Below are 135,947 nucleotides of genomic sequence, written 5' to 3'. Positions count from 1 at the left end.
GATTTGCATATTAATCAAATTCTAGTTGATAATTCAGTTGGTGCGATGGATTTGGAGATGGGAGGGGGCCGAGCCAGGGCAGGGCTTGCAGGAGAGAGGGAAAAAAAAATATATATCGCTAACCTCTGCTTCCTCCCCAGGTTTTCCATCTCGAGTCCCCTCTCTCCCCACCTCTGTGCTCCCCTCACTGCTTAGCTGCCAGTTAGTGCATTAAAATCAAAGATGCAGAACGCGCTACCCTGGCTATTTGGTGAAAACAGAAATTGCCTGTCCGGTTTTTATGATGTTCTGAGCCTGAGAAGGCTGCACTTTAATGTGTCCTGTCAACATGTCTGGGATTTAAAGGGAAAACGGCACAATTTAGCGCCGGGTAATTAATGACAAAGCGCCCCGGCCGCTACGATGGCACCGACGCCTTCAGCCCCTCCGGGTGATGCCCAGTCCGGGAGGAGCATCCACGGCTGCCGTCGCCCAGCCTCGACGGGTGAGAAATGCTGTATTTCTTGCTCGGTGTAAGGGAGGGGGCCATAGAGCTGCTCTTCCTAAATGTCCAGCAAATTAACAGGAAAATAAAATTAATTGGAGAGGCTCCGGCTCGCTATGCGCTGAGGCAAGATAATGATGTGGGAACTGAGGAGGTGTCCGGAGGGTTACACGCGCCCTGAGCCTGCCCGACCCAGGCTCTCTGGTTTCCCCACGGCGCATCCCTCCCGGTACCGGCCCAGCCCGAAGACAGCCGGCATTCGAGAGGCGGCTGCAGACGGACACGGAGAAATAAATATTTCCTGGTGTGCGCGCAGCTCTACACGCGCGGAGACCCCGCTTCCTCACACCTCCGCTTCCTCCCCACCCCTGCATCCATCCGTCCGTCCTTCCAGCAGGAGCATCCCTGCAACTCCCGCATTCCCTGTCCGAGTCTCTGCTGCTTCTCAAGCCTTAAACCTCGACACGCCCTCGCTGCGGATTGTGAGGGTCTGGTTATAGCAACTTTTCCACCCCCCCACAAATATATGGATTCAAAGGGTAACAGTGTAATTAAAACCAGATAATTAATGAGACAATATTCTTACAGCCTACATCTTTAATGAACAAAACCCTTCAGGGCCAACGTGCTTTTCCAGGCTCATTAAAGAGAATAAAGTTGTGGGGCTTATGTACTTCCCAGTGTGTTAATAATAAACCAGCAGTGTATGCTTTCTAAAAGCATAAGAGCCAATACTTTCCACACCTTGAAAGAGCCTCACAGAGCCTTCTGCGGCGCTTTAAATATTTTAAATGCAAAGTAAGGTACAAAGGATGCTCCTGCTTCTGAATCTCTCATTCCGTTGTATTTGAGGGGCTGCACAGCAAAGCACTCTGCTGATTCTGCGCCTTTTAAACAGACCCAAAACGCAGAGAAGGAAGGAAAAAACCAGCAAGTGTTCCCTGCAACTGCATCCTGCAAACTTTCTGTAACTCTTCGTTTTCTCTTTCATTCCCTCCCTCTCTCCCTCCTCGCTGCTGTTTGGCTTCGGGAACACGCAGCCACTCAGGCACGTACGAAATCCCTTTGTTTATTTCCAAATATATTTAAGAAAATAACAGCCCTGGGTTTAATGCTGAGAATATACAGCCTGTATCTGCTGCATGCTTCTATACATTTAAGCTTCTTGTTTCCTCCCAGATCCTTCCTGTGGAAGCTCCCGAGGTAATATTTCCATTTTAGTACTTTGCAAGATTCTAACTCAAATTGTTATTGCTTCACATTTTTAAAGTTTACTTAGCAAAAGGCCCGGCTAACGTGAGCTGCTTGCAAGCTCGGAGAGAGACGAAAGGGCCTTGCCTTCAGCTACATTCTGCAAATGTGGAGGGATAGGGGCTTTTAGGGATGAGTTATACCGCAATCAGCTTAGTAAATCTGCATGCAGAAAGGATGCTAATTAGTCTTAATAGTCTACCAATATGCCCCAAGACTGGAGACACAACAACGTAAATCTGCTACCGATAAATATTTTTAATTGTTAAATTTACTGGAAAGAAAAGTGTATTTTTCCGTAGCGAGCGCGGAGGATGCGGCGGGGCCGGGCTGCGACACGACACGCTCCGCTCCTCGGCGGGGCCGGGGCGGGGACAGAATCACCCCGGTGGGGCCCCGGGCCACCCCGACCCCCGACGTCCCCCCTACCATCCCCCCAGCCTTGGCCCCGAGAAGGAGGGGGAGCGCCTACTTAGATTGTGCTTGGTGAAATTAGTGATGTATCACGTTAATTACCACTGTGATCTTAAAATGGTTGCAGGCCCAAGGAAAATTAATGGAAATCCAAATTCTAATTATGTGGCTGGTGTTAAAGAGTTGAACTAAATACCCGGGAAGGGAAATTGGATGATAATGTGGAAATATGCTACATTTTCTGGCTGCTTGTGGTTATTGCATCACGAAGCCTAATAAATGCATTATCGGAGATACTGCTGGAGGATGATCTTTGGAGACACAAATGGGGAAGGAGGTATGGTGATTCCTGGGATAACTGCGAAAAACAATTAAGAATTTCCGAGAACCGCTGATTTTGCTCCATCCTTGCCCGACGTGTGCGGGCCCAGCCCTGTGTGCTGGGGTTTGCAAGGAGGAGAGAACCGGGAGCCCCAGGGAGGGGGCACTCGGGGACATCCTCAGAGCGGGGCTGCAGCAGCATTGCCCGGGCCAGCTGCCCCCGGCACGCCCCTCCTGCAGGTGGGGAAACTGAGGCATGGGCACGAATCCCTCCGGGCTGCACCTCCCCGATCCCTCTGCACCCGCCCCGGAGTCACCCAGCAAACACAGATGGAGGAGTAATTAATTAACACAATTAAGCTTTCGGAACCCGGGGCTGAAACCCGGGGGGTTGCAGAGAAAAGCCGGGGGGACATGACACCGAGTGCGGCAATGTGTGTCACGTCCGACCCACGCGTGTCCGCGGGGAAGGAGGGCAAAACCACCTTCCCACAGGCTTAACTCTTCCCTCGCTGGCCGTCTCGGGGTCCCGGGTTTCAGTGTTAAGATCTCAGCCTCATCCATCACGGAGTTAAAAAAAAAAAAATCGAGAGGGAAACCAATACAGACAAACACATCAAGACTCAGGAGTGGCGACCCTTGGAAAAGGCAGGGTCCAACCAGATATGAATCATTTTTCTTTGCATAGTTTAAAGGAATTACTAGTGATATGCACGGCTGTCACTGCAAACTACATTTATGGATTTGCAAGTCATTTCCATAAATCAGCTGCATTGGATCCATCAGAAGAGCAGAGCCCGGCGTCGGTGCGAAGATGATGGAGCTCTCTTTGAACGTATAATGAAGTGTTCCAAGGGCTGCAGTTATTTTTCTGCTTGTTAAGGATTTTTTTTTTGAAGGGGGAGGGGGGCGTTTTCGAATTTGATTTTAAATTAAAACGTCGCCAAGAGATGTTTTATTGGTGATCACCCTTATGATAAATTTATGCTTCAATAATTACTTTTCACGGGATATCGATTTCCTCTGGCAAAAGCCTTTCTCCCTCCTTCCCAACCCCTGTCTCCCATCTCCCGAACAAGACAGTGCTGCCCCACTGCCTCCATCCCCCCGGGATGGATCCGCAGGCAGAAACTCGGGCAGGGGCAACCGAGTGGTCACGTCAAGGAAGGGAGCAGTGATTCCACACGTGAGCCCCTGAAACCCACCAGGCCCTCCCCAGGTTCAGTGGACCCATGGTTGGTGGGGACTTTCCCCCTCAGAGGGATGCAGAAATCTCTGAGGCCGCAGCAAAGCCCCCCATGCTCAGAGCTGTCCTGACTCCTGGGGAGATTGGCTTCTGCTCCACTGCACCCCCTGAATCCAGAGCAAACCAGAGAGTGGCCATAGCAGCCTGCAAAGCAGGGAGGTTCCTGTGCCCGCCTCCTCTGGCACAGGAGAGGGTGGCTGTCCCCTCCCGCTGTGCCCCCAGGGCTCCCACTTGCCCGGCTGGGCTGCCAGGGGTCCCTGCCTGCTCTCCAGTGCCTGGCCTGGAAAGGGAGTGCACAGAGTGGCACATGGCAAAGGGGAGGGCTCGCTTCAGCGAGGCCATAACCCCCAGGATTAGAATGCTCTGAATGGTGCCCAAATCTGCAAACACATCCCCTGCCAAGGACTCAGCCGCCCCCTGCACACCACCCCCAGCAGGCACGTCCTCACCAACACCAGTCCCGCTTCTCTATTCCCGCAGTCCCACTAACGCTCAGGGCAGTCAAGCGTGGACGTTCAGGGAGTTCAGGGCATTCAGTGCAGAGGGTCCATGATGGTTTTATAGCCTAAAGCAATGCCAAGGCCACACTGAACTACCACAAGTTTATTGCACAAATGTTCCTTATCTTCAAAAACATTAATATTATAGCCAAACTGGAGTTTTCCAAGATGCTGAAATTATTCCGATACATCACTTCTGATCGGTCCTTTCCTGACAAAGCCAATATTCCACTCAGCTCTCCTCAGTCCACTCATTATGGAAATAACCTTTCCCTTGGAAGGGACTCACACCTTGCTCAGAGATCAGAGTAGTGAGAACAGGAGACCACAGAACATGTCACCATAGAAAACTGGAGCTTGTTCCAGCTCCCCCAGAGCACCCCTTCACAGTTTTCTGCTCTTTACACTAGTCGCTGGCTGTTATTCTCCTTTCACTTAAAAAAAAAAAAAGTTCCTCTCTTTGGGAACAGGAGCATTATATTTGGTGGAAAAGTTGAAAAAGTGATGTGACTGTGAGCTCAAGTCTTGCTGGCTGTGGAGAGGCCCGTTATCTGTAATGCTAGCCCACACACAGGAGTTTATGGGTGTTGGGGTCCCAGTTCCCACAGAAAAAAATTTCAGGTACTGCCACATGAGTGAATGGATTATGTCATCTACTACTACTACTACTACTACTACTACTACTACTATTACTATTACTATTACTATTACTATTACTATTACTATTACTATTACTATTACTATTTTAAAGCAGTGGATTAGACGAATGAGCAGCACTGTCCTCATTCCCAAAAATCAACATCAAAGCCAAGTGCTCCAGCACCCGGTCAGGGCAGGGTTGACCATGGCCCATGCACTGAGTGTGAGGGGAGCCTGTGACCATAACCAGAAGAGCTGTGGTGGGGACCCAGAGCACCCTGCACAGCCCTGCCGTGCATGGTCTGCCTTAGCAGCAGGGCCGGGGATGCAGCAGGGTACAGCCTTGGCCAGGTGTGGGGGTCCATTCCAGCTGGTTGCTGTACCCCTGCTTTCAGTTGCCACTGGGAAGAGGAAGGAACACCCCTTTTTATTTTCTCTGGTGTGCCTCCAGTAATTATTACCTTTTTGTGCAGCTGGGGCCACTCACTGCTTCCCAAAATCCCGTGTGCTGCCAAAGATGGAGCCGCCACAGTATTGACATAGGCATGAACTGGAGAGTTCCAAATCCATCAGAGACTGGAGAAAAACTGGATCCAGCAGCAGTTGGAAAGGAGGGATGGGCTGCCCTGTCCCATTGCCTCTGCCCTCAATGATGTCGAGCCTGTACGCCTGTGCTGCCGGCAAGGCCCAAAGTGTCTCTGGCCTTCACCAGGTGCCTGCCCGGCAGAGCGGAGGAGCCGCAGGACTCCCAATACAATTGCGGTGTGTTAGCCCGGCTGTTAATCGTCCTGCCTTCCTGGGCTCCAAGTTCGAGGCCACCGCCTCTCCACATCCTCACGGCACACCCATGGGCATCCCAACGCCGCCTGGCCCGGATGGCGGAGGAGGGAGCCGGGACGGGGCTGTGAGGGGTTGTGAGGGGCCGTGAGGGGCTGTGAGGGGCTGTGGGCGGCCTTGAGGGGCTGTGAGGGGCTGTGAGGGGCTGTGAGAGGCCGTGAGGGGCTGTGAGGGGCTGTGAGGGGCCGTGAGGGGCTGTGAGGGGCCGTGAGGGGCCGTGAGGGGCTGTGAGGGGCCGTGAGGGGCCGTGAGGGGCCGTGAGGGGCCGTGAGGGGCTGTGAGGGGCTGTGAGGGGCCGTGAGGGGCTGTGAGGGGCCGTGAGGGGCTGTGAGGGGCTGTGAGGGGCTGTGGGCGGCCTTGAGGGGCTGTGAGGGGCTGTGAGGGGCTGTGAGGGGCTGTGAGGGGCTGTGAGGGAGAGCCTACCGCCGCACTCAAAGCTTAGGCTAGGGGGACCTCTGCAGGCGGCAGCGCCAGCCGGGCCCGAGCGCGGCTGCACCCCCGAGCGGCACCGAGCAGGGCCTGCTGCTCCTGCCGGGCCGTTTTGATAAGGGGAAAAGCCCTTCTAAAAGTTAAAAGTGAAAAGAGGAAGGGTTTCGTGAGTAAAACCCTCCGTGGCGTTCCTTTTTCTGCGAGGGGAGCAGCCACTTCATATCCCACAGAAAAATCAAGTCATACTTTCCAGGGCTTGTGACGTTACTAATGTCACCGTGTGAAGAAGTATATTTTCCCTCCCTATCAAGACCTGAGGAAGCAGGATGCTACCACAGTAATGGAGTCTGAAGGGTGAAACCCATCCCCTGGTTCACAGTCGTTTTGGAGAGGATTGCTGCATAAAACACAGTGGCACAGATCTTGGGGAGAGGATGGAATCAGGCACAGGGTTAGACGTGATCTGGTGCATCTCAGAAACAGTGGGGTGACACAAAAGCAATCAGCTCTTCCTAGTCGATCCTGTGCATGCCCCTGAGTCCTTGTCCTCCCAAATTTATATGTCTTGTTGAATTTCAGCCAAAATGTGACTAGGGATATGACAAATAAATTCAGTCTTTGTTTGTTTCAAATCCTGCTGCTGTCAGGAACTGATCTTTGGAGCACTCCCTGCTGTGCACATACAGCTCCTTTATAGTCAGGGTCACCTCCAGCAGAAACTCTCCTGCCTCCTGGTTCACCCCAGAACCGAGAGGGCTGCAGAGTCCCTAGGTCACTGCCTGTCCATTGACAGGACTTCACACCTGGAATGAGCCCTCCCTTCTATGTGTTCTGTCCCAAACTTGCCAGCTGTTTGAGACAGTGTCCCCCCCTTCCCTGCTTATGGGATCCTCTGTGCCCTGCTCTGAGGCTGGCAGAGCTGACAGCATGAAGTACTACATATGCGCTGGTGGACACTTCCCAGGTTATTTTCTGCTCTCACTTTCAGGCAGCAATCACCCTCCTGGTGTCAGCCCTGCCTCTAGAGCACATGAATGAGTATTACAACCATTTTATTTCCCATGAGCATTTTCAGAATAATAATAATAATTTGAAGGAAAATAAAATGCTTAACAGCATGTTGTTTGTTTTTGTTGTTCTTTTCTGTTTGTGTATTTACGCCTGGAGAGGAGGGAATATCACAAGTCACGTTCCTTTATGCTCATGCTGACAGCTCCCCCCGGTGTCCTGTGCTTGCACATCTTTTGACAGACACCCTTAGCCATGCCAGGGATGCTTGTTGGAGTGTCAGAGAAGATGAGGCCAGGCTCTTCTTGGGGCATTGTGAAAGACAAAAGGCCAATAGACACAAGGAGTGACAGAAAAGTTGCATCAAAGAAAACTGTGATTACTTGTAAGAGAAAGAAACTTTCCACATGAAGGATAGTCAAATACCAGACCAGAGATCCAACCTTGAAGTCACTAACTATGTCAACATTCAATGGTTTACTGAACTGAGAAACCTGCCCTAGGAGCAGTGAGCCTTGCTCCTCAAAGAGAGAGCTCAATCAGAGACTTCCTGAGGTCACTTCCAACGTGAATTATGTTATGATTCAATGATGAAGCAAAAAATGCTGGCTGCTACTCCTGCATCCCCCTCATCCATCAGTGCTTTCCTGCACACCAAAATGAGCTGCAACAGTCAAGCAACTTCCAAATCCATCAGCACAAATACCAACATAAAGCCGATGTCACATAGCCTGTAATTAGCTGCTATTTCTCATTTCTTGGAAAGCTATTCTTTTATGATCTGCTAATGTTTTTCCCGTTTATTTTTCGCCTAATTCAACCATAGCCCTTAACTGTTTGATTCTAATAGCTTTAATTTCTGTCCTTTGTCTCTTTTCTTGCCCTGTAGGAGAAATCAGCCACAATACCCACGGGCAAGGTTGCAAAGCAACTTCTGCTCTCATTCTTTGTGCTCTATCCAGCCAAGGGTGCAGAAACCATGGCCAAGGGGAGAGGCAATCTGCCATATTTGATCTATGAACACTTCAAGGGAAAGCAAAAGAATAATTAGAGCTACAAGATGTAAAGACACAGATAAGATCACCCCAAAGAGAGAAGAAATAATAATCAACTGATATTTTGGTTCTGCTACCAGGACCTCCTATTTCATTTAATTAATGCCTAGGTGAGACATTTAGCATTGGGCTCTGAAGCACTTCACTTTGGAGTGGTGACAAGTCTCCCCCTCAAAACCCTCTTGCAATGGGTTTGGTGGTAAGAAAGTTGAAGGTGTGGTAAGGACTCCAGGGGAAACTTCCCAGCCCTCCTACCTTCTTTCTACTGTGTTGCAGCCTTGATTTTGGTGCCTTCTCTAGGCTTTCCTTTAGAGCAGGGAGGATGAGAATTGTCTTCCAGAGACGTGGTTGGAAAGAAAGGGTTTGGACAGGAAATTTTTGTGGGGGGAAACAGGGCAGGTATTCCACTACCTGCAAACATGGCTGGAGTCTGCATGCACAGCATAGACTGAGCCTTGTTCCTCTCAGCTGGCATCTCCAAAGTGAGGCACAAGAGCTGAGCAATACTTCCTGAAAGGTGCTCAGTGTCCTGTCAGAGGCTGCCTGTGAGGGCCTCTCGGTGTCCTTTGCTGGCCCCCAGGACTTGGTCAGAAGGAGCCCTGCTCAGGCACAGCAGCAATGTGAGTTCTGTGCCTCTCACAGCCCCTTGGGTGCTCACTGTGCCAGGACAGGACCAGGGGCTTTCCACACAGTTTCCTAATGGGCACGGGTCTGGCATATGCTGGGCACAGGAACCCATTCACAAGCTCTGGCAAATGCCTACCTAGATCTTCATTTCTTTCCAGGACTTGGCTCTCAACCAAGACAGGAATCTCCTTTCAAAGGAATAGTGCTTAAAAAAAAATCCATTTCTTAGCCACTGATACAGAAGGCAAATAGCTCATACCAGCCCTGGAGTTCATCTCATATTCTTCTTCATATCTCATATTCTTCTCTGCAAAGCACAAAAAAACCAAAACCCTGATGATCTGATTTTGATGAAGTACTCCACCACGATTCTAATTGTTTTCCCATTAGTCCTTGCTTTTGAAAGTAAAGCTATATTTTTTTGGAATTGCTCTGAAAATCTGTCAGGGTCAAGAGGTGTGGCTTGCTAGCAGCAGGAAGGTGCAGAGAAATAGATGACAGGTATGTGCTAACTTTTCAGATTATTGAAAAATATCCCAGCGAGGTTATCTTGTCCCTGCAGCAGACTCAGGCTCTGAATATTGCTTGTCCTTGCCTGGTAGCAAGAGAGAGCAGCAGCAGCATCTGTTGGCAGCAGAGGGGATGCAACCGTGAGGAATGGATACTCACTGTCCCAGGGACCTCCTCATTCTGTTGTCTTAGCATAAGCCTAAAATTATCCAGTTCTAATTGATGGGAAGAACAGAGAGTTTTGAAAAGCTGTGTCTTAATAAGAAAGTTTATTCTCCTTTTTCTTAGAGTTAATAAGCTGCTGCCCTAACCAAGGCAGGTGGAGAAAGGTTTCTGTGAGTAAGAGAGACAAAAAGGTCTGTCAAAACAGGATTAGTTGGAGCGCAGCCTGCCTCCAAGCAAGACAGAGGGTGAGGCGACCTTGCAAAGCCTGTCTGGGCTATTTTCTCAAGCTCTGGGAAGAAGGCTGTAAAGGCAGTAGTGACACAGGAGAGCAGCATTCAGAATGGAAATTAATTTTGCTGTAATGCCTGCTGTTACTGCTGCTTACGCAGCAATGAACAACGGCTGTCTACCCTTGAAATCCTAAAATCCCCCAGCTGTCCCTAACTCTAGGGAGCATGAGCAAGTCAAATGGAGGCTTTTCCATACCAGCAGGGCCCTTGCTCTGTGGCCTACTGGGAAGTGTAGTTCAGTGCCTGCATGGCCATTTCAGAGCAGCTTTGCTCTCTCTGGTTAGCAGAGCCTGAACTTTGAGAGCAAGGAATTTTATGGGGCAAGGCTGGGATGGCTCCTCGGGTTAACTTTCTCCTTGCTTCAGTTGACCATCCTTCTCTGGAGTGTAGGATCATGAGATATTCCCTCTTTGCTAGGATGTCTGAGGGGAAGAGCTGCAGGATGTCCTTTCTGGGATGCTGTTCTGCAATCCCAACAGAGATAGACAAATCTTGGTGGTGAGAGCCTTGCCAAATCCCACTCCCAGTAGAAATAAGGTGGGCACAAGCAAACAGGAGACATGGCTGGAAATATGGCATGTGGACAAAGGTTGTCCTGAATAGTGTCCGGGTTTGCCAAGGGACAGGACCACCCTGGGTTTGTGCTTGCCTGCCTCACTGAGTCAGGGCCAGTCATGATGTTAGCTCAGCCTTCCCCAGGGAAAGGCTCATGCTGACACACCAAAGTGAGAACAGTGCTCTAAGCACTGCAAACTGGGCTAGCGAGGGGCAGGGCAAGCAGGGGGAGTTTGGTGTTCAAATGTTGCAGAAAAGCTCAAAAACTGCAAGAGAAGAGGAGAGAAGGAAGGATCTGGGCAACTGCCCACAGACACTGGATGTGACCAGGTATGCAACCCTGGCTAAGAAGCCAGCAAACTCAGCAAACTTTCAGCATCTAGAAGAAGAAGGAAAAAAAAAAGTGTTTGCACACTCTTGAATCTAGGTATATCTTGAAGAACATGAGACTGGATGGTTTGGGGTTGTTTCATCCAAAATGGAGATTTTTAACTTTTTTATTTCTGCCAAAGCTTTCTTTCTTTCTTTCTTTCTTTTCTTTCATGAAATGTGAGTTCCATCCAGACTGCACCTCCCCATTTTCCTCCTCAAAATAATAACAGCCTCATTTGCTAAAGGCACTATAAGGATATTAAGTGAAAATGAATTAAGTTTAATTCAATTGTTATTTTAGGAGCTTTGCCTCGTCAGGGTTTTGCAAATCTTCATTCTTCCACTTGCTGGAGACCAGCTTTAACACGCCCCTGCTGAGATGTTGCTGCAAGCCACGAACCCATCACGCTGGGAGTTTTACTTAATGCTTAGGGTTGGATTTTATTTTGCTTAAATGTCAGAGTCTGTCTGCCATGCTGCTAGGGGAGAGGGAAGAACCAGAGACTGGTTAGCTCAAGTCCATCATATGCAGCTTAGAAATAAAATTAATTGTCTGGCTGGTGATTTCTCAGGCAAAACCCCAGCATTTTTGTCCAGAAAGCACCACAACACTGCTGCCCTGTTCATTGCATCAGGTCTCGTCTGGATCTTCTCCACCTGTTGCAGTATCCTTTGGATCACCAGCACATGAGGGTGGAAGCTGCCAGGATGGGAAGAGCTGGGGAAGGATTAGTGTGCATCTGCAGAGCATTCATTTCACCTGCTCTTCTCTCTTTGGATTGGCTTTAAATTCAATACAAAAGCCCTTAACTACTTTGGGGCTTGCCCTGGTTAGGAGTCACTCCCTCATCCCCAGTGAGGCATCAGCTCCACCCGAGACAGGGAGAAGCTTTGAAAAGGTGGATAAGGGGAGAGAAGGCAGTGGCTGAGGGACCTGAACTATCCTAGGACTGATGACCCTGGCTTTGCTATGGGAGCAGGCAGGCTGCTGTGTGAGGCATTGGGAGAAAATTCACAGCCCTGCACAGGACTGGGGAAGAGGGAGAATGTGACCCTGAGGGGTGAGAAGAAGAGGGCCTCAGACTCCCCCAAAGCCCAGCAAAAGGACATTTCAGAGGAGCTGTCAGCTCCCATAGCTTGCCCAGTAGAGCTGTAAGATCCAGTGCACGTCTCCTCCCTCTCACCTCTGATTTCTATAGCAGAGGGGCAGGAGGGAGGACAAGACCCCCAAGACAAACACCCACACAGAGTGCTGGGACAGCTCAGTGTCAGCAGCAGCAGAAGGAGGGAGCACTCAGAGCAGGGTTCTCCCAGCCCCTAACCTTGCTGAGAGCCAGCACCCAGGATTTATGGAAGAAAAGCTTGGAAGTGACCTCTGATCCACTCCAGCACCAAGCGCGGACTCAGATGGCATTACAGCTTGATGTACAGCCAGCGGCTCTGCCGGGCAGTCTCCTGTGAGCGATGGCTTGCGATATTTCTGGAGTTTATACCTAGCTCTCCAGCTCGATGGGCTTTCTGGGTATGATTTGTGCTGTGTGTAGCTCTATAAATATTGAGCTCAGAGAATTATATATGGCGACAGCCCTACAGCACTCCCAGTGATATATCCCTGCGTTTGTGGTTGTAGGCGAATAATTTTAGTTTGAGTGGTGTGGCAATGAGAACAAGGAGGAAGTAAAATAAAAGGGTAATTCGAGTCCAAGTGAATGGCAGGGAGCATGCGTGAGGCTTCAAAGCCTCTCCCACCAATCTCTCAGGGAATTGACAGCCAGGATTATTTCCCAAATTAGTTACCTTATCCCTGAGTGCTGCTGTCTGCAAAATTAAGATAACTCACCACTTTGCTGAAAGGATGTGTTATAGCAGGGCGAGGAAGGAGCAGGGGACAAGGCTGGCACTCCAAGGACAGGGTCAGACCCTCCCTACTGGGGCATTCCTCAGGTTGGAGCATGGGGAGAACCTTGGCTGCTACCACCGGTCTCTCATCACTCAATTCCCTGGAAAGCTGCAGCAGAACTGTCCTGGGAAGTCCTCATGACAAGCAGCTTCCAGGCCACCATGTAATGTGGGGACAAAGGCTTTTTTCTGCTGTAAATCTGGGTATTGATTGCTTTACTGATTTGTGATTGCTGCAGTCCCGGTGTTCCTTCCCCATCTGTATATCCCACAGCATTCCCTCCCTCTGGCTAGGAGATGGGCAAAGGGGGCTCAGATCTGTGTAGCCACTTATCCCATTCAGGCAGATACCATCAGGGCCTCAGAACAAACTCCTTAATGGGATGTGGAAATGGCCAAATGCCCAACTCCAGACAAAAAACTGAGGCCAGGTTTCATGCCATATCCCATTTTCTGTGATGCTTCAAGATGTTCAGGTACTTGTGTCCATGCCAGGATGGCCATGCAGGTGGGTTCTCTAAACCAGGCCAAACCAGGTTCAGAAAACCCACCTTGAACCAGCAAAATAAATAATTTGCACCTTGGTGTCAGAGCTTCCATGGGAAGGGCCCATCCCTCAGCCCTGCACTTCCCCACTGCAGATGACAGGGAGTGCCTGGGTGACTGAGCTCTGTGTCCCTAGATGCGAAGACTGAGGAATTAACCTTTAATTGTGAAATAGGTAAGTGGACAACTACCTGGGGAATGGAATTACAAGGGAGGGAAAAGGACCCAGTCTGCTAACACACTTTCCTACAGCAACCAGTCTGCAGCCATGTGTCTCGGGGTGCCCATGCCAGAACAAATGTCTTAATGAGCCCATTATACTTACATTTCTGTCACTCTACTGTTGCAGACCTGGACTACCCACGGTTCCCAAAAATTCAGTTTGCTAGTCCAGTGTAAATGAATAACCCCAGCAACAGACTAATGCAAAGGAGCTGAGTCTCAGCCTCCCCTGGGAAACCCACACATTCAGCTCCCTCATAACCCCCTAAGGGCAAAGACATGGTCCTGACAGAGCATTGGGTGAGCAAGCAACAGGACAGGAGCTGGAGAGTCCATTTACAAGGAGCTGGAGTGGTTTGCTCTGATTTTGAGAGAAATGAAAGGTCAACAGAAGGCAATAACCCTTCTTGGTGGCTTTGTTTCAGGGCATACTGCAGACGTTTGCAATCACAGCTATTGCAGATACAAAGGATGCGAGAATTGATCTGATTTCTTCATCCAGAAAAGATTTAAGATACATGGTAACAAAACCTACTTCCACTGAAAGCTTTTGCTTTAACCTTGAAATGGCATAAAAGGTTCAATGAGTTCAGGATTTGACACAAAGCAATTTGGGGTTAAAGTTGTGACTTGTAACATGCCAAAAGCCTTGTAGGGCTGATATTTATGGGTAGGTTGTCCATTACAGGGCCCCTTTAGCCAAATATTGATATCCCTCTAGGAGACTTGCTATGAGTCAAGAAGGAGGACTCTGAAGCACAAACTGAGGGTCAAACAGGTTGTGCCTGAGAGATCCAGTAGGTCAAATGATAGTTAGAAAGATCTGTTGTGGTCCCAAAATGTATTAATCTCTCTCCCACATGAGTCGCTGGAACATTTAATATTCCTTCTGCTGTTTCTGGATGACTTCCCCACCTGGGCAGACCCAGCAAAGCCTGGCTCCAAGCCATGTGGTTCTGGAAGATGATATCTGCCTACCAAAGCCAGTGCCCTAGCACAGATAAAGAACCCAGGCTTTCTTGATTGTAGCTCTGAACATTTCCTTGCAATGTTGCTGCTGCTTTGGTGGAGTGACTCAATCCTCCTGCAGGAGTAATGTTCCCTGGGCTTCTTTTGCAGGCACATGAGGGGTCTCCCATGAGCTGCAGCAGCCAGCAGAGCACCAGAGAGCCACTCCAATATCCTGAGGAGGAGGTTGTCCTGCTGCTGCTGCTGGAGCCAGCTCAGCTCCATGATCCCATGGCCTGGTGTGGGATGTGGCTGGGTTAAGGCATCCTGCAGACAGCAGCATCTCACCCATCCTCCTGGCTCCCCACTTAGTAGTGCCCATCTCTTCCTTTGTATCACCCAGAGGGGCTGATCTCCCCTGATAAAAACCATCTCTTTAGCCTGTTTTGTGCCATTAACAGCCTGATTCTTTAACTGCTGAGCCCTCTCTCTCACATCTCTCGTTGTCTGTACTGGTGGTATTTTTCTCCAAGAAATAAGGCTGGCTGCTGCTGAGCTGCCACTGTCCCCCTTCATCCTCCAGCTGCGCAGATAATTCATGTGAGACTTCATTTTACCCTTACCTGAAGCAGCCAAATACACCTGTGAGGAGAAATTAGCTGCTTCAGTGGCACAGCTCAGTTGCTTAGGAGATTCCCAGTCCCTCCAGGACAAGAAATAAATGAGGCAGCTCACTCAGCAAGTGTCTTCCCCAAGGAGCGTGGCTCAGTGCTCTGCTCCCCAGCAACCCCACCAGAACTGACAACTGTGCCAAGCAGGGCTCATCAGGGCTTTGTCCCACAGTGTTAATGCTTTCTCCTCACTGCAGGAATCATGGCACTACAGCAGGTTGGCTGTGCATTCACCTTCCCTCTTTCCTACCAAACTCAAGCTGTTTCAGACTCTTCACAGCTTTTCTATTTTGTACATTAGCGAGCAGGCTCAGCCTCACCCCAAATACCTGGCCCAGCCATGGCTGGCATGGGGGATGGAAATGGAGTCTGGCTCCCTGCATATTCACCTAGCCCCCAAAACAGCCCTTGTCTCCCCAGCACTGGCAGGTCTCTGTTGGATAAAGAGAGAAGGGTCACCTGTGAGGACCCGTCCAGGATATCTGCCACTCAAGTGTTGGCCAGTGTGAAATCCACCTTCAGATCCCCATCCCAGTCTAGCAGAGACTGCTGTCAGCTCTCCTCTGCCCCAGGAAAATCCCATTTGGGCCAGAGCCATGAGGAGAACACAGGCAGGGAGGACAGAGGTCAACCTGACCTTGAGGAGGGCCAAGAGAGTGGCCAAGTCCGGACCAGAGAGGACAAAACATATTGGGCAAAGAAGAGGAAGTTCACAGACCATCCAGAGAATGTTTATCCCAAATTTCAACATATCTTTTTAGATCATTTTGGCCTCTGCCCTCTGGGCACCATTTCACTAGTAAATGCTCTGTGGAATAAGTGCCAAGTGATGGTGAAATACAAATAATCCCTTCTCATAGAGAATTGCTTTTCTGGTGAATACTGGGCTATAAATGCAGCTTTAAAAAGAAATAACTTGTTAAACTGACATACACAGACACACACAGACCCCATTAGAGTCATTTGATGCAAGCCAGGAAAAAAGTGCCTCTAAATCACATAATTATTTTAAGACACAAAGATATTTACTTTTACTGGTTCAAAACACCTTTGGGGAGGGAGGAGAGAAGGTTCATGTCTGCACCATTAGGTACTTTGGTTTCCTGCAGCTCACCTCAGACTCTTGTTTTAATAGCATTAAACATATGAAAATGTGATAATAAAATACAGGTAGTTTCCTTGAGCTTTATTGACTTTGTCACAAAGACAAAAATCATTGCTTCCTTATTTATCTGCTTGAGTGTTTCATGGGTTTATATTTTTAATTTTGATGTATGCAAGCAGCCTCTTGGCTGTCCTAGAGAGCTGTTACAGTCACCTGTTTAGATCAAAGCTCATCCCTCCACTTAAAAATCCCAGCTGCTTGTCCTCTGCATTTACTGCACTCCATGAGCCAGGAATGTGTAGCCAGGACAGGGATGGAGCCAGACCCCTTTCTCCATGCCTTGCTGGAGCTTAGAGAGTCGAGGGCCTCAGCTTTATGTTCTTGGTGTGGCTACAACCCCCTGCAGTGGCCCTGCACACATCACACACCCCATCCTGGCACTGCCCAGTGCACCCAAACATCCAGCACACAAAACATCAGCACATGGGATATCCTATGGAAAGTCTTGCTTCCTGATCCCAGCGGTGAATACTAAATACAGGGGAGACAATCCCTTGAATTTCTCAGGGCTATTTTTTTTCAAGAAAAAAGTATGTAGCTGTGGTGCTCAGGGACATGGTTTAGTGGTGGACCTGGCAATGTTAGGGTCGTGGTCGGACTCTGTGAACTGTGAGGTCTTTTCCTAAATTATTCAACGTCCCCTTCAGGGGCACGCTGTGTTCTCCAAGGACGCGCTCGGGGCTGGGCTCGGCTGCCTTTCACCCTGATCACCCAGTGCTCCCCGTCTGACATTCTCTGGTGTGCCTGGGGCTCGGCTGCCCGAGGTGACCCCTCCCGGTCCTTGTGTGTGTGCCGGGGCCGCGGGGCCGAGCCGAGCGCTCGCCAGGCTCTCCATGACCCCTAGATGGAGCTCGGTGCCCGCCGATCGCTCCCGGGCGGCCCCGGGGCGGGCAGGGATGTCCCCGGCAGCTTCCCCAGCATGGTACAGCAACGAGGAGAGGGGCAGGGTGTCCGTCCCAGTCCTGCTCCCCTAAATTCCCCACGGGTGCTGACTCCTGGCCTGAGAGGTCACCGGGACAGTGTTTCACGTCCTGCTGTTCTGGCCAGCTCTGTGGGTCACTGTCCACCAGGGTCACCTCTGAGCGGACAGTGTCACGCATTTTGGGAGAAACATCCATAGATTTGACCCCTGTGTGCGTCAGAGCAGTTGTAGTAAGGGTTATCTTGCCCTAGACCCCGTCCTATGGGGGAACCAGACAGCCAAGCACCCCTCTCTGTCTGCTGCACAGAGGTTTGAGGTTCTCTGGCTCCCATCTAGGAGAGATAGAGTGGGAGGTTTCTGAGACTGAAGGGAGGGACAGGACACAAGGAAGGAAAAAAGGACGATGGAGTGAGTTCCACAATGCAGCATCTCTGGAAGTGCCAAGCAATACTCATCCTGTCCCCCCCACCTCATCTCTTGTGTGAGGGAGTCTCCCCTCCTCTTATCCCACCAGAGCCAGTTAGGGCCAAGCCATCAGCGGCAGTTGAGGTTCCATCCAGGAAGGGGAATGAGGCTGGAGTTACCTCCTGTAATCCTGGCAGAGAGAGAAGCCTGCTCCTGAGATGCAGGAGATGTTCAGCAACAGAACACAGCTCCTCACTCCACACTTCTTTTGGCAGTGTCTGTGGCCACAAGGAAATCCTTTAGGAAATACTTTCCTCTGGATAACATTACAGGTACGTCTCTGCCTGTCTCCACACTTTCCCTACCAGGGCTGTGGTGTTTCCCCAGGGACTGGCACACACATGTGCACCCCAGGGTTCCAGCAGGGGATCTGCATTCCCTCACCTGACTGTCACAAGTCTGGCTCCTGTCTGTGGTGTGTGAGATGGCTCTGCTCAGACCCTCAGATCTTCAAAGGACCAAGTCTGGAGGGAGAGTGCATGGGAACAGTGGTGGATGCACCAACAGATGTCTGGTGCCTTGCTCCACAGAGAGCATACTCTGCTCTACATCCCACCTCCTGCCTCTGGATGTGGTGGTATGAGCCACAGCAAAGGCAGGTTTCAGACCTGTCATAACAACTGATAAGGTTACAACATTTGTTTTGACTCCATCCCAAAGTGAAAGCCAGATCTTTTTAAGCATTTCTGTGTGAAAGGGTATGAGTGGGAAATGCCCCTGCCACAGCTCCCTCCCTCCCTTGCCCCTGCAAGTGGCTGTGTCAGTGGGCAGGGTGCCTGAGACATGTCCCTCTGTGGTTGCAGGTGTCCTTCCAAAGGCAGTGGAGCACAGCCAACAGTGCTGTAAATGCATATAAAACTTCCTGGACCTTAATCCCAGAAGGAAGGAAGGAAGTGCTCTGGGAACAGCCCAGCAGTTACCACCATGCTCCACGACTGTGTCACTGTGGGATGCCACAGGACTGCCATTTCAGCAGCAGTCCCATGGTATGACATCTCCAGACCCTACAAGACCCTCCAGTGCACACCACTGGTGCAAGGCCAGGCAAGCTGGGTATAGCTCCTACTTGAGAACAGCACCCCTCTGTCCAAACCAGGCCAGGAGCCCAAGGTGCCCCTCACTGCCCAACCTCAAACCCCACTTGATGCCTTTTCTCTGCTGTTGTCAGAAGAGCACTCTTCTGATACACCACGGCTCCCCAGGACCTGCTGGTTTTTACTCTCTCCTCCCCCAGCCTGACCTCAGAGAACAGCCCCACTTCTTCCCCAGCCTCTCCTGTGAAAACTGCCAGATCAGCCAGGAGAGCAAGAGCACACAGGGCCCTGGCCACAGCTCAGGGCGCTTGTGATCACTTCCTCACCATGACCCATCCCCACCTCTTTCTTCCCCTTTGACACCTTACATGGGGAATTCTGGGGTCAAGCCCTGCCTTTCAGCACATTTATGTCCAACACACCTGATAGCCCAGGTTTAATCTAACCCCCACTGAGCACTCACGTCACAAACTAGATACATTTTAGATAAACACCTAGAGAGGTCTGCTGAGCCCTGTAATGTGCTTAAAACTTCACAACAGCAGGTAAAAATTGTTAAACATAATGACTTTCCAAAAACTCCCTCTGGCTGAGACAGGGAAGACCCTGGGAAACAAAGCTTTTCTCCATATTTTCATTTTCATTTTCTTCATATTTTCCATGTTAGTACCACTTCTTAACTGAAGTTTTAAAAAGTATATATTGATTGATATTTTTTAATCACTGCTTTGTTATTTTTAGACAGTCGCAGTCTAGGAAAGACAGACAGTTAACCGCAGTGCTCAGACCAGCGGGTTCACATTCTTTACAGGCAACGAGAGAACGAGTTTTCTCAGGCTTTGCTCCCTCCTGCTTGAAAACCAGAGCATGGGCTCCTCGGTTCTGCTAATTTTATTTTTTCTTGAAAGCAGAAAGGCGAAGAACAGCTGAGCTGAGGGTAAGTACTGAATTTCCAGCCCCAGGGAAGTGCAGGGCAGGGGAATCTCTGAGCCTCTCTGCAGCAGAGGATCGCACACCTTCAGCACACAGAGGTTTGTCTGGGGCTGATGTGTGACCTGCACTTACAGAGCCGAAAGCTGCTGAGGCCAGCACCACGCTTGCCACAGCTAGCTGCAACAATAACAACAACAGAAAACCAAACCCAAACAAAAACAGAAGAAAGCCAAAAATTATTTGCTTCACTTGAAAAAATCTAGATTATTCTGGTGCTATCACAAAAAAACCAAGCTAACACGATTATTTGAATACAGTTTTAGGTGTGACTTGAATAAATGTATAGAATTAATTGAAAACAACCAGTAACAAAGAGTTTCCAATTAGTGGAAAGGAATAGGGGAAAAACTTCTGTCCTAATCTTAGATAAGTGCTGACCCATCAAACAAATTTCCTACAGTTATGGAGACAATAGGAATAATTTAAGGAATATCAAAATTCCGGTTAGCTGCACAAACAAAATATCTGAAAAAACCAATCTGGTGTGACTCCAACAGAAGTTTCTTCTGATAATCTATAGCTTTGTGTGCTTTTTTCTTCCCTTAATATTTGTTTTTAAAAACCTACCTTTTTCCCCCCAAATTTAGAAAATTTTCACCCAGGATAATTTGATAATTCCAAATGTTATTTCACAAATGTTTTTAAACAAGTGGCCATCAAAGCTGACCGCTACACAAAGAAATCAGTGTCACTCAGCCAGTCTGCTTCTGGCAAGGGGAAAAAAAAGGTTAATTCAAAAAGTTCCAGCTGTCCCAGAACCCCAGAGAGGAATGGCTTTTTACTGTAACCCAAACAGCTTTCAGCAAAGCTATTTTCGGTTTTGTCAGTAAGTTGGTTTGGGTTTTTTCCCCATCTAGCCCCGAGTGTGTGTGAGCCTGCCTTGGCGAGGAGGGGCTGCCTCCGCGGGAATGGGCTCCTGCTGCCGCCGTGCTGAGACAGCAGCCCGGGTTTAAGCTTTTTTTTAGTGTGTTGGTTAATCAGGAGCACATTCAAAACCACCAGTCAACAGTCTCGGTGAGATAATGAAAATGATCCTGCATTTGGGTGTTTGTGGGGTCAGTGCCTCTTTTCATTATCAATTTTACAAACCATATTAGAGGACATGAACACTCGCCTCAGTCTTTCTCCAGCAAATGCCACATACAGGTGACTCTCACTGATGCTGCTGCTGCTGCAGCAGAAATAACTTTAAATACGTAACAAATGCCACGTAGATGGGGTAATGCAGCCCAAGAAAAGCTGCATGTGGTACTCATGCAGAAACTGGGGTGTGCACATACTGCAGGGATCCAAAGGGCTGGCCCGTGCTGAGCGTAAGTGCAGCTCTGCTCAAGGTGGAACACTCCAGCAAAGACCCATCAGCCTTTTCCTGGGCCATCCTTCAGCAGAGATAAACCCACTGATCGTTGTTTGGATGACTCATGTGCTCAGCTAATTGGCTAAATGGGGGCCAGACCTCTATTCCCTCCTGCTCTCATCGTTTGCTGAGCTGGGACCAAACCCAGACAGCCACAGCCTATCCCACAGGGCTTCGTCTCCTCCTGCTCCACACAGATGTTTAATGCTCCAGTTGCACACGCAAAGACAGTGCTTTCCCCCCTCCAGATTTCACCTTCAAAAGCTCAGCACATCCAACCCAAGGAATGATAGCTCTCGATCCCTGGCAGTGCTGTGGGTGTGAGACGAGCACAACCACAGTGCAGTCCCCTGTGGTGCCCTATGCCTTCAGCTTCAGGCATTACACAGGCTTTCCCCCTCCAGACCAACCTCACTCTACCTTGGTCTGCATTTTCTAGATACAGACAAAGAGCGGAAAAACATTTCTCCCTGACTCCCATTTCATGTTTGGGATTTGCTTTATTTTGAGAGCAAAGGAAGGGGGAAATGACTTTCAAGGCATCTTAATGCAATTTTATTCCTGCTCCCAAATAAGTATAATACAAAAAATTAAATCAGCCTTCAATGTGATATGGATGGCCCCAGGATACAGCTGAGGTGATGTCAGTCTACAAAACATAACATTATGTGTCATTGTTTCATGTCATTACTTATTGATTTAATTCCATCATATTTCAGACAACTTTTATTGTCTAGGTACAAATCATCATATTAATAACTGGAAGCACATATGCAGATATCAAAAACACCTTCTGCAACTAAACCAATTTTTAAAATGAATCCAAGAGAAATATTTTAAGAGAAAACCCCTCCAGAAGCAATTTTTCCAGGGACAAAAAAGACCAAGCAACTGTTTTTCTGGCTCCAATATAACATATGGCCACATTTCATACTGAGATTCCTTTTTTACTGTTTTAATTTTGGTCCTATTTTTTTTTTACAGGAAAGATTGATGGGAAAAGGGGGAGTCACCATTTTGAAAACAAGGTATTGCTAAATTTTCTATCTAAACATATTCCCTCGAATGTGTGTTATCATGTGTTCAACTTCACTGGGGAACATTTTGGATTATGAATTGAATAAATTATGATCTTAGAATTAAATCTTAAAAGACTGATGTGTCATAATAATAAAATAGAAAAAAGTATAAATATAAACAGTATTATTATTATTTTATGGTTGGTGCTTTTTCCTATGCAGAAACCCTGAAAACAAAAATATACACTGCAATAAACAGTAAACCATTAAAGATTTGTACACAGCAATGCCTCCTGAAGGATTTTAACTTTGTAGACCAAGCTGGGTGTGTGTTAAATAACAAGCTTAATCAGAATTTAAGAAATCTGACTGTAGTATGAAACAGAATTAAAATTAAAGATTTCCCTGAAATTTATACTGGAAAAAATATAAATTGTTTTATTTTAGTATCATCTCTGAAAGATATTTCCAAAATATGCATGTTCCCGAGTTTCATATTTTCCTGTGTTTTATCAATTTTTTCTTTTTCTGGTGTCTTTTCTTTCCATTGCTGCAGATGTTTCTCTTGTTCTAGTACACATTGGACTGCAGAATGGGAAAATCCTGCAGCACCGTAAATTTTCAGCCCAGTCCTACAAAGCAGATTTTGGATGAAGTAGGCTATTCATATGCCCCCCTAACAAACTCCCCAACAATGCTTCACCCAGAGAAGCCTCCCAGAGCACTGTCACCCACCAGGTATCAAAGGCTTGGGGTATTTTGTTGCCCCTGCTCGTGGCTGCCTGCCCTCCTCAGTCGTATTCTCCAACACCCTTTACTCAGTAATTCCCAGTGCTGGAAGGAAACACCAGACTGAAGGCAGCCACTGGGCTGGGAGTCTCCCCCAGGAAAGCTGATGTGAGTATTCCCAATAGTTTGATTTTCCTCTGAGAAGGGTTTGCCAAGCTGGAGACAAATCCTGCAGCAAGGCTGAGTACAAACGGAAAACAGTGTCCCCAGAATAAACTCCTGTGAGATTGTCTCTAAAATGTACTCTTGCATGTTTCCTCATATTCAAATTCCCTTCTCCATATTCAGTTTCAGACAAAAATATCTGTAGATCTGCCTCAGCTCAGGTGAGACCTCATTCCAAGAACTTATTCAATAAATTATTCCACGAGTTAAAGGCTGAGTCCCTGCCACCCACTGCCCAGTCCCTGCCACCCCCAGCAAGCCCTCCAGAAAGGCTTCAATTAAAGCAAGTGCCAAATGCACTGCTGGGTTGAGGCCTGAAAATGTTTATAGGACCAGGGATTAAAACACCGCATATTACACCTGGAGCTTCCAAAGCCAAGTGGACCTGAGCAAAGTCAAATGGAAATGCTAACCCTATTTTCATTAAAAAAAAATAGCACAGGCTTCAGCAGTAGTTGTGATATGCTGTCTCCTCTTGGGGAACTAATAGACAGGGAACAGCAAGGCTTTAAATGATTTATTCAGTACCCTGGAGATTTTTTATTTTCTTTTTCATTTCCACATAAATTACACAAGCACTTTATAAAATGAATACACATAAAACACCTTGTAAGTGCATAACTTAAAAAAGAAAACAACAACAAAAAGCAAACAAACGAATGCCTTGAAAAATCTCACTGAAAATAGGTTTTCTGGTTGGTTGTTTGTATTAGCTGCTTAAATTGGCAGCGCTGTTTAAGATTGTAAGTAACTGAAAAATATATACTGTTTATATATATTTATATCTATATATTCCTGGCATTTGCTAGAAGTGCTTTGTTTAATTGTCTCTCATTCTCTTGGTACAATTAAAAGAACACTAAGTTAAACAGCTGAGATTGAAATTGGATTTTTGCTGTCAGGAACTGCCTTCTAACAGGAAATTGATAAAATAAAACATTGGACAATATTTTGCAAATTATATGGAAATATTCCATGGAAAGAAACTGCATTACCCCCACAAATTGCCACCCAAGTCTTCTCGTTATTAAAATACTCGCTGATGGGCACAGAGTCCGTGGCAGCCAGGGACTGTTTGGGCTCTTCATACAATTGAGATATCATATTTACCGTCCTCAGGAGTCTGTCAGATCCTTCTCTTGTTCCCCACCTCGCAAGAAAAAATTAATGAAAAAGGGGAGGAGAGACAGCGAGGTGAGATCTGAAGGGTTCCCATCTGGCACAAGCAGAAATTGCTGCTGTTTCCTCCATTTGTTGCATCCCCGAACGTCTCCGGTGCGGGCGACCCAAGGAGGCTCACAGCAGAGACGTGCTTCCCAGGGAGCCTCCTCCTTTTCTTTCAAACCATCGGTTCAAAACATATATGTACATATATATATACATTTATGAATATATATATATGTGTATATATGGATATATAAGGGTGTACACAGAATTAGCACTGCTGCCAGAAGAATCCTAAGGAAGTTTTCCTCTGTCCCAGCTGGATGAACACCGGCGGCTGTGTCTGTCAGGAATGGGCTTTTGTCTGGCAACACGTCAGCAAGTTCAGGGTCGACACTGGAGACTTTCAAAAGAACAAAGGGGTTGGGGGGAGGTGAGACAGCATTGCTGCTCCACCAACTCCATGGCTGAGGAGAGTTTTTGGGGTGGCTTTCCTTCTTTTTGTTCCTTGTGGAGGGTTTCCCCAGCTGGATACATAGGATGCATGTGGCCAGAGGATCAGGGTTTCCAGCCCTCCTCAGGGAGGAACAGAGCTGCTACATGTCCGACCAAGGATGCCTTGTGCCAGCAGGTGTACGTGCCACCAGTGGGTGCCACACTTATTCACAAGCAGAGGCGACAGTGGTGACACTGGTGATCTTGGTGGAGTCATCAGACCAAGGCTGCAGATTCTGGAGGGCGAAGAGAGAGGAGTTGTGGACACAGATGGGGTCGGCTTGGATGGGCTGGTTGATGGTTTTTTGGAAGGCTTCCTGCTGCAACTGCATGAGGATGCGGTTTGCTTGCTGCCGCTCAGCCTCCCGCTCCTCCGCTGTCTGCCTCCTAGGAGAGAGGGAGCCATTAGGGGGGCCTGGGGAAGAAAAGGAAGGGTTTCTCCAGAGAGATTAAGTTGTGCTGGGTGCTCGTGATGTGGGAGGGCACGGGTAGGAAAGGAGGGTGCCTTGCCATGGCTTGGTCCCACATTCCCTACACAAATGGCCAGTAAATCCCATAAAATGGTCTGGTCTGTCTGTCTTACTGGCCTTGGCAAAAATTACCCTCATCAAAGAGAGCTGGGAGCAGTACACAGCTCTGGATTACTCTTTGCCCACAGGAAAAAAAACAAACATAGGCAAAACACCTGAAGCGTCACAAAACAGCATTGCAAAAGTTGCAATCCCCTGAAAACATGCTCTGGTCTGACAGCAAGAGCCAAGCCTGCAAAGCCCCAGGAAGAAGCATGGAACAGGATGGGGTGTGACAGTGACTGGCAGTGCCACACAGCTGGGAGATGGAAGTGTCACCCTGCACATCCCCTTCCAGCATCCAGGTTTGCCATCTTCTCTGCCACACTGCAGTGACCAGCTGAGAGGTTGGATGAAGGCAAAAACATTCCCACGGCAGGCAGCAAAATTTCAGCTAAACACTAGAAACAAAGTTTTTAGCAGTAAGAAAAATAAATGTGCAGAATATACTATCTGGAAAGGGTGAATAACATCGGTCTTCAGAAGAGTTTGGACATGTCTGCACGGTATGACATCAGCAGAGGTGATCCCCAAGGAGAGGGTGTTAGGGGGTCAGAAGGGATTCTTTCCAGTGTTGGTTGGGCCCTGGCTCTGGGAGCCTGGGAGCAGAGAATGGAAAAGGTAGAAACAGCCTGAATCCTCTCGTATCGACAATGGAAACTCCTCTCCTGCTTGCTTGGATGACAGGTCAGTCCAAAGTCTGCAGCTTGCACTTACCTCTACTTCACCTGGCACTTCTATTGATGTTGCTGGGAAAACCTGGGAGCAACTCACAGTGCTGGTCTCAGGATGATTCCCAAAGCATCCTCTCCCCCCCTCACACCCCCAGGCTCAGCTGACATCCTCTCAGCAGCTTCAGTAGACCAGTGACACAGGAAATGGCAGCTTTTTAATTTAGCAACTCAGAGGGATGTGAGATGTCTCATCCTCTTTGGTCATGGGAATTGGAAGTGGCATCTCTGATCTCCACAGTGACATCTCAGAGCACAGGGCAGAGGGTCCCTGGCTCCCAATGGGGAAGCAGGCTGGGGCTTGGATGCCAGCAATGGGCCTCTGGGCACCCAAGCCTCCAGACATGTGGCCAGTGTTCCCTCCTGGGAGCAGGTAGCTCAGGGCACAGTCCCTGTTCCAATCACTGTGTCAACATCTCACATCAGACATCCTGGGAAGAGCAGGCTCAGAACTGCACCAGCCGAGGGAGCAGCTTGGTCTCTGCCTTAATGAATATTTAATGACTCCCTGCACAATGAGGAGACACTCCAGGAGGAGGGAGAGACCCCCAAGTTCAGGGTTATCAGGAGCACCACGGCTGTGAGGACCTTGCTCCCCAGTATCTCCCTGCTGCAACCAGCTGGTCTAGTCATGGATTCAGATCAGAATTGGATTTCCAGGTTCATACCTACCTGGAAAGAGCTGTGTCTACAGCAAGAGCCCAAATCTGAGGAGGGGATCACACAGCCACCCCACTCCAGTGGAGACAACTAGGCAAGGGGCAGGGACAAGACTCTTCCCCCCAGTCTGCATTCAAGCAGTTAAATTGCTCAGAGGTCTTATAGCAACTCTCTTTTCTTGGATACTTCCCACTGTCTCATGCCAAGCCTGCAGCAGCTAATTCCAGCTCCCAGTGCCCCAGGAACCACACAGAGCCCACTGCCCAGTGCAGGGGCCTGAGGCAGTAATTCGGGTATGCTATCAGCCAGGGACACCCACATCTTCATCACAACACCCAGCAGACACAGATGCATACAGAGAGAACTTACATGCCTGTGTCCCTCTGGCTCAGGCCAGATCTCCCATGTCTAATATTACAGCTGAGGTCTGGCTGCAGCCTTTCCCTTAGGCAGAAGTAGGATTTTGTTTCTCTTTACCCAGCTATTTTTTGTAAAACACGTGAATAGGTTTGTATCCTCTGCACCTCTGCCAAAAGAGGCTGAATTTAGCCAACAGACGCAAAGAGTATTGACAGATGGATTTGCCTCACTTCCTTAGGAAACCTGGTTAGAAGACACAGCTGACCCCGTTTTGCAGGCCACAGCAGGATTGTTCCTCCTCCAGGATTCTGTTTCTGGCCAACAGAGATCACTCCAGACAGAGACTTCCTAACAGTTGGGGAACTGTGCTACCATGGATTCTCTGGGGAAGAACTCTCTAGTTGAGGATTCACACACCCCCTTACTTTCACGTTTCTTGACTCCCATTTCTTACCCAACCTCAGCACACTCTGGCAATCGCTGTTCTATTAACCCTGGGGAAGACTCTGGGGAAGCCCTTTCCCCCATTCTGAATAACCTGCCTGCCTGCCCTCCAGCAGTCAGTGCTCAGCACCCACCTTCTCTGCTCTCTGAGGCAGCTCCCCCTTGCCCATCGCTTTCCGCCTCCATGGGAGGCCTGTCCCCAGCCCAGGCGGGAGATGTTCTCAAGGCTGGGGTGCTTCCCCTCGGGAACATCCCAGGAACGTGCGGCTTGGGAGGGGCTGGGCCACTGCGATGGAGCCCTGGAGGCTCCTTGTGAGCCCAGCCTTCTCTTCCTCTCCGGCTTTACCGGCACGCCCGACAGCAGAACAAAAAGAAAGCGTTTGGGCAAGGAGGCGCCGCGAACCCCGCGGGGACGAAAATCTCCGTGCTGAGCAGAGCCCGGGATTCCGACAGCCCCGGGCCGGGGGCTCCCGCACGCTGCTGCCGCAGACAGAGGCGCGGGAGCCTCCGCACCCTCTGGTGACACTGACACACATTCATCCCCGTGGCACACCCGCACACGTTTTCGCACGCAGGTCCGGTGTGCACACACCCTGTAATACACGGCCCGCACCACGCCACGCTCGCTGTGTTTTGCACTCGCAGCCCCGTGCATGCTCGCAGACACAGACACACATAGATACACACACACTGCGTGCGGGAACACACGGCACGCGTGGCCCTCGCACTGACCGTGCATTACACACGTGTGCCCTGGTTGCACACAGGCCCGCAGCTGTGCACACACCACATACACACACACACACACACACCGCTGTGCATGCACACGCACGGGAACATTCCCACTCACACGGGGCTTGCACGCCTCTGCGCCGCCATCAATGCTCCTGGTAGAGCTTGGCAGCGAGATCTGTTCCCCTCGGACTGCCCCATCGAGACCCCCGGTCCCTCACCTCCACTTGGTGCGCCGGTTCTGGAACCAGGTCTTCACCTGGGCGTCCGTCATCTTGAGGGCCTTGGCCAGGGCAGCGCGCTCGGCCGAGGCCAGGTATTTCTGCCGATGGAAGCGCTTCTCCAGCTCGCAAATCTGCAGGCGGGTGAAGGAGGTGCGTGGCTTCTTCTTCTTGGGGGGCGTGCGGTTCTGGTAGGGGTGACCTATACGGCGTGTTACAGTGAAGGGTGAGAGGGCCACTGGGGGGGACACGGGAGGAGGGGGGATGAGAGGCAAAGAAGCAAGCAGCGACACATCAGCAGAGGGGCTCCGGCTCCCGGCCGCCGGGCTGGGGACCACCCCCCACCTCTCCGAAGCCACGGCTTTCCCGCCGACACCCCCGCACGAGCTACAGGAACTCGGCGGCGGCCCCGCGTTCCGGGAAGGCCCGGGGCCTTTCCTGGGCGCTGCGGGCACCGGCCGGGCACCGCTCGGCTCCGGCGGAGGGGAAGGTGGCCGCTTGCCCGGCCAAGTGCCTGCCGGGGAACGGGGGGTCAGCAGCGGCAGCCGGTCCTGGCGCCGGGCCGGAGCTCCGCTCTCCGTGCCAAGCGGGCTCGGGATAATTTCGTTTAGGCGCGGCGGTAACCCCATCGGCCCCGGCCTCACTGCCTCGTACACGGGAAGTAAAGTCTCGAACTGGAGATCGAAGTTGCGATTTGTTGTTCTGTTCGTTTGTTTTGTTTTGTTTTAAATATATATGATTTTGGTTTGGTTTTTTTTTTCCCCTAACCCCACAAAAAAAATCATTAGTGAAAAATCACATTGTGTCTAAGCCAGCAACAAATTGAGTGAAATTCACCCAGGTACCTGCCAGGGGAACAGCCCGTTCATCCACCCTCGGCCGTGCCCGAACCCAGCGCCATCGGGTCGAAATTAAAAGGGAACTTTCAAAAATTGGGCCTCGGTTTCCGCCCTGGGGAAGAGGCGCTGATTTTTTCCCGTTGTAATTTCGTTCCTTTTGTTTGTTTGCTTGTTTGCGTCTTTTTAAAATTTATTTCTTTTAGTTGTTCACGTTTTTACTTTGTTAGTGCCGAAAGACGAGTCCAGCTACACCTGGAAAAGGTGGTGAGGCCGAGAACAGGCTCTAGCCCGAGCTCCGCTCTGCTCGGTTCTGCAAAAAGTCCCTTTTGGTGGGGAGAAAGGCTGAGCCGAAATCCGGAGCCGGGGAAAGCCAGCCCTGTTAAGGAAAGCAACGGGACGGCCTTCGCCGACAGGGCCGGGGCCGCCTGTCTGCCTTTCTCCGGCCGGGCCGTGCTCCCCAAATAACTCTCGGTTTTGAAGGAAAGTTTCCCCGGGTGTTGGCTCGGGCGGCAGGGATTGGGCAGCCGTGCCCGGAGCTCGCGGGAGGACATGTGCGGAGTTTACCATCCCTTTTCCTCCTTGCCCACTTTTGCCGACCCGTATCGCGGGGAAAAAAAATAAACGTAAAAAACCTACACCAAACTAATAAATAAATTAATTTAAATTATCTAAAACAACAACAACAAAAAAGCAACCTCACATATACAAACAATCAAACCAAACAAAATGTCAAAACAAACAAACAAAAGGAAACACAACTCATTTAGAGGGGACTGAGTACGCCTCATTTCCCACCCTCTCTGGCTTTCGGCCTCCTGCCGGACCAACTTCCCAGAAGAGCCCCGGCTGCTTTCTCCACCCGGCCGGAGAGATCCCCGGCTGGATCCTGCGTGCCCCTGTGGGCACCGGTAGCGGCACCGAGGCCGGGCGGCGGGGGAGGAAGCGGAGCAGCGGGAGCAGAGAGAGAAGGGGGGTCCCGGTGGCGCAACTCACCTGTGAACCTGTCTTTTGTGTACCGCCTGTTGCTCTCCATCCAGGGGAAGGTGAGCCCCGTGAGGCTGTTCATGCCGTTCACTGCTGGCACGGCGGCGGAGAGTGGCTGGTGGACGCCGCCGGCCACGGGGCGATGGGCCGGGACGCGGATCACCCCACCGGCCGAGCTCAAGGTGTTGCCGTTCATGCTCACCGCCATGTTCACGTTGTAGGAGCCGGGCAGGCCGCCCATGCTGCAGGAGGTGCCGGTGTAGGCGCCGGCCGCGCCGCCGCTCGCCCCGTAGCCACCCGTGACCGTGTTATAGGCGCTGCCCACGATGCAGCCCAGCCCGTAGTCCGCCGAGTCCTGCAGCCGCGGGTGCGACACCATGCAGCTGCCCGGCTCCGACGTGTTGAGGATCTGGTCGATGCCGAAGCTGATGGGCTCGGCTTGCCCTTGGTGCAGGTGGTGAGCCCCGAGGTGCTCCATGCCGCCGCTCGTGCACCGGGGCCGGACCTCACCCCGGGCAGCCCCGAAACCGGCAACGGGGCCGCGCACAGCCGGGGCACGCCGGCTACGCGCTCAGTCCCATAGCACGACGGCAGAGCACCCCGAGAAACGCCAGCAGAGCCGCGCAAGGCCGGGACACGGCAGCCACACGCTCAGCACGAAGACACACCAGCACAGCCATGCGCAGCCCAGGTACAAGAGTGAAACACCCCCGCAGCCCGGGACGCGACAGCCGTGCCCAGTGCAGGACACAGACACTGGTGACACAACCGCACCAAACACACCCAACAGCTTCCAGGAGCGGAGACCGACACCCCTGCCACGCACACTGGTCCCGGTCCGATGAGACCCAGCACCCCCAGGTACCAAGACACGTCAGGAGCCTCTCACCCAGGACACACAGACGTACGCACAGACACACAAGGGTGCCCCGGGGACCCCTCGCTGCGGCGGGCAGTGGGGAGCCGGGAGCCCCGCGGAGCGGAGCGCGGCGGATTGTGAGTGCGATCGCCCGCCGCCCCGCTTGCCCATCAATCACCCTACCCAGGGCCTACTGCTGCAGGCCCTCACTCTCCATTGGTTGGATGCTGAGAGCAGCCCAGTGAATGACAGCAGAGAAGAGCACACAAGAGGAGTTTCTTCTTCTCCAGCCCCTTCTCGCACCCCCACCACAAAGGAAAAAAAAAAAAATTAAAAAAAGAAAAAAAATCACCGCCCGTCTCGGCCTTATAAAGTGAGCGCTGGGTGAGCGCAGGGCTTTGGCGGGTGAAATAGTGGCTGATACCGCGCGGCAGAGAGGGGAATTTTGGTCCCGGAGTTTGTGGCCGTAGACTGCTGGGAAGGGGGATCCTGGCTGCCAGCCCCCGTCGGAGAACAGAGCGTAGGCTGCGATTCCCAAGAGCTGCCGCTCATCCCGAGCGAGGGCTGAAGCCAGAGGATCCCTTTCTGGTGAGGTCCCAGACACGCCGTGCCCCTTTGTTCCGGAGGGTGTTCTCAATTTCAAAAGTCAGCACCTTTCAAAAAGCCGCGGAAAAGGCGGCTCTCTCACCACCAGACCCCAGAGCAGAGACACGGGGACGTTGAGAAGGGAACCGCACAAGCGCCAGGACCCCTGGAAGGGGTGTGATGGGGGGAGACGAGGGGCTTCTGGAGATCACTTCCCCCCGGAGACCCGGGGCGGAGCTCACTCCCCCGGGACGATGGAAGGTCCCAGCTGCTCCCCACGGGGCAGCGGACACCGCTGACGGGGCACCCGCCACTGCTGTCCCCGCCGTCTGCTGCCGCCGTCCCCTTCCGTGCGTGCCCGCGGGGAGACGAGTGTTTTCTTTATTTTATTAAAAAAAAAAGAAATCATTTTATATATATATATATGTGTGTGTGTCTGTGTGTGTGTATATATACACAATTATTTTAAAAGTTTAAAACAACATGAAAATTAAACCCGCTATTGCAATTTCTGTAAAACTTGTGGCCCTGGCCCGTCGGTGCCTGCTCCGCATAGCCGGGCCGGGGCAGAGCCGCCGATGGCACCGGGCACTGTCTTCCTCTTGAATCCGCCCTCCCACGGCTGCCGACCGGCACTGCCCAGCGCTCCCGGCCGCGGGGCCAGGGTTTTGCCCGATAGTTTGTGCTCTGCCCCTCTTATCCTTCCCACTACGGGCTAGGACCGGCCCTCCAGGCCCCCTCCTCCCTGGCTGGGGCAAAGGCTGCCCTTCCTGTCTTCAGCTTGCCCGTGGTTTAGAGTCCGCAAGGGACCGTGGGGACCCCACAGGACAGCCTGCTCTGGGGTATCTCCCATACAAAACAAATGGTGCTGACATGGAAAGTCGCGTCTGTGCACTCAGGTACACCTCACTCATCACCAGCTCTATCATCCAACCCTTATCCTCACACTCCCAGTGTTGCACACAAGCTCACAAACATTCTCCTGAGCTCACAGGCACCCATGCTCACAGTCCCACACATTCTCTTGCTCACACAGCTACATTTGTGCATTTATTCAAACGTCCCCACACACTCACAGTTACAGCCCCCTGCACACACACAAGTTGTGACACAGGTTCTCATTCACACCTTCACAGCTCTTAGTATTCACAACCACAGTCACTTCCACAGCAGGCAGTAACACACCACAGTCCCGTGTGTTCAGACACCTCCAGACACTCACACAATGGCACACCAATGCTTGTGGGTTCCTGCCACCCTCACCCAAGCCACAACCCTGCTGTGATACCCCGAGATCCGTCACTATCACCACACCCACCACCACAGCCCCACACGGGAAGGCTGTGGAGACAGCGGGCGGCGGCAGCAACCCAGAGCCGCCCCTCGGCCCCGTGCCCGGCTGGTGCCCAGCCAGCCTGCCCCCACCACCACCCAGCCCTGCCTGCCCGCTGGGGTCGGGTTTCCCCCCCCTCCCAGTACCTGCCTCAGTTCTTGACTTCTGAACTCTTCAGGGAACTCGCTGGCGCCAGCTCCATCAACCAAAGTCCTTGTGGTTAGGAGGAGCTGGGAGAGGAGGGAGGGAGTGAGGGCTGGGGCCAGCCGGGGCCGGGAGGCTGCCCTCGGGCAGGGGGCCTTCTTGTCCCACAGGACTGCAACTGCCTTTCCCCTTCTTCAGAATATGCCTGAGCTTCTTCTCCTGCCCCTTGTCACACAGGAGATGTGGGGCAGAGCCTGCCCTGAGCATGTCAGGTTGTCTCTACAGGAAAGCAATACCACGCCAGTCCTGCACAGTGCCACAGAGTTCCCTGCCAGTGAGCTCTGACATCCAGAGGGACCCAGATCTACTGCCAAGTCCTGAGACCCAGGAGATTCTCCCCCTCCAGTAAATAACACAGCTGCCTGATGCTGCTTGCACATCCCAAAGGCCTCAGTTGATGCCAGGAAAAGCCTTGGCCTCCCCTGTGCCAGGGATCCCCCAGGCTGAGCAGATGCCAAAGGCCCCAGAGGGACTGGCCTTGAGAAATCACTAGGTCACCACCAGTGATCCAGTTTGGTTAGTGAAGGTCACAGCCCCCAGCTGCTGAGCCAAGGTAGAGGCTTTGGGGCAATAAAACTTGCCAGGAGACAGATTACAGGTAAATCAGAATTCCTTCTGTCCAGCACTCAGCGAGGACAAAGGAGAAGAGCAGGCAGGGCTAGGTCCTAACAGGGATACAACATTTCTGGGAATTTTTGATGAGTTTGGGACGATGCATAGCCCTAGGATTTATTCTCTGCACAAGCCAGACTTTACTTCATTCTTGAGAAAGCCACAGCTCCTGGCATTGGAGGTTTGGGCACTGCGCATCTAAGCTCCAGGACAACACCCAGTTCGGATATTCCAGTTCAAATTGCTCCTGGTCTCAGTTTCCCCTTAGGCTCTTCAGGGCTGTGGCTTGAGCAATACTATAGAGCACGAGGTTCTGGAAATGTCCTGTCAATTAATATACGGTTTTTCCTCTCTAATTCTGAGGCTAAAGAGGCAACGCTGCAGGCTCACACACTAAGACATGTCAGGGTCAGTCTTGGTGCTTTCAGGTTCACATCCCAACAGGAGAGTCTACAAGGACCAGCACCTACTTTGAGATGCATCCAGTGATCCCACAAATGGATCCCTGGGGTGCCAGAAGCACTTCAGCCCAGCTGTCTCTGCCCGAATCTGCAGTCAATATGCTTCCATTTTCTGAGGGCTGAATTTGCCACTCTTTGCTAGGACTCTAAATGCCAGACTCTGCAAAAATAATTCAGGTATCACACTCTAGGCAGAGCACAGGGAGACTGACATTCCCAGATGTTTGCCCAAACTGCTGCTTTAGTTCTTAGTTCTTCTATACAGAGAAATCCTATTTTGCAGGAAACACCAGTAAGCTGAATCACACCTCCTTGGAGGCAGAAGAAAGTCTCCAATGCAGGAGCTGACACATGCACTAAGTTGCTGCAAAATTCATACATTAAGGAAGCCCAGTGTCCTTGGTCTCCACTTCTCCAGAGAATCTCACCTCCTTCAAGTACCCACAGCCACTATACACATTCCTGCAAGCCTTGAAACTTTTGTACCCCTTCACCCACTCCAAACAGCTGCTGGGACAAGCTCATTTCCAAAATGGTGTTTTAATCCTGCCTCAGATGAGGGTTGAGGACCCAGTATCCATGCTAGGAAATTACAATTGACATGAGGGCTCTTCCTGATGCATAAGGCTCTCCCTCCCCACGAAGTGCCCAGGGATCCTTTCTCAGGTTCTCTCATTGATCGTGTGCATCTGCCTCCTGCTAGCAGAGAGGAGCAGCCCAACCAGGGCCTGACCTCCACCCTCCACTCCCCTTTTTTTCTGCCTTGCTGTCTTGCCGGGGTTCCTCTTGGTCCCTGAGCTCCTTTGCAGCTCGGGGCTCCCGGGAGTTCGGCATCACAAGCTGCCTCTCTGCCTCGCAGCTGCTGGCCGGGACACCGCTGCGAAATAGAAGCCCTCCTGAGGGGAAGGGGACAAAAGTGGTGTGTCTGGGACCTTGGCAAGATCCCAGCAACGCCCATCGGGATCGGCCCGAAAACTGCACTTAGAACAGTGCTTCCCGGAACCTTTAAAATTATCTATATTGCTGAAAAGAGAAGGCAGGTGTGCGGCAACAAACACCCCTCAGCAGAAGGGTGCGCCCCGACTCCTTGCCTCCCTCACTTCTCTGCGACGGGGCCTCCCCCAGTTTGGGTATTATCCATCTTTCTGCTCCATCACTTCCCGCAGCTCTTTCCCTCCCGTCGCGGCTCCTGTGAAATCCATTACGGAGAATGTGCCGGTGCCGGTGCCGGTGCCGGTGCCGGGGCGGGCTCGGGCTGCTCACGGGGGCTGGCGGGAGAGCTCCGGGGCCAAGACAGCCCCGTCGGGCCTCTCTGGTCTCTCCCTGGGCCAGAAGCCGCGGTCTCCGCTGCCGTCGGGGCTCTACCCCTCAGCATTGCTGCCCGCACTAAGTTATGCCGCAAGTGTCACGACACTCGCCGATAGCGGAGCAGGACGATCTCACACCAACCAGCCGGGTCCCCGAGGGGACGAGGCCTTCCCAACGGGAAATCTCGTTTTCCGCGGCTTCCACCGAGCCCGAGCCCGCACGGACGGCGGCGGCTTTTCCCCGGCCCAGGGTCCTCGGGAAGGGCGGCCTGTGCTTCCTGAACGTTAAAAGCAATTAACACCATTTGGGGAATTTTTAATTGCTCTATAAAGCACGCTGTAAATAATTACTCCCAGCTCTGTTGATCCCTCGAATACGCACTGACAGTTGTAATTTATGGCTTTGGAAACGTGGTCCCGTGCATTCAGCATAACTCCTTATTACAGTAATGACTTAGCGCCGCTGCACTTAATGAGTATAAAGTGCCCGGCGCAGCGGGAGCCGCAGCATCTCACGAACTTCGCCCGCAACGATATTTCTCCCCTTTATAGTTACAAACGACCGAGGGGCTACGAGTTAATACGGCGGGGAAGGAGCGGCGGGGCCGGCTCCGCGCTCTGTCAACGACATCTCCCGGGGCAGTAGTTATCTACCAAAAATAAGTGTTTAGAGCAGTCCGCAAAGTGCCCCTTCAGCCTCCTGTAGACACTGGCTTCTTGGAGAAAACGGGTTCAGCAGAGGGAAGTGCGGGGTCACCGCTCATCGCACCTGTGGGCGCAAGGAGCGCGGGTGCCGTGGAGCCCGAGGGACCTACACCTTCCCTCTGCCTCCCACCTCTCGCTGCCTTGGGCCTGACCAGCTCCATGCAACAGGCCGGGGGTCTCTGGTCCTTACGGATCGTCCCCAGACGGGGGTACCCGCGGAGGGGAGGAAATGGGGTGGTGGCCGATGGGGGCCGCCGTGCCCGCCGGCGCCCCATGAATATTCAATGTCGCCGGTTGCCGGAGGAGCATCTGCCAATAAATTATTGGTCCTGCGGCACCAGCCCTTCTCTCCACCGTGCAGAAATGCGTGTAATCCCATTAGCCCCGTCCCCTTGGCCACCCGCCCCTCACCAGCCCCTCTGTAATGAACGGCGTCTGGCCGCCATCCCCGAGGGCAGCGACGGCAGTGGGGGACACCGGGGGTCTGTCCCGTTATTAACTCACAGTTTAATTACACTCTCCGTGACAGCAAGGGAGCAGGCGTGGGCTGGTCACCCGCGTCCCTCCGCCGCCTCCCCCTGGGTCTCCCCTACTCCGGAAACTCTGTTCCCGGGGACAGCCAGGCCCTTCGCGACATTGAGGATGGCAGTCGTGTTATGGCCCGATCCTGCGGCTGCCCCTCACCCACGGGGGCCGCTCCCCGCCGCCGGCCCCGGTGCCGGGCAGCTGCCCTGTTTGCTCGCCCGCCGGGAAAGCGGCGGTCTCTTTGTCTCCCACCGCCCCGAGCCTTAGGCCTTTTCCCCATCAGACAAAGTCCTGTTTTGCCAACAGATTTGTGCTTTTCCCCTCCCGGCCCCCCCATCTTAAAAGCCGCCCTCGGGGGCAGGGGCGCAGGCAGCTCCCAACGGCGGGCAGGCGGGGAGCGGCCCGCCCTGCCGGCTCCGCTAACAGAGTAGCTTTCACTAATGAATGGGAAGATCCGATAATAATGGTCTTAATTATTGCAAACATTGTTACGGGCTTAGCTCTAAAAACCTCAAAACCCTCCTCGGTAAATCCTCGCGTTTGTTTGTTTATTTCCTCTCTCTTTTCCCCTCCCCGAGGTCAATTAGTAGGCAAAAAGCAAATACAAATTATGGCAGAACCAATCGGTGAACTTAAATCTAATTTGCTGCTGTTTGCACTAGCTTTTGGAGAGGAGTGCCGGGCAGGGGGGGCCGCCCCGTTTCCCCCAGGCAGCTGCCATACAGGTGGGTGGCTGCGGGGACGAGTCCTTGCCCTGCCCGCGAGTCCCTTCTGTCCCCGAAGTCAAGACTCCGATGAGTTCAGGCGTTTTTCCTTATTTACATTTGTCTTTTTACAAGTGATTCGTATATGGGCCGAAATATCTGATCTGTAAATAAAGAGAAAATATTTTTCTACATAAGAAAAGTACAGACAAATTCCAGCACCATAGATTATGATTTAGAGTAATTTTTAACCTAAGGATTTTTTTCTTGACGTCTACATACTGTATGCAATCGAAGTTAGCATTTGTGAAGTTTTTATACCATTTATTTTATGACATTTTGAAACGTAATTTTTGCAATTAACAGCTGGCAGGGGAAAAATTCCTATCAAAGGACTACCCTGCTCACCATTTAACTAAATAATTTCTGCACCTAAACTCCTTGCTGGCGTTAAAGAATACATACAAATTCTGTCAGAGCACTTAAAAACTTTCTGCAGCACTTGTCGTTTGCAGCACAGGTATTAGCCATGGCATAAAATCGGGGAAGTGATCTAGAAATAGGACATCACGGGGGTTTTCAAACCCTAAGTCTCCCCTCGTGGCACCGCCTGCTCCCCGCGGCTAAAACGCCCAGCGAGTTCCGCCCGGGGACCGATGCCCGGCATGGGGAGCGCAAAGGATTATCTGTACTTAAACACGATTGGCCATTGACGCAAAGAGCAATCTCCACACTTGCAAATTCAATCAATTATTTCCAGTTTTCACTTTCGTATTAAGTGTCTTTTCCACCTGTAATTCGTTGTAATAACCAGTGCTACAACCTCTCGATTCACCAAGTGACCACGGGGAGAGGTCAGAGCCGGCTCCATCCCAAAGGTTTTGCAACTGCAGAGTGTTTCCAACTGCCCAAGTGGAATGCCAAAAATCACCTTAGAGAGATCAGGACAGAAAACAAACATTAAACACGGTGTGTAAACATAAATCGGGAAGGACAGTAGGTGAGACCAGTTTCCCAGTTCCGTGCACATCACCAATGGCTTTGAATTACCAGTGCCGACAGGATCGGGGCTTGCGAAAACTGACTGGTTTGTGTTATTGCTCCCTTCACGACTTCCCGGAGGGGGAGTTTCCGGGACCCCAGAAGGGCCCACAGTTCCTCGGTGGCCGGTCAAGGTCACCCACGGACACTGGGGGTAGGAAGGGACGAGGGTTTTTGTAGGTGAGGAAATGAGCTGTGATTTCCGGGGAGGAATACTTCAGCGCTCCGATAGAACGGAGCTATCCGAGGCATTGTATAATCTTCCGAGCTTTCTCCTTTCCCTAAAGCATGCCCTGCGAAACAGGGACAACTTCCAGCAGCTCATCCTCTGCTGCAATTTTCCCCCAAATCTGCAAGTGGCAGGAGCTGAGGCTTCAGAGATGGAAGGGAAGGTGCCTGCACAGATCTGAGCTCACAGGGTCGAGATGCTGCACCCCGGGCAAGACTCCTCTCCTCAGCTGCTGCTGACAGAGAAATGCGTGGAGATTTCAGTCCTAGGAGAAATCCTGATCCATCTTCCCGTTGACAGGGGAGCATCCTCAGAGCCGAGCCCCAAGTGCAGTCTCACCAAAGAGCCTCGCAGGTCCAACCAGAAATAAAAGCCAACGCAAGGACGCGAGTGAGCTCACAGCAGGATTTGCAGAGAGGTGCTGTGAGAGCTCAGGGGTCCGACACAGCCTAGTGCAAAACCCGGGTCCATTCCCCAGCCTCACTCATTTCCAAGAGCAGCTCAGCAGCAAAGTTGAAGTTTTGACAGGGCACTGAACCTGCTGCAAAGTAAACAGCAATTTTGACATCCCCTTCATCCTTCCAGCATGTTTTTCCCCCTTTTTCCCAGGACTTTTACTGCTCATAGGAGATGAGTCAAGACATTTCCTTCTCCCCTTTCATAAATATTGCATCTCCCAAATGCAATTACCAAGGGCGAAGCAACACAAGTGTTTGCTAAATAAGATTATGTGATAATGTATTTTATGCCTGTGCTGTGACACCAGACAATCCCCCTATTAATAACAGCTCAATGAGATGTGGAAGTTCTTAACAGGGTGCTTTGGGGGATTGGGAATTTTTTTTTTTTTAATTTTTTTTTTTGCACCAAGGGAAAGGCAAGCACAGTACCATGGCATCAGTTGTAAGGGAGGAAGAGCAATTTCGGGCACCAATTAAAAAGCAAGTGGAGCTGAAAGCAGCCCAGATAATCCAGTTGTTTTGTACATAACACACAGACTGGCTAGGGGTCCTGCTAACAGGGTGTAAATCTCTCACAGACTTTCATAACGCAACTGGCCTGGAGAGGTTTGTGCACATTGCCACGGTCCTGTGAATGAATTAGTGCCTGACTATTTTGGGGGCCCTGGAGGTTTACCAGAAGTGCTCTGTGCCAGCCCACATATCTCAAACTGTTAATAACAGGCAGAGTCTCACCTCTCCCTGGGAAAAGACAAGAGCAAGAAAAGCAATAACGAAAAATACCCCTTGGTTCAACTTCCCTCAGCTGGAATAACAGTCAAAATATCCCAATCAAAGCTCTCCTCTGATGATCTCCAGCTCTCACCTTTATCTGCTTGTTTTTCCTTTTCTCCAGTGGCGACGTCCATCTGCCAACTTCTATTGACCCGTCCATCCCTTGTGGTCTTCTGCCTCTCTCATATGACTCTCCTTGTGTCTCTTTGCATATGGCCAAAAGTAACTGGGGATGATGGCTGCCCAGCCTGGCACATTTAGATGTGACCCCTATTTAGGAAATCATTTGAAAACTCTGTACTGCAAAGCCCAGGCTTTCTCAGTGGCCCCCAGTCCCAGCACCCACAGGTTAACATAAAACCATCAGCTCCCAGGTGCATCCACCTGCACAGACCCAGCAGCCCCACGGTGCCTTTGCAAGACACCAGGGGAGACACAGCAAATTGCTTGTGCTGAGCTGCCCACGGGGCATCACGCTGAAAGTGCGAGCAGCCCGGGGCATCCAAGTCAGGGATTTCCCTATGAACCTTTTCTGTTCAGCCCTTGAACTGACACAGGTCCCTCCCAGAGTCTCTGGCCAGAGCTTGGTCCTCTGGGTGGCAGGGCCATCATCCCATGTTGATGCAGACAGGCTGATACATGAGTCCTTTGCCTTCTTTGATGCTTCCAGGGTAAATTCCTCCAGAGTCTGCAAAGTTTGGCTCTCTATTTCACATTAGCACTAGTTTGTAGCTGCCCTCTGGCCCCTGGGGTGGAAGGTCAATCCTTTATTTACTTAGTCCCTCACTTAGTTCATCTGCAGCCCTCTCAGTGCTTTGGATAATAGGCACAAAATGGGCTGCTAAGCTGCTCTCTGGCCATGAGCCTGCACTCCTCAACTCCTGTGCTGTGCAGAAGTGTGTTGCATTCTGTGGATGATACCACTGCCACACAGCACAGCAGGCTGGGCAGGCAGCAGCTCTTTCCTACACAGGAGCATGATCTGATTCAGCACGGGATGAAATGAGGGGCACACATGCTTCCAAGCACTGGCATGCCCGGGCTGAAGATCATGAATGGCATGGGATAATTATATCCCTAACATCACACCTGTCCTGGCAGCTCCTGCATGGTGGTGTCTCTAGAGCTGCTCTTTGCTGCCCTGTAGAACAGCATTGTCTCTGGACACTGCAGTAGTCTGGTGCCGCTGCCCTCTTGGAGTGACTCAGTTCCTGTCCTGAGCCCATCAGATGCTGCTGCACCTGCGAGAGCTTCATCAGGCAAAGCCAGAGCTCTGTGCTGAGCTGGGGAATGTGCCAGCTCCAGGCTCCATGCCCAGCACAAGCACCAGCTCCCTGCTGCCAGGGCCCTCTCTGCTGTTAGAGCATGCCCAGGACAAGGGAGCCTGATGGATCCCAGCCATGTCCTGGACCCCCCAGGATGGCTAATGGGGGGACTCAGACAGAAAATTTCCCAGACACAGAGAGGTGCAGATCAACAGGCCAGCTACAGTTCCCCAGGTGCAGCTGGCCACAAACCCAGTAGCTTTCAAACCTTGTCTGCCTGCATGAACCCAGAGAGTGGCACTGGACACAGCCACCACTGAGCATCTCCCTTTATTTGGGATGCTGCAGCTCACTGCGGTGCAGCTGAGCCTGACCTCAGGTCCCTGTTGTCTGCAAGTAACATCAAACCAAAGTAATCAATAGTAGCAAATAAGATGTATGAATAACTAAATTGTTATCAAACCATTACTATTTAATATTATTCATATTAAAAGGGTAAATTAAAGTACTTCTCAAACACATCCACATGTGTGCTGGGTTTGGGCTCAATAGGCAGATGGGAGATCTTGACTCTCTCAGACCATGTACCAGGTGTCTGCACAGGAGCTGGGATACAGTCTTGGGTTCCACCCTCTCCAACATCAAGGGACTCGTGGTGCTGGTGCAGGCACTGCTGACTGCAAGGAGTGGAGGTGTTTTCCAAGGGTCAGCCAAAAGCAGAGACAAAAGGCGTTTCCTTGAGGACTCCAGGCGCTGGGAGGGAAGCGTGCCCTTTGCCTGGGTGCACCAGGCTGGGTGTTTATTCAGGTCCTGCAGAACAATGCTGCAGCCGGAAAAACAACCCCCCCTGCCCCAGGCCCAGCTGGAGGGGCTGTGTGTGCCCCCCTGAGCTCGTCCCCTGGGTGGGTGAGCGGTGCCTTGGCTCACAGCCATGCTGATCATGTTTGTCACCACAGGGGCCTTTTTATTTTTTTAAATCTTTTGGTTTCCGTGCTCTCCCAGTGCTTTGGATGACAGGAAGTAGAGCTTCTTGGAGACAAGATTGGGGATTTGGGGAGTTTCAGGCTGGGAGGGAGCACAACCTCATCTGTCCTGAATTCTCACTGCAGCCCATCCTCCTGCTGCAGAAGTGCTGGCACACGCTCCTGGGAGCCTGGCTGCACCAGAGTACCTCTGCAGCAGGGAAATTGCCCCTGTCCAACAACTGAGACCCTGCTCTTGGGATCCCAGCAAGCCCCAGAGCTGGATGCAGTGGCAGGAGGGGAAGGAGGAATGACGGCAGCCAGTGCTGTGGTCTGCGGTTCAGCCAATGCAGACTTCCAGAGGGCAGAGGCTTCTCAGGACACCTACAACCCAGGGATGTGGGGTTTCAAGGCAGCACTAAGCTAAGCTCTAACATCCACCACACAGCCACCTTTCCTGTGCAGCCAGAAGTCAGCCAAATGGGAGCAGAATTGCTGCTGAGGGTTACAGAGCCAAGGCTGAGCCGTGCCCAGCATTTAGCAGAGCTAAACTCTCACAGCAGTGGCATTTTTTATCAGCGGGAGGATGCTGCAAGGCAGTGATCAGCCTCTGGACTGAATGCTCCGGTGTTCCCTGAGTGAGATGTGTTCCCACTTTGATTGCATTACAGGATGTGACAAGCTGATCCCTGCCAGGAAATTAATGAGCCCCAAACACCTTGCTCATCCATCACCACTCCAATCAGCTACTTAACACTCTACCCACCCCAGCCACACACCCAGCGCTGCTGGTCACTGAGATCCTGGAAGCTTCACTTTCCAAGGACCTAATGCTGCTGCCAGGCTGCCAAAGGGCCCAGGCCACCATCAGGCCAGCACATCCCAGCTCTCCTCACACCCCAGCAATGTCAGAGTGCTGACCTCTCCCTCCAGGCTGTTCTGTCTGACCAATGCCTGTTTTCCCTGCCCATTGCCCATAGGAACCCCTGAGGCCATCACAGTCCTCAGTACCAAAGCCATGGGGAAATGCCCTGACCACCAGCAAACTCAAACCTCATATTTAGCAACGATTGGAGTAGGTTAACATAGAGCTGAAAATAAGAGTAGAAAACTTGGTGGGCTGGAGAGGTGTCTCTTCATCAAATTAGATCAGCAAATTGGTGAAAAATTTGTAGGAAAGTGAATTAAAGTGGTTTATCATATAACAGTGGGGAAAGCATTGTCCCAGGGCTTCATTTCACAGAGCAAGGGCACAAAAGGACACTTACAAAACACTAACAAGCGGCTTGTTTTCAAAATCCATGATAAAAGGAGCTGGAAAGTCAAATGGATGAAGGCACTTGCAGCTCCTGAAGGCTCTGGTCCCCAGGCTCTGGTCCCCGCACAGTGCTGTACAGTGCTGTACCAAAACTGGGATTCAATGTGCTCGCAGCCTGTGGAAGTTTTTATGAGACACTGGTGCACCATGATGCATTTGCTCACACTTGCAGCTTGCCAGGTGGATCCTCTGAAGCTGCTGCTGTGTTTTGGGGCAGTGATGCTGGATGCCTGATGCTTAGCAGCATGGCAGTGGTGAGACGACAGCTCCCTGGGTTTGTGCCAGGTGAGCAGAAATCCTGCCTGGCACCGCAGCATCCTGCCCACGTGCCCGGCTACCTGCCCAGCTGGTGCTGGAAGGTGGGGAAGATGAGGGTGTCCGGGTCCCAAGGGATGATGGCTGGGGGAGAGGTCCTCTCTGAGGAGCCCCAGTGCCTGGATATGCCCTGGGGAAGAGGATCAGGCTGGGAGCCACTTCTCTCCTGCAGACTGCAGGTGCAGGGCAAGCTCTGAGAGCCCAAAACCTGCCCAGTAAAGACTGGTGACAGCAGATGCAAGGAGTGAAGCAGTTTGCACAGCAGGCAAAGCCCAACAAAGCCCATATGGGTCTTCACAGGACAAGAGCATCCAAAATGTCCTTTTGTACCACCCTAGCATGAGCAGAATCACAGCAGGAGGTAGAAGATTGGAGGATGGGAATGTCTGCAAATGCTTTCTGACGAGCTGCTTCTGTCCCTGAAAAATGAAATTTCATTAAATTAGCTTTGAAGCAGCGTGTGAAATTCCCATGTTGTGTTTGTGCTTTACTTTGTCTCCATTGGATAATTATGAAAAATACAGCTTTCCAAGTATGTCACTTGCTCTTCTTCAGCTTAAAAATTTCTTTTCCACCTCGTTCTCCAGGCAGTATTTTTTACTTCATCTTAATTGTGGGGAAAAAAATTGATTTCCTGGTAATAAAACAAAATAGAGACAGAAATTTTCCAACCTGGAACTTTTTCACCAACAAAGTAAGGACCAAGTGAAACATTTTTTTTCCTGACTGTCTTTGTTCCCCTTGAAAAATTTCCAGAGGAAAAAAGTCACCAAAAGACAAAAATTCGGTAGTTTCCTCCCTGAGCTGATGGAGATCTCTCTAGAGGAAATGTGTCTGATAAGCTAAAGTGAACCCACCTCCCCTGCTTTATCTCAAGCAGTGTCAGATGGGTATTTCTAGCAGGATCTCTCCTGGACACTCAGAGCATCAAATTACTCTCCCGACCCGTCCTCCTCCACTGACCTGTTTCAGAGCTCCCAGGCTGATCAGGAGACACGGGCAGCAGCGGGATGTGGTCCCTGGCTGGAGGGAGGGGCTCTCACCACTGTCGGACTCCATTCTCCAAAGTGTCTGCTTCGCTGGAGAGGGCTGGGGATGGCCCAGGAGTTCCCAGTGCCCAGTGCCACACAAGTAGCTACAAGTTTTCTGTTTTATCAGGGGTTTTCAGTCTTAGGAAAGCTGCTTAGGTGCCTCAGTTTCCCCACTAAGTTTTTCAAGCGGACACCTCACTGCAGTCTCTCCTAAAGCAAGTGTGAACCAGAAACATTCCCATTTCCTGGCATTAGAGGCATCTCAAGTCACCCCTAAACACAAAGTCAGCAGCCCTTGCCCCACACACGGCCAACCAGGGAACTGAACACCTCAAAGCATCCAGGTCCTGGAACACCCCACGGCTCAGACCGGGCACGTGCTGCCAGCCGGGCTGGGGCACAGACAGCACTGGTGAGTGCAAGGCCAGTCCTGCCCTCATCCCAGCTGTGTTCATTTTCTGCATCGTGGGGTTTGTTGTTAATATTCCCACCTGCCCAAGGAAATCCCCCTGGCTGCCCCCACTGGTGAACCAACCCACACCTCCATTCACTTTGTTCCTCAGGGCTTTGCATCCAGGTGCCATGATGCAGATGATCATTTTTGTAGTGGAGAGAGGGCCAAAAGGAGTCCAGCCTGGAAACCCTGACCCAAAATCAGGCCAATTACCCATTAATTGATGGTACTCACTCCCCAGTGATTAATTGTCAAGAAAAACCATGTCACGTTTTGCAAGCCCAGACTCCAGCGCAGCGACACCACAGGTCCATTATCAGCCCCGGGGCCAGCCGTGGCACCAGCCTGTCTGAGCCAGCCAGGTACCTCCACATCCCAGGGCTTGTTTGTTTTGGTGTAAGCCTGAGTGTAATTGGGCCTAAAGAAAAATACCCACAGCAAAACAAACACGGCGCCAATGATGGACACAGCCCTGCAGCCAGCACAAAGACAGATGGGAGGAGAGCCTGTCCTGAGAAGCCCAAGTGGAGATGCCCAAAGAGTTCAACACATGGCTGTCAACTGTTCAGTTAATTTCCAGTGGCCCCTGTGAGAGTGAAGACCCCAGCCAAGCACCTCCTGCAGACTGGATGTGTCCAGGGCCAGAGGGAGAACCCCACCCTGATTTCCCAGCTGGGGACCAAGACCTCCTGCACCAGCCACGGGACTCTCTCATGGCTTTCCTTGCCTCAGTTTCTCACAGCATCATCCTGAATAATTCACATACAAGACAGAAAAGGATAAATCACAAGCAATGATTAACATGAGTTATTCCATATGCTGGCAAGATCTATCGGTCTGGCCCTATCAGGTTGAGGTGATTAACACAGCGTGCAGCCCTGGACAGAAGCCCTCACATTCAATTACGGATGCTGGGGGGCTCATGGACACCAAGAAATCAGAGACAAGACTGGGGATCCACCTCATATTAACCTTCATCAAGTTTAGTGATATTCAGACAGGTTAAGAAACCAAACACAAGTCAGGCACACTCGGACATGCCAGGGCATGGTGCTTAGGTCACATCCAACACACAAGTCTACAGGTTTGTCAGACCAGCCCTCTGATGCCGTGTGAGTGGACTAACTTGGTGGCAGAAGTTATTTTAGAAATAATATTTTTACAAGTGCAACATCTGACTTAATCAATAATTAATAATTATTTAAATATTTAATAATCGATTAAAATATTATTATTAATTCTTAGATAACTAACAATTAATTAACATTAATTACCATGATGAATGTTATTTTACTTACTTGGTAACTGCTGACTCCAAATGCTCTTTTTCACCCTGTCCAGGGCTGCACTTGTTTCCAGGGAAGTTGCCCTGTGCCCCATGAATACCACCTGATTTTATTTCCAACAACAGCAGCCTGACAGAGATGCCTCTGTACCTGCTGGAGGGTGCAAAGAGGGAGAGCTCTGGGGGTTTGTAGCCAAGATCACAGGTGTCCCATATGATAAGATTTGAGTCCAAGTCCTGAGCTGGCTCTGCACACTGTTTTTTGCTGTTTGATTTCTCTACTGTTGTTATGCCAGAATCCTTCCCCTTGTATCATGGCCTTCAACAACAAAATTCCTCATTATTCCTACGTAGATCTAATAATTAATGTAATACAAAATTCAGGAAAGCCACCACTGAGTTGTATCCATGTGATGAGGCTTTAACTGATAGCATCAGACCTGTGGCACCCATTGAAAAGAAGGGGAGAGTCGATGGTCACAGACTACCTAGCAGGAAAAACTTTCCTCTGCTGACTGACATGGCCAACCCCACTTCCCTTGCAGTCTGTCTGGGCCTTTGTTTCACTGCACAGCCCAGTGATCTTCCAGGGAGGACTTATACTAGCCCAAGCCATTAACACAGAAAGTTATTAGTAGGCTCTTGGGCAGAGTCTATTTTCATATTCATTTGGCTAATTAAATGTAAATCACTGCTCTGGATTACCACTAAGGGTCCCAAGCCCCATTAGTCAGCCTGTACTCACAGGGGAGAAAGGGTCACCCCTGTGCAGAGGTGATTCATGGTCACACAGGACATGCTGGGCCTGATGTGTCAATGGGTGGCTCTGTCACCCATGGATGACACAGGGGGGTGCTTCAAGATATTTGGGCTCCAAGGAACAGGTACCACTTCTTTTTTCCCATGGGATATTTAAACCAGGGACATCTGGCCATGGCTCTCCACAATGGCAGGGCTTGAACGATGTTCTATGAACATGCTGGCCATGATCAATATTTGGAGCCTGCTGGCCCTGGCTGCCCTCCCCAGGGCTTGGCAGAGCATATGGGTGTTTCCACCCGGCTAGTGTTGCAGCAGCTTTTAAGATGTCACTGATCTCCTCACAGGGACCCTCTGCCAGTCACGTAGGCTGAGGTGGCAGGGGAGTCCAAGGAACTCTGCAGGGTCACACCACCAGCCTGGTCCCCATTCTGGTGTTGGTACCCAGCACATCATATGGCAGTGCTACAGAACCAGTAAAAATAAAAAGATATTCTGCTCCAGACAGGACACTGAAGGGCTGCAGGTAGGGGTAGGATGGAAAGAGAGGAATGCCCTGAGAAGTGGTGTGGAGATGCTTCCCTGTGGCAGAGGCACTTGCAGGAGGGACATGGTTCTCCAGCACTGGCATCCTGCCCTCTCTTTACCATGTACTCTGTGTCTGTGTCAGTGCCCTGCCTCAGACAGCAGCACAGCTGGATCTGGTTTCACTCCTTTTCTCAAAGCAAACAAACACAGCGTTGCCTGCTGCATCAGCTGGGGGGCACCAGGGCAGGCAGGTGTCATCCTCCCATGGACACAGCATGCAGCAGCCCTGAGCTGGCTTGGGTGCTCCAGGTTGCTCCTGCCATGTTCCCCATGCTCAGCCTGGGCAGCAGCTCCGTCTTGCACCCCAGTGGTAGGAGAAGCCAGCCCTTCTACCCCTATAGCTGGGAGTCTCAGGGCTTCCACATTGCTCACATGAGGGTGAAGCCCCCCTTTACGTGATACAGGCAGGACAGAAATAAATACCATGTGTGAGTTTGGCTGTCCAGAGACCCATGGGCATGGCTCTGCACCCACAGAGTGCTCAGAGGATGGGGACAGAGGGACAGAGCCAAGCTGCTAAGCCAAGGTCAGAGGGATGTGTGAGAGTCCAGGCCAGGAGAGAGTTCTGGGCAGAGCTGCCATGCAGTGGTGGTGGGGGAGCCAGCCCCACTGCCTGGTGTCTGCTTTTCAATGCCTGCAGCAAAATCCACCTGCCACTCAAAGCACGCCCACATCCGGCTGCCCCGCAGCCCCGCTCTGGTTGCATGCCCCAGCTGGTTGCAGATGGATAGGCTGGGAGCAGGCCAGGAATAGACTGAGTTGCTGGGAGCCAGGGATACTTTGTCCCATTTTGGGGCAGCTCGCAGGCAAAGCAAACCTGGGGTACCTGTCTGTTTGCTGTAGACAGAGCTGCAGCACCACACTCATCCTCTGAATTCCTTATTTATTTGACATATGCCACCCAGCTCCCTGGAATCCAGCTCAGTGCTGATAGCTGGCAGCATCAATGAGCTCTGCAGGGTGGGGAAAGCAGGGAATAGTGTCTCCAGGAGTTCAGGAGCTGTCACACACTGCCTGCTGTCCCCTGAGTAGGGAAGGTTACTCTCCACTGCCCCCAGGTACCTTGCAGCCCCTTGTCCCACAGCCAGGCTGATCCTGCCTCTGCCAACTCACAGTCCAACCTGTCTCTGCTGCCTCCTGTGATAAGCCACTGAAATTCCACCTGTTTTCCCTGCCGTCTGTAGGAGCAGCCCTGTCTGTATTGACCCCTGACCCCACCAAGATTCTTTTGACAATTGGGTTTACCAGGGCTTTGGAGGTCGAGTTTTTTCTCCATCCAGAGCTCAACCATCCTGTCTCCAGCCCAGGATGCCCCATGGTCCTTCTTGACTTGGAGAGTCTGCAGTGTCTGCAGCTTGGCACAGGGATGCTGCTTCTGCCAAGCCAGCCTCTGATCCAGAGCAGTCCCAGCATCCCTGAAAAGCCTGTCTAGAAGTGATGCCCACCTTCTGCTGGGAGATCTTTGGAAGAAGTCCACCACCCTCTCTAGTGGTCGCTGTTGAATTTCCATGGGACCCCTGTATTTTCTGTGTACTGACAGGGAAAGTCTCACCCTCACACCTCCCAAGGCTTGTGTGACTTGTGCTTTCATCTGCCCCAGGTCCAGCTGGAGAACTTAGACCTGCCAGAGACCTTGGGAGCCAGGACAGAAGAGGGTTTAGGGGTGGAGACCAAGGGCAGAAGGTGTGAGGTAGAAGAGCTATAAATTGTCACCATGAGAGCCCAACCCAGCTGTGGCGGATTTCTCTTCAACCTCCTCCCCTCACTCACCCTTCCTTAATTATTCTTAATGGGTGAGCTCATAAGAGCTTCTATTAACTTTATTACCAGATCAATTAGTGCTTACTTCCCCCTCGCCCCCCTCATGTTAATAACACCATCAAATATGACGACAACATCTGCACTGCTGCCCAGCAACCTGGAGAAGGTGCTGGGAAACACAGTCTAGTCTGAGCTCCAGATGCTTTGTTGGGCACTTCCGAGACCTATGGATCCTCCCCGAGATGTGGTCCAGCGAGAAGGGGAGCCAGGGAGGAAGAAGATTAATTGGAGAAGACGTTGGCACCAAACAGCTCCAAAATCTGCTGGCATGAGCTGAGCAGGAGAGGTTTGGCAGCAGAAGGAAGCCCTCTTGCCTGCAGCCCTGTGAGCCAGTGGGGTTGGCACAGACAGCAGAGGATACAGGTGTTTGTTGGTGGATCTGGTGGGAAGGAGCCACGGCATCAATCAGAGCACCACAGGATGGCAGGAATGGGGCCACAGGGACAGGAGATGGGGGAATGGCTGTGGCTACTTTCTCTGAACAGGAGGAAGAGGAGACCTTCCCAGCACAGAGAGAGGAGCAGCACCAGCACCCCCGTTCTGCACTATGAGGGACATGAGGGAGGATGGGGACACCCCCGGTCACACAGCATCCATCCCCACATCCCCTTTAGAGAGGAAGGGGGACAGAGGATGCGTGCTGGAGTTGAGCACATCGTCCAGCAATCCTTCCTCAAACTCTGTGCCCTTTGGGAACCTTCTCTAAGCACCCCAGAGGCGAGTGCCCTCCCTCAGCTCTTGGCAAGCCCTTGCACAAACGCGAGTGCTGGATGCAGAGATGTAGGAGCTGGCTGCAAGCTGCAGCCATACTGGATGCCCTGGCTCTCAGCAGGGCCATTGCAGCCTGACTGACAGGCCCTGAAGGGAATGCACAGGAAAACTGTGGGAGAGAAAGAATTTTGAAATATTTAACCGGGGCACCTTGCATGGAAAGAAACTGCTCTTGCAAAGACAGCAGCTCCCACCACAGAGCACTTCTCAGACCCCTCAGCTGCCCACGCAGTTTGTTCCAGCCTGAAATGACCCACTTGAACATCCCGGAAAGGACACAGCATTCCCAGCACCCTGAGTCACGTGTCCTGCTTGTGTCATGCTGACAACTTGCAGCTTTGGCACTTGGAAAGTATTGTAGGACCAGTGCAAAATTCCAGCCTGCCTGGACATGGGACAGCACAACTCTGAGCCAAAGAACTGCCAGCCCAGGGGCTCACCAAGGTCTCTTGTCCCTTTGCCAGCTGGGTTGACCAGCAGAGCTGCAGTATGGGGACAACTTGGATCTGAGCCTTATCAGTAAACAAGCATTCAGACAGGGTCTGCAGGGTCACCACCAGGTGTAGGTCCCTGCAGAGTCACTCCCAGTCCCATCCATTTGAGCCATGCTCAGCATTCAGCATCAATAAAAACTTGTTCACCTGCCCAGGTCCCCTCCCAGATCCTGCAGGATGCCTGATGGGGCACTGTGTGTTTGATCTGGTGAAAATACCCACCAACAGCTTTTGGTGGCTCTCAGCAGTTGATTTCTGCATGGAGACATTGCTGCTTGATGCATCACCCAGGATGATGTCCCCAGCCAGAGAGGAGTTAGCAGAGAATTGCATCCTGCTCTCCTCATAGGAGGAGGCCCCACTGACTCCTAATGTCATGGGTAGTTTGCTATAGACAGCCATCAACTGAGCCCATATTTATGGCCAACAATCCCCATGGGGGCACAGGTGTTCTCACAGACACACTGCAGTGCTCTCTGCTGGCTGAGCACCCCAAACTCCTTCTTCTGTCATCTTTCCAATTGCCCCAAATTTAGTTGTCTCCTGAAACAGCCCATTCCTGTGTCCCTGGCAGGCCTTGTCCCTGCTCTTGCCTGCAAGTCTCCCTTCCATGGTGTTTATCCAAAGCTCTTTAGACTCCCAGAGCTGACCTGCCCCATCCACTTCCGAGGCTGGACCAGATAAGGTCTCTGGCGAGCACCTGGCCAGCACAGGGGTCTCCAGCCCAAATGGATCAAACTCCCCTCTGCTGTCAGCAGGGTTGTTACTCCCAAGCCTCAGACCAAGCAGGGAGCTCCCACCACTGCTAATCTGCTTGCACCCCATTCCTAAGGAAGATGTCCAAAGAGAGCTCCTGGTCTTCATCCACTATGGGCTCTGCAGACTCAGCTCCAAAGAGATGCAGTTTGCAGCTAACCCAGAATGTAACTGTGGTTCTGTGAACCTGCAGAGACACACGGGCACTCTGAGTGACTGGGGGGTGTCCTGGGCAGAGCACCACAAGCCTGGGATCAGTCACAATCAGAGGGCAGGTGGGGAAAAGTAACACCACCACCAAAGACAAGGAAACCCAACCTGAGTCTTCTCAGTATCCAGCAGAAAACGCAGTTGGAAAACTGATGCTAGAGCCTTCTAACTTCATGTCCAAGGACTTCCCCTTTGCGCCTGGAGGTGGTGAGTGCATGAGGGAGAGAACGATGCTCTGCTTGAATAGGGCTATTGCTGCCAGGGATGGAGGAGGAGAGAGCAAAGCACCAGTACCCCCCACCCCCAGCCCTTCCAAAATAAACAGGCCTGGGAAATAATAGTCAATGTGAAAGGAATTAAAAAGGCTTCAGCGTGTGTGTGTGTGTATGCGTGTGTGAGTCCTGCCAGGTTAATACTGCTGCCTATTCGCCTGACAGCTCCAAGATTGATTACCTGCCTCAGCGCTCTTTATAACTTGATCAGTCGAATTAATCTCTGGCTGCGGGCCCATCTGATGCCAGGCATCACAAATTTAATTTGGAGGTGTACGGGATCTTTTATTCCTCCCTCCCTCCCTCCTTCCCCCGCCCCAATCCCTGTCCATGTCCCTTTCTTCTCAGCTCATCAGCACGCATGATGTTCCTGCTGATGTAAGGATGACCTGGGCTGTCAAGCCTTCCTCAGGGCTGCAGGGAATAACGTCAGCAAGTAAACCCATGCTACCCACAGGAAAAAAAAATGTAAAAAATTTTTAAAACCAAAACCACCCAAAAAACAAACGAACAAAAAAAAATCCAAAAACAAAACAAAAAAAAACCCCAAACTAAAAACCCATAACCCAACCACAAAACCAGAGGCCAAAGCAGACACTAAGTAAGACATATTAATGTACTAAAGACTTAATGAAGTTGGGGGGGGGTGTGGAGGGGAAAGTGCTTACTTTATTAGTTTATGGCCGATTAATGGGAACGGTCATTACAATGATGGAGATGGATTACTCCCATCAAACACAACCACCAGCCCCTTTCGGAAGGTAGAGAGGTGCCAGTGTTAGTGCCTTGCTGCCCAGCCAGGGTTTGGGAAGTGGGGTGCTGCACAGGGATGGGTGATGGGCTCAGGGAGGACAGGGGGCTGCAGAGATGCCAGGGAGGTTTTGGAAGATGCCATGAGCAGGAGACTGAATGAATGAAGGGTTCAGGTGGTGGGACTGAGGGGTCAGTGCTTTGGAGGAGAAATCCTGCAGAAGAAAGGAAAGAAAAGGGCGAAGTGGCCAAGGAGCCCCCATGCCAATAAGCAGCCCGGGGTGATTTCAGGTCTCCAAAGCTTGGTTCACCTTCTAGGCTGAGAGGAGCACAGCATCTCAGATACAGTAATACCCAGGCAAAGAGGGTACAGGATGGACAGACAGACTGGCCAGAGGCATGGAAGATCAGCTCCATGGGTGGTAAGTAGCTTTCACCCCTTGCTCCTCCTGCACTCTGAGCTGAGACCCCCAAGTGTGTCTGCAGGAACAGGATGTGAGAGCTGGTTTGGTTCACTCAGAACATGGTTAAATACCTGCACACAGCCCAGGTACCCTATGGTGATGACCCAGAGGGCCCCAGATACCTCATGATGATCAGAATTACCAGATATCTCTCCAACCACTAATTGGTAGTTACTCTTTAGCTCCCTGGGGCAGGGCAGTAACTCTCATCCCTGTGAGCCATGGTTTAAGGGCCATCTACTCTCACTGGGGATTAAATGCTCCAGGAAAACACTCACACTTATATTCACTCAATAGCCTTTGATTCCTCCATGTTTTCAGCCCCTTTCATTCACAGCACACCAAAATTTACACCAACCATAGAGGATAATTTGCTTTTTTTGCCTTTAATGGCCAGAATATTCACACTGATAACAGCAGTTGGGAATTGAAAGGAACATCTTAGATATTTGTGCAAACATTGCTGTTTGTCTGGAAACCAAAGGTATTGAGCTTCACATATGGGAGAAAGAAACAGAAGGAAATCCATGTGTTATCTTTTCCGCGGGTGCTAGGGTCGCAGAGCACAGCCATGACGTGTTCTGGCAGCCTCCTGACCTGTCCACCCAGGCACCACTGGCAGAGTGGAAGTGCATCTGCCAGACCCTTGGAAGAAGCAAACGTGCACCCAAGGCAGATGCCTTCCCTGTGCAGCCTCAGCAGCGGCTGTTTCAGGTGGTACTGTCCTGAGCTCTGACCAGCCTGGAGGGATGGCCATTCCTTCACACACTCCCCACAGCTCTGCCCAAGAGCTTCTGTCCTGCTTGGGTTGGGACCATCTTGTTAAACCCTGTGTTTTGTGGGATCACCAAACACTGGGAGATAGTTCTGGTGGAGCACAGCAGGGCTACAGGTTTCCATCACTTCTGATCCTCCCCAGCTCAGCAGCTCCTTCCTGTACGTATTAACCTGTGCTTGAGCCAGTTTCCCACATGACTGCTGGACAAGCCTGAGATTCCTTGATCCCCAGAGCTTGGTGTAGTAAGCCTGTCTTGCAATTTGTTGTGAAAGGATTGAGACCCCCCTGCAGCTCACCTGCCATCCCCACCCACAGTCAGGCTCAGCAGCAAGGGAGGAGCTCACGGTCACACGCTTACATCGAGCAGCGCTGCCGCTCTCCAGCATCCACATGGACTCGCAGCCTTTCATGATTCCCGAGTGATGAATAACCACCTTAATGAATGGAGAGAAATTGGATTAGTGCTGAACACCCATGTGCTTGAACTGTGTCTGATTAAACCCCCATCTGTGCAGGGAAAGGCCGAGTCTTCCCACTTCTCAAAAGCCAGGGAGCTGGCAGCACTTGTGCATGGTCTCATCTGCAGCCTGTTGGGACATTTCAGGTGCTCAGAAGCATTTTCCCCTTCTACCACTGGCAAACCACCCCCCAAAGGCTGAGCTGGAAAGTTTGGGACTGGTTTTCTTCAGTGTGCTGACCTGTTCCCAATGGATGCTTTTGCAGCTGGAAGGGGGGAGATTTACAAGACTTGCGAGTTGTCTCTGGGCTTGCTACCAGGTCCTTCCCTCAGCTGGGAAAGTCACTCTCATCATTCTTGCCTCAGTTTCCCTGTTTCCAATTGATACAAACACCACCTTCCTACATGCAAGTATTGTGTTTTCTTTAGAGCAGAGCATGTTCCACTAAGAATTTGGCCCAGATGGCAGAAGCCACCTCTGTCTTTCTTGATGGCTTTGCATAGACCCCTTAGAAACAGTCTGGGGACACTGATGGGACTGGCAGTTTCTAAGACATGGGTGCCAGGACTCAGAGTAGGCAATCTGCCAGGACCAAAGCTGCAACTAGAAAATTCAAGGCTAGAAGAAATGGCAGGATCCTCTGTAGTTGTCTCAGAAATACTCGGGACAGATCATATCAACCTGCCTACAAACTCTGACAGCTCTAACTTGGGTTTGCATAAAGAATCCCTATGACAAAAACATATGGCAAAGGATCCCAGTTTGCCCAGAAGATCCCAAGAACCGGCTAAGATTAAAGTTGCTAATCTTAGTGGAAAGGCTTATTTCAGGCCCTCTGACTGCTAAAACAAGTGAAAAACAAAATGGCCCTTATTTTAAGTGTTTTTCTCTTCGTTTGGTTCGCATTGACCTTCCAATCCAGCAGGCTCAAGCCCTTGGATGGCTGCACCTTTCTTCAGACCTTGGTCCCACAGTGGTGGGACCTCATACCAGGCTCTCACTGCTCACAGTCCTGGGACAGCTGGGGAGTATTTCTGGGGAGAAACGGCAGCTGCAACCCATCTCATGGGCAAATAGGACAAACCAGTGCTATCTCAGACACATCCCAAGGAGTTCTTTCAGGTCCTCTCCCCACACACGGGACCTTCCATGTCCAAGACATGGCAAGACACTGCACAACAGCACATCCCACACCAGGATCCGGACCTATTCCCAGCTCCCAGCTCTGGTCAGTGCTGTCCCATCCTTCCCCAGCCTCGGCACATCCCCACGAAGGACCAGGAGTTTAATACACCACCAGCCTGACCATGAGCCACTTTAGATCAGCACAACTTGAGGTCTGACTGCCAAGTGCTTTTGGCACTCATTTTTTCCTCACTCTTGTATGAGGTGAGGTTGTAACATCTGCTGAACAGGAATCAGCATGTAATGGAACACGGCCACTGCTCCTGTTGACAGCACAGCAGTCCTGCAAAAGAGCCAAGCCAGACACCACCCCTTGGATGGCTTTTCCTGATTTCCAGGAAGGGTTAGGCTGTGTTTGTCCATGGGCTCCACTAGGTTTAGAAGAACAGCTCTTGTCTCTGAGTCTCATGGAGCTTGAGCTCCTGCTGATGCTGCTTTAATTGCAGGGCTCCTTTGCTACCAGGCCCTAATCAGGCAGGTGAGTGGCTGACATTTGGCTGTGCAGTGACACTGCTGTCCCAGAATTGCTGGGAGGTGGCTGTGAGGCCACTTGACCCCAAGAATGCCAGGGCAGGCACAAGCACCCATGGCAGGAGGCTTCAGGGATCGGGGGGATGTTTAGCATTATCCAAGATGGCATTATGGTCCAGCACAGCATCACAAGGGGGACAAAAACCTTCCCACTTCATATCCTCATCAAGGAAACTTTCAGGCGTGGGACAAGGTTGACCCCAGCGATCTGCCACAGGCTGTATAACACCTGGGGTGCTGCCCTAGATGTCAGGCATATCCTGGCAGCTCACTGTGGGGCTGAATGACACATCAGTTCTGCTCTGCACCCACACAAGAAACAGCTTCAGCTCCTAAATCCAGCACACACCTTGTGCCCTCCCCAAGGACTGAGCCATGAAAACCCCTGCTCAGGCTGCAAACACCTCAAATGAGTTTTGTCCTCCAGCTTTGCCAGAAAGGGTGGTGGGGAGCCCTCACTAATGCACCCAGCAAAGAAAGGCTGCGGGTGCCAGCAGCTCTTCAACCATAATGAAAGTCTCAGGTATCCCAGCCCGGCCAAATCACCTCCTACAGACACAGAACGGCGCTGGAGTAGCAATAAAAGTGTCAGGGATGTCTCCTTGTGCATCACCAGACTGCAGCATTTCGGGAGCGGCCTGCACAGAGGTTAATTATTGCTTCCCTCTCTTCCCCTCTCGCTCCCAGTTTAAGATGGATCTGACTGTCAGGAGGGGTGACAGATGAAGACAAAGCACAGGTATGGTTCCTGTGAACTCTGCGCCTGCCTGTATCATCCTAGAGCAGCTGGGAGCACGTGGAGTGGAGCTGCAGGGAGGGAGAGGAGGGGGTGAGGAGGAGGGAGAATTGAGAAAGCAACCATACCAGTGCTGGAATGGATTTGCTGTGGGGGACGTGGAGTTGCTGGTCTGGGAGAAGAGAAATTACAGCTCCTTCCACCCCACTCTTGTGGAAGGATATTTTTTCCTCATCGTTCTTCATACAGCTTCAAAACTTCACTCAAGATTGGCAGAGACCTTTTCCCAAATACCAAGGAAAGCACGAGAAAGAGCACATGGTCATCTGCCTTCTGCTCCACAGAGCTCCCATCACTGCAAGCAAAACATGTATTTGAGCACCTCCCCTTTGAGAGTTAATTTAAGAAAAACTGGGGTCAGGGTCCCAGCTCTGCTACAATCATGAATCTCTGAAGTCCTGTTCCCTAAAGCAGCCTCTGGCTGGAACAACACTCAAGCCTTTTGAGTGGAAGAAGCTTGGCAGAAGCTGTTATGAGCAGTCCCCAGCAGACAGATATCTCTGAGCATCACTTCTCCATGTACAGCAAGAGGTGACTTGTCCTTCACTTTCCTTGCTGGTCAGTGGCTTTAGTGCTAGCACAGTCATTGCTGTTAAAACCTTGTTTTGGCCTCTGGAGGTTAAAGACATGACCATGACCTTTCTGTTTCTCAGGACATGTCCCTCCTCCTCTCTAAGGAGCAGCTGGTCTGTTTTGATCACCTCTGTCCTCCTAGTGACCAGACATGCTGCCCAGGGGGTACCCAGCCTTGCTACCCCCAGCAGGGACAGGGTACAGCTGCTTTCAAAGTAGCTTCTTTCCAGCCAGCTGGGAAAAATCAGTTCCTATGCAGCAGACAGGAGAACGTTGGTCTTTCCCAGGAAAAGCCAGCTGCTTTGCCTCCCAGTCAGGTTTTTCTGCAGTTAAGGGATGCTGTGACAGTGTAGCACATGCCCCACTCTTGCTGTTTTTCCCCACTGCCCCCTACACAGAAATTCCCCGGCACTGGGAGCAGTGGCCTTCCTCTTCCACTCCAAGAGGGTTTGAAGGTATTCATCAGGAAGGCGGATTCATGCCCGTTCCCCTGCAATCTGGTTTAGCTCTCACCAGTGTGCAGAGGCTGCCAAAGCATCTTCAGGAGGCTGCAGGCTGGAAACCACAACCTGGGAGATGCACTGGTTCCAGAGCAGCACCCATGTCTCCATCTCCTGCCTTCCCCTTGGCTCAAGAGCACAGACACTGCAGCCACTTCAGAGGGATGGAGCCACCCCAGCCATCCAGGAGGAGGAATTGCTCTGTTCCTATTCACAAAAGGGTTTGGATTTTATCCCACGATAGGAGCTGAGGGATGAGAAATGCCAGCATTGGCAGTTTTCATCCCTATGGAAAGGCCTTCAAGGCTGGCCCTAATGGGAAGGTCTGTCTTGAGCCATTCCCAAACAGTGCCTTTCCTTTCCAGGCTTTCCAGCCATTTCAGCCTGGCTTGATACCATTTAGCTGCAGATGCTGAAGGAAACATCACTTCAAATTAAACCAGAGGGGAGCACTTCAGCTGGACAGCTTTGAAGTAGGAGGCTTTGATAAAAGAATGTATTTCCTCCCCCTCTTGATCTTTCTTTCTTCCCCCTCTCCTCTCCAAATGGTGAGTTTTGGCATGGCTGCTCCCGCACAGCCGCGGGAAAGGCTGTGACTCCCCCTCCGGGGGTATCTTCCATCACTCTGCCAAACAGCCTCTCCTCCAGGACATGGGCTCAGTACCAGCAGCTGAACCCAAGCTCAGCCTCTCCACATCACCCAGCAGATTTAAGGCAAAACCACCCAGAGGTCCTTTCTCCCTCCATGTGCACCCTGAACAGTTCCCTGCTGCTGGGAGGGTGCAGAGCCCAGAAGGTATTTCCAAGGACTTCAGCTCCTAGAGGAAAGGTGCAGCCCAGCTATCCTTACCCACTGCCGGCCTGTCCCATGACTTATACACCGAGGTTGTCACATTGAAACCAGGGTAGGATGTCCTCTTCAGAGCCAGAAGCGTTCTGCCATGGGAATAAACAAGAAGATACTTTTAAGCTGTCATTTAGTCACGCTGTGTCTTCAGGCAGCTCCCACGGCCCCAGAAGGCTCCCATCTTTCCAGGCGCTTTCCCGAGCCCTTTTGAACCCCAGTGCTCAGCGCTGAGTAGGCTGAGCTGTCAGAGCACCAAGCAGGCCCCCAGTGCTGACCTTGGATGAAGGCTCATCTCCCATGTACTGCTCACCAGCCCTCCTGGAGGGCAGCAGGAGCACCCAGGATGCAGGCAGCACGTGTGCCTGCCAGGGAGGCTGTATAGCAAAGGCTGAAGGGCTCAGAGCGTGTCCCTCCCTGTGCGACAGCTAAACGAGCCGAGACAATTAAATGTGCCATTTGATGGCTGCCTGGAATAGCCAGAGTCTCTCTCTCTTTTAATAAAAGGATTCTTTCCCAGAATCGCTCAGGCTGCAGTGAGGGCTGCAGCTTGTGAAGTGTGAGAGCTCTTCAGATTTAATTAAACAGCCCGTCCAAGCCTGCCTGGTGTCGGCAGAGCTCACACGCTGCCAGAGATGCCCTGGCACCTTGCTCCCACTGCAGCCCTCACTGGGTGGAACACCCTTGCCTCCTTCCATCCTCACCCCCAGCATGGACAGAGCTGTGTCCCAGCTTGCCTGGACAGCGTGAGCCACCCCAAACCGGGCTGCTGTGCCCTCAGATATCAGTGCCCAGAGGGTACTTAACCCTTGCAGGGCTGATAACCCCCTTGACTGAGCCGGGCTCTCCAGGGGGACTGAGACCCAGCAGCTCACTGTGTGCGTGCTGCAGAGTGAGGTGCTGCTGGAGTACCCAGGATGTGAGGCAGGCAGGGACAGAGAATCCATCAGTGGATCCAGCCCCATGGTGGACCACATCACCCCTCCAGTCTCTGACCTGCAGCCACACCAGCCACCCCACAGCTGGGACATCACTGCCATGGTGTCCCCTGAGCCCTGTGCTCCCAGCAGCTTCCGCCCGCCGCCAGCTCTGGTCCTCATCAGCCGAGCAGGGGAAATGCCCTGCTCTTGCCCAGGGCAGATAAGAGAGATGGATAAGGGTGGGGGCAGAGGGGAGGCCGGCATTTGGGTAGCTTGGCTGACTTTACAGAGAGCACTTGTTTTGCTGAGCCCTGCGGCTTAACCCTTCCTTTCCCAAGGCCAGAGCAAACTGGCAGTGGGAGAGAGCTGGAGCTTTGGACAACTCCTGACAATACCATCCTAATGGGCTCAGTGCTTTTGGATCTTCTCCATGTCTAAAGTGAGCCCTGTTGAGCTGGAATCACTAATTTCTGGCTCCTCCATCCTCGGGCAGGGAAGTCAGTATCCTCCCTCCCAAACTGCTTGCTGGGGAACTGCCACTCCCATCCTGCAACACAGCAGCCTGCTGGCTGATGCTTTGTTATCTATAGGCATGGAGGGCTTCAATCCACTGTCTGCAGTTGTACTTGCAGGACATGCCAGACCAGGCTTCCCTGGATCTTCTTGGACCCCTTGACACATAAACTGAGCTAGAAACTCAGAATTTTTGTTTTATTCTTCCCACCTGAATTCTTGTGTGAGGGAAGGACTGGCTCCAGCAGGTGTCCTGGCAGAATGCTGAACAGCCACCCCAGCCCTTCTCCACAAAGGTCCATGTGCAGCTGCAAAGTTGCAAGTTACAGCTTCTGCCTCTCCTCACAGCCATAGCCGGCAGAGGGAGGTTATTAAAGGGGAGGGCTCAGGCTGTGCTTTGAATGTGGACATCCAGTCAGGTGAATATTTGGGGATTTACAAGTATCCCAAAGTTGCTGTCCCCTGCTCCCCCCTCACATTCTCAAACCAGCAGAGTGCAGGCATCTGGGGAAAGCTGCTGAAGGGTATGAGCCCTTCCCAACGCCAGGGCTCAGGGGCTGCTCTGCAGAGACCCCATCACTCACACTTTCAGGCCTGCCAAGCCAAAGGCACAGTAATTGCAAGCCAGATACCCCCCCACTTCCGAAGCAGTGAGCTCTGGCAGGGACCAGGCACAGGGGCTCCCATTTCCGCCTGCCTCCAGCTGTTACGGAGCAGAGAAGTGACAGAGAGCAGCCCCGGGGCAGAAAGGGCTGCGAGGAGAGACAGCAACCAGCACTCTGATAAGGCAGGTCCCTGCTGAGCACCTCCTTGCTTTTGAGATAATGCACCCCAGGCACTCCCTGAAGAATACCTGTGCTCTCTGCAGGTTGTGCCCTCACATGGATTGTTGCCTGCTCCAGCTCATCCCCCTCTCTCTGCAGAGTTAGACCCCAGTCCCAAATTCCATGCCCATGAAGAGGGGAAAGCCCAGACCATAGGGAGCAAACCCAGGATATCAGATGAGCACACAAGCAGAGATACAAGCAGGACCATCCCCACACACCACTAAGAATAGATCTTTCCCCCACAGGTAAAGATCAAAAAGTCACCTGCAATGCAAGTAGAGTGTGGCACCCTCTGGGCCTCCCTGGGCTGGTGCTGCTCCTAATGAATCTGCACAGGGATCATCACTTCAAGGGAACAAGATACTTAAGGCCTTTCACTGGATCCAGATTCAACATCCCACTCACAGCCTCAGTAATGATCATGGATAGAGTCACATCAGCAGCTCTTGGGCTTTTCAAGACAGAGGAAGTGGAGCTTTCAACAGACACAGCTGAGAAAAATAAAGCAGTCTCAAGTTAAAACCTTTACAGGCTCCAGCAGGCACCGGTGCTGGCAGAACCAGAGGGTGTTACCCTGCATCAATCCCAGCATGAAACCTCTGCTGTCAACACCAGCTAAAGAGTCCACAAAAGCTGCCCCACACACAGCCCTGCCAGCACTTCAGCCAAGCTGCAGGACAGAGGCTGCTTGCACAGCTTTATCTGGCTGGAAAGCCCTCCTTAAGATAGGAGGCTGCTTGCTGTGCTGGAAGGAGCTGCAGGTGCCTGGAGCTGGTTCAGCCCCAGATTGTCTTTTGGCTGGACTGGGACAAAGCTCCCCACCTTGGTAGAACAGGGAATATTTGTTGTCTAATATAAAACAAGCAAAGCTTGAATCAAGGGAGCTGCTTCTCCTTGTCCACTGCTTCTCCTTGTCCACTGCACAGGACAGTCATACAAACTCCATTTTCATGGGGAAACAGCATGGGCAGTTCCTGCACCACTTCTCACATCTCTTCCACCTGCTGTGCTGTTCTCTGCAGGAGTGGGTACTGGGGTTTGGCAGGATTGTTCCCAAACAGAAAGGGCACAGCTAGGATGCAAGACCAAGGACATAAGGCAAAAAAAGCCACAGGGGGAAGTGCTAGCATTCAAGTGTCCAGGTAGGCCTACAGCAAGGACAGGGAGAAAGCAGCATCTGGATCATGCCAGGTGATGAATACGAGATGGTGCAGCAACCTTCAGCCCTCACCTGTACATAGAGGTGCCTGCAGACAGAGCTGGACCTGTTGAGACACCTCAGCTGAGCCACCTCCCTGACAAGCTCTTGCTTTTCACCAGTTCTTGAACTAATCCATGTCTGGAGGGGCCACCCATGCAGCCCAGTGGACAGCACACATACTTGCTGCAGCACCAGGCACCAGCTGTTCCACATGCTCACATCATCTCACCTTGCACAGCCTCCCTGTCTCCAGGAGGCTCAGCTTTGCCCTCTGCCTCCTTTTGAAGGCAGCCCAGGGGTGGTAAGGGTAGAGCAGAAAAGGGCTGCCCAGGTGGAGCTGACTTAGGAAGGGATGTGGGTGAGAAAGTTTTGGACAGAGCGATTGGACCCAAGGCTTTAATCTGACCTTGCAAGCAAGCTGTGGTGCCAGGGCAGAGCTCTTCCCTGGATGGCTGGGCAGCCATACAGGGTGCAGCGTTTCACACCTTACCCCTGTCCTTAGAGTAAGCCCCATTTCCCCCTGGTCTGGCTCACATCACCATGCACTGCCCAGGATTTCTGCAGTGCCAGATTGAGGGGCAGCAAAGCAAACCCAGCTCTGCGTGTCCCTGCAGCCAGCTCGCCCAACCTCCCCCCACAGCCAGCACCCCGCCACTTGCTGTGACTGATACGGGGAACCTGGTGCTTTTATTAAACTCTTTGCTTCCTGTTTTAAGCTTAATAATAAATTGCATGTCACATTACGGCTGTGTTTATTAAAACCCATTGGCGTGGGCTCTGCTCTGCAACAGCATTTGAATTATTGAAAGCAACCCCCCATGGAGACCTATTTGCTGCAAACGCAGGAGAATTTATTTCCATTTTGTTTATCAGGGAGTGTAAGTGCTGGGTGGAGGCAGGGAAGCTGTCTTGCTATTTTATTTTCTCTTGGACCCACTACAGCAGATGAAGTGAAGAGATGCCATGCAGAAGACAGGGGGAAAAAGCCACCCCCAGCAGGGGTGGGGACAGGTTGGGGACAGAAGTCCTGGGGGTAGCTGGTCACTCTGCCCTGAAGGTTTCTCTGGCTCTCGTTGAGTTCTCCACGTGTAGTTGCTTTGTGCCTCGGTTTGCCCGTTTGCAGAGCAAGGTTACAGTGCTGCTTCCATCCAGGCATGAGCAGTGATCAGCTCAGGTTCAAGGAGTCTCTGCCAGAAGCCATCAGCCTGCCACGGGAGATGCCCATGGCGTGGGGGGACTGTCAAGGTGGCCATGAGGGGTGTTTACCCTTCTACAGTCCTAGTTCAACACAGACAGCCAGGGATTGTAGCTGAACATCTCCAGGCTCTGCCTCATCCCAGCTCTGCCTGCAGCAGCCGTCCAAAGGCAGTGTCAGGAGGACGGTCCGGCTCTGGTGATCATCCCAAGAGACAGTTCACACTCATGTCCCTTGTGAGCACCCCTCCCAGCAAGGCAGAGGTCCTTCCAGGGGCAGGCAAAGGGCACGGGGCAGGCATGGGAGGGTTTGAGGCTCAGGGTGCTGCAGGGGTGCCCCAGCCCCGCAGAACGCCCGGCGCGGTGGCAGGGCCGGCGTGGCCGGTGGCTTTGCCAGGAGATGGCACTGTTCAACCCCTAATCACAGCCTGGCCCAAACCCGGGCTCTGCCGCCGACACACGGATGCACCACAAGGAGCACGGCCAGCAGGTTGAGGGAGGTGATTCTGCCCCTCCGCTCTGTTTTTATGAGACCCTACCTGAGTGCTGTGTCCAGCTCTGGGGCTCCCAGCATAAGAGGAATGTGGACTTGCTGGAGCAGGTCCTGAGGAGGGCCATGAAGATGCTCAAAGGGCTGGACACAGGCTGAGAGAATTGGGCCTGAAGAAGAATAGCCTGAAGAAGGCTCCAGGAACACTTTAAAGCACCTTCTAGAACCTAAGGGATCTAGAAGAGAGCTGGTGAATGACTTTTGACCAGGGCATGTATTGAAAGAAAAAGGGTAAATGGCTTCAAACTGAAAGAGAATGCGTTTAGGTCAGATATAAGAAAGAAATCCCTTGTTGTGAGGGTGGTGAGGAACCAGCATAGGCTTCCCAGAGAAGTTGTGGACTCAACAGCTCTGGAAATATTCAAGACCAAGCTGGGTGGGGCCCTGAGCAACCTGTCTAGTGGAAGGTGGAACTAAATGACGTCTAAGGTTCCTTCCAATCCAAACTATTCAACGATTTCATGTGCCTCCTGCCCAGACCCAGACAGGGACAGGTCTCAGCACCCCCAAGGGCAGGGAATGACAGGGACAGCACGTGTTTGTTACTGGAGTGTATTTACTTGCCAGACTTGGTGGGTTTTCCCTGCAGACCGCAAAACCCTGTGTTTGGTAGCTGGTCAGGGGGGCATCTCCAGGGTCTTTCAGGTCCTGGCAGGACAAGCCACCCTTCCTTTGTAGCCAGGCTCGCAGTGACCTCTGGTGCCCTGGGAGGTATCCGCACCCTGCTCACCCCAGATGGCCAGGAGGTGTCGGGGCTGTGCCTGAGCCAGTGGCCACGTCAACACTTCCCAGTCCAGCTCTCCCCATCCCTGACAGCAGCCTGACCTCTGGGCTCAGCTGATCAGGTGCTCTGAGTGCAGTCGGCTGGGCTGGCAGGAGCTGCTCAGCCCCCTCTGCCCCCAGAAAGCAATTGTGCCAAAAATTGGCCAGCAAAGGAATGTGGTGCTGCATGCTATTGGGGCACATCCTCTGAACCCACACTGACAACAGGTTTGGTCATGTCCCCGGGACCCTCCAGGTGCCTGCAGCTGAAAACAGGATCTGCAGAGCCTCAGGTGCTCCCCTCCTTGTGTCAGGGACTGCAGGAAATATCTGAGCAGCCAGCAGCAGAGGTGACCAAATGTTTTTAGAGCCAACAAATAACCTCAATTAAGCGCTGTGGCAGTGACCGATTCCAGTTGTGCAGCAATATTGGCTTCTTTAATTTTTAAGTGACTGGAAAGGGCAAGCCTGGGAGCTGGGATGAGGAGACACCAGCCCTGTCTGTACCCCTGGAGCCTCTCTGCTGCCCTTCACCTTGGGGGAGTGCAGCTCAGCTGCTGGCTGAGCTCCAGCCTGCCAGTCAGACAGCCCTCTCCCACAGGGGGATCTGAGGAGTCTGGAGACACAGCCCTTGGTGTGGTTGATTTTGGCCAAGAGCTTTTGCTCAAGTTTCCCCCTCTCTTGGTCACTACATCCCCCCTGCTCTTCCTGCCAGCATTCCCTGCCAGCTCCCTGCAGGGTATGAGGGCACTGGGTGTGATGAAGGGGAAGGCAAGGACTGAGACCAAAATGCAGCTGCCCAGGCAGGGCATTGTCCTACAGAGCACACAGAGAGCCAGGGATGGAGTGTGTGACCCATCTGACACTCTCCAGCCAGACCAAAGCTGCATCCACACCCAGCACGACCTGGATTGGTGCCAGCACAGGCAAGGCAAGCCTGGCCCTGAGGAGGGTTGGCATGGCAGCCCTGGCCAGGGGCCAGCCCTGGGCACCGGCAGGGAGCCCAGCAAGCAGCTCTTGACTGCTGAAACTCTGGGACACTCTCGGATTTCCCCGTGGCAGCCTCAGCCTGAGTGTGGCCCAGTTCCACCAGCTCATTTGTGTGCAAAACAGGAAGGCGATCAAGATGGATAAAAAAGGCTCTGAAAGCATGTTTTACACCCAAAAAAAGCAAAATAAAAGTCAGTGGCACACTTCTGTCCCTGGTCCCTCCTGAACACTCTCCAACTGATCAGCCCAGGAGGATTCTGTTACACTGTTAGATGGAAGAAGCTGAGGCATCAAAGGCTTTTGCATTTCTCAGGTTGAGAAGGGGTTTTCTGCCAGAAGGGGTAGGCACTCCTGCAGGCAGGGCAGCAGTGCCCCATCAAGCTGTGGTGCAGGGGACCAGGACTGGCCCAGCCTCACCGTCTGCAGGAATTTTGCTTTGCTGCCAATTCCAGACAAATCCCTTTTATTTGCTCGCTCAGGTTTCAATGCCATAATTGTGTCATCTGAGCCAGCTCTCAAGAGAAAAAGGAAGAAAAGAAAAGAAAAAACATGTGAAGGAGAGTAGCATGGGACCCGAGCCACCAGCCTTATTGCATCCTGCCTGCTCCTGCCTGGGGTCTGGCCAATTCCTTCCTCACAGGGTCTGGCTCCCTGCTGCAGCTCTGGACCTCCCTGGAGCTGAGACTGAGTAACTGGGAGTGGTTTGCTCCACATGGAGGTTTTGAGCACCAGAAGTCCTGTAAATGCTGCTGCTTTGAGGGGTAAAGCATGCCTTGAATGTGAGTTCAGCCCCAGAGGGCCCATAGGAAGGGTCCTGACAGCGCTCTCTGGGCAGAGAGCAGCTCTGAGCTTCCTTCCTGTGCTCCCCCCAAATGAAAGTTTGCTCTAAATCACCAGCTCCAGGAGGTAGGTGGGATTTTTTAATTTTTTTTTTTTATATATATAAGGTTTCCAGTGGAAACTGGACCATCACTTTACTTCACCAACTAGGCACAGAGCTGCTCCACACTTGACAGGGCTGTCATCACCTGCGTGGAGACCCCAGTGTCACAGAACTTAGCACCCCAAGATGAAAATGGGAAGCAGTGGGATGGGATGGGATCCAAACACAGTGATTTGAGTCAATGCATCACCACTGCACAGGAGACTGTGTGCTGGGCACCCCCAATCCCAGGTGGGGTGGGAAGGGCAGGACCCACACCAGGACCAGCTGTGAGCACTGGGGTGGGCAGGAGGGCTCCTCAACTCAAGAACCCCACAATGGACAAGGCAGCACCCACAGTGTTTGCACCCTTCTTCACCCCCATAATCATCCTAGTGGATGCAGGACAGACAGCTGCCCTTGGCTTTGACCTACATGTATATTTTAAATAACATCAACTGGAAAGACAAAAGAAAGCATGAAGTCAGTCAGAGGCATGGAAGGGAAAACATGAAGTCAGTCAAAAAAAGGCCAAAGTGTTTCTGACCACAAGGGTGGTTCAGCTGGAGAAAAGACAGCACTGAAAACCACAAATGCCTGGTTTCCTCAAATCACTACTTTTCTGGTTAAAAACAAAACAGAAGTGAAGGGTGTTTCGGCAGCAGATTCCTCAGGTTCTGGGGAGAAACTGGAATGTCTCTGTGCTTGGGGGATACAGAGCAGACAGGGGGGTGACACACTGGTTATCACAGTCAGGTCTCTCTGCTCCAGCTTCCCCAAAAATTATTCATACAAGAGATAAAGCCCCTGCCCTGGCCTCACTCTCCCAAACGGGACTGTCTCCATCCCCAGCACCAAGTCCTCACCACACACAGCACAGCTGTCCCTGCAGTGTCCTACCTGCCATTGTCCCCACTCAGTGCCAGAGGACAGATCCACCCTGCTCCAGGCAGAGCTGGCCCTGGTCCAACCAGCCAGTATCCCATCCCCCAGCACCCCAAAAGGATGTGTCACCCTGCCCCCCACCCCAAAAACAGGCTGCTGTGCCAGGATTGTTCAGAGAAGGAGTTTTGGGCTGGAGGGTGCTTGCTCCAGAGATGTCCTCAAAGCCCCAGGGAAGGGTCACTGTGGGCACTGTGATCTCTGCAGCAGGACAGGCCATCTTTGGGCTAGTAGTAGTCCTCATCACTCTCCCCGTAGTCCTCAGGTGTCACGCGGGGCTTCAGCAGAGAGAAGTCTGTCAGGTTGAGTTGGTCTGAAATGGCAGCATGGGGACAAAGTGACATTGCCACCCTGCTGTGCCTGTTCCCTTCCCCACCAGGACCAAAGCCAAACCATGCACAGCAGCTTTCTGGGGCATCCCCATGCTCCAGCAGCTGCTGCCATACTGGTGCACTGTGCCCAAACATCCCCTCCCATGTCCCACGAGAGTATGGGGATAAGGACATGGTGCTCACCTGGTGTGAAGACAGTCAGGCTGGCCAAGGCCACCACCTCCCCAACCCTGTTCCTGGCGAAGCAGCGGTACGTGCCCTCATCCGTCACCCGCACACCCTGGATCTGCAGCCAGCCTGTCACTTCATATTTCTGGGGGCCGCCTCTGAACTGCAGGAAGGGGGGATTTCTGTCAGCACTTGTGGCAGAAGCAAGGGGGAGTCTGTACCACAGAGCCCCAGGTCCACTGTTTCATCAGGCAGTGAGGTCCCAGGACTGCTCTGGCAGCAACCATGCTATTTTCTGTTTATCCCCAGGAATAAATAAGTTTTCCTGATTCAGCTGGGCTGCAGCTGTGTTTGCAGGCTACTATTATGGTGTCGTGGCCAGGACAGAGGACAGTAGAGCTTCCTCCAGCCAGGCAGGGTAGCCCTGCTTGGGGTGAAGATCCTCAGTCAGACACTGCAACAAGCTATGGGGAGGCTCAAAGGACAGAAAGATGGAAGGGGGCCATGGTGCCCAGTTCCACCTGCTCCTCTGGCTCCCTCCATTCATTCCACCACAGTTTCTTCCCTGTTGGTGCCTGGCTGAGGTACATGACCCCTTTGCCTCTGCCCACACCCTCTAATAGCTAGGTACACACAGCTGGGTGCTATATTTGGGGCTGGCCACAGGCAGGATGCTGACTCGTGGGCCTGCCAGCTCTGGGAGGGCAGCCCTGCTGATGGGAAAAAAGGGCAGGAACTGCCTGAGTATGCTGGTAGGACCAGCCCAGGCTGTAAGGCACTCGGGATGTCCTCTTTCCAGCCTTGCCAGTGGGACTGCAAGTGAAGTCAGCATGCACAGCAAACTAAAGGCAGGCAAGTGGGAAACTCCCTGCTGCAGGACTCCATGAATAAGTTAAAAAATTACTAGAGGAAATCACAGAAGAGAGTTATGCTGATGGCTCTGATGGCACTGAGACACCAGCCCTGGTTCAGTCAGTCCTCATGCTACACAGCCTCCAGTTCCCTTCTCATTCCCAGGCAGCCAGGCTTGGCCATTCCCAGAGTACAACCACTCTCAAGTCTAGTTGTCCATGAGCTCTGAGAAGCACTGGGTCACCCTGGGGCCATCATCAATGCCCTAGGCACACTGCTCACCTGGACAGAGATGTGGGGGTCATCTCCAGGCAGCAGCATCTCGGTGCCATCCTTCCTCCACTCAATGGATGCCATGGGGTAGGCGAAGACCTCGCAGCCAAAGACGACATCCTGCCCAGTGATGTTCCATGTGTCATAGGGAGGAGAGGTGATCTGAGGCTCTGGGGAGGGGGGCAGAAGAGGGCAGGGTGGGCTCAGAAGAGGTCACACTCTTGGCAGGTCCCATGGGCCTGGTCTCTGGAGCAGCAGCATTTCATTCATATAGGGGTGCTGGGACCCTTCCCATGTCTGTCTCCTCTCCCTCCATGGCAGAACCTCACCTTTCCCAAGGACATGGTCCCTCCTCACAGCTGGGACTGGGAGCTCCCTCCCCAGCTCCCCCCACCCAGAACATGGAGGGTTGCCATCCCTGCTGGCCTCAGTTTCCCTGCCTGTTCAATGATGCTCAAGTGACCCAGGCAGCAGAAAAAGTGCAATGACAGCAGTGTTACACAGCAAAGCTTTCCTGAGCAATCAGAGCACACTCCTCCTTCAGGAGAAAGGCCAAGGGGCGCTCATCCAGCCGGAGGCTGGTGAGGATGGATGAGGTAGTTGAGCTTCCAGCCAAATGAGGCCTCTGCTCTGACACAGGGTTCATGCCAGCAATGAAGGGAGTCAGCAGGTCCCCATCTCCTGGATGGAGCCAACAGCTCCAGGTTCCACATCCTTTCCCTGGAGGGACAGAGTGAGGACTACCCTTCTTACCCACACCTACTCCATGATCTGGCCCATAGCATAAGCCAGAGTTCAAGGGAAGGTTTCCACATCCATACACACCTGGGAAAACACGAACACGATGATCTGCAGTAAATAAGGTCAACCTTGACACCTCTCAGGCTGTGGTGACAGCACTGGGTGACCTGTGCTGCTCTGGGCAGGATGGGACACAACCTTACTGCTAGGCTGTCCTCTCTCAGCTCCCACTTGAGTTTTAAATGGGAGATGGAAATCACACAGCCAAGCCAAATCAACCCTGGTTTCTATTTGCAGGAGGCAGGCACATTTCTTGGGAGCAACAGGCCAGTGTGAACCCAGCCCTGCCGCCAAGAATTTGCTAACAATTCCCTGGAACTTCCCCATCTGCTCCAGTAGGATTTGTTCCTCCCATAAACTCCACTGCCTCTTGGCAAAGCTGCTCCCATGTTTCTCCAAGCACTGGATCTGCAAGCAGTTCCAGAGCAGCAGGGTGGGGGGATTAGTGGCAGCATGGTGCCCCCAGTGCAGTCCTGTCCTGTGGTTTTGCTGCCAGGTGAAACAGTTAAGCCAGACTCCCTTACTTATCTCTTCCCACAGCCCCAGGGCCACTACCTGACTCGCAGGGACCTTCATGGGCCACAGTGAGGTTGGTGTCGGGGTGGGCATGAGCAGCCTCCAGGAACCGGCAGATCTGGGCGTAGGTTTTGCCATCAGAGCCGCAGAGGGCCAGGTGGGAGAGGCAGGCACACTGGGGCTCGGGCACCTCTCCATGACGCAGATCCCCGGCATCCAACCGGCACTCCAGGTGCTCCCCACACTTGCCGTAGAAATGGTTGGTGTTGTCCAGGTCACAGATCTGTCCCTCCAGGTTGGCACATTCCCAGCAACAGTCACAGGCATCCCGCACTGTGCCAGCCAGGCACCCGCGTGGCATTGGGCACTCCTCTGGCTGGCACTCCGTGCAGCCCTCCCCTTCCTCCAGCAGCCGCTGCCAGCCCCGCTGGAGGTAGTCAGAGGTGCTGGGAAAAGCCTGGCCCAGCTGGAGCAAAGCCCAGTGCCAGGAAAGCATGGAAAGCACGAGGCAAGAGATGCTGAGGGGCTTGGCTTCAGACATCCTCACGGTAGCTCCTCTATCCCAATCCCACTGTCACTTGGATGGGGATTTCTGGCACTGCTCTGGTCTCCCTGTCTAGATCTGAGGAGCCATCCTGGCCTGTGAGGAGAGAGAAAGTGTGTTACTGGTGCAGGAAGTGTCTCCCACTCCTTTGTCTCTTGGCTGGCTAGCTCTGAGCAGCAGCACTGCATGATGTGCATGGGGGGGTTGGTCCCAGCCCCTCTCACCCCCAGCCCTGCAGTCACAGCCTTTGCACTCTGGAGCTCCCCAGCCAGCTCCTGCCCCGAGATGCTGAACATCTTCTGGAGAGATAATGCTGATGACCTCAGTCCATCAGGTTTCATCCTTGATCCCTTGGCAGCCCAGCATGCAAAGTCCAGCTTTCTCTGACCCTAGCATGGCCTGGGAAGCCACAAGGCTGGCAGGGCACCGGACCGGCTGTTCTATAACATCATGGTTCAGCTCATTCATACCTTGTTCTGTCTCCTGTCAGAAAGTTACTCTCAAGCCCCTTTCCTTTCACTCATTGCTTTGCAAGAGTCACGAACCCTTTTTTCCTCCCTCACCATCCATACAAGCACAATGGAGTGGCTGATCCTGCAGATCCTTTCTGTGCTGGAGGCAGTCATGCCTGGCTTTTGTTCTCCTTCCCTCCCTGTGCTCTAACCCCTCTTTTTAGGCATCACCTACTCGAGCAGGGGAAAAAATTCCCACTCCCCAGAAGTTTTTGTGACACCCTCAGTTATCACACAGGCAACTGAGGCTGAGCATGGAGGAGCTCAGTGCACGGGTGAGCAACCACTGGACTGGCAGCAGATCCAGTGTGGCCAGCCTGTACCGGCACAGTGGGGTCCCTGCCCTCAAACCCCAAGCCTGAACTACCTACTCAGGCTGAGAAGCTGATCTACTCCGGGCTTCCCATCTCTCCCGGGGGGGAAACGTGGTATCTCAGAGCCTGTCCCCAGAGAGGGTGACAGTGAACCAAATCCCTTTGCGAACACCTCTCCCTGCCCCCTGTTATACCCTGGCTACCTTCCCTGAGATGGGGTGAAATTATGGTCCTCCGCCCCAGGGTGACCCAGCATAAGTGAGTGGGGCTGGGGAGGGGACCTAGGCAGACAAGCAGTCCCCTCCCCTCCCGCTGGCAACAGCATCGAAGGGCAAGCTGCAGCTCCCCCAGCTACAGCCCCCACTCTCGGGGCTAACACAGCCCAGCGCTGGGGTGGGGATGGCCCGGACAGTGGGTTGCAAGGATAACAAACCGTGCAGGTTTGACCCGTTTATCAGAGACCACCAGGCACCCCAGGGGTGGAAAGGGGCAGAAGGTCCCAGTGCCGGAGCCCTCCCCCTGCCCACCCTACCCCAGTCTGTACAGAGTGAGGCTCCATCCGCCGATGGATGTGGGGGGCCAGAGAAAGGGTGCGGGGGAATTACAAAGTTGGTCTCTGGCTCCTCACGTCTGGGGTGCTGGAAGAGTGCTGGGAAGAGGCACGACGCCCCTTGGGGTCTCCCAGGAGTCCCCCCGCCATAAGCCGCCACTTACCAGAGGCGCCGGTGCCGGGGGCGGCGGGTGCGCAGTGGCCGTGGCTGCGGGGCTGCTGGCCCCCAGGGCTGCTGGCCCCCGGCCGCTCCAGCACCGCCGTGATGTCAGCGAAACGTGAATCCCCCCGCCCCTCTCCGGGCCCGCGGCCCGTCCCTGGACCGGGACACGGGCTGGCTGGCACCCCTTCCCTGCCGGGGTCCCGCCACGCACCGCGCCCGGCCCCGGGGCTCTGCCGCTCCGGCTCCCTGGCACCGGTAGCTTCCCGCTGGAATCACCCCCATGGTGTGCGGGACCCGGGCTAATGCTCCAGCCCATCCATGGGGCAGGAAGAGACTGGGGTTCCCTCCTTTACAGTCCAACTTGGCAGCAGTCCTTGGGGACAAGTGAATGGGAGAGGTGGGCATGGCTAAGGAAGCGGTCAAAACCATTTCTCAAGCTGTAATTTGGTTGGGAAACACAGACTGCAAATTTGAGCAGCTTCTGTAAGTAAATGGGGGGATAACTCCCAGGGGATGTTTGTACTCACCCCACACCAGGAGACACTTTTTAAGGGGGTATTGGGGTGTAAACCACAGCGTTCCCTTGGCTGGAGCTATTGGGAGCAATGGTGGAGGTGCTCCATGCCACAGCAGTGCAAATCCAATGCGCACAGGGCTGGGGCTCTAGACCTCCCCAGTAAGCTGCCTTGTGCTCCCTGCCTCAGTTTCCCACTGGAATTGGCTCTGAGGAGTGGGGCAGCCAGCATGCCTTTGCAGCACAAACACACCCCGTGAATTTGCATCTTGCTCCAAATGCTGTGCCATGGGTATCACACAGCCAACTCCTCTCCAGGCAAGGAATTTGTGGGATTTAGTTCCCCTATGAAGCTCAAGCAAATCAGGACCCCTCGAAGGATCTGGTTTCCTTCACCATGCTTCAAAAATCTGCTTTTGCTTTCCAACACCCTCCTGCAAATTCGTTCCGGATTCCGGGTCTTTTGCTCGGTCACGTTGTGAATCCAGCCATGTCTAACGATGGAAAATGCTGCAGCCTTCAGCCCCCTTTAAATCTGTCTCTGCTGGCCAAACTCCCCTCTCCAGCCCCCTGCTGCAGAGTGGGGTTTCCTGCCAGCTCTGCCTTCAGCCTCACATCCCACTCCCCCTCTGTGGCCCCCAGCCCCTTGGCTCAGGGCTGCCTTCCCCCGGCTCCCCTTGTCCAGCCTACTGAGTGAGGTCCCCACATGCCACAAGTTTTCAGGTCCAGCATCCACGAGTTGCTGAGCAGCTGGGGCTGCAGCTGTTTTTGGAAGCAGGGAAAAAGTCAGGAAGGGCTGAGGTTTTCCTGCACACAGCCCCAGAGCTGGGTCAGAGCCTGAGCAGAGAGGAGACAGACTGTAGGTAGCCCAGAGAGGAGCGCCGAGCCTCCTAAGTTCTCCCTGCTGTACCACCCTTCCTGCTTTGGGATGAAGGACTGCCTGAATATATTCAGGCATTCCTGCACCAAACACACCCTCACTTGCCCCTGCTCCACACAGGGGGCACAGCAGTGAAGTAAGCCTGGCCCTATACACAATCTCCTGCTCACAGAGCTCCTGACCAGCACTTAAATACCAGGCACTGCTGAAAATGGACCATCAGTGTTCCAGATTGTGTCTCTTGTCCTTGGCAAGGGGGAACAGGCTCCATTGCTGCTGTTCTTTCCCTCACATGGTTCCTTCTCCCACATGCCATGGCCTGAACACTTGGTGTGTCTTATCTTCATGGGATTACCATGGCCTCTGGGTGGGTAAATTCATCTGAGCATCACTGCAGCATCAGCCAGTAACAGGGGAGAACCCCTGGCCAAAGTTGAAATCCAAACAGATCTGAGCAGGAACAACTGCAGTTCTGGAGCAACACAACCCAGCCTCAGAAAGCCAAGGGCAGCTTAGCTCAGCTCAACATGATGGAGCTCAAACATGGCAGTTAATTAGACCTCCTGCTTAATGAGACTACTGAATGTGTTAATAAACAATAGCAGCTATGAATGAGGGGTGGAAGATGTAACCTGTGCTTAACAAGGAGCTCTGTTCAATCACACCTGAAGTCAATCAACACAGCTGCGGCTGCAAATGGGGTTTGTGGCTTATATTTCTTGACAACTTTGTGGGGAAAAGGGTGATCACAGCCCTGCATGGCCTGGCACTTGGGTAAATTGCATTCCTGGCTCCCTACCAGTGCTGGTTAGCTATCTCTCCTTTTTCCTCACTTTTGATTAGCCCAGCAAAGCTCCTGGAACTGGGCTTTAAAGGCTCAGCCTAAAGCACCCAAGTCTCCTCATCGCTGTTTTCTCATCTTGTGATGGTCCCATAGAAGCCAGGAGTCCATGGGTGCTCCTTGCAGGCCCACATTCTTGGCATCCCTCCAGAGCTCTGCCATCAGAATCCAATCAGGGTACCACACTGCTCCTGGCCCCACTGAACTCCTGCTGCTATGGGCCGATCCCCCTGACACCCAACTGCAGTCTGGGGTTTACGGCAGACCGGGCCAAGGGAAAAATATACTCTGGAAAAAACAGTCCTTGGCCAAGTGACTCAGTGTACATCACGTCAGGCAGGGCTGGTGAGCAGCTCTGGGGCTGGGCTGGTGGGGTTGAGAATGTGAGTTATGTCACAGCAGAACCAAACGATACGAGAGATCCTGGGACAGAATACTGCCAGCACACTGCCTGGGGCTGTGAGGGTCTCAGTCTGATAATAAACCCTATCTCTCTCATTTCACATCAAATACACTCCCTGTTTCCTGCTGTCTGACAGCACCGAGGCTGAGTGGTTCTCGAGGGGTGCCAGCCGCATTCCAGGGTTCCACTGTGGGCAAGGCACGGGCAGCAGGCAGGTCCCCCCCGCTTACGTGCCAGGCCGGACCGCTCTAGGAAGCAGTCAGGCTCAGGTTTCTCCAGGCTTTTCCAGACCAAATTCCTCTGAAGAACCAACCCGTCAGCAAATTCTTGGGGAAGCGGTTGCAGCTGTGCGCAGGGTCTGCCGGCCCCGAGTGGTGGGGACGCCCCGGTTCCAATCTGCCCGGGGTTCCCGGCAAGAGCCGCGGCTCAGCTCCATCCCAGCAGCAATCAAGCCGTTTCCTGAGGTTTTTCCACCAGCCCCATCCAAGCGCAAGTCTAATAACCTGAGGGCAGGGACCGAAAAGACGGCGAGGGCTGCGTTCCCGGGATGTTCCCGCACTGGCACGATGGTGCCAACTTTGACACTCCGGTGCGGGAGAGAGCGGGTTCCAGCGCTCCGTGGCCGCCCGGCTCCTCCCACAGCCCCAGCACACAGCACACAGCACACAGCAGTCCCTGCGGGTCCCCGCTGCGGGCAGGCGGCTGCGGGGTCTCTGCTGCCACCTCCAGGGCACTGCCGGCCTCGTCCCCGGCCCCTTGAGGTGACACTGCCCTGTACCTGGGGGCTGCAGAACCTGCAGTAATGCATGGACACCTCAGCCCCACCACCCTTACCTTCCTGCGCTCTAAAAGCCCCACCGTCAGCCGAGCCTGGGAGCCCTCACTTCAGTGTAGTGTCCTGAGGGGCTTGGGCACATCCTCCTGTGCTAGTGGGATCTTCTGCTCAGCCTGCCCTAGTTCTCGGGGCTGAATGCCCTCCCCCCAGACGGGGTGGGTGCTCCAGAGGGTGCTGCCAGCTCAATGGCACCGCGCCCGCTGTCGCCTTTGTCACCCTGCCTTTCCCCAGCCGCCAGCAGGGCTGGGACGCAGCCAGGGAAGGTGACCCACTGCCAGCACCCCGGCACCCCCCGCCACTGGGGAGGGGGAGCCTGCCCGCTCCCCCCTGCAAGAGGCTGCCCATTTCCAGGCGTCATTAAAGAGCAATTAGCTGGAAATTAAGCTGAGAACAAGTATTGATTAGCTCATTAAGGCTGGGGGAGCCGGCTGAGGCGGTAGGAATTGCTGCTGCTCGCCCTCATTATGGGCAAGGTTAAAGCATGTGGTCGGGCAGCTCATTAAAAATGCCAGGGACCAATCGATGTCCCCAGCCCAGCACCGCACAGCACCTCTGGGGACATCCAGCTGCTGTGTTTCTGGGACTGGCCCTTGACCTCTGTGATGAGCCAGCTCGGAAAAGGACCGAGTATCCTTGCTCCCCTGCGTCGACTGAGCTCCCCTGTAGAGGTAGCAGTGTCCTTTTTGGGCTTGTCAACCCCCCAAAACTCACTGGCCACATCTCTCCCCCAGTCAGGGGAATCCACCGGGACAGGCTCCCCCTAGCACAGTGAGGTGGCTGAGTCTGAACTGCTGCTGGCTCCAGGAGAGAACAAACACTGTAGCTGGCTTGCAGAGCAACACCCCAGACCTGCAATGCTCCAGAACTGAGTTTTTCATGTCTCTGCCTAGTGGTGCCAGCTTTTACAGGTGTGGGACAGACCAAAGGGGACCTCAGGGATGGAATGCAAGCAGTTAACAGATGAAAGACACTCAGTGACTCAGTGTAGCCGAGTACTGCCATGTCACACTGCCCTGTATGCTAGGCTCACAGCTCTTGGGGTGATCCCAGACTCGGTGCAGTCAGACCAATTCAGCTGGACCCAGCCACCCCGAGCATCTTTGTCTCTGGTCCCATGTCCCTCCCATTTCCATCTCTGCCTCTCGTGGCCACCAGCAGCTCAGCGCCAGCTCCCAGCCAGCACACACAAGGAGGGTGCCCCGCAAAGCCGGGTGGTGTGTGTGGGAGGAGGCAGGTGTCATCATTATTTTTGTTTTCTTTACACTGCTCTGGAAATATATTGTATTCTCAGATAATCCCGTTCAATTACACCACAATAAAACACATAATAAAAACGTAATTCATTTTTCCTGAGCACTCCATCTCCCTGTGTCTTGGCAAGCTATTAAAAATTTGTCTTCATTTTTCTGGCAAGAGCCTTGTACCTTTTCATCTTTAATTTATGAGAGCAGAATAGCTACTGACAAGCCCTTATTGCACGGCAAGGGGCTGCATTATTTATAAGCCACCAATGGCTGGCTCAGGGGAGATATTTGCAATATTCCAGGGCCGGGAGAAGGAGGGGGACAGATCCCTGATGTGCCCGTCCCATTCCACTCACTTTCCCACCCTGGGTGGGTGCTGGGTGCAGGTGTTCTCCTGGCTGCCCCTCGAGGGGAGCAGCTCGAGCCTGGCCTCTGGAGCTCCTGCCAGCTGTGGAAGCTGTGGCACAGGGTGGCTTTGGGCTGCCTGGCCCTTATCTCATCACTGCTGTATCTGCCCATCTTGGCCTTTGCAGTGGTCTCGCTCCTGTGCCCTTCAGTGTGGGGCACTGCAGAGCACGGTTGCCTCCATCCCTCCTCTCCCTGGATGGACACCCATCTCTCCTTCTGACTGCCCTAGTTGGACAGAAAGCTGAAGGGGAGGCAGCTGCTGCCCACAGGCTTGCCAGGGTCCCGTGACAGCAGTGATGTGCTCTCCAATGTGCGCTCTGATAGTTGTGAGAGCATAGCTCCGATAGCATAGAGTGGGATAAAAATAGTCCTGCAGGGAAGGCACAGGAGCAGGGCTGGGACTGTCCTGTGAGCAGGCTGCAAGAGGGGGTGTGAGTGTGGGCAGAGCCAGGGTGACGCTCTGGCCTCTCCAAACCAGCAGCATCCAGGGCAGCAGCTTAGCAAAGCTCTCTGTGCAGCAGCGAGCTCCAAAGCCGACTGTACTAAAAAAAGCCCTCTGACAGCTGGATAAGCTTAAACACAGGCCAGGCCAGCCAGAGCTGCTGCAAAGGCAGCGAGCTGGAAAGCAGGGAGCAGAACCCATCCCAGGGGGTGCAGAGGAACCCCAAAAGCCAGCCCACCCCTCTCTCCTGCTCCCATCCTTACCCTAATAGCAGTCCCTTTCCACCATATACAAAGTAGCAAGCAGCAAGCTTTTCTTTGATGTTGGTTTTGTATAAACAATCTGCCTTTATTGTTTGGTATATATAGGTACATGATATGTATATCAAAAATATCTAGAAGAAACCACAGTGCACTTAAAGCTATTTGAGAAGGTCCACCTGAAAGCAAGCACTCCAGGAGGGGGTAGAGTAACCCCTCAGGGGAAGCCCAGCCCTGAACGCAGATGGCATTAAAATGAGAATAAAAACCAAGACTCTACTGGGATTAAAATGTGCCATTTGCTCTGGGGATGGAAGCAGCAGAAAGCCAGATTAAGTCCCCAGAGCAGCCTGGAGGAGAGCAGAAGGTGAGCTGGGAGCACACGCCTGGGCTGGGAGAGCCCCCCACTCTGAGTTCAAGCCACTACATGCAATTGATCACTCACCCCCAGTTATTTTGGGTATGGGGAGTTTTCTTCTCCAAAAGCTGCTCTGCCATCCCCAGGTACCAGCTGCTGAACCACTGGGCACTGTAGGGTGCCTGCAGAGGTATTCTACCTTCAATTGCTGATTCTCTGCTGCCTCCTAAAGCTGGGGAGCACCACTTTCTTCCTCATCCCACTTTTTTTTTTACCTCCACCACAGCTCACAAGGTCCCTGGTGTTGCTGCCCGCACTTCCCTGTGCACTGCACAGAGCTACAGGCACACGCAGAGAGGAGGAGTGCACCAGGGTGCCAGCCAGGAGGTCCCCAGAGCAGGGCACGGGGACAGGTTTGGTGTGGTGCTGCATGGCTGCAGGCACCCCAGGAAGCAGGGCTGAGCACCTGGGACCTACTGACACGCAACGGCCAAGGGAAAGCGGCAGCAGCCCCAAGGGGATCCAAAGGGTGAAGCTCAGCAATGGGCTGGCCCAGCAGCTCCATGGGGCACATCTCAGCCACCCCAGGACCCTGCTCAAAGCCCTTTGTTAAAATATACGGTCTCCAGCCATGGATCTTTCTTCCGGATCTGATCTTGGACTTCAGGCTCCAGGCTGCTCACAGGCATTGAGCTGTAGAAAAAACAGGGATACAGAGGATGGAAAGAGTACACCCACCAGGGGCCTCAGGTTGGAAATTACCTGCTGCACCCCATGGCCCAGCAGTGACCTTTGGGTCTGCACTGCTGCCTCTGCACAGAGATGTGCGTGCACAGGTTTAAACCCCTGACTGCTTGAAGAAGCTAAAAAATCCCTTGGCAGTCAGAGAGCACCCTCATCCCACACAGGAGCAACACGTGCAGGCAAAGTGCCTGTCTGTACCTTTTCTGTGGGAAGAGTGCGCAGCACAACGGGGTGGCGAACACCAAACTGCAAGGGAAAGACAGAAAGGTGAAGCTGGGCTGCATAAATCACCCACATCCACCCATGGCCTGATCCCAGAGCAGCACTGAGGCAGCCCAGAGCTGCGCAGGGTGTTCAGCCAGGAAAGGGTTACAGAGAAGCTCCAGACCCTGCATTTGGCTCCTGGGGCAAAGTCTGTCCCCGATCATGTGGGGGAACAGCAATGCTGAGCAGGGGCCCATAGCAGACTTGAGAGACAAGATGAAGCAAAATAACTCCTGGCCCCAGAACCTCATATTCCATCCCATCTGCCTGGGGTGCCACTAGCCTGGCCAAGCTCTGGCACCCTCCCAAGAAACTGCAGGTCAATTCTCCCCTGCCACTGCCAAGCAGGGCTCCCAGCAGCATTGTCCCATTCCCTTGGGCTTGGTCTGTGCCCAGGGCAGCAATTCCCATTGGCGGACAGTGACTTACCAGAGTCCCACCAGGCCGACCTGCAGGGGAGCGTTCAGGTACGGGTACCGCTGCCAGGGACAGGGAGAGGATGTGTGTCAGTGCAGTGGACAGGGGGGAAAGGCATCTATTCCCCAACAGAGTGCCACCCCTGCGGGATGCCAACAATATGCCAAGCCCTGTGGGTGTCCCTGTGCCCACCCACCCATCCCAAGTTCACTGGTACCTTCAGGAAAGCTCTCTTCTCCAGCATGTTCATGATCACCGGCGGAATGGCTGAGGCAGGGAGGAAGGAGATGAGATCCCAGTACTCACAGCCCCCTGCCAGCAGTGGGACTCCATCCCATGCTGCCAGGGATCAGCTGAATCTCCCAGCACAGGTAGAGGAGGGGACACTCACCCATGGCCGGTGCTGCCATGCCAATGCGGGATACCACCACCTGGAAAATGGCCTTCTGGGCTGCTGCTGTGGATTCACCCATGCGGTTCCCATTCTCATCCGTGACAGGGATCCCCACCTTGAGCTCTCTGCAGGGACAGAGGGGGTCAGGGGGCCCCAGGGCACAGCAGTGAGGGGATAAGGACACAGGACAGGGACATGTCTCCAAGGGAGGCTGGCATCCTCCTGTACCCTATCCACTGGCTGCACAATAAATCAGAGGGGGTCTCAGCTGGACCCACATTCACATTTGGCAGCAGCCCCCAACAGGGTTGTACAGGGACCAATAACCCCCTGGGTTGCAATCAGGTGCTCGTACCTTTAAGCCAACCCCTCACACTAAGGATCAGCAAGGAAGTCCCTGCATTCCCCACCAGTGCCTACAAACCCTGAGGTGAGCCTGTCCCACCCCTGGGGCTCACCTCTGCCTCATCAGCGGGATGTTGATGCAGTTGGCAGCTGCCACGGCCGCAAAAGGCACGTACCGGCTGATGATGGCTGGCAAGTGCTGGGGGGAAAAGCAGGAGAACATCATGTAGAGGGTCTGGGGGCAGAGCTGGCTGTCCCCGGGTCTGCCTCCATCTTCCTTGCAGGACCACGTCCGAGCCCCACTGGGGGAAAAATGTTTCCGCCTCCCCTGCAACTCTCAGCTGGTAAAAGCTGCATAGACCAACGGGTCTAGGGGGTCCCAGATCCCCTGCCAGGCCTGGACAGAGGCTGAGGGGTGAAAGAAGCCTGGAGATACATCCAGAGCATGGCTGGAGGGACAGGCCATCTCCACAGCCATCACTAGGGAGAGCAGCTGCCTTGTGCAGGCAACCTCAGCAAACCCCTTTTCTTCATTTTCTCCCCCACTCCCCTACTCAGCTCAGAGCTCAGGGAGATCCCATGGGGAAGGTCCATGATCCCAGTTGTGATGGCCAAGGGTCACCTTACCTTGGTGAGGGATTTGAGTCCCAGTGCTGTGACAACTGCCCCCGTGGTTGCACTCACATAGGCTGTCCCCAGCTGGCTGAAAGAGCAGGAAGTGACACCAGTAAGTCAGGCTCTCCCCATGCCATTGCCTCTCCGAAGGAAGGAACAGCACGCCCTTCAAGAGCACCAGGACACCTAGGTTCCTCTCTCAGCTCCACCACTAACCCTGAAAGCCCCAATGTGGTCCATCTCTGCCTTCACCAGGTCCCCATTGTCCCATCTCACAGTTCCCTGCTATTCAAGGCACACCCCTGGTGTTTTGGGGTGCCTCAAGGACCTGGTCAGAGAGATGCTTACCTGGGGGTGATGGGTGCATCTCCGCTGCGGTTGGTGTAGTTGACAATGGCATTGAAGGACTGGTTGACCCACTGCCAGAACAGCACAGCCGGTGTGGTCCTGCCAGACAGAGGATGCTGGAGACACTGGAGGATGCCACTCATGCTCCTAAAGCATGAGTACAAGCTGGGTACGGGACACGTGTCCCCTCGTCACCCCAGAGCCAGGAGGATCCCCCAGGCATCCTCTTGGTCCTGGGATGAGGAGGGGACAGGTACCTGTAGAAGGTCAACATGCAACCAGTGATGGTCATGTTCATGGGGACCTGAGCAGACATGCGTCCCACAAGGATCATCTTCTCGCCCGTGTCAGGGTGGAAAGCTGAGTCATAGATGTACTTTGCTCGCCAAAGCTGGTCCTCTGTCAGCCCAGGCTGTACAGTGCCTGCCCTGTCAGGTAAGGGTAACACCTGTTGAAAGACTCTCTGCCAGCACACATGGCCTAACTGGTCCCCCACACCATTTGCAAAAGCTGGGAGATGCCTTAGGGACCACCCAGGCAGTTTTTGGGGCTTTGGCCAGGGGGACCAGCATCACTTATATTCCCACTCCTGGGAACAGCTCCTGCCTGGAAGCAGTGCTGAGGGTACATCCATGCTCCCAATGGGTACCTGTAGTCCTCCACCACCCGTCGGGCTTCCTCCAGTGTAGCCCCTGAGAGCAGCAGGTTTCGGGGGTCGGTCACCATGAAGAAGTGCTTGGCCCGGCCCTGAAAGGTGCTCTGGTCCCAGCGGGGCTCCCGGATGTTGATGGTGGCAGGCAAGGACGGTGGCATCTTCTGGCAGGGCAGGGGATGAAAGGGTTACATGGGCCGTGGTGCCTGTGTGTCCCCCCCACATCCCTGCTGCAGCAGTTCTGGTGCTCCCCCAGCCTGGAGGACAAGGGGTGAACAGGAAGCCCCTTCGTAACAGAGCTCAGCAGCGACTCCTGAGCCCACCCAAACTGCATGAGGCAGTTTGTGGGTGGTGCGACCTGCAATGGGATTGCACCTTGCAATGTGCCAAAGAGAAACCCCCGACCTCGCTCACACCAGCCATCAAGGACCCCCCACCCCAGCAGAGCACCCTGGTCACAGAGGAGGGGACAGGGACCCACCACGTAGGGGGCACAGCTGCTGCCAGCACCGGGAGAGCGGCGTGAGGAAGGGCACTGGAAGGAGGAACGTCCCTCCCGGCAGGGCACCGACACACCCGGCACGGCTCTATTTCCACACCCGCCCTTCCCCGCGAGAAGTGGGGCTCTGCTCCCTTCCCTCCCGCGCGGGGCATCCCTCCCGCCACGCGTGACCCCCCGCGCATAGCGATCCGGGGCACCCCCCGCACTCACGGCTCCCGGGACACCGGCCGCCGTATCCCCTCCGTATCCCCGCCGTCGCCGCCGCCGCCACCGCCCCACTCCCGCCCCTGCGCGCGCTGACGTGCGGCCTCGTCACGGGTGGGCGGCCCCGCGCCGGGCGGGGCGGGGCGGGCCGGGCCGGCGAGGGCGGCGCGCGGGGGGCGGCGGGGACCACGGGTGACCGGGGCCGGCGGCGGGGGGAGCGGTACGTGCCGAGCCACACGCGGCGCCCGTGGCCCTCCCGCGCTTGCGTGGGCGTGCCCGTGGGCGCGCACGCGCCCGCCCGTGACCGCGTGCGTGTGCGCGCTTCCGCTCGCTCGGGTGCTCGCGTGCGCGTGTGTTCGCACGTGGGTGTTCACGTGCGCGTCTCCGCGCGTCCCCGTGTCAGCCGCGCGCGTGGCCCCGGGGTCTCGATACCCTCGCCACGCGCGTGTCCGTAGCGCCGCGCTCGCACGCGCCGCGTTGGCGTCCACGCGTGTCGCGGTCGTTGCGCCGGAGCGTGCGGGGACCGCGCCCCCGCGGGAGTGGGCGCCGTTCGTGCGCAGGGCGGTGCGTGCCGGACCACGCGTGTGTGAGCGGGGCCGCGTCCACGCGTGTGCGGCGCTCCGTGGGTGTCTGTGAGTGCGCGCAAGGGCACGAACACGCATGCCGTGGACGTGTGGGTGCATGGGGTGCGTGTGCATGTGGGTGCGTGTCCCCACCCCGGCCGTGCCCGCCCAGCCCCTCACCCCGGCGTTGTCGGGGGGAGGCGCCCCGGGACGGCCCCCCCGCGCCGGCCCCCGCCCCCGCCGCCCGTCCGCAGCCCCCCCGCAGTCCCCGCGGCCGCCGCGCATCACCTGAAACCGCCGCGGTGTCGGGTTCGCGCTGGCGGCTCCGGTCCCCGCCGGGGGGTCACGGCCGGCCCGGGCTGGAGGCGATGCCCCCCGGGAAGGGGGACACGGGGGGATACCGGCTCGCGTCACCGGAGTGAGCGAAGCGGGGGGACACGACACCCCCCTTCCCTAACCGTGCCTCAGTTTCCCCTGTGTGCCTTCGGGGTGCTGTGCGCTAAGGGAGGAGGTCAGGGGGACACCACATCCCTTGCCACACGCAGCTTCGCGAGGTGACGCGCCCCCGGACCCCCTCGCGGGGGACACCCACGGGACTGACCCCCCTCCCCCGCCAGCTGCAAGGCCAGCCCCGGCCGCTCTCGATTGACAGCTCCCGTTCCCGATGGCCTCTCCGGTCCCACGGGGAAAGCCAATCCCCGCGGCCGGGCGGGCAGGAGGCGGTGCTGCCCCCCGGCGTCGCCTTCCCCCCCGCGTTGCTGCCAGGTGTCTCTTTCGCAGGTGGCACCATGGGGACAGGTGAGGAGGGCACGGGGCGGGGGGGAGGGAGGGACGGCGGCAGGGGGTCCCGTGCGCCCCTTCGGAGAGGGGGCATCCGCGTCTGATGCTGGCGGGGGGTAATGGGTGGGCACTGTGGGGGGCTGGCGGCGGCGGGGATACCGGCGTGTCCCCGGAGCCGGGGCCATCACTTATTTATTGAGGTCAGGCTGGGGCGAGCGGGGAATGAAGTGGGGGGGGCACCGTGGTGGCGTTTCACCCACGCCTGGAAAATCCCCGCGGGAACTGCCTTGGGGACCGGCGCACCCATCTCCAGCCGCATGGCATTAGGAATTCGGAGGGGCTCCAGGGACGATGGGGAATGGCCAAAAAGATCAGGTCCTGCTCTCTAGCATAAATCTAATGTCCCCGTATCCCCTCTCTGGAGCCTTTCCGGATTTACTCTGTTAGGTAAAGCCCCTTTGCATCCCCTTCCGGATTTACGCTGCCAGGGATAGCTCTTTTTCACCCCAGCGTCCATACCCCAGGGCAGGGCAGCCTGTGCCCACACCTCCATGGTAGTACCCAGGAGCTATGTGACAGTTTGATCCTTGGGACACTATAGGACGGGAAGAGATCAGACTGGAGAGGGGGTCACAAAGCTCCTTATCCCTCCAGGCTGTTCTGCTGCGCCTGGGACCTGTCTTGCCAGTGGCGAGTACCCAGGCCAGCTGCTCCCAGGATTGCACTGCTGAAAAAGAGCGGTGCCCAAGCCCGGGCATGTGCTGCTGGACTATGCCATGTCCCCTGCTGGCTGACGGGCAGCCCTGGCCCTGTGAGGACGCAGCCAGCCCTGAGCCAGACGCCGGGACACCGGAGTGCCCAGCACCACCATGGCCCAGGACTGGGACACAGTGCTGTCGGGGATGACGACAGGCAGCCGGTCACTGAGCTCCAGCAGCGAAGCCAGCCTGGCTCCCCGCTACCTCCTCAGCAAGCAGAGCCGCCTGCTCAATGGGACCACCCGGAGCACCCGTGCCTCCTCCCCCATGGGCCGTGTCATCCTCATCAATGCTCCCATCGAAGGTGTGTGGTGTGTCCCAGCCCTCTGCCCACCCCCGTGGCCAGGAGGGCCCCAGTGTCTGAATTCCCTGGGTCTAGGAGCAGAGAGGGCTGCCCTGGGCCTGGAGGTGTTCCCAGCAAGAGAGACAGCCCTTGCCATTGCTCACATGCAGCGTGTGTGTGATTTATTTGCTCCTTTGTCCCCACAGCCAGCAGCAACGAGAGTGATGTCATCAATGCCATCACAGTAGAGAAGAGTGTGGATGGCAAACTGGGCTTCAGCGTCCGTGGCGGCTCCGAGCATGGGTTGGGCATCTTTGTCAGCAAAGTGGAGGAGGGGAGCACTGCTGGTAAGAGGGTCAGGGTGAGGGACACCAGTGAAGGTAGGCACATGCCAGCAAGATCCTCTCGAGGAGCTCCCAGTGACATGGGATCACAGCGACAATGCCATCCTTCATGGTGGAAGGGCAGCATTTGCTCCCTGCTGCCTTTGGCCGTGAGATTTGCAGGCTTCCCAAAGTGCAGGGCGGGACACAGGAGTAGACAGCCCTGTGCCAATGACTCTGAGCTCCATCTCCAAGCCACAGGAAGGTGACAAGCCATTCAGTACAATTGTCAGGCACCCCTGCCTCTGTTCCCGAGGGGTTCAGATCAGGTTGAGGAGGCGTTGAGGGAGGGGATGTCAAACAAGGGCATCAGCACCAGGTCAGGTGCCCAGATGAGCTGTGTGTCCCTTGTAGAGCAGGCCGGGCTGTGTGTTGGTGACAAGATCACAGAGGTGAACAGTGTGAGTCTGGAGAATATCACGATGAGCAGCGCTGTCAAGGTCCTCACCGGCAACAACCGCCTCCGCATGGTGGTCCGGCGGATGGGCCGTGTGCCAGGAATCAAGTTCTCCAAGGAGAAGACAGCGTGGTGAGCAGGGCATCTCCCATGGCAGCACCCCAAAACCCAACCCCATGCAGGGTGTGCTGGGGGAGGTTGGTGAGGGATTCTGGGCAACAGGGAGGATCCCTGGGGGCCCCCCAGGGTGGAGTGGCATCAGAAATCCCTGGCAAAGGTGGGGAGAAACCAGGGTGGCATATAGGATGGGATAGGAAGGTCTGGAGCAGGTAGGGTAGGTGCAAACCCCATCCTAAACATCCCCCATCCCCCCATCACTCTCCTCGAATGGGGGCTGCCAATGGTCCCATCCCGCTGGAGGACAAGAGCCAAATCCCTGTGTACCCATGCTCCAGGGTGGATGTGGTGAACAGGCGCCTGGTAGTAGAGAAAAGTGGCTCGACACCATCGGAGAGTGGCTCCGAGGATGGGCTGCGGCGCATCGTCCACCTCTACACCACCTCCGATGATTACTGCCTGGGCTTCAACATCCGCGGTGGCAGAGAGTTCGGCCTCGGCATCTATGTCTCCAAGTACGGTTCCCCCGGGGCATGAAGGGGTGGTGACACCCCAGCCTCTGCTGTGCCCATGCTGGGGCTCACACCCTCCTCTCTGGCTGAGCACCCCCACTCTCAGAAGACTGTGGTCATTACCACCGTGGGTGCTGAGCCAAATGGAGATGTGGGGCAGGAGCAGAACTCCTGCAGGGAGTTCCAAGCCCTCTCCAAGGGCTTTGTCCCATCCTGTCCCCCTACTTCCCTAGGGTGGACCCTGGAGGGCTGGCAGAGCAAAACGGCATTCGGGTGGGAGACCAAGTCCTTGCAGCCAATGGAGTCAAGTTTGAAGACATAAGCCATAGCAAGGCAGTGGAGGTGCTCAAGGGGCAGACCCACATCATGCTAACAATCAAGGTACCCACACCCTGCCCCATGGACCCTCAAATGAGGCAGGGCTGCCATGTCCCTTCACTGGCACCGCCCCTGCTCAGCCCAGTGCCAGGGGCTGGTGCAGCTGCTGGCTGGTTGGGTTTCAGGCAGGTGGGAGGGGGGGATGCATTATTCATGGTTGGCACCAGATCGAGTTCGCCAGGGCAGCCAGCACTCACTGACCCCCTTGTCCTCTCCCCCTGTGCCTAGGAGACAGGCCGGTTCCCTGCCTACAAGGAGTTGGTGGCTGAATACTGCTGGCTCAGTCGCTGTAAGGGCAGTGCCGTGCGGGTACTGGCAGGGGTGCTGGGCACTGGAGGGGTGCTGGGCTGGGGCACGGGGGGGCTGGGACTCCCATGCGTGTGCTGTCTGACCACTGTAGGGAGGGAGAAGGTCTGCATGCCATGGGGTCCCAAGGCCTTGGAGGGAGCAGGGAGCTCCCTGTTCCACTGTTAGCATACCCATATGCCTGATGGACTTGCAAGGTCCCACTTGAAAGAGCCCCCTGCCATGGCCAGCAGCCTTGTGGTCTCTGTGAACCCACCGCATCCTACATGACCACTTTCTTGGAGAGGATGTGATGATCCCTATGTAATGGCCAGCAGTCCAGTGGTCCCCATGGCTTTGTGGGTTCCCCACATATGCTGTCTTTGGGGGGGATATGGAGCTCTAGCTGGCTCACAGTGTGTCCTTGCTGTGCCTTGCAGTGACCAACGGGCAGCTGCAACAGCTGGCTCAGACTTCAGAAACCAGCTCCTCCATCTCCTCCTACTCCTCGGGACCAGCACCAGGGGCAGTGAATGGGCTGGGGACAGCTGCCCCAGTGTCCCCAGCCCGCACTGTGGATGTGGCCATCTCCACGGAGGATGGGCCACGGCGGGGCTGGGTGCGGGAACGTGCCGAGCGGGCCATGCAGACCGAGCCAGCCACCGAGGGGCTGCCAGAGACACGGCGCACAGTGCGGCCCCCCGAGCTGCTACGGGACACGGCCATCCGGGGCCAGGGCACCCGCGAGACCCCTGGCACCCACCCACGCCGGACCTTCACCCACTCACCCAAGACAGCGCTTCTGCTGGCGCTGAGCCGGCCGCGGCAGCCCATTACACGCTCCCAGAGTGACCTCACTGTCGCCGGTAGGCACTGGAGCAAAGCCCCACACATGGGACTCAACCTTGGATGAAGTCTCCTTCCAACTCTATATGCCCTGGGAGTCCCACAGCTCAGGCCCTGCCCCATGTAGAGGCCTGTCCCCCACTCAAGCATCCTTTATTCCCTGGCACACATAGATACCTGGCCCCCATTCCTGGGCTTCTTATAGCAAATATCTTGGTCCCTACCCTGGCACCCTACGGCCCATATAGCCTCCTGGCCACTGGTCCTGGGTATCCTATAACCCCACATAGACCCAACTCTGTCCCTGGGGCTTGCCAGACACCCCAAAGCCCAGCCCCGTGGCCCCTGGTGATCCACTGTACCCCACAGAAGGACTCTTTTCCAGTCAGTGTCTCCCAGTAGCCCCTCCAATCCCCCAAAGTTCCCTGCCCCCAGACAAGATTTGGGGTGGCATTCCTTCACCTCTACACACCAACACCCTCGTCTCTCTGTCCACAGAGGAGAAGCGGAAGAAGGAGAAGCCAGAGGGACAAGGGGCACGAGGGGCTCCCCCAGGATTGCACCGCTCCAAGACCCTTGTCAACCTCTTTTTCAAGGGGGGCCGTGCCACCAGCCAGAGCTGGGCCCCCCCCAGCCAGGAGGCCCCTGGCTCTGATCGCCGGGCACGCACCAAGTCCCCAGGGCGCTCTGACGGGGACAGAGGTATCAGCCTGGGTGACAGGGCACAGAGGGACTCGGCCTGGGACTGTTCCCCCTTCTCTGGGCCTGTTGTGGTATCCCTGGCATGAAGGGGGCAGAGGGAGGGGTTCCCCAAGCATGCAGTTTTGACAGTGGGCGGTGATGCTGCTGTCTGCCCCGGGCACTCACCCCTCTCCATCTCCCTTGCAGTAGGCGCTGTGCAGAAGTTTGTCATCCGGAGCTTGAAGCGGGGTAACGGAGGTGCCCGTGTGCCTGGGGGGGTGTGGGGCAGGCTCTGCATGCACCTGGCCCTGCGCTGTTTGTGTCTGTCCCGCTCTGGTGTGGAGTGAGCTGCTGGGGTAGGGAGGATGGGGAACTCTGTGGGCTGGCTGGGGCAGTCCTTGCCCCGCTGGCCACCCCTCCTTGTTGTGCCTCCCCAGAGAAAAGCCGGCGTGCCAGCATCCTGGGCCCCATGGGTATCGCCACCCTGCAGCCCAACAGCAGCGACCCTGAGGCCCGGCTCCCACACATCCAGGACACTGCTGCACGTCTCCTCAGCCCCGATGAGGTGACAGCCGTGCTCCGCCACTGCTCCCGGGTATGCACTGAAGGCAGGGTGCAGGCAGAGCACAGACAGGGCAGCGCTGCCATGCTGGGCTCATCCCTGGAAAGCTCCTGCATCCTAGGGGCATGGTGAGCACTCTGTGCCCATGCTTGACTCTGGGATGTAAACCAAGAAATGGCTGAGGGGGCATCGATCCACTGATCCCCCTCCTGTGCCCACAGTACCTGCATGAGGGCAGCGTGGAGGATTTGGTGCGGCCACTGCTGGCCATCCTGGACCGGCCCGAGAAGGTCCTGCTGCTGCGGGACGTGAGGCAAGTGCTGCTAGGAAATATCTGGGAACTCCAGTATTACCCATCCTGGTGTGATTGAAGTGGAGCCTCACACGTGCTCCTCAGCCCTGATCACACTCCACCTCAGAGACTGCTACAACCTGCCCCCACCTTTTTGCCTTGGCAGGAGTGTGGTGGCCGCCACAGACCTGGGCAGGTTTGACAGCATGGTGATGCCCCTGGAGCTGGAAGCCTTTGATGCCCTGAAGAGCCGCTCAGGTAGATCCCAGCCCCCCAGGGACCTTTACTGGAGGCAGGTAGTGGTCAAGGGTGGGTGCAGCTCAGGAGGTGACTGGGAGTTCTCCCTGGCTGCAGTGCGCTCACCTGCCCTCCGCCCGGCCCACCATGACGTCCCCCCCAAGAGACACCTCATCACACCAGTGCCTGGTAAGTGCCACCTGTAGGGTGTGCCTGGACACCTGGCTGCCCAGTGGGGATAGGGTGGAGGGAGTTTTGGAGAGGAGAAAGGGAGCTGGGATACCTGAATGCCAGGGCTCCCAGGGAAGAAGGCATCTGGTATACCTGGGTATTGGGAAGACTGGGAGCAGCACAATCTGTGGATCTTGGGTGCTGGGGTTCTTGGGGAGGAGGACATGGAGAGACATGGCTTGCAGAGAACTGGGCTGTCTAGGGGTGCCTAGATGAGGAAGATCTGGAGCCCTAGGTGGCAAAGGACCCTGGGCTTTGGGGTGCTCGTGGGAGGCTGGCATGGCAGGGGTCACAAGGAGCAGGGTTGTGGGTCCCTAGAGAGATCTCTGAGCCCCTCTCATTGCAGACTATCGGGGCGGATTCCTGCTGAAGCCAGCAGGGACCCCAGAGCTGGAGGAAGCTGGGGAGCAGCAGGCGAGCCCAGCCCGTCCAAGAGCCTCCCCCAGCCCCCGCCGGCCTCACCCCCGCACCTACACCCCACTCCCTGACGTGCCAGTGGATGCCTATGCCTCTGCCAGCCGGCCCCCACCCACCCTTGGCCCTCGGCCCCCCAACTGGCTGCTGGCTGAGCCCCCCCCTGGAAAGGGGCACGGGCACTCTCGCAGCCCCCGGGCCACCTGGCGCAAGGAACCCCCCAGGACAGCGCCCAACAGAGAAGCCGAAATGCTGGGGAAGCCCCAGCGGGCATGGCCTCCTCTTGCCCCTCTCTTTGGGGGGCCAGGGGGTGAGGCAAGGGCTGGGGCAGCCACCAATGGCCCTGAAGATGCTGGCAGGGAGGAAGAGGAGGAGGAAGAGTATCATCTGCTCACCGTCACCCTCTCCAAGCTGAAGCACTCACTGGGTGGGTGACACATGGGGCTGGCATATGGGTGGGGTGAGGACCCTTCTGGCACCAGCATCAGTGGGATGGGTGGCATCCCCTGGTTAAGGGGCAAATCCCAGAGCATTCCTCCAAAATAAGAATGGGGGTAAAGAGCTGTCCCTGCTCCAGCCCCTCAGTCTCTCTAGGACCTGCAAAAATAGGGCAAGACAGAGATGGAGCTCCCCAGGGAAAGGTGGTGCCATGCTTAGAAGTGGGTGGGGGTCCCAGCCTACCCAGGTGTGAGGGTCTCGTGGCTCCCTTGCAGGGATCAGCATCTCTGGTGGTATTGAGTCAAGGGCACAGCCAGTGGTGAAGATTGAGAAGATCTTCCCTGGTGGAGCTGCCTTCCTCAGTGGCATCCTCAAGGTACGGGGGTCTCAGCACATGCCAGGCGGTGGGTGGATATCCTCTGGTGCTAGTGGCTTGCTGGCAGTACCCTGGCAGCCCAAAAGCAGCTGCACTTTACCTTTGGCCTTCCCTTCTGGGACCCAGGCCGGGCAGGAGCTGGTGTCGGTGGACGGGGAGAGCCTGCAGAATGTCACGCACCAGAGGGCTGTGGACATCATCCGCCAGGCCTACCGTAATAAAGCCAAGGAGCCCATGGAGCTGGTGGTGCGGGCGCCTGGACCACCACCAGAGTGATGCTGCACCCCCTATTCGAGGAGCCACGCTGTGTTCCAGAGGAGCCAGATGGCTCATTCCTGCGCCGAGATGTGGCTGGTCTCAGTGCAGCCAGAGGGTGTGAGGGCTGGACCTGCCCCCAAGGCATGGAGCAGCTGCCCACTGCAGGACCCAAGGGAGGGCAGCACTGGCAACACAGGGGAATGACAGGTGGTCTCTGACCCTGCTCTGGACACGCAGAGTCCTGAAAAAAACACAGCCAGGGGCTTGTTTTTAATCGCTGTTTCTGGGTGGTACATTGATGAGCCAGGCTCTGGGAACGAGACATGACTGAAATAAAGTACAAAAATCCCCCCCTGGAGCCAGGGGTGACCAAGCCACAGCTGGGCACAGCCAGACTTTTCCTTTGGTTTGACTCCCCTCTTGGTGCCCGTCAGGGCCCCCCACCTCTGCCCATCCCCGGGGGTGTTCCCAGGGTGTCCCAAGCTGGCACATGGAGCACCACGCCCCTCTCCCCTGGCAGGATGGGTATCACAGAGGCATGGGCTTTTTTGGGGGGGAAACAGAGGGATGCTGGGGGCAAGAGCATGGGAAAGGCACTGAGGGCAAACTGCCCTGTGGCAAGGGGGCACAGACTGGTGAGGTGTGAGCTAGGAGAGGGTGATATGTTTTGGTAGGTCCTATAAAAATAGAGTTATTTAAAATGGCACAGAAACAAATTCCCTGACAAACACACAAAGGGGCATAAGGGAGGCTGGCATGGGCAGAGACAGGGTGCACACCAAGTGACTGGGTGACAGTGCCAGCAGGGATGAGAGGGAGGGGACAAGTCAGCCCTCCCCCTGCCCAAGGTGACCCTGGCTGAAGCTAGTGCGGCTAATCCCCAGGAGCTAAGAGGATCAGCAGAAACCAGTTCCGGGCGGCCCTAAGGCCAGGACTCAGCACCCACCTGACCCCACATCTCATAGGCACCCCTCACTGTGGGCACCGATACACCCTCGCCCCAAGACCTCAATGCTGGGGAGAGGGCAGCACCTGTGGTCTCCCCTGCCCCTTCACAGTGGCAGCAGTTTGCAGAGCTGGAGGAGAGCAGGGGCTCCTCACCGCCCCACAGGTCCCAAAATCACAGGGGCTAGAAGCCCCTTCAGCCCTCCAAGCATGGGGCAAGGGCAGGCAGCATCTCAGATCTCGGTGGCTGTTATCTCCTCAAAGGGCGGGTCAGGTGGGTCACAGGGCTCGGGCAGGGGGTCCTCGCCCTGAAGCCGGAGCTGCTGGAGCCGCTGCTCGAGCCGCCGGTTGCGCCGGTACATCTGGATGTAGCTGTATTGCAGCTGCTTCTGGTAGCGGATAACCCGCTCCTTCTCGCCCTGCCACGTGCCGCGTTCCTGCTCGAAGGCATCCCGCTGCTCCTGCCCACGCCGCCGCTCCAGGGCCACCTCTGCACGCAGCCGCTCCAGCTGCCGCCGCAGCCCCACGCTGCCCCGGGACTCCTCGCTGCCTGAGGAGCATCCTTCACCAGGTGGGGGGCAACCTTCACCAGTGCCTGGTGGGCATCGCCCGCGGGCAGCTTCCCGCAGCCCCACCACCTCCTGCTCGAGCCGGCCGGCTTTGGCGCGGAAGAGGTCGGCCTCGCTCTTGCGGCGCTGCAGTTCATTGGCACAGACCTCCAGCTCCAGTGCCTTGAGGCGGGCGGCCTCCTGCAGCCCCTGCGCCCGCCGCTCGCCCGCCTGCAGCTGCGCCCGTGCCTCCCGCAGCTGAGCCCGCAGCCCCAGCAGCTCGGCGCCCCGCTGCGCCAGCTCTGCCTGTGCTTCCTTCAGCTGCTGCTTCAGCAGAGAGATCTCCCCTGACTTCTGGCACACCTGTGGGGACAATGGGTTCAGGTGTCAGCCAGGAGCCCCCAGCCACAGCCTGCACTCCCTGACATGGCTGGCACAGCTGGGTGACTCACCTCCCACTTGGTTTCCTCCAGCCGGGGTGCCAACTCAGTGCGCTCCCGCTGGAAGGAGGCACAGCGACGCTCTAGCAGTTCACGCTCCTGCAGCAGCTGGGTCAAGTCCTCCTGCAGCTGTTTCTTCTCCTGCTGCAGCTGCAGCACCTGGAGCTGCAGGACCTGCTGTCCCCGATGTGCTGCATGGGCTGCCTGCCGCGCCTGGGCTGCACAGCGCTGCCGCAGCCCCTCCAGCTCCTGCTCACACCGACGCTGCTTCTCCTCAAACACCTGGGCCAGGGGATGCACAAGTGCTGGGAGGGCAGCACAGCACCCTCCCACTTGACCTGCCATCTCCAAGATTGGTATCATGAGGAGGGGGCAGCACATCTCCCCCAGATGGAGGAAGGATCCAGGAAGAGTGCAATGTGGTGGTACACACCTCCTTGTGCTCACCTATTCTTCTGCATGATGGACCCCCCATGTTAGCACCCCCAGAGCCTATAGGGCTCCTCCAGCTCCATCATAAGCAGGGAGAAGTGACAGGTCCCAGGCTCATTCAAAAAAGGGCACCCAAGATAAGGCACCTCACTCTGTACAACTGGTGCCATGGGCCATACAGGGCTCCCCCATGGACTACACAGGACCACCCAACTGGTGGGAAAAACCCACATACCCAGACCTACAAGAAAAAGTATCCCCCTGCAAAGGTCTGTAACAGGTCCCCAAAGTGAGTCCCTACTCCCAACCAGGGGGTATGTCCACACTTGTCTCCAGGGAGGGAGACAGGTACAGGACATGCAGACACCAGGGACATACCTGGCAGATGGCCACCTCATTTTCATCCAGGCTGTCACGCAGGAGCCGCAGCTCGGCCTCCCTCTCCCGCAGCTTGTCCTCCAGCTCCCGCACCAGCATGGCCTCCTCGCCAGGCAGCGGAGAGCGCCCGCAGGAGCCACTCTCTGAGGAGGGCCGGCCCCGGCCACTCAGCGAGCCTGTGCTCTTGCTGGAGGATGAGCGCCCGCTGTCCGAGTTGGAGGGGCGGCAGCTCCCCAGAGGGTCGAGGGGGCCATGAGGAGTGGTCGGCAGGGCACCCACCTCTGGGTGCTGGCTGCAGCCCGTGCTGTAGGTGGGCAGGCTGGAGAGGGAGTTGCGCCCCGAGTCCGAGAGGGTGCTGGCACGGCAGCTCAGAGAGCCAGGCTTCTCAGCACCCAGCAAGTGGGTGAGGTTCACCTGGCTCTCTGAGAGCCCCAGGCGTGTGCCTGGCTGGGCATTCCGAAGCTTGGATACCACTGGCTTGAAGGCCATGGGGCGGATCAGGGTCTTCTCCACGTTCTGCCAGGAAAAGAGGGGAGAGTGAGGGGTTGGGGAGGACCCATTAGCCCCAAGGGCTGCCAAGGAATGCTACAGTGGGTGCCCCTACACCTGATGCCTTCACACCCCAAAGGAAACAGAGGCCAGTCACCACCCACTTCATCACCTTTCCACGGATGTCCAGGTGAGCTCTCCAAACACCCTTGGCATGATGGAGGGGACATTAAGGGCATAGGGATTGCCACTTCCCCAGGGACACCAGAAGTGTGGCCATATGACACCATTTTACACATCTGAGCCAACAGTCGCAGTGTGGCACAGGGTGTAAAATCAAGACTGCATCACACACCCACCCACCCTGCTGCTGCCCCCCCCACCTCTTCCAGCTTGCCAGAGACAGGTACAAGCTTGGGGGGTGGCCCCCGAAGGTGATCACTTGGTGCTTGGTCATCACGGAGATCATCTGAGTCACTACAGGGGCTGGCAGGAGAGGAGGCATCAAGCCAGTCGCCACAGAAGCCCCCATTGGCGTAGGAGTGGGTGACACCGGGTACAGATACACGGGGCTCCTCAGGAGTGGCCCGGAGCAGCCCCTCCTGCTTGCAGAAGGAGGCAGTGGAGGGGTCTCCATCACTTGCACAGTCGTGGCGAGGCCGGACAGGCAGGAGGCTGCCCACACTGCCCATGGTGGCAGGGGGTGAGCAGGTGGTGGTGCGGAGCTGTGTGGCCCCCTCAGCAACAGCCTCAAGGGGCACAGGCAGCGTCTGCACGATGGCCATGGCGGGGCGGCCCCCGGCAGGCAGGGGCACGTGGGCAGCCTGCAGGCAAGGGAAACAGGGCATTAGAAAGCCATGGATGCTGACAAGTGCCCCACCATCCACCCAGATGGGCACAGGTACATCCCCAGGTCCCCCAGTCACCATATCCAATCTTATAGGTGAAGGTTGACCCAAGGGCAGAAGGAGATGCCAAATGAACCATAACAAAACCAGGATTAGTTGGAGGGAGTAGTACTAGCAACCCCCAAGCTGGCCTCAGCACCCTAGTGGAGCAGCCTGGGGCTGCCAGGGGCTATGGGGTGCTGGTGGCATCGTAGGGCAGTGGCGATGCAGTCCTCCTGCCTCATACCATGCCCTGGCGTGACCCTACCACGGGAAGCGTGCCAGGACTGGAGGCGAATCCCGAGAGGCCTGCAGAGAGCTGGCTCACAGGCAGCCTGCCCGCCTGTCTGCCCCATGGGCACCTACCAGTGCTGCCTAACAGAGAACAGGGGACAGCCCCATACACCAGGGTCAGCCACCTCCTCTGCCCCACAGCCCCCAGTTCTCAGCAGTAACCCCACAGAGCCTGCTTTCCATTTCAAACCATCCACAGTGGGGCACAGGGTTCCCTGCAGAGGGTCACCAAGGGGGAAGCTGCCAGGTGGGCACCAGGCTCTCTCCCGGCCCCAACACACGGAGGCTTGTTCCGGCCCCCTCCAGCTGGGGGGGCTCTGCCGGTCTGTGCCGTGACTCCCCCTGCCCCAACCCACGCCATACGCCCGCGTGACGGGAGCCGGCCGACGGGCCGGATCCATCCCCTGCTGCCTCATCGCATCTCGCACATGGCTGCGGCTGGCACAGGGCGCGGGCGGGGGGGCGGCGCTGCCCGCACGGTCTCGCCCGCCGAGCTGTCACCTGAAATCAATCCGCCTGCCAGAGCCCGGGGAGGGGCGAGCAGGGGAGAGATGCCGGCGAGCCAACCCCCCCGCCACCGTCACCCCCACCGGCACGTGCCATCCCCAGGCACCGTGACCTCACACCGCGCTCCTGATACCCTTGGGTGGGCAGGTGGGGGACCCCCCCTCAACAGCTCCGCTCACCTCGCCAGCCGCTGCCCATCCGTCCGGTCCTCTCGAGCCCCTTCACCTTGAACAGGGCTCCGCCGGCCCCTGAAGCGGGGAGGAGGAAGAGGAGGGGGTCAGGGGGCTGAACGGCGGCAGGGTCCCCCGTGCTCCCCGCTGCCCCCTTCCCTCCAGGCCCCCTAGCCGGCAGGGCCAAGGCAGGTGGTGCCAGCGTGGCACGGAGGGTGGCAGGGGAGCCCGGCGGCGGGTGCGCTGCTCCGGGCACCCAGGGTGGGCTGCGGTCACCCCGGGAAGTGTGGTGGGGACAAGAGCCCGCCACTGGGGACCTGCTGCTGCCAGAGGAACAGGAATCAGGGACCAGGAACACCAAAGGGATATCTAATGGCCCCCCAGCCCAGCAGCCAAGACACAGTACCCCACCCCCGCGAAACTACCCCAGGATGTGCAGGTCAAGGGGACGAACAGTCCTGGGGACAGCGGGTCCCTGCACAGCCTGGAGGGGACACGGTCACTGCGGGGACCCCGCCAGGCAGGCGGTGGGAACAGACTCCATCTTCTCCCTCCCCCCAGCCCCCGGCCTGCCGAGAGTGTCCCACCGCCGCCCGCGGAGGGAGGGAGTGCCCAGTCCGGCCTCCAGCCACCCAGTAAAACCAGTCACCCACTGGGGTGGCGTCACCTCCAGCCACTCCGGCCGGAACACAGCGTTGCCGGATCGCACTGTTCCGACCCCTAAATGGCAAGGGAACACTAGGTCCCTGCTCGACCAGACCCCCACCCTGAGCTGCTGTGGGGATTCCGGGCCGCCGGGGACCCCCGTGCCCCCACGCAGGGGGCATCGCAGGGCCAGCCCGGGGCAGGGGGAATTAGGGTCAGCCGCCGTCCCACCCCACACACCCAGCACATGCGGGACGGACACCATCCGTGCCCGGCTGTGCCCCTCTCCAGGCCCCCAGCATCCTGAGGTTCCCCCGATGATGCTGCCCCTCTTGCCCCCCAACGCCCCCCGCCCTCTCACCCCCCTTCCGCTGCCCCACTGAGCCCCAGAGCGCCAAGTCTGTCCCACGGTGCTTCCACCCACCCCAACCCCACAGCACCCTGAACTGCCACACGGTGCCCGTGGGCCCCACTGCCCTACAGCTCCCCCACACTGCCCTGAACCATCCCCAAAGTTCCCCATGACACCCCTAAAATGCTTCATGGCGCTCCTGGGCCTCTGCTGCACTACAACGCCCCTAAAGTGCTCCCAAACCACTCCCAAAGTGCTCCAAAACACTCCCAAAGTGCCCCACAGCACGCTTAGGCCTGCACTGCCCCATAGCTCGCCCCTGAAGCACCCCTAAAGTGCCCCGCGACCCCCTCAACTACCCCATTGAGCCCCTGGGCCTCTGCATTCGCAGGACCGTCCCGAAGTGCCCCCGAAACATCCCCAAAGCACCGCACGGAGCTCCAGGGCCGCCGCTGCCCCCCCAACCCCCGGACCCCCACAAATCGGCCCCAGGGGGCCCGGCCCCACAACACCCCAAGCACCGGCAGCTCCCCAGGAGCACCCTGCCGCCCAACTCCCCGGAGCGCCCCCGCGCCCCGCCGGGCCCGCGGGACCCCCGGGCGCCCCCGGCCCGGCCCCCGCACTCACCGCGGCCCCGCCGCCGCCTCCCGCTCCGCGCCGCGCCCCGGCCCCGCCCCGAGCACGCCCCGCCCCTCACAGCCACGCCCCCTGCGGCTCCGCCCCCGCGCTAGGCCACGCCCCCGCGGGCAGGGGCCGGGACGCGGGGGGCACGGGGGTGGGGGGGGGCACGAGTGGTCGTGGGGCACCCCCCCTCCGGTGCGCTCCCAGTCACGGCCGTTCCGGGGGATTCCCGGAGCTCACCCTCTTCTCTCCCCCAGCCAAGCTCCCCACCTCCCCTCCCTCTGCACCCCCAAAGTATCCCCAAGCCTCTTGGGGTGAAAAACTCTCTACATTACGCCCCCTCCGCAATTATTTGGTGAGCCCAGCACTCTGTTTCGGGCCCTGGGGGTCTCTGCCCCGTTGACAGCACCCTCTGGCCTTTAGTGGAGACCCAAACTGTGGGCAAAAGGAGAATAAAAGAAACCTTCAAGAAACCACCTGTCCCCCAGGGTCTGGGATCAGCCAAGATCCCCCCGCAGGCCACAGGCTCAGCTTCTTCACCCCCTCTGGGGCCCACGGAGGGGTTGGTGGGGGATGGGGCCCTGGGCTATCCCACCGCCTTACTTCCAGTTTTTACAGCCCCATGACAGCACCTCACCTGAACTGGACTGGGTCAAACGGAAGCCAGTGAGATGGAGGGGACCCTTGGGCTGAGGGGGGAAACTCACTGCCTCACCCACACCACCATGTGAACTCTGACCCAACTTCACTCCCCCCTGCCTTACCTCTGCTTCCCCACGACCCTCCTCTGTCACCACCCCTGTCCTACCTGTGGGTGCTCACACCTGCACTGACAGCACCCAAGAGTGCTCTCCAGGTGAGCTGGTGCACCCCGGAAACCCGGGGCTGGGTGTGTAACCACCTGCCTCGCCTGGGCCCTCATTATGGCTCAGGTTAAAACTATTCCCAGCATGGAGGTTGGTAATAATCTGGTGTGCCAGGGCTCAGGCAGGATGCTCAGTGCAGCAGGGACATCGTCAGAGGGCCACCTCCTCCCTGGCCAGGGTACCTTCCCCACACCCAGGGTACTCCAGTCACAGAGACAGAAAAGGCACTCGTATTTATGCTTTAATAAAACTAGAAAGGAAAAAATCAAAGGGATTAGATCAAGATCCAGCCATGGACACTCCCTACCATGGCAAGGACTAGTCAGGTCACAGTATTTGCTGCCCCCAGCCCTGAGGGCAGGGGGGATGGCAGCCCCACCAAGCCCAGCAGAGCAAGGCAGGACTGTTCCCCACATGGTTTTATTGCTGGTGATGTCCCCCCCAGAGAAAGGGGCTTGGGAGACCCTTCAGCAAAGAGGGCCAGGTCAGGTGCCAGCTGAGAGAGTAGAACCAGCGAGTTCCATTAACACCTGCTCCCACCCCAGAACATGAGCCACCCACAATCTCCCACACTTTCCTTTCACATCTTTCCCTTGCTGGCTCCATCCCATGCAAGATTGAGCCCACAAGACCTTATTTGTGACAGGGGCTTTCTACTATGTGTCCCTCTGCATGATTGCCCCACACAATCTCTCCCACTTAGTGAAGCTCAGGATTTCAACTCCGTTTTAGACACAATTTAACGACCTGCCCCAGGTCTAGAGATACCCAAGTCCTCGACCAGCAGATCATCCCCACCCTCATCCAGCTTACTCTGCCTCCACTCCCCCCATGCTCCCAGCACTCAGCACCAACACGGAGTAGCCAGTGCTTGTCAAAGCACCTTCCCCAGCCACTCTTTGCTACAATGAGACCACTCCTCCTCTCATGGTTGCTCCCCATCTCAGAGACACTGTGCTGGTGGTCAAGAGGTTTGTTCATGCAGGAGAAAGGGCCACAGAGGTGCATGGCAGATGCTCCCAGGGAAGAGGAGCTGGCGTATTCCAGCTTTGGGCTGCCAGAACACATCTCTATTCCTCCAGACAAACTGAGGAAGAGATCTGCTGGGCTCATGGCTTCTTGGAGGCTCCTGAGCCTCCCTCCACGATTTTGTTGGCTATAATCTCTTTCTCCTCCTTCATCTTCTTCAGCCTGACCTTGCTTTTGGAAGATGAGAAGGAGAGCGAGGCCTTGCTGAACTCCAGTGGGAAGATACCCACGTCCCCATCAAAGCGATTCTTGGACACCTGCAGGTAGCGCTTCCCTGGCCCTGTCACCAGCTTACGGTCCTGCAGGATGAGGACATTGTCGGCCTCCTGGCTGGCCTGGGGAGAAGAAAACATGTTCAGGAGAGTGCTAGGAATGCTGCCAGAGTGACAGCCTCAGAGATGCTCATGAACACTTGCCCAGCTCCTTTAAACTCTATTACAGGGCACTCCAGGCCACAGCAACTCCAGCATTTCCCCAATACCAACCCCTTGTGTTCCCCCGGAATATCCAGTGACACACCAGGTACATCCTGCACCACAGCCCACCCTGGGGAAATGGGATCATGAGAGGGTTGGGCACAGAGAGCACCTCCTGCCCACTCCTGCTGGGCTGGTCACCATCACAGAAGAGACCCAAAGATTCAGAGAGCCCATCCCCACACCCTCCCTACCTCCCACTTTAATTATCTCCTACTACATTCCACTCAGTCAGTATTAATTAACTGCACCTAAAGCCCCAACAGAACTTTAGTTGACAATGGGTTTGCTCTCTGCCTGCATCAGGACTCTGGGAGACATCCCACACCTTTTAAGGCCCCAGTGATGATCCAGGATGCTGATGGCAGCTCCTTCCTGGGAACACACAGTGCCCAAGGGACAGGAAGAGCCACCATGGCCCAGCTCACCTTGGCAGAGCCGAAGATGGAGGCTGTCTGCAGCTCCTTCTCATCGTCCTCCTTGCGAGGATGGATGATCAGGGTGATGTGGCACGTGTTGTCTGTGGCAAACTTGCGGAAGGCACCAACGATGTAGTCCTGGGCAGCAAGCCTGCCACAGCAGCAAGAATGGGGTCAGAGGCTGGCATTGCTCAGTGGCAGGGGGCAGCGAGGTGCTGATCTCCACAGCAGAAACCACCCAGGAATGTGAGGCAAACAAACCCACACAGGAAGAGGGATGTGGTAAGGCAGGGATGGCTGGTAACCTGCTCACCCCTTTCCCACTAGGGCACTAGTTGTCCTTTAATGAAACAGGGTGGCCAGACAGGAGTAGAGGTAACCCCCTGTGTGGGTCCCCAGTCACTGGCATGACACCTGACAGGGACAGCTCCAGCCATGAAGGTGGCAGAGAAAGGAAGGGTCAGACTGGAGAAGGGTACCTGTCCACAGAGATGTGCTCGTGTCCCATCATGAACTGGAGATTGTCGACGACCACGTGGGTGATGTCGTACATGTAGACTGCGTGCTGCATGGTGTCAATCACTGTCCTGAGCAGGGAGATCAGGATCAGCCCCAGCAATTAGTGGAGATAGGAATGGGGAGCTGAGCCAGGGAAAGAGCTGGAAGGTAGCAGGCTGGGTCCTGGTGGGACCTGGGCACATCCCACCTCTGCATCTCCCCCACTGTATAGCAGCCCCATCCCCCAAGTAAAGGTAATTGGGATCAGAAGGACCCAGCTGCTGCCCACACAGTCCCATTGCCCTGCAATGCCCCCAGCCCACAGGGATCCTCGGGGCATATAGAGATGCATGCAGGTGTCACAGTGCCTGGTGAATAAAAGGAGCTGCAGGTGCCTGTTCTCCCTCTTCAGCCAACAACAGCACTGCAGGTAAGCAAGGTGTGAGGGGACATGTCCTGTCATGGGCACAGGCTGGCTTCAGAGCAGCACAGGGTCAAGTCCCCTCCTTCAACCCCACCCCAGAGAGTGTCTGTGAGAGTCTCCGTGACAGGAGGAACACAGTCCCCACACACCAACCCTGGGACTTGAAACCCACATCTCCTGCCAACCCCAAAACTGACTCACTGCGGGGGAAGAGCCCAAGCTCCCCAAGGCCCTGCAGCACATGCCGTGAGGGGTAAATGCCACTGGGAATGGAGGTGCAGGACCATACTTGATGTTCTGCTGGCCATGGAAGGTCATGAAGTAGAGCGGGAGCTCCTCGAAGCGATCAGCCCACTCATCATACAGTTCTAGCTGGTCCTCCAAGCGCCGGCCAGCAAACTGTGTCAGCATGATTTTGGCCAGGCGGACGTTGTTGATCTCAAAGCTGCCCCACAGCGTGGACACACCCTGCATGCACAGGTCCAGTGCATACTCACTGATAAATGTGGTCTTCCCACTGCCCGTTGGACCTGGTACAAGGACAACAACAGGAGAATTAGCTGGGGGAGATGACCTGACCCATCCTGATCGTGTTGGGGGGTTGTTTAGAGTGGGAAGCACGAGGGAGCAGGGGAAGAGAAACCCATCTGCAAAACTCACACCATAAACAAACTTCTTGTGCCACACTACACACCTGGGTGCTTGGGCATGGCCTTCCACAGCTTATGGGGCCCCACAGGTCCCTGTGAAGGGCTGGGCAGCCAGTGGGGTGAGCACAGGGAGAGGTCAGGGTAGCAGGTGGGAGCAGGGGTAAGGGACAGCCCAGGACTTCCTACACTGCCCCAGGCAGGGAGTCCTTCACCACATTGGCATGCACGGTCCCACCGAACCGAGGAATGCACCCCAGCCTCACACACCCGCAAGACAGGCTCAGCGAAAGCCCTGAGCAGAAAGAGACCTGGAAGACTCATGTGAAGCACCACTCCCAGGAGGGTGAAGCCACCAAAGATCCATCTGCTCACCCTGTCCACCAGTCATTGTGCCCATTACCTGTGAAGATGGTGAGCTCCCCTCTGCGGTGCCCTTTGAGGAGCTTGTTGAGCTCAGGGAAACGTGTCCACTTGACGCCAGACACCTGGTCAGTGTTGACCAGCTCCCCGAACACCTCCTCGCGCAGCTGCCGGAAGGAGACGATGGATTTGTGGCTGGCAAGCAGGGCAGAACGCAGGATTTTGGTGACGTTCAGGCCCTGGTTCAGAGCCTCCAAGGGCCGGGGGTGCAGGTTGCCAGGGCGCACCAGAGAGCAGCGCTTGAGGCTCAGCTTGCGAGCGAAGAGCTTGGCAGCCTCCCAGGAGCGCAAGTCCTCGCCGAGCCACAGCGTGATGCGCTTGAACCGCTCCAGGTAGGGGAGAAGGGTGGGAGGCAGGCAGCTCGCCCCCCGTGGCAGGGCCACGCTGGCCACTCCTGCAGCTTGGTGCAGGGCCAGGGCATCCAGCTCCCACCCAGTTAAGACCAGCTCTGTGTCTCGGCGGCCAATCAGGGACAGCCCAAAAAGATTGCGATAGGAATCGAAACGGGGCAAAGTCTCTTCCACATAAGTTATCGTGCCCCCCTTTTTCTCCACCCTTACGAGCTTCAGGCCCCTCAGGGTAGCATCTTGAGGGCTGAACCAGGGGAAAACAAGAGACCTGGCAGTCCTCAGATAACGCACACCGAAGCGTTTCAAGGTGGCATCTGACACCTGGGAGATACCAAACAAAGCCTTGGTCTCCTTGGTCTCTTTCTCATCCAGCAGCTCCCAGAGCGGCAGAGCCCGTTCCCAGATGCAGCGGGCATCCTCGCGAGCCTGTCGCATTTCCTCCTCCATCTCCTCTGAGCTGGCAGGGGGGATAGGGGTAATGCCACGGTGCCGCATTTCCACGTTAGCCTGGAAGTCCTGCCAGGTGCCCTCGGCCAGGGTGGCTGTGCACAGGAAGCTGCCCGTGGTTTTGTCAATGAAAAGCGTGAACGGGGCATTGGCGGACAGCAGCTGGTCCCCGCGCTCGCCGGTGAAGAGGCTGGGGGTGTGCAGGCAGCTGTACCCATCGTGGAAGGGGATGTCCTGCGCCCGCAGGTACTGCCGGATCTCGGTGATGGAGACGGAGGGCGCGGGCCCGTCGGGGGAGGGCAGCACGTCCTTCTTGTAGCGCCGCTGGCCGAGGCGGCCCGGCGGCCCGGGGCTCAGCGAGGCTCCCTTGCTCCTGGCCCCCCCGCACAGCAGCGGCAGGAGGCGGCAGGTGGTTCTGCTGGGCCGCAGGGGCACCAGCGCCATCCTGACCGCCCTGGCACCCTCCCGCGCCGCCGCCGCTCCGCATGGGCGGCTGCAGCGCGGCCCCCGGCCCCGCGGAGCCGCTCAGGCCGCAGCCCCCACGTGGGTCCGCACGGACACCGCCATTGCCCGTCCCGCTCCCGCGCGTCACTTCCCGGCGGGGCCGGGGTGCCCGGCCCGCCCCTCCCGCCGCTTCCGGCTCCGGGTGAGCGCGGAGCCATGACGGGCCGCGGGTCCCCCAGCCGGTTCCTGACCGCCGTGCTGCACAACGGCGTGGGCCGGTACGTGCGGCAGCTCCAGCGCCTACAGCTCCTCTTCAGCCCCACCGCGGCCGACGCCCGCGGCGCCAGGTACGGCCGGAGGCACCGCCCGACTGCGGGGATGGGGCGGGGGGAGCCTGGTGACCCCTTAACCGGCAGGACGGGTCTTCCCCTGGGCCTGTCAGCGTGGGGAAGGGACAGTGCTACTGCCCCTGATCACACGGCAGCGGGGTGGGACCCCCAGCCTCCTGCGGGACGGGGCAGGAGCTGGAAGGCGGCACCGGGAGCATCACCCCAAATTCTGCGCTGTGACCCCTCCCGTGGGCCCGGCACGGGCGGACGGCGACCCTAGTCTGGCGGCTAAGGCGATTCGTCCCTTCTCTGGCCCGGCTGGGGCTGAGGGTCCCGTCTGGTCCGCAGGCAGTTCGTGGAGGAGGCGGCACAAGACTTCGCCCGGCAGCACCCCGATGTCGTCCTCTACGTGAGCCCCCACAAGGGCCCGGGCCCGGCCCCGGTGCTGCGGGCCGAGTACTGTGAGTGCTGGGGGTTTGGGGAGGGGACGGGAGCCTCCCTGCCCTGCCCCGGCTCTGTACCATCTCCTCTGTACCACCTCTGCCCGGCGCAGACGGTGCCGGGGGAGCTGCTGTGGGAGGGGGGAGCAGCAGGGTGGGGGGATCCCGGCCTGGGCCTGACCCCCTCGCTCTGCTGCAGTGAACGGGACGGTGCGGGAGGAGCTCATCGCCAGCAAGACAAGTGAGGAGATCGTGCAGCTGGCCACCAAGCTGGCCAACCAGTCCGGCCTGGACATCATCCGCATCCGCAAGCCCTTCCACACCGACAACCCCAGTATCCAGGGCCAGTGGCATCCCCTCACTAACAAACCCTCCATACTCACCGTCCAGGGCCCACGCCTGCAGCCCCAATAAAGCCTCCCGCACCCCCACGTCTCTGCCTCTATTGCTCCTGCCTTTAGAGGGACACTGCTACACCATGTACAGACAGAGCCATTTTTATTGCTGGGGGAAATGTGGAGCTGTGCATGAAAAGTGCCAGACACAGAGTGATGCCCCTTCTTCGAGGGTTGTGGGTGGTCGTTCGGGGTGGCTCACACCCCCTTCTTGCAGCAAAAACAAGGACTGGGGTAGGGTGGCAGAGTGTGCAACTCTTGCCTTTTCCTGCTAAGCCTCATTCTCCTGGAATAGGAGGCTTGACTGTAGCTCATGAGGGACCCTGGGGGTTTTCACCCCTCTCCTGTTTCCCCTGCAGGACTGAGCCCTTGACAACATCCTGATCGTGGAGATACATGGGATCGTGCAAGGAACATGGGAGAGAACATGGACCCCCACAGGTCTGTCTCTCTCCAGCTTCTCCAGTGTCACCACACTGTCCCTGGAGCATGATATGCTTTTGTCACCCCCATCTCTCAGGTTCCCCCAGGAGGTGGCAGAAGCAGAAACAGTTGGGAGGATTTAGGGACCATGGTTACTCCTGGAAAGTGCCATGAAGAGAAGGCTCCAGAGGGAGGCAGGCCCTTGTCCAAGGTTCTTCTTCCTCACTGTATGAGGACATTTGCCTGCCCACACATTTTCCCACGGGTGACAGGGCTGTGCCTGAACCCCAGTTCACCAACGGCACTGCACAGGAAGACAGAAACACGTTGTGCTTGAAGCCACAGGGGCACTGCAGACATCAGGGGCATGTGGACGGTCCACTGGTCCCTTGTCACACTGTAGGGCACAGTGGTGGCTGCCAGTCCTGCTGCCAGTGCATCTTGCTGCCTGCTGCTGCATCCAATGCCCTGGAGAAAGGGAGCAGAGCCCTGTCAGGGTTGGAGGTCTTGGGGGGTACATCCACCCTAGGGCACCCAGCCCAGTATTTCACCTGTGGCCTCTTCGAGTGGGCACATGTCCCTTCACCAGCTGCTCCAGGGTATTCAGGACATCAGCTCCTCGCCCTATCTCTTGTCCCTCGCCAAACCATCCTCTCCCAGAGAGGAAACCCTGGAGGGCAGACATGGTACAGTGGTCAGGTCTGGAAGCCTCCAAGACCACCCCTCACAAACGTGAGATGTGTCCAGGGCCCCTCTCCTGCCTGAGAGCTGGCAGCTGGAAGAAAACCTACCAGCACTACATCAGAAGGGATCCTGTGGCCTGTGAGAGTCACAGGCACAGTATGTCAGCCCTCAGCCCTTCTCCGTGCTCTTCACCCACCTCTCAGCAGCTATCCAGCTCCTGCGTATCAAGGGACGCCCAGCAGGGCTGGCCAAGTCCACACATCCACAACAGCGTCTCTCACGCCTGGATGAACAGACAAAAACTCCCCATGGTGTCCACCTTCAGCCAGGTGCCAGCTCCTGTCTCCAGCTCGTGGCCACCGTCAGTGAGTTTTTATACATAAATATAGCTGAAAATTTAAATAAACACCGTCCTTTTTTTTCTGTACTGCAGGTCTCAAAAGTGTGTGAAAAGCAAAAGAAATGGCCGAGCCTGGGCCTGGCCCAGCTCTGCCATCATGGAGGTAGTTTTGTCTGAGTCTTGTAACACTGCTGGCAAAGGGTGGGAGAAGGGGCTGGAGGGGAGGAGGGTCCCACTGACAGGACCCCCCTCCCCAGCCCCTACACGGAGCTCTCGTCCAGCTTTTCCACCAGTTGCGTGTGTTTCCGCTTCTCCAGAATTTTGCTGAGCTCCTCGGTGAAGGATGCATTGTAGAGTGGGGAGGTCAGTGGCTCCTCCTGCTGCTGCAGCAACATGTAGCTGTTGCCGTTCATCTTGCGGAGGACATTGGGCAGAGCTCCCACACCATTGGTGAGCTCAGCTGGCAGAGGGGGTGGCAGTGGGGGCACAGCAACCGGCAGCTCCTTGACTGGAGAGGTGACTGCTGTGGGTGCCTCGCCAGGGATGATCCGCAGGCAGCCATCAGGGTAGGTGAGCTCTTCCTCCTCCTCCTCCCGGGGGCCCTTGCGCAGGCAGTTGGCCGAGACAGTCTGCAGCTCCACGCTGGCTGGCCGTGGCTCCCCTAGCACGTACTTGCCCTTGCGCTTCTCCAGGCAGGACATGTACAGGAGGATGGTGCTGAGCACGGTGCAGAGCACCACCAAGGTGACGATGGCAGAAATGTAAGCCACCTTCATGTCGTTGGTCGCCTGGCTGGCAGCATGGGGCGATGGGGCAACTGTAGGGCCGCGGGGCAGCTCGGGCAGCACGGTGAGGCTGTAGGTAGCCAGCAGTGTCCGGAGCCCCTGCTCCTCCCCGTAGCAGCGGTACTCGCCGCTGTGCTGGGGCAGTGTGTTTGTCACCAGCAGCCCATCCACCCCCACACGCAGCCGGTCCTGCCCCGTGCCCAGCACTTCGCTGCCGTTCAGCAGCCACACGGCTCGGGCCAGGTTGGAGCGCTGGTCGCAGGGCAACAGCACATCATCCCCCTGCAGCACTGTCCGGTTCTTCCAGGGCAGAGAGCCTGTGGGGACACGCACTGCCTTACACCTCTCCCAGCCATTCTAAAGGATGCTGGGCACCAGCATCCCTGTGGTTCTGAGGGGCAGCAGAGACTCACCCCGTCCAGAGATGCTCCGGCATCCCTTGTTGCCACTTTGAATGTCCTGCACCAGCCCTGTCCTGCAAAGCAGGGGGGGCTCAGCCATACAGCCTCAGCTGAGCCCACCCTTACAGGGGTCACGACCACCAGGAGACCCACTGTCACATGCCAGACCTTTGGGGTTGACTCTGGGATAACTGTGCCACAGGGTGACGTAAAACAGCATGGGATGGGGTAGGTGGAAGGTTCATGGGGACCCGTCTGGGGACGGGCAACCCATCCCTACCTGTCTGTGGTGGCAATGGTGCGGCACGCCCTGCCATCCCAGGCACAGTAGGGGTCCCGGGCGAGGATGCAGTCATAGCATGAGGTGTACCTGGCGCAGGAGGCCAGGGGCACCTGCACGATCCCGCTGGCTGCCCCCACGTACAGGCTCCTCTGCGGAGGAAACACTGGCTCAGTATGGATCTGGCATGGTTCTGCTGGGCTGTGGAGTGCCCCACGGTGCCCAGTGATCCTCCCCCTGGCCCCACAGCACAGCTCTCCCTTCATAGGTGTGCACAAGAAGGGCTCCCAGCTCCCACTCAGTGCTGATGGCCAGGTTTGTTTGTTTCCCCAGGCTACTCTCCTGGGCTCCAGCACATATCCTAAGCTGGGATGACCCAGGAGTCATGTCCCTCCAACACCCCAAACAGCACAATGGCAGCTTCATAACATCAGCATGCCCTATGTGTGGTGTCCCCCTACTTGTTCTATCCCTCACCTGGATGTGAGAGATCACCAGGCTCTCAACAGGCTGCATGTCCCTGAACACCTGCACCTCCTCCACAATGTGTATGCCCGAGTTCACCACCACAGCCTTGTGGATCCAGCCATCCCCTGGAGATCAGAACATGGAATTCAGGAGGGAATGTGAGGTGTGCCCTTTGCCCAGCAGAGGCCTGTCAAACTCATCTCACACTCACCTGTGCCCATGAAGAGCACATCGTAGGAGCGGCCATCCAGGGCCTGCACCCTGTCTACAGCCAACTGGCTGTACGCCACGTTCTTCTTCACCAGGAGCGGCTCCCCGCCAGCTGGCTTCACCTCCTCGAACATGAGTGGGTGCAGCTTGACAAAGTCCAGGACACTGTTGGGCAGGTCCTGAGAGGAATTGTAGCCCTTCCTGCGGGAGTGGTCCGTGATGCACTGCTCAGGGGAAACAAGGGTCAGAGAGGAAGGTGGCTGCCCCATGCCCCCCTGCTCTGCACTCCTAGGCACTCACAGAGCCGGGCCGGGGCTCAGGCACTGCACCGTCGTAGCGGGACCATTTGCGAGCCCAGTCCTGGTACTCCATGTAGGGGCCCTCGAAGGCACGCTGCACCGCCGAGATGTCGTAGCGGCACACGGCCGAGGCCTCCATGGTCCTCCTGAGGAGCAGAACCTCACCTAAGCCTCAGCAGATACATGGGTGCTCCCAACCAATGCACCCCCAGGTGCTCACCATCTGCCTGCACATCCCCTTGAACATCTCTGGCTCCCCTGGTGCTGCAGACTTTTAGCCCAAATCATTTTGGCCACTGCCCCACTCACCATTGTGCTGAGAGTGTGAAGGTGGCATAGAAGACAGTGCTGGCCCAGCCACCCCCATCCAGGCTGCAGACACTGCGCAGCACCTCATAGTAGGGGATGTAGCAGACCAGGCGAGCCTTCATGAAGGATGTCCACTTGCGCTGCAGAATCTTCTTTCCCCCCACATCGCTCTGGGAGGGTGCAGAGAGCATTTCTGCACAAGCTGGATGGGTGTTCATTCCCCTCTGCCTGTGCCTCAGTCTTCGCACAGGTGGAGGCATGCTGTCCCTGCCCCAACAGGAGCACTGCTCGGCTGCCTGTGGCTGGGAACATGCCTACCTTGCAGACACGGGCCACCCGGGCCACTCGGGCCACCTGACTCTTGTCGAAGAAGGACGTAGTCTCCTCTCCTGCCCGCTCCATGAAGAAGTAGTAGATTTTGTCATCATCACCCACAGGGCTGTCCTTGCTCTCCCGGACCAGCACAGAGGTCACAAACTCAGCATCTGGGGACATGGAACAACAGGTGGTGATTGGAGACCAACACAGCAGGGGGAATCCCTCCCTGCCTCAGTTTGTTCTCACAGCAAACCACACAGGACTCCAAAGCCATCCCCCACACCTGCCCCACATTCTCCACGGCGATGCACAGTGTCCCACAGCCCATGATGCCAGCCACAGGATGGGAGTGGGATGGTGACATCTCACCATTCAGCCAGTGCAACGGGGATTCCTCTGTTTTCAGTGGCCGCTGGTGCAAGTTCCTCCGAATGTCAGGGAGGCTCCGGAACTCGTAGCGTGTCGCTGTGTACAAGCCTCCATCTGTGCAGGGCAGGTGCCCATCAGTATGGTCCTGCAGCCTGAGGACAGCCCCACAGGCCACCAGCATCCCCATGCCCCAGGCAGATGAGTGGGGGTATTTGCTAAGGCCTCTGCACGTGGAAACCTCCCGTCTGGCACTCCCTGGATGGGTGTTGGGGATGGGGCCATGGTCAGTGGCCACATGTCCCTACCAGCCCTGGAAGGTGCTGCTTACCCACAATGAGGCCGGTGTAGCCACGGGCAGGGTCATATGGGCACTTCTCCTTGCCTTCCTCAAAGTGGGATGGTAACATGAACCTGTTGGCATCCTTGAGGGGGACGGGGAATCAGGTGAGACAGGAGAGGACAAATCCACCCACCCACCTCACCTGCCAGCCTCAGGCTCTCTGCAGAGGCCGCTAGCAACGACAAAGTGATGCCCATAGCCATACTGTTGTCCAAGTAGAACAAACCCCTCTGGCACCCCCCAGCTGGGCAGAGACCACACAGCCAACCCCAGCACTCAGCCAAGAGTGGGTAGAGGGTTCTGAGAGAAAGGGGAGCCCAGTTGAGCATTGCATAGGCACTGGGCAGGAGCCAACCAGTGCAGCCAATAAATATTCCCAGACAGTGCCTGGTTGGCAGATGTTGCTCAGCCAGCCTGGGGTCCCCCCAGGTGCTGTCCATGTCATGGCAGAAGTTACTTTCTTTGGGGTTTGCAGTTCAAAGCATGTCAAATAATGATGGGGCCCTTCCAGCTTGGCAGCTCCTCCCCCCAATTTCCAGTGTGTGCAATGGCCAAACCGGACCAGCAGCACAGCCATGGGAACAGGCACAGCCTCTCCAGGGCTCCCTGGCCACACTGCAGACATGGTCCTGGGGGTCCTTTGCCCCCCAGCTCAGGAGGGAAGGTGGGCAAATGGCAGTTGAGTCTCCATTGACTCAAAGAGCTACTGAAAGTAGGTAAAAGTCCCACTGCCAGTAAAACAAGGCTGCTCTTGGACCATGAGCACAGCCATGTGGGGACTCACAGATTGGCACAGGAAATTCCTGGGGAGGGGCTGCTGAGTCAGTCCTGCCCTTGTCACTCTTCCCTGGTCATGCATACCACCTGTCATCAGCCACTCTGAAGCCCCTCCTCTGGGAGGGAATTCTGCAACAGTAGGCACTGGAGGATAGGTCCAGGGCTGGTGTATCCCATCCTGCTGAACCCACATGTGTCCTTCGTGGCACTGATCCATCCCCAACCCTCTTGCTTGGGGTCAGAGTCCAACCCCAGTGCTGGGGTGTGGACTTATGGCACCTGCATTATGGTGGCCACATCCTCAAACCTACTCACCCCAGCCTGGGAGTCACTCAGCCCCACCGTGAGCCAGGGAGGGGCAGGGACAGCAGTAGAAAGGGAGTGGGGCAGTGGGTTGAGATGGTGGGAGAGGACAGGGGCTGCAGCTGTCAGGGTGACACAGTGGGGCAGGGGACAGGTGGCAGCTGTGGGTGAGCCGTACTCACGATGGCGGCGCAGAGCGGGTGGAAGGCGTAGGTCCCACAGGCATAGAGGTGGGTGCTGTTCAGCCGCTGCAGGAACCGCACGTGGTTGAAACACTCGGTCTGCGGAGGGGGAGTGCGGGCGTTACAAGCTGGGAAGAGCAGAGGCAGCCCCTCCCTGGCACCCACCCAGCGGCTCTACCTTGTTGTTTTTGCCCTTCTGCAGGCAGTCCATCTGCTTCTCCGGGGAGGCTTCCCAGTGGATCTGCAAGGGGAAGAGAGACTGCTACTACATGACTATCATCGGTGCATGGTCTCCTCGTCACTGCAAGCTCCAGCTTTTATCAGAGATGATAAAATCCCTCTTTATTTAGGGAGGGATGGTTGCTCAGAGCACAAATGGCACCCTGCACACATCCCACCAGCCTGGGGCAAGAGTGGCCCCACATCCCAACCAGTGGGCAGACATCCCAGAGCACTACAGGAGCATGGAGGATTTCAGGATATCCTTCCCTGGGGGTGCAAAAGAGTGTGATTCCCTTCCTGCCCCTCATTCTTGCTGGGGTGTAAAGCAGACAACTCTGAGCTTGAGGATGTCTCCCACCACTGTCCCCAAGCTGCCTGGCTGGAGAGAAGGATCAGGTGTCCACAGGGGACCTGGGGACAGACTTTGAGACATCACCTCCAGGCAAGACCTGAGATGGTGAGGAGGAGGTTGAGCAGGGATAGAGTGGCCACAATTTGGACGGGGATTGGGCAGCATGGGACAGGAGAGGACAAGCAGGGGGCAGAGGCCAGGCTCACCGTGTGGTGGGAGCCGTCGGCCACGTCACTGGAGTTGAGGGCGAAGATGGCTCCCCTGGCGCCCACGTAGAGGATGCCCCGGTCGTCCTCCAGCAGCAGCGTGCTGTAGTTGAGGGTGTGCGCCTTGAAGCGCCGGACTCCCGACAGCTCTGCAAAGGGAACAGGGGGCTGAGGGGGACCCCGGGGCAGGCACAGCGCGAGCCACTGGGAAAAGACAAGAGAATGGAGCTGGAAGTGGGTGGGATGGCTCTCACTGAGGTTATCAGGCAGACAGTGCTAGGTGACAGCAGTGACAGCAGGAGGAAAGGAAGGGAGGAGGTTTGGTAAAAGGCAAAAGGCACTAATTGGGCTCAGGCTCACAGAGGGAATTTCTCTCCACTAATTAAAGCACAGCTCAGGGGTGGGAGCTGCAATGACTGTGCTGGACCTGCCATGCTGTTTGGGAAACTGCTGAAGAAAGCAGAAACATGCCAGCAGTGACCCTGGCTCTGAACTGAGCCAAGCCAGCCCAAAGAGAAGGATAAAAAAGCCTGAACTAAAACTGTCATATAAGGGGAGTGATTCTGCAGTGAGGCTGAGTGCTCCTGCCCACCAAGCCAATGAAACCATCCAATCTGGGGTGCAGAGAAGTGTGAGGTAGGATTCAGCCCTGGCCAGAGGGACCAGCAGGAAGTGAAAATTCTGAGGCTCAGGACTCCCAGCAGGAAAAGGAATTATTCCCTGCCTTTCCTAAAAAAGAGGCATTGCCTGGAGAGAAAAGGGCACCCCAGCTGCTAATGAAACCCTTCCCACCATCGATTGCTGAGTTGAGCCTCACTAATGAGGTCAGTGATGCCATGTGGATCCCCAAGGGACAATGACACTTCTGGGCTCACTGACACCACAGAGACTGCAGGTCAAGAGCCCAGTGGCAATTAGAAAAAAACATGGAAGAAACTTTCCTACTAACTATTTGGGCCATGAGATCTCAGCCCAGGTGCGATGCCCAGCTCAGGACATTCTCCAAGGGCTGCTGGACAGGGCCAGGGGTTGGTCATGGCTGGCTCCCTGTACATCCTTATCTCCCTCTGGCTTTTGGGTAGATGATTTTGCCATGCTTGCTTCTTTGGGGCACCCAGTACCAGGCAGCCCTGGATTTCTGGAGCCCAGGGGATCAGAGGCCCCCATGTAGCCAGCCTCCCTGCTCCAGGGGGTTGGCAAAGATAGATGCAGTCACAATGCACCAAGGCTGGTGCCAGCAAAATCCCAAACCTCACCGCCACCACCAGGACCCGCACCCCCTTACCATCAAAGGTGACTGTCGTCCTGGGGGTGGCATCCAGGTCGGTGGCAGAGCGCCGTGATGGGTAGCCCAGGGCTGCTGCTGCCATGAAGAGAGTTGTCAGGAGATGTGCTGGACCTCCGCTCATCTTCCTGCTCTCTCGGCAAGGGCAGCTGCCTCAGCTGCTGCCGCCAGGCCGGCGCAGCCAATCCTCTGCACAGGCTCTCCAGCTCTCTGGGACAGGGCTGGCCACCAAACCCTCCTGAAACACAGAGCACTGGGTCAGACACTCCTGCTGTCCCAGCACATCACAAGCAAGCAGGCTTGGGAAGGAGCCAGCTGCATACACGCACGGATGCTTGACCCAGCATGGCCTCAGACCAGGGATGGCTTGAGGGAAAAACAAACCCTCATTTGCTAAAGGGGAAACTAAGGCATAGCACAAGGCATGGAACCTACAGCCAGCACGGAGCATGGAGGGGAGTTTGAGCACATTGACCCTCTGCAGCATCCCCCTGGGTCAGCAACCATTCTGTCACAGAAGGGAGTTGTTTGCTGAGCACTTGGAAGTACAATTTCCTCCAGGTCTTCTCTGGGTTCATCCCTCATTCATTCCCAGCCTTCTGCTCCTGCAGATTGCCCTGACTGAAGGATATGTTTCAGCAGAGCCAGCTGATCCCCCATTGCATTTCACACCCTAAAAGCAGACACATTTTCCCCTCAAAAGCAGAGAAAGGGGCTCAGAGCCAAGCCTCTCTTAGGTCTCTTGGCACACTGGGGTACCCCAAGACCCACTCCCCAGAGTGGCTGCAGCAGGAATGGCAACAGTGAGAGTCCTGGGGAGCCCAATTCCTCTCCTTCTCAAAAGCCCAGTTGACTATGTCCTGCTGTGCAAGGTACTTGGCCCCAGTTTTGCCCTCCCTGAAACGATGAGACTCCAGAGGACTGAGGCATTGGGAAGGATGCTTCAGGCATGCAGGGACATAAGGTGAAGGAAAATCCATACAAGAACTGCTTGGAATCTTTAGCAAGTCTTTTCAAGCAGGAACAATTTTTCCCCCCCCGTGTTTTTCCACGAGATTTCAGTTTCTCTTTCATCCCAAGCTGCCTTGAAGCTCCGCATATACTTTGGCTCTCACTTTCATGCATTCGAACCCTCACAAATAACCCCACCTCTCCTAGCTGCACTGAGCAAAGCCACTAGCTTATATTGCAGGAATTAAGGAGGAAAAAGATGACTGGATATCTCTAAGCCAGACAGCTGCCTGTAAGTAACCAGAACCTATGTATTTGCTTAGAGGTTTATAAATATATATGTATACATCCACATATATATAAAAAAAGCAAATACCTGACCCTGTAGAGAAGCTGCTCAAACACGCTTACTGCAGACAATTTCCCTGAAGCAAATACTTTGCAGAGTCCCAGGAAGAGGGAAGGTAAAACCAAAGTGTAAAGGGCTTTGGGACTGAAAAGGAGAAGTGAGGGGCTGGCTGTGAATTCAGCCACAGTTCTGGAGCTTGCATTGAACTGCTGGTTCCTTCGAGGGGTTTCAGACACAAACCTCACACCTGCACTGGCTGCTACCCTAGAGCATTCTGGGAATGAGGCAGATGGGAAATGTTTCTTCCTGCTGCCTCACTGTCCCCCAGACCAGCACAGAGCACCCAAGAGCATCCAACCCTGGGTGCAGGCAGGGTGCTGCATGCAGGGCTGAGCTCCTTGGGGAGCAGATCCCAGAGCAAGCTCACTCCATGTAACTCCTGTTTCCAGGACAAGCCCCGTACAGACAGAGGTCTGCCCATGAATGATAGCACAGCAATGCAAGGCAGGTGAGTGCAGATAGACACCAAGAAGAAGGAATTTGCTTTGGTGCCCCATGTCTAACACAAGCCAAACCCACCAAGCTTTGGGCAAAGCAAGCAGTGGGGTCACACCTGGAGCACCAAAGCACCCCAGCCAGCCCTATGCTGACAGCTCCCCATCCTGCCAGTGGGAGCAGGGCCACTCTGGAAGTTACAGGGAGACCCTTCCCCAAGCCTCCACACGGGGACACCAGTCTGGAATCACGCACAAGCCACCAGAGCTGCTGCACCTGGGATGGGAAAGCAGAGCAGAGGAGAAACCTCCTTACGACAAGGCAAACAATGATCTCTCATAAATGAGTAACAGCCCTGCATGCTGCTGGGCGTCCTCACCTTATCTCCCCTGCACAAACAAGCCCTGAACTTTGCCTGAGGCTTGGCTCCTGACGTGTCCAGGACCGGAGCTGATCTGGGAGTGTGGCCGGGCAGGGCGGCAGGGATGGTGTTTATCCCAGGGCTGGCGCAGTGCTGCGAGCCAGCCCCCGCTAACATCGAGCCATCATCCGCACAGAGCCAGTACAGGGGTAAACAAAAATAAATCTAACTTGAGAGGAGGTTGTGCAGGGTTCCTGGCTGGGCAGTGGGGAGCAGCCTCCCATGGTGTCAGGGGTGGGCTCTTCTGCTTTTTCCTGGGAAGCAGCTACACCCATTTCCAAAGGCTCCTTTACCAGAAATCAGATGTAACTTTGTCCTACAGAACACTTAATCAGTTACACTGTAAGAGCCCAGTTAATATTTTACTCAAAGGGCTGTTCCAAGCTTCCTTATTTTTTTTTTCATTTTCTAGTTTTTATTTTTCATACCTAGTTGGGGAGAAAAGCAAGAAGGAACTGAAACAATCCTTGGCTCCCATCAGGTCAATACCCTGGTCCGCAGCCACACCAAACACTTTCAAACCCATCACTTCCCCCTTGTCAAGGTGCAAGTTCCAAGCTCAGGGTGAAGTTGAGGGCTCATGTAGGAAGCAGAGGAGATCTTGATCTGTGGGACCCACCACTAGGGTTGAGGGTAGATGGATTACACAAGTCCAGCGCTTCAACAAGAAATGGAAAAAAGCTGGGAATGAAGATTCCACAGTATTCTCTGGGGGAGGGAAACAAAAAGGGGAGAGGAAGAGGCTGAAAGGCAGCAGCAGCTCCAATGAAACTAGGAGTTTAAGAGAAAAACTGCCCAGAAAAGCCCATCCCATCCCCAGGAGTGAGCTTCCAAGTCCCTTGGCACTTCACCTACTTTCCAGCACGGGGGGCTGACACAGGACCTGATAGTCCAGCCTCAGCTCCCATGCTGGCTGGCAACACTGGAGAAGCAGGATGGTGGATGCAGGACCCAGGATCCACAGGGCTGACAGAGAGGGGCAAGGCCAGGAACCAGCTGCTCTACTCACAACATGTAACATCCACAGAGGCAAAAACCCACCCTCCTACCACTGGCTGTCAGTGCTCCTACAGGCTTCAGCCACAGCTCCCAGCATGGAGCCAGACCCAGGTATGGTCTCTCACAAGTGGGATGTGTTTGCTGGTCCTAGGTGAGCACAGAAGAGCAGTGGGGTGGCAGAGGTGTGCAGGCGTGGGTGAGCACACAGGGGAGCGAGCGAGCCCCGGTCAGGTCTGACTGGGTTTACTGGGTCACGACAGAAGCTGTGTGAGCATGACTGTGCCAGCCTCAGCCTCCCACCGGCAGCCAGCCGGCACAGCACACCCAAACGGGCTGGCCCAGTCGGCACCTCCTTAAAATCCCCATGGCCAGCGTCTCTGGAGGAGCAAAAAGCTTTTGATGAGTGAACTTCACATTCTCACCAACCTGGCCGAAGAAATGAGCCAAAGCTGCCACAGACCTTAACATTCCTGGACACAGGATATTCTGTGGGCACAGGAGCCCCTTCCCACTGCCCCATGGTCCTCAAAGTCACAAGGCAGCAAAACCTGGGAGCACAAGCTGTTTGCAAGCTGCAGTGAAGGGATCCTGTCTGTGGGGTTGGCAAACATGGAGACCACAGATGGGGTCTTACAGACACCCCCATGGAGATTTCCTCATCAACACATCTAAAAATTATGCCAGCTTTTTAATTTCAAAGGAACTCAGGAGAAAGAATGGAAGTGGTGCGTGGGAGCAGCACTTCTCCAGCTTACCCTCAGCATCCATTCTGGATGGCAGGACAGATTTAGAGAGTGGGATAAGACACTTCCCCATCTCACCCCTCCTTAGACAGCTTTAGTTGTCTCACCAAGATCTAGTAAAGCCTAAACAGGCTCACAGAGTGGCTGCTGGACATTCCTCCTCTCTCATGGGCTGTTTGCCTTGGCATCACAGACTACTACAGGCAAGCACTGCCAGTTTCCCAGTGGGAAACAGGGATTTCCAGCGGGTCTTCTCTGGGTTATGGAGCTGCAAAACAGCCCTAACAAAATTCCCATCAGGGACGGCACCAGAAAACAATAATTGCACTTTGCTTTTTTATGGCAGCCCAGCCTGGGCACTCCAAACCCCATGCAGCTGATTCCAGCGTACTCACTGGGGCCAAGCCTGGCACATCCCCCTGCAGCTACTCGCATTCCCACTGTCACTGAACTGTTCTACCCTCCAGGAGACCCGCTCGAGCTGCCCCCGGGTTCAGCTGAAACAGCCCGACCCGTTCCTGGCGCGGGCTGGGGGAAAGGCACCTGCCCCAGGGGATGAGGTGGGGAAGAGCTCCCGGCTCCCAGGCGTGGGAACAGCCAATAAGTTATGGGAAAGGAGCCATCCAGGGATGGGAGACAAGCCTGGCCCCAGCCTGGATGCGAGCGCAGTGCATTTTGGGCCCCCCTTCCCCGGAGGCGGCAGACCTTGAGTGGGAAATCTTGCGAGATGTGGGAAGAGGAGCCGGGATGGAGGTTGCCAGGCAACTTTAATTCAGCCCTTGACGAACTTCCAGCACTTTGCTTCTGCTGCAGAGCCCAACCAGCAAATGATAAAGCATCAGATCCAACCCAAGCCCATAGTGTCCATCTGTCCATCCATTTGTTCAAGGAATTTGCTTCTGGCCTCGTGCCTGGAATGCCCTGCAAGGACATGGGTCCCCCGTGGCAGGACCCCCAAAGGCCAGCCCAAAACAAGCCACGGTTCCCGGCACAGATTTGTAGGGGCAGGATTTGACCCGTGGGACTGGGCTGGCGCTGCTTCACAGATATTTCTCAACCGGACAGAATTTTTGTCAACAACACAAGAAAAAAAATGCAAACTTGCCAAATGCCCTCCAGGAAGAGGGGACTCGTGCTGGGTCAGGGAGAGAAGGAGCACAGTGACCTCCTGGGAGCCCCTCCCTGGGTTTATTTTAGTTGCTTTCTTTAAACAAAACCATGCTTGACCCTGAGGTGCTTCAGCAGACACACACTAGAGCTTCCGCCATTCAGGAAGCAGATGTACTTCTCCTTTACCCAAATTTGGGATTTAGGCACAGAGAAGGGGAGGAAGAGCTGCAACATCAGCTCTTCTCAGAGTATCCTGCCCTGCTCCCAAGGCAAAGCCCCCACGCAGGGCACAGCCACCATGGAGCCAGGGAGGCTCCTGCACGCCATGGGAACAGGCCCAAATTCCCACAGCACAGTCCCCAGCAGCCACCAGCAGAGCCCAGCACATCCAGCAGAGGAGAGCACCCAGCTCTGATCCCAGAAATGCCACGGCAGGGAGGAGAAGTAGCAAAGTGATGGATGGGAGAGCAAACAGAGACAGTCAGGGATGTGGGCTAGCTCAAGGGGCACCAGTGATGGAGGGAGCCAAACATCTCTGGAAAGACAAGCTGAGCAGTCAGCAATAAAACTAACAACAGCCCAGTTTCTGACAGATTTGCCCCCCCAGCACCATGCCTTTATGGCCATCCCCCTGCTGCATTCCTGTGGGGAATGCTGCCCACCCCACAAGGGGCAGAGATAAATGGTGTACCCCCTGCACTGCACAGCTGCAGGGATTAGGGTGTGTTAGTTTCTCCCAAGCTCCCTTTTTTTACTAATCTCACAAGAACTCGTTCCTCTCCTCCATCAGGTCAGGTCTGATGTGGAGCAGGAGGTTCAAAGGGGCTGCCAGGCAGCAACAGAGCTCAGTGCCAAGTCCCCATGAGATCGCTCCAGCCATTCCCATCCAAACCCACCCAAAAAAGTTCAACTGAAAAAACAAGGAAAGCTGCTCTGCCCTGTGCCATGGCTGCCAGGCACAGGGACAGCTCTAGTCCAGCTGCTCATGACACAACACAAGCAGACGCAGCAAGAGCACAGTGCCCATGACAGCAGAACAGATCACTCCTCCACTGCCCACCCTAATGGAAAACTCATCAACACCGCCTGTTAGTTGAAGCAGTTCTTTGCCTGGATCCAGAGGCCTTGCCAGAAGATGGCCTGGAAGGGTGCAAGGAGGGGAGGCTGAAGGGCAAACCCTTGCTCAGTGGTTGGACTAAGAGCACCAGGGGAGAGCACAGCCAGCCCAGAACCCCCAGGCACAGCAGCAAAACTCCCCTCACAGGAACAATTCCTCACACACTGGAAGCCATTAGTTCTTGCAGGACAGCAGTGAGGACAGAACCCCTATAGCTCTTAGCCCTCTCACAGCACATATCTCCCCTTCAGAAACACAGCAGCAGCCCTGAGCTGACCCCACAGCCTGGGAGCACCTGAGAGCACAGCAGAGCTGTACAACAACAGGGAAGTGAAACCGGATGGTGCCGAGACTTGGTGGCCTCGCTCTGACTTCACCCGCACGCCTCCAACCCGGGACACGGGGGAGGCAGAGCGCAGCCATCGAGCCCTGGGATACGGGATGCAGGTCCCTGGGGTCCCTGGGGGCAAGCTTGGTGCTACCAACACCACCTCCAACCCCCAACATGTTCCATCCTTTTTTCATCTGCAGCATGACAAGCTTCACCGCTGGCCGGGAGCCCCTCGGCAGAGGGGCTCGACAAACGAGCAGACAGCCAGCCCTCCACATCACAGCAAATTCTCCCAGCAAGGGGGCGTCTGCATGCGAGCGGCTCAGCACTGGATGTGATCTGCAATTCAGCCTTCAAAGGCTTTGTGGCTGAAGCACATTGTCTCCTCAGTAGAAGCAGCAAAATAATAGTAAAATTAAATTCCCAGGAACAATTAGAAAGAAAACAAGAAAAAATCCCGACCCTAAATGTAAAAGGACATCTCAAAGCCAGCAGATTTCAGAGCTTTTTAAAGCATCTGAATCCATTTGCCTGTCCCTGTGGCTTCACTGTGTTTCATTTCACTGGGCTCATACAATGCAAGACACGAAATTAGCTTGGGTGTTTGTTTAGAGCCGGTTTGACTTCCAGTTACTTTCCAAAGCCAGGTTTGAGTTTCAAAGATGTTTCTTGGCAATGCCTGGGGTTCTCACCGTCGGGACGGTGCGGGGCTTTCCCAAAGGGAAACAGGCTCAGAAATCACACACAACCTGGGGTCTCCTTGGAAGCAGGGACAAGAGGTGGAGCACAACCCAGCTTGTCTGCAGTGAACATGGGGCTTTCTGCTGCGAGCCTGTTCCTCTCCCTTTTATTTATTCCAAAGATAAACTGTTTTCTTTTCCAAAGTCCAGCAAAACCAGATGACGGGAGCAGTTTTATGGCCTCCAGTTTCAACATCTTCTTGTTTCTTTTGCTTTCCCTCCAAAAAAGCTTCAATTTGGGGTCAAACCCAATTTTGATATTCCATTTTGCATTCAAAACTTGCACAGCACAAAGCAGTAACATCTGGCCTTTCCCACAGTTGTTTGCATACCGCCAACTTTGCTGCCCCAAAATCAGATCCCCACATTATTTACATGGGCTGGGCTTTGCAGCAGGCAGTCGCCCTTCATCAGGTAACGGAGGTGGGATTGTACCTGGAGGGATCTTTTAAGAAACAAGAAAAGCAGAACCCAGAGCACACCCTGAATGACGAAGCTGCATCCCGGCCCCCACACAGGTCAGTTACTTGGTGCTTGAAACCCTCAGCCTCCTTCATCCCTGAACAGCAGAGCTCAGGCCCCAGGAGGAACGAGGGGGTGGATTTGATGATGACCTTGCTATGGCAGAGCCCTCACGCTCATAAATCACGAGGAGCAGGTGGCACAGCCAGCCAGGGAGGAATGGAGACGGCAGCATTTCCTCCTGAAGCACCAGCCAGGTAGGGAGCTCTGACTTTTGAACAGGAACCCAGCCAGCACCACTGTCAGAGAGGGTATATAAAATGTCTGGGGGGCATCACTCCTCCCCTCTGAGAGGCAACAGGTCCCCAGGACAGGCCCCCTCTCACAAAACCACCCATCACATGAGCTGCTTCCCAACAAGTCTCGTCAAGATGCCAAGCAGAGCCGGCGGGCAAGTGCAGGGAAATTCCCCACACGCGGCCAGGCGAGGCTGGCACCACGTCTCCACTGCACCCAGCGCTGCCCTCCTGCACGGGGTGCTCGAGAGATCCCCTCACCAGTCTTGGTAAGCACACCTGGATGCTTTTTCCCGGCACATGACCTGCCAGATTTGCTGAATAAACCTCCCAGCTCCACTGCATTCCTGGTGGGTAAAGTGGTGAAATGTTCAAATAGATGTTGGAAAAGGCAGGGAGGGGGGAGAACAAAGCCTCATCTGCAGGAGCTGAAAGGGCGGTTGGGATTTGGGTTTTTTTTTCCCCTCAGGTTGCAACACAAAAACAAAGTCCTGATAGGGATCTCTCCTGCTGGGGGCAGCTCCCTGCCCCTCATCCCTCTGGGCAGAGCAAGCCTGGCCAAACCGAGATGAAGCACAGACGTGTCCTGCAGGGCACACACGCAGCATCTGCGGCTGCCATGGTCACCCTGCCCAGGTCCGGGGCTCAGGTGGGGGGGCCCCAACCAGCGCCTGCCGCAGAGGGAAGCAAAGCAGCCGGAGCCCGCAGTGGCAGGCCAACTAGCACCAAAAATGCCGCTGTTGTTATTAATAATTTCCCTGCATCTGAGCAGAACTGCACTCCTCATCCATTTTGGGAAGCCTCTTTGTCTTAGAAGACTGGGTTTTTTGGCACTCAAAGAGCCTTTTCATGGATCCCTCTCCCACTTCATGCTCTTGTGCCCAGGCACAAGTCACTGGCCCACCTGGGCACTGACGGAGAGAGCAAAGAGAGCCCCAAATTCCAGTGCTGCAGGTACCTCCGGATTGGCACGAAGATGCAGAGAAGCCCCCAGGACAGCCTGGTCTGTTTTGCCTAGGGGCCATCTGCAGCCCCCACAGCAATGCATCCCGAAGAGATGAATTTCAACGAGTCAAGGCTCAGACAAGCCACATTCCATGACCACCCCCTCATTTCCAAAGGAAAGGAGAGGGGGGCAGGGATTGCACTGCACCACCTCCACCGGTTTAGTACCTCATCCCAGCTGACCCCAGGTAACGCTCAGCCTTCCCAAACACCCCCAGCAGTTCTCATCCCTACAGATCCCTGATCGCCCCAGCCTGCTGGGGAAGGAATGAGTTGTATCCAGTCCTCCCTACCCAGAGCTGGTGCCTTGTCTGTCCACAACTCCTATCATCGTGTTCCCTCACACCCCCAGCATGTTCCCCCTCACTCTTACCCAGATCCACCTCACCCCACACCCTAAACCTGACCCCAAAGAAAGCTCCTGCACTGCCACCAGATCCAGTATATCCCACCTCCTCTCCTGCTTATCATCCCCAAATCCTCACCTGCATCAGACCTACCCTGAACCCCTCTCCACGCTGCTTCCAAGGTTCCATCCTCTTGTTTCCCCCAAGATTATTCCCTGTATTTCAACCATAGCAGGTCAGAGCCCTGCTCCTCTTTCTCTGGACCTTTCCTACGAACAGCACCCACACCCAGCACCCCAGCTCCTGCCTGTGGACTCAGCACCCGGATCCAGCACCCGAGCAGACAGAACCAACATTCCAAATCCTGCTTGTGGACTCGGACCAAGTCCCGGCACTTCAGCTCCAATAACCCAACCCTGCCTGTGGATTCACCACCCGGACCCAGCACCCCTAATTCTGCCTCTGGACTCAGCAGCTGGGATCCAGCACCCCAAACCCTGCCTGCAGACCCACACCCGACCCTAAGCCAGCACTCCAGGACCCACCAAGCGATTCAACACCCGCACGCAGCGCTCCAGATCCTGCCCGTGGGCTGAGCACCCAGCCCCAGCCGTGTGCGCGCAGTACCCGCACCCAGCCGCACGACCCAGCTTCCCAGCTCCTGCCTAAGCCCGAACCCAGCACCGCCCTGGCCTGCGGACCGGCACCCGCCCCGGCTCGGCTCGGCTGGCGCTGCCCGTGTCCCCGGTACTTGCCTGGTGCGGTGGCGCAGCAGGTGCGGGCGGTGCGGGCGGCACGGCAGGGAAAGGCAGGGCAGGGTACGGTTCGGCTCGGCACGGCACGGCTCGGCTCGGCAGCGCAGCTCGGCGTGCGCAGCCCCGCCGTGCCGGACCGAGCGCGGACATCCGCATCGCCCTCTGCTGGCAACGCAGGCCCGGCCCAGGAGGAGGAGGACGAGGAGAAGGAGGAGGAGGGGAGCGGAGGAAGGCGGCCCGTGCCTGCTGTACGTGGAAGCAGGTGGCAGCATGTCCCCTGGCAGAGACGCGGCAGGCACGGAGGGGATACTGCCCGGTGGGCCCCCAACGCTGGGGGCTCGCCCAGCACGGAAGGTTTGGGTGATGCAGCCCCAAAAAGCCCGTGTGGATGCCCTTTGCAAAGTCAGGGAGGCAAAGGGCTGGTGCTGTGGACTTGTGACTATGTAAAAAGGTGACTGAACATGGATAAACGTCATCCTCCTCTGCCAGCACGGCAAGCACATGCTACCAGAACCATCACGCCATAGCCCCCAGTCAGAGCCACCAGTGTCAGCACAGCACAGCTCCCCATAGTGCCATGGTGCTCACTAAGGTTTCTTGCTTCCCAGCCACCCCAGCATCCTGCACTGCACCCCTGAGTCAGGCACCATGCCCCATCTTCTCTCTGCTCTCAGCACGTCTCACCATTCATGCATGGCAGAAGGTTGTTTGGAAACACAGGCAGGTAATGGTTTCTCTGGGGCCCTGTGTGGAGCCTTTTTATCCTGGGTGGCTTCTGCAGCTCCGCCCCATGTGAAAGAGCTGCCAGGTCCAGGCCTGTGTTTGCTTTCCTTTCATAAGCTTCCAGCACCTGGCCACTCCTCCCTCCTCACCCCTCAGCAGCAGCAGCAGGCCTCCCGAAAGCAAAACTCTGAGCCTACACTGCATGTAATCAGCAGGTTGGATCTAGGGCAGTTGGAAATCAGCTGGAGGTGGGGAAATGCTGTACCTGTGTACGCTGGATTACAGCTCTCTCGGAGCTAGCAGGGTGGCCGGGTGATGCCAGCCCATGCTTACAAAGCCATGTGGTGCCCAGTGCCAGCACCGTCACCTCTGGATGCCAGTTCATCCCCTCCACTCCACCCCAGTCCCACACCTTGCAGACCTGGAGCCAGACCCACAGCAGGCCATAGGGTTGAGCAGGTTGTGCTACAGTTTCTGAGCATTGTCTAGGGATGAGGGTCAGCTCTAATTCAGATTCCACCACCTTCTGGACCTTTGGGGTCAGAAAGGGTGGCAGGACCAGGGCGTTCCTGCGGGGACCTGACTAACATGCCATTCTCAAGGCCTCTGTCTTCCAGGACCCTACCTCCTACAAACACTGTAGGGGGGAGTGAGGGTAACAGAGGTTTGAATCCCCCCAGTCCTCACCCACCAATGGGTCTCAGCTGAGGAGGGACTCATCTGAGTGCTCTTGAGGACAGGTGGCTCTGTCACCCTTGCACACACTCCCCAAGCAGCCACCACCCGCTCTCCCAGCATGATATCCCAAGACCCATTCCTTGTCCCCACTCTCAGACAAGACACTACCCACCTCCTCGAGCGCTCCCTGCCTTCCCACCCTCGCCTCCTGTGTGCTCCAGAGGCTAATTACCATTTCCTCCTGTCCTTGGGCAAAACCCCAGCGTCTCCTCCACGCCTCGCTTTGCCTCGCCCCTCTGCCCACCCTGCGGAAGTGGGAGGCCCACGCACTGGGAGCCAGGCAGGGACGTTCTTGGCCAGCCTGTCTTACCTGTGGGGTGTTCAGGTGCTGAAAGGCAGCTGGTCCTTCACATCCTCTCCAAACCCCATTCCCTACCTTAGCACAGGCACAGCTGGAGCCTGTGGGGCCACTTAGGGGGAGAGAGCTGGTCCTTGAGCACTGAGGAAGGGGGTGCCAGGGCTGGGACAGAGCTGCCTAAAACTCCCCCTCATCCAGGGCACTGTGCCCATCCCATCCTGCAACAGCACTCCCTGCCTCCCACGTGGCTGGAAGCCGAACCCAGCACAAATTGGAGCTTCGTTAGCTGCTGGCCTTGCAGTAGGATAATTAGTGCATGAGTGCAGAGCAAGCCGAACCTGGCGCGACCAGCACTGCGCTTTTACAGGCCCGAGCTTGTGAGGCTTTAATTAATTAACACGAGTCATTGGCAGCTGGAAACAGATCTATTTTCAGAGCTTTGCCTGCTCTGCTGCCCCCATGAGATTAACTGGAGGAATTTAGGGCTCCCACGAGGTTGAAGACCAGGGCCTTCCTCTTCTTTGCATGGTTTTCCCAAGAGTCAGAGCAGGTTCCAGGCAGCAGGAGCCCAAACAGACCCAACCCTCTCCTGTACTTGCATCCCTCATATCCATGGATTAGCTCTGCCAAGCACAGAGATCTGGCTCCTGCTTCAACCCTAGCCCAGAGCTGGGAAGGTGCTGGAAGGGGAATTTCATATTGGGGCAGTTCTAGAACCACGGTATCATTAAGGCTGGAAGTGATCTCCAAGATCACTGAGTCCAACCTTTGACCAAACAACCTGGCAAACAAAACCACAGCACTAAGTGCCATGTCCGGTCAATTCCTGAACATCTTCAGGGGTGACCCCACCGCTTCCCTGGCAGTCCATTCCAATACTTAACAACACTTAGAGAGAATAAATTCTTCATGATGTCCAACTCGAACCTCTGCCAGTGCAGCTTGAGGCCATTTCCTCTTGTCCTGTCACTTGTTACTTGGGAGAAGAGACTGACCCTCACCTTGCTGCAACCTCCCTTCGGGCAACTGTAGAGTGACACAGTTTCTCCAGAATATCCTTTTCTCCAGGTGAAACAACCCCAGCTCCATCATCTGCTCCTCACAGGATTTACAGCCCTACAATTCCTATCCCAGCCCAGGGCCAGCCGAAAGCAGGGGACCCTTTGAGTCACACGTGGTGTCTTGGGAAACCCCCCTCCCCAAAACCATGCCAGATTTTATCTGTAATGCTCTTTCCCTGTTACTCCAAACAGCCTTTAGGAAAAGGAAATGCTTTTGTGCCCTCATTACCAGCCCAGAGATTGGTGACTGTTTAATTTCTTCTTGTTGCTCCTGAAATACTGTGCCCCACAGAGAGAGGACCGTTCAGAGCAGGCTCTGCCAGGTCACAGCCCCATCTGTACATGGGCCAGCTGCCCGGCACAGCACAGCCCCACCGCTCCAGCACATGGCAAAACCAGGCAGATGCCAACAGCCAGATTTTTGGGTTCACCCGTTTCTGCTGCACAATAGTGGTGAGTAGAAAAGCTCACAGACAGCCCCTTTCACCCCTCAGATGCCCAGGGAGCCAGGGCAGAGCCATGGCAGCTCTCATGTTTCACTTGGCACCACACCCCATCCAAGCCGGCATCCCAAATGATGCGAGGAATTATAACAGGGCCACAACACCGTGAAATATTGATGGGATTAGCGCGGATCAGCTCTCCCAGCACACATGGTGCGCTCACCCCGAGCCTGGGAGACGGCGACCTGCACGCACTCAGGTTGCAGCTCAGTGCCTGGGATGGCAGCACTGCCAGGTGCTCCTTGCCAGAGGCACTTCCCCAGGCACCACCAGCCTGCAGCCTTCCTGGAGGGACGTGCAGACCCCCTCAGAGCACACAGCAACATGATTCAAGGTGCTTAACGCATGACACTGCTCTGCCTCAAGGTCCGCTGGGGATGAAACATTGTCTGGCTTGGTTGTAGCTCAGCATCAATTGTTGTCCTCAGCCCTGAGGGACCCTCACCCTGCTTGCAGTCTCAAAACATGCCAGCCCACAGTCTCTAGTCCTCTTGTCCCCTCTCAGGCTTTTCCTGCACAGCTGTCAGTGGATGTCCCACACACGGGTGTCCAGGGTTACTGTCGGAAGATCCCACACTCCCCACTGCTGTATGTCCCCTCTCCCACTACTGGGAACCAGGTTTGGGCAGACAGAGGATTTCATTATGGATCACAGAGGTGTAAATTCAAACAACCTAGCAGGATCAAATAGCAGGCAGGATTAAATTAAAAATACACTGGCACACCATGGGAGCAGCATGTCACAAAGGGCTCTGTTTCGGGATTGCAGCACTAACAAGGAATTAGTGCCTATCAAACCCATGGGGTTGACCAGGATCCCCAGCCTTCAGTAGGAAACTGCTTCCTAAGGCAGGCCTGGCTTCTGCTCAGCAGTACCTGCAACCTGTCTTTCCCTTGCCCCAGGTAAGAAAAGTGAGATAAAACTTCAGATCTGGGATTTGGTTTGCCAGCCTCTGTGGTCTGAGAGGCAGCAGCCATCCAACCATTTCAAGCTGCTCTCCAGTCTGGTTTAAAAGCCAGCTAGGAGTTACAAAATCACGGTGCTCCAGCCGCTGGGGCTTTATGAAACCCACAAAGGAGTTGTGAAACTCAGGATAAGGCCATGCCAGCCCACACCGCAGCGAGAGGCTTGTTATAAAGTCAAAACCACCAGCGGAAAAACGGGTACTTTCCCCTTTTGACGTGAGAAAGCAACAAGCAAAATAACCTTTCTCCAGGCCCCTCCATCTCTCAGTTATGCTGCGGGACCTGCACTGCTGCTTTACCTGCCTCCATGGAAAAAAAGCCCAGTGGGGAGCACACCAGCCCCACACCAGAGAGAGTCTCACTGCTCCAGCACCCACCACCTCATCAGTGCCCTTTGTCCTCCGCAGGAGCAGCCCGCCTGGATTCCAGGCCGGCAGAGCTGTGTGAAGCAGAGGAACAGAAAAGACCCCATGGTGTTGCCTGGACTCTGACAGGAGCACTTGGGGCTTCCCAGCAGCTGAGTACACACTCACCAGGCTTGGCTTTGTTTCTTGAGAGCGTCATGGACTCGTCAAGCCAAGCGTGATGCTCCACAGATTAGCCTCGGGAAAAAAAAATATTCCAGTGGGCACAGAGCATGAAAGGCTTGGGAGCCTCTTCCCTTCAAGTCATTGAGCAAACTTTCCGAATCACTGTTTCTTCAGGCTGAGAGCCAGCGGGGAAAATTACAATTGCAGAAGAATTTGTCTGAGAAAGTTATAAGGAGATGGAAAAAGGCAGGGGCAGACCAGAATAGCCAGCCTGTGCTGCAGCCCCTCCAGCCCAAGGCTCAGCTTCAGGGAAGGATGGGACTTTTCCCCCCAGCTCAGTATAACACAGAGTTGCTGCCTCGACTTCCTGCAAGATCACATGCCGCATTTCTCCTCCCATAACTGCTTGCCAGTGGAAATTGGGATGTTCTGCCCAAGGCCGTTTGTTGATGAAGGCTGCCAGGTGCCGGCAGCCCCAGCCGCAGAGCCAAGCACCGTGCCAGGGCAGATTTTCTCAAGGGAGAAGCAGCTGAGTCACAGAAGCCTCCGATCCGTTCCCACAAGCCCGGCTGCAAGAGACGCACGGGAGTTCACGGAGGACAGGCGCTCACACAGGGAGCTGGCAGGTTTGGTTTGCTAGTCTGCAAACCACTCTAAGCCAGCGGAAAGCATCTCCCTGGCTCGGGATCTGTCGGCAGCGTGCCCGCAGGGAAGGGCTGGTGAGACTGCGGGAGGGCAGGGTCCTGACCTGCCTTTCAACCAGGCAGAGCTGCTCTGGGATGCTCCAGCAGCATGGGGGGGAAACGGCAGAAGGCACTGGGAGTTCCATTAGAAAATGGAGTTTTGAAGCTCATTGTGAGGTCTTGTCCCAGATCCGGGGCGGGAGCAGCACAAAGGTGGCTGCAGGCAGGGAAGAGACAGAGGCATGGCTCCCGGAGAAGTGACTTGCTGGGCTGGATGTTGACACCCCTCTGCCCATCATCCCAGCTCTCCCAGGAAAAGCAGGCAGGTTCCAGCCTGGCCAGGGAGCACAGGGGTGTCTCTCTGTTTCTGCAGTGGGGCACAGACCCCTATGCTCTCCTCTGCATGGCAGTCAGGTCCCTGCCCCACACTGCCTAGAGCAGTAGCAAATACTTGGGGTTGCGTGAGGGATGGGATAAGACTGGTGGCTATTAAAAGCTGCCCTTTTGGGTGAGCTAACCTGCACCCCCCAGAGCTAAATCTAGGAAGGTGTTATGGCCCCCAGCATCCACCCTCTGGGCAAGGCCACCTGACAGGATCCGAGTCCCCATGGCTTCACCTTTTTGCTGTCTCTGTCACTGTGTCTAAGCAAGCTCTCTCCCAGCCCTGCCTCCTCCATGCAAATGCTTGGATGTGATCTGTGGGCATCCTACCACCCCTCCTTCCCAGGCACCAAATCCCTACACTGTCTCTGCCACCAAAGAAGAAACAACCCCAGCAGTGCAGTAAATATCCCCCCACAGCAGAGCACTGGCAAGCAGAGCTGGGCACATCCATCATTCTCACAGTTTTTCTTCAGCTCTGACACTTTGATAGGGGCGAGGGGGTGGGAAAGGAAAGTAGCTTCCAAAATTTATGAGCTAGGATTTAAAAATACAGTCTCCCAGAAGCACTGCAAAACCCAGAGATGATGAAGGCGAGTGGCTTAGAAGCTGCCTTTAGAAACAAATGCAAAAGCTGTGCCTGCCTTGCAAAGAGGGATTTGAGAGACCTGCATGGCTGATGTCACAAACCACGTCCCCAGTGGGATCATTGTGCAAGTCACAGATCTCCGTGCCATGCATTACAAGTAAAGCGAAAGGTAGAGGTAACAAATGATGGGTTAAAATCCCTCCAGCCCAATGCTAATGTCACCTTCAGTGCAGACAGGATTTGGACTGTCACCTTCAATCTCCCAGAGTTTCTCCTCTACATCCCTGACCTTCTACTGGTACATGCATAGCCAGCCTTCCAGCCCCTTTGGAAACAGATCCCCTTTACGCAAAGAAAAGAGCTTGTAGCTGTAAATTTAGCTGAAAACATCTCTGCCACAGGGAATCACGTATCAAATAATAAAGCCAAATGAATGTCAGGAAGAGCAACCACAATATTGGAGTCCTTGGTCTTTACAGATGGACTGTCCCTCAGCAGGGTGCTGCAGAATGAACAGCTGAAAAACCTTACCCAGTCATTAAAAACATCTAAAAGCAATTTAGCTTGACTGACAATGATGCTCAAAGCAAGTTATTTGTCTGTGGAGACAAAATGAGCTATTTCAAGCTTGCTTTTTGTTTAGTTTTCTGTTAAAGTCAGAAAGGACTGAAAAATGCTGAGCTGACAGCCTTGCCAGCAGAGCCCTGGTGCTGTGGGGAGCATCACCATGAGCTGCTCTGATCCCCCCTGCTATCAGTCTCCCATATTCCCTGGAAGGATGCTCAGAATGGTCCGGGAAGATGGTCCCCGGGGCCACCACAGCATCTCTGCTGCATTACAGTGCCATTTAGGATGATGGTTTTGCTATGGAAACGTCTCCCTCCTAACAACAGATCTGTCAGCACGTGTCCCAAAAGCAGACCAGCATTCATTACATGGTAATTTTTGCTTCCCTGTGATGGAGGCCAGGGACTTATCCTGTCCATGTTTTTCTTTAAAAACAAACAAACAAAAATACCAAACCCCCGCTCAAAACCCTGCAGCACGAAATCTGGGTTCACCCATCAGCCCAGGGCTCCTTTAAAATCTCCTTGTAAGCATATTTTTGGTGGGCTCTTTGGGCACACAGAGCATTTCAAATGCCCAGTGTTAAATATTTCAGGTGAAACATAACTCTTCTAAGTGCAGCCAGCCTTACTCTGAAGCTCCAATTGAGTGAAATTTCCCAGCAGCCTTCAGGAATTGATTTGCTTCTTACTGGTACCTTCTCTCTGTGCTGTTCAACTGAGTTAATGTATTCCAAAACCTGATTTTTTTTTCCCTCCCCCTACATAATCAGATTTTTGGAGGCTGCAGTGAGATGCCTTACAAGCAGTTTTTGTCCTTAGGTGTTTTCTGAGCGGGCTGCATCCATCATGTCCTGGTGTTTTAGCACATCTCTGTATGAACAGTTCATTCGAGAGTCAGCCGAATTCCTTTGATTCATGTTCCTGCATATCCATACAGCTAATTTACCTTTATTAAAAGAAGAGAAAAAAAAAAAAAAAAAGGGAAGGATGAAGAGCTATTAAGAAGGACAGTGTCAAGGCCAGCACAGCGAGTGCTGGAGGGCTGGGTTAATGAGCTGCGTGGCTGCTGCTGCCCAAGTGCCCAGGCTGGCTGGAGCCAGGAGCTGCTGCCCCAGCAGGGCTGACTCAGTCCTTCACTGGACAGACACAGGCTGCAGGGCCCTGCACCCCCTTTAGGAGTAGTCCCTATGCTTTGGGCTCCATGGTTAACCTCACTTGCTCCAGCTTTCTCTCTAGTATTTTCCAGAGGAGGGGCCCTGCATGCGTTCAGCTTGGGCCAAGGCTCCTGCCCAGCCCAAGCTGCATCCCTGTGCTTTGGGGAGAAGGTGAAACACGAATATGGATAAATGAATTTGTCCTCACATCTCACAGTCCCATGGGCAGGACAAGCATGCTGCTTCCCTGCTGCCTGTGCCAGCAAGGTCACTGAGCTGTGCCCTGGCAAGGACACTTCCAAGGACAGGGAGCACGGATTTGTAAGACGCTCGTCATGATCATTTATTCTTGTCATTTCTGACCCTCAGGGTAGGAAGAACATCAGAGCACTGCAGGCACAAAACAACAAGCTTTGTAGGTCATATCAGCCTGTAAAGTACCATTAGGAACCACAGCACGAAGCATGAATAATACTTCCTTTATTCCATCATATACCTCAACGCCCTTTAAATAAATGCAAATGGGTTTTTGTGGACGAGGTTTGTACTAGATGCCTGCTCGGGGACTCAGGGCTGAAATGGAGCTAGAGCAGTAATTTTGTTCTCTTCCCTGACAAGTCACAGTGTCTGCAGCACTATCTGATAGGCTTAGTGACAGTCCAAGCCAACCCAGGCAAAAGAGCCGGGAGAACACTGTAAATCTTCCTCGCAGAAATTTATGCTCTGCTCATTAAACCAGAACCACAAAACACATGTCCTTCCATGCTACCCTCCTCTTTCTGAAGGGCACCAAGACAGAAAAAAACTTTGAAGGACTCCAAGCCTGGAAAGGGACCTTCAAGAGCCAATCGCATCATTTCTGAAAAGCCACCAACAGTCAGCCTCGACAGCTTAAATCCTAAAATCCTTTCAGCAAATTATGACCTCGATTGCTAAAAATGATCAGATAACGCAAAGGCAGAGAGAGATGCGCAGTGAGTCATCGCCCCTCAAGCACTTGAACTCCCTTTGGTCTCAGCCGGAGCGGGGTGAGGTTGCCCCCAAGAGGCAAATCTGACACAGCAAGAACAGAGGGAAAATGCTGAATTGTGCTCTAGAGGTACCGCATAGGAAGGATTAAAAAAAAAATCTTGTCTGCTCTCATTTGTACTTCTCCCTAGCTGCAAACATCTATGGATGGGGTGGGAGGGGAGAGGAAGGAGGTCAACTCTGGCATGTGGTTGGCTGTGTTCTGCTGGAGCTCCTGAACCACACAACTCGTTTTCCTAGTCTCACTCACAGGGTCATTAGAAAGATCAAAAAATGTCACTGAGTTTTCTTCAGCCAAATTAAACATTTGATCCCATTTACCTCCTTCAGAGCAAGGGCTGGCACCACCTTTGACAGCAACTTCTGTCTCAGGAGTGGATGGAGAGACAATGCTGGACACGATGGACAGTTTGGAAACTGTGAGACGACATGAAATCCCTCAACAGTTCACATAAGACATACAGGCTGTTACACCACACTGGACCAAATCCTAGCACCGTGCAGGGGGTGAAGGAACAGCACTGACATCTGGGATATCTCCCCAGCACATGCTCCACCCTCCAGGGATCAGCAGCCTGAAGCTTTCTCAGCCAGGGAGAACCGCTTTCATTTCACAGACCCCCGCTGCATTTTTCTGCCATAAAATGCTCTTTGAACCTCTAATCTTTTAGCATCCACAACATCCTGAGGCAAGCAGATCCCCAGCTCCTGTCTCCTTTTGTTTGCTTTGAGCTTTCCTGCTAATAAAAGAACTGTAGAGTCTGAAGTCATATTGCAGAGCGCCATTGAATGGCTTCTCCTTATTTGCCCTTTTTCAGGCCATTTGATTGTTGAGCTCTCCATCTTACTTTCCAACATTATAACTATTTCAGAGTGATGCAGCCGACTTAGGGCCACTGCAATTTATTCCTGTCCTTTACACACACACGCCGACTCCCTCACAAACGGCTAAACCTGTGACATAACCACAGATTTAACCATTCCTGCAGCCGCTTCTCAAGAGGACACAATTTAAACACCCAAGCTGAGATGCACCCAGGGTACTCACTGCTCCTGCACCAGGCTCCTCGTGGGTCCCCCTGTCCTGCTCAGCCGGAGAACATTCCTGCATCCCCAGCACGAGCCCCTGCCGCAGCACCTCAGCTCACTGTCATCTCCAAACTGGAAGCGTCATCTCCAAAATTACTGTTGCGCTGGCTCCTGCCAGACTCTTAATTAGAGGAAGGCTGACACAGTTTCTCAGCAAACGGCGTTCGCATACTGCGGGAAAAAACAGAATGAGGACAAGAGGAAAAATGGGCTAATCAGAGAAAATCAACTGGAGGGAAAAACACATTGCGCTGTGCAAACCTTACCATAACAATGCTGGAGCACAAAATACTGGGGGGAAAATGGGTTAGCACACGGGAGGCAGGCAGCGCTTCGCAAAGGTGTAGGAGAGATGATATGCAGTGCAGCATCTCGGCAGCCTCACCTGGCAGGCCTGGTTAGGGCAAAGGGGACATGCTCAGTTTCCAACATGCAGATCAATGTGTCTGAGAGCCTGAACGATGCTGTCTGTGGAGCCCATGGCTGCTCTGCATGATTTATGCTGCCTTTATAAAAGCCCGCAGTGTGAATAAAGCATGAAACAGAATGCCTTGCCCCCCTCTCCCCCACCACTGCCCCTGGCAGCTTGAAGCTATTGTTTCTGTTTCAGCTGGGGCCTGGCACTCTGTCCGGGGAGGAAAGGGATGCTCTGCTCCTGCATCTGCTCCGAGAGCCAGGACT

The 135,947-nt window shown here is 55.0% G+C and overlaps 8 protein-coding genes across 14 annotated transcripts; 2 read left to right on the top strand and 6 right to left on the bottom strand.

Moving 5' to 3' along the window:
• Positions 1–24,329: 24,329 nt before the first annotated feature.
• TLX1 (T cell leukemia homeobox 1) lies at positions 24,330–30,575 on the bottom strand. 2 transcript variants are annotated; one of them, XM_033066436.1, is made up of 3 exons: positions 30,107–30,575; positions 28,275–28,512; positions 24,330–24,944 (listed from the first exon to the last, which is right to left on the bottom strand). In XM_033066436.1, exons 1-3 carry the CDS (start codon positions 30,573–30,575, stop codon positions 24,722–24,724), a joined length of 930 nt encoding a protein of 309 aa, XP_032922327.1. In that variant the 3' UTR covers positions 24,330–24,721. The 2 variants fall into 2 exon arrangements, with proteins under 2 accessions (XP_032922327.1, XP_032922328.1); XM_033066437.1 differs by having other exon boundaries at positions 28,275–28,476.
• Positions 30,576–67,376: 36,801 nt separating this feature from the next.
• KAZALD1 (Kazal type serine peptidase inhibitor domain 1) lies at positions 67,377–76,483 on the bottom strand. Of its 2 annotated transcripts, none has more exons than XM_033066768.2 (5): positions 76,396–76,483; positions 70,880–71,480; positions 69,533–69,693; positions 68,414–68,561; positions 67,377–68,211 (listed from the first exon to the last, which is right to left on the bottom strand). In XM_033066768.2, exons 2-5 carry the CDS (start codon positions 71,379–71,381, stop codon positions 68,126–68,128), a joined length of 897 nt encoding a protein of 298 aa, XP_032922659.1. In that variant the 5' UTR covers positions 71,382–71,480; positions 76,396–76,483; the 3' UTR covers positions 67,377–68,125. The 2 variants fall into 2 exon arrangements, with proteins under 2 accessions (XP_032922659.1, XP_032922658.1); XM_033066767.2 differs by lacking the exon at positions 76,396–76,483 and adding an exon at positions 72,925–73,028.
• Positions 76,484–78,813: 2,330 nt separating this feature from the next.
• SFXN3 (sideroflexin 3) lies at positions 78,814–84,521 on the bottom strand. Of its 3 annotated transcripts, none has more exons than XM_033065967.2 (11): positions 84,445–84,521; positions 82,885–83,051; positions 82,493–82,663; positions 82,236–82,334; positions 81,900–81,975; positions 81,386–81,471; positions 80,925–81,052; positions 80,751–80,800; positions 80,546–80,595; positions 80,051–80,098; positions 78,814–79,801 (listed from the first exon to the last, which is right to left on the bottom strand). In XM_033065967.2, the coding sequence occupies exons 2-11, from the start codon at positions 83,046–83,048 to the stop codon at positions 79,705–79,707; spliced, it is 969 nt and encodes a 322-aa protein (XP_032921858.1). In that variant the 5' UTR covers positions 83,049–83,051; positions 84,445–84,521; the 3' UTR covers positions 78,814–79,704. The 3 variants fall into 3 exon arrangements, with proteins under 3 accessions (XP_032921858.1, XP_032921857.1, XP_032921860.1); XM_033065966.2 differs by lacking the exon at positions 84,445–84,521 and adding an exon at positions 83,600–83,658; XM_033065969.2 differs by lacking the exon at positions 84,445–84,521 and adding an exon at positions 83,600–83,622 and having other exon boundaries at positions 82,885–83,048.
• Positions 84,522–84,866: 345 nt separating this feature from the next.
• PDZD7 (PDZ domain containing 7) lies at positions 84,867–92,761 on the top strand. 2 transcript variants are annotated; one of them, XM_033065963.1, is made up of 17 exons: positions 84,867–84,954; positions 85,591–85,998; positions 86,184–86,324; positions 86,715–86,889; positions 87,213–87,389; positions 87,620–87,767; positions 87,993–88,053; positions 88,490–88,915; positions 89,394–89,597; positions 89,784–89,825; positions 90,014–90,171; positions 90,360–90,451; positions 90,597–90,688; positions 90,785–90,856; positions 91,245–91,739; positions 92,026–92,126; positions 92,253–92,761. In XM_033065963.1, exons 2-17 carry the CDS (start codon positions 85,806–85,808, stop codon positions 92,400–92,402), a joined length of 2,727 nt encoding a protein of 908 aa, XP_032921854.1. In that variant the 5' UTR covers positions 84,867–84,954; positions 85,591–85,805; the 3' UTR covers positions 92,403–92,761. The 2 variants fall into 2 exon arrangements, with proteins under 2 accessions (XP_032921854.1, XP_032921855.1); XM_033065964.1 differs by lacking the exon at positions 89,784–89,825.
• LZTS2 (leucine zipper tumor suppressor 2) lies at positions 92,649–99,115 on the bottom strand. Its single transcript, XM_033065965.1, has 6 exons — positions 99,099–99,115; positions 97,484–97,552; positions 96,000–96,440; positions 95,128–95,643; positions 94,330–94,599; positions 92,649–94,240 (listed from the first exon to the last, which is right to left on the bottom strand). The coding sequence occupies exons 3-6, from the start codon at positions 96,399–96,401 to the stop codon at positions 93,563–93,565; spliced, it is 1,866 nt and encodes a 621-aa protein (XP_032921856.1). The 5' UTR covers positions 96,402–96,440; positions 97,484–97,552; positions 99,099–99,115; the 3' UTR covers positions 92,649–93,562.
• Positions 99,116–100,181: 1,066 nt separating this feature from the next.
• TWNK (twinkle mtDNA helicase) lies at positions 100,182–105,115 on the bottom strand. The gene is made up of 5 exons (XM_033066728.1): positions 103,855–105,115; positions 103,094–103,334; positions 102,362–102,469; positions 101,892–102,033; positions 100,182–101,322 (listed from the first exon to the last, which is right to left on the bottom strand). Exons 1-5 carry the CDS (start codon positions 105,113–105,115, stop codon positions 101,068–101,070), a joined length of 2,007 nt encoding a protein of 668 aa, XP_032922619.1. The 3' UTR covers positions 100,182–101,067.
• A 180-nt stretch (positions 105,116–105,295) lies between these two features.
• Positions 105,296–106,315, top strand: MRPL43 (mitochondrial ribosomal protein L43). The gene is made up of 3 exons (XM_033066358.2): positions 105,296–105,462; positions 105,793–105,905; positions 106,084–106,315. Exons 1-3 carry the CDS (start codon positions 105,332–105,334, stop codon positions 106,296–106,298), a joined length of 459 nt encoding a protein of 152 aa, XP_032922249.1. The 5' UTR covers positions 105,296–105,331; the 3' UTR covers positions 106,299–106,315.
• Positions 106,316–106,365: 50 nt separating this feature from the next.
• Positions 106,366–135,658, bottom strand: SEMA4G (semaphorin 4G). Of its 2 annotated transcripts, none has more exons than XM_033066357.2 (17): positions 135,533–135,658; positions 135,226–135,437; positions 114,833–115,070; positions 113,548–113,751; positions 112,946–113,008; positions 112,768–112,866; positions 111,494–111,587; positions 111,166–111,279; positions 110,797–110,963; positions 110,479–110,648; positions 110,171–110,315; positions 109,872–110,094; positions 109,670–109,785; positions 109,193–109,344; positions 108,925–108,986; positions 107,254–108,843; positions 106,366–107,170 (listed from the first exon to the last, which is right to left on the bottom strand). In XM_033066357.2, exons 3-16 carry the CDS (start codon positions 114,863–114,865, stop codon positions 107,987–107,989), a joined length of 2,499 nt encoding a protein of 832 aa, XP_032922248.1. In that variant the 5' UTR covers positions 114,866–115,070; positions 135,226–135,437; positions 135,533–135,658; the 3' UTR covers positions 106,366–107,170; positions 107,254–107,986. The 2 variants fall into 2 exon arrangements, with proteins under 2 accessions (XP_032922248.1, XP_032922247.1); XM_033066356.2 differs by having other exon boundaries at positions 113,548–113,696; positions 135,533–135,657.
• Positions 135,659–135,947: the final 289 nt, after the last annotated feature.

This window comes from Catharus ustulatus, chromosome 8, assembly GCF_009819885.2.
Source record: "Catharus ustulatus isolate bCatUst1 chromosome 8, bCatUst1.pri.v2, whole genome shotgun sequence".
NCBI lineage: Eukaryota > Metazoa > Chordata > Aves > Passeriformes > Turdidae > Catharus > Catharus ustulatus.
The sequence above is the reverse complement of the archived record's forward strand: the minus strand, read 5'-3'. Positions and strand labels throughout refer to the sequence as shown.

What these genes read in the sequence shown, in the direction of transcription:
- MRPL43 (XM_033066358.2), top strand. Translation starts at nt 105,332, where the DNA reads ATGACGGGCCGCGGGTCCCCCAGCCGGTTCCTGACCGCCGTGCTGCAC. An exon ending in GCCGACGCCCGCGGCGCCAG is followed by an intron (nt 105,463 to 105,792) that starts GTACGGCCGGAG and finishes TCTGGTCCGCAG; the next exon opens with GCAGTTCGTGGAGGAGGCGG. An exon ending in GGTGCTGCGGGCCGAGTACT is followed by an intron (nt 105,906 to 106,083) that starts GTGAGTGCTGGG and finishes GCTCTGCTGCAG; the next exon opens with TGAACGGGACGGTGCGGGAG.
- SFXN3 (XM_033065967.2), bottom strand. Translation starts at nt 83,048, where the DNA reads ATGCCACCGTCCTTGCCTGCCACCATCAACATCCGGGAGCCCCGCTGG. An exon ending in CGGGTGGTGGAGGACTACAG is followed by an intron (nt 82,664 to 82,884) that starts GTACCCATTGGG and finishes CTTACCTGACAG; the next exon opens with GGCAGGCACTGTACAGCCTG. An exon ending in TGCATGTTGACCTTCTACAG is followed by an intron (nt 82,335 to 82,492) that starts GTACCTGTCCCC and finishes TCTGTCTGGCAG; the next exon opens with GACCACACCGGCTGTGCTGT.
- LZTS2 (XM_033065965.1), bottom strand. Translation starts at nt 96,401, where the DNA reads ATGGCCATCGTGCAGACGCTGCCTGTGCCCCTTGAGGCTGTTGCTGAG. An exon ending in TCTCTGGCAAGCTGGAAGAG is followed by an intron (nt 95,644 to 95,999) that starts GTGGGGGGGGCA and finishes TTTTCCTGGCAG; the next exon opens with AACGTGGAGAAGACCCTGAT. An exon ending in TGGAGGAAACCAAGTGGGAG is followed by an intron (nt 94,241 to 94,329) that starts GTGAGTCACCCA and finishes TTGTCCCCACAG; the next exon opens with GTGTGCCAGAAGTCAGGGGA.
- TLX1 (XM_033066436.1), bottom strand. Translation starts at nt 30,575, where the DNA reads ATGGAGCACCTCGGGGCTCACCACCTGCACCAAGGGCAAGCCGAGCCC. An exon ending in CACAAAAGACAGGTTCACAG is followed by an intron (nt 28,513 to 30,106) that starts GTGAGTTGCGCC and finishes TGTCCCCCCCAG; the next exon opens with TGGCCCTCTCACCCTTCACT. An exon ending in AACCGGCGCACCAAGTGGAG is followed by an intron (nt 24,945 to 28,274) that starts GTGAGGGACCGG and finishes CCTCTCTCCTAG; the next exon opens with GAGGCAGACAGCGGAGGAGC.
- TWNK (XM_033066728.1), bottom strand. Translation starts at nt 105,115, where the DNA reads ATGGCGCTGGTGCCCCTGCGGCCCAGCAGAACCACCTGCCGCCTCCTG. An exon ending in CATGGCCAGCAGAACATCAA is followed by an intron (nt 102,470 to 103,093) that starts GTATGGTCCTGC and finishes CTCCCTGCTCAG; the next exon opens with GACAGTGATTGACACCATGC. An exon ending in GAGCACATCTCTGTGGACAG is followed by an intron (nt 102,034 to 102,361) that starts GTACCCTTCTCC and finishes CTGCTGTGGCAG; the next exon opens with GCTTGCTGCCCAGGACTACA.
- KAZALD1 (XM_033066768.2), bottom strand. Translation starts at nt 71,381, where the DNA reads ATGTCTGAAGCCAAGCCCCTCAGCATCTCTTGCCTCGTGCTTTCCATG. An exon ending in TGAAGGTCCCTGCGAGTCAG is followed by an intron (nt 69,694 to 70,879) that starts GTAGTGGCCCTG and finishes CCCCCTCCCCAG; the next exon opens with AGCCTCAGATCACCTCTCCT. An exon ending in CCTGACTGTCTTCACACCAG is followed by an intron (nt 68,212 to 68,413) that starts GTGAGCACCATG and finishes CTGCCATTTCAG; the next exon opens with ACCAACTCAACCTGACAGAC.
- PDZD7 (XM_033065963.1), top strand. Translation starts at nt 85,806, where the DNA reads ATGGCCCAGGACTGGGACACAGTGCTGTCGGGGATGACGACAGGCAGC. An exon ending in GGAGGAGGGGAGCACTGCTG is followed by an intron (nt 86,325 to 86,714) that starts GTAAGAGGGTCA and finishes TGTCCCTTGTAG; the next exon opens with AGCAGGCCGGGCTGTGTGTT. An exon ending in TGCCCTGAAGAGCCGCTCAG is followed by an intron (nt 90,689 to 90,784) that starts GTAGATCCCAGC and finishes CCCTGGCTGCAG; the next exon opens with TGCGCTCACCTGCCCTCCGC.
- SEMA4G (XM_033066356.2), bottom strand. Translation starts at nt 114,956, where the DNA reads ATGAGCGGAGGTCCAGCACATCTCCTGACAACTCTCTTCATGGCAGCA. An exon ending in GACGACAGTCACCTTTGATG is followed by an intron (nt 113,697 to 114,832) that starts GTAAGGGGGTGC and finishes TTCCCTTTGCAG; the next exon opens with AGCTGTCGGGAGTCCGGCGC. An exon ending in AGAAGGGCAAAAACAACAAG is followed by an intron (nt 112,867 to 112,945) that starts GTAGAGCCGCTG and finishes CCCCCTCCGCAG; the next exon opens with ACCGAGTGTTTCAACCACGT.